A 143,725-nucleotide genomic window follows, 5' to 3' on the forward strand; every position below is an offset into this window, starting at 1 on the left:
AGATGAGAAAATTGTTTGTGTGAGGAAGAAGCCAGATCATATTTTAGTTTAGAGAAAAGGAAAAGAATAGAAAAAGCAGAGAATAGCAGTAGGTAAATACCAGGCCCTAAAGTATTGGGTAATGGGGGAAATGTTATCTACAAGGGACAAGATTTTTCACCTTCCTTACATAGCTTACTTCAGCCATCCTAGTGATTATAGCTTTGGCCTATGAGTAAACAAGAAAAAAATTTCACCCTAGACATCGGTTAGTACTATGACCTTACTTATTCTGTATCTGTCTTTTAGACATGTCTCTTTCATAGGCAGTAGGTATTTTGGAGCAATTTCTGAGAGAAGCTTTAGATTTCAGAAGTAAAGGTGTTTTTGGGGAAAGGTTACAAAATTCTAATCACAGCTTTGGAAGTATCTCTATTCCTAGATCCAAACAAATATAAAAAAAGGCAGGAGAGGGACTTCCCTGGTAGCGCAATTGTTGAGAATCTGCCTGCCAATATAGGGGAAATGGGTTTGATCCCTGGTCCAGGAAGATCCCACATGCCCCAGAGCAACTAAGCCTGTGTGCCACAACTACTGAGCCTGCGCTCTAGAGCCCACGAGCCACAACTACTGAAGCCCACGCGCCTAGAGCCTGTGCTCTGCAACGAGAAACCAACGCGATGAGAAGCCCTCACACCTCAATGAAGAGTAGCGCCCGCTTGCTGCAACTAGAGAAAGCCCGCACCCAGGAACGAAGACCCAATGCAGCCAAAAAGAAAAAAAAAGGCATACGACAATGGTAAGACAGAGGTCTCAGAGTTAAGGTGGCTGTCTTTTTTTTTTTTGTAATATTTATTTATTTATTTATTTGGCTGCACCGGGTTGGGGATGAAACCTGGGCCCCCTGCATTGGGAGTGTGGAGTCTTAACCACTGGACCACCAGGGAAGTCCCAAGGTGGTTGTCTTTTTTTTTTTAAGAGAATTTTTAAAAATTAATTTATTCTATTTTTGGCTGTGTTGAGTCTTCGTTGCTGCCCACGGGCTTTCTCTAGTTGCAGCGAGCGGGGGCTACTCTTCGTTGCAGCGTGCCGGCTTCTCATTGCGGTGGCTTCTCTTGTTGCAGAGCACGGACTCTAGAGCACACGCTTCAGTTGTTGTGGCATGCAGGCTTCGTTGCTCCATGGCATGTGGGATCTACCCGGAGCAGGGCTTGAACCTGTGTCCCCTGCATTGGCAGGCGGATTCTTAACCTCTGTGCTGCCAGGAAAGTCTGGTTATCTTCTTAATTCAGTCATTCAATACATATTTATGAAGAATCTGTGTACTAGGTTCTAGGCTCTAGGCACTGAGGGTACAGGGGCCTACAGATGTGGTTCCCACCTTCCTGGCTAAGCAGGCAGACTCTAGGCCAATGACATGGAAACATGTACACAATTACAAATTGTGATCAACTCTCTTTTAAAAAAAACAAGATGGTGCTAGGAGAGAGAGTAACAAGGAGCAGTTCAGGGAGTAGTCAAGGAAGATCTTGCTGAGGAAGTGACTTTTGAGCTGAGACCTTAAGGATGAGTCAGATTTGTCTGGTGAAGGAGGTGGGAGGAAGGGGAGGATAAGCTTTCTAGACAGAGACCTGAAACCTATGCTTTAAAAGCAAAAAACAAAAGTTCAACCCATAACACCCCTCCCCCAAAGGGTCCCTCTTTGTAATTTATTTTCCATTTTCAGATTTCAGTTCATGTTAATTTAATAAAAATGTGATTGTCTGTCACCTATACTCCCCCAACCCTACCCTAGCCTTCCTTCTGAGGTCCTGCAGCCAAGCATTCAAAAGTCCAGGGCTATGTCAACACATATGGATCTACCTTATATATATATTTTGAAGATCAAAACTTCAGCTATCTCATACTGTGATGGAGAGATTAGATGAATGAAACTCATTTAGAACAGTGTCTGGCACCTGGTAAGGATGCAATAAGTGGAACTTATTAGTTCAGTGTATGTTTGTACCATGATTTATTTACTGAGTTTCTTATTGATGGGCCATTATATTGTTTCCAATCTTTTGTATTACAAATTGTTTTACAGTCTCTAAGATCTGATTGAGCAGGATGACAGTATCATTCTTGATTTTGTTAGTTCAAGCCTGCAGTTAAAGGCAAGACTTTGTACTCTGATTCTCCTAAGTTTTGCCACTCATAGCAAATCCAGCCAGCCGCCTTGCACTTGGTTTTGTTCCCCACGCCTCTGCTCAAAAACTTCCAAACATTGTCCTGTTTGGACTGTGATAGGCAACAGTTCCAGAAAACTGTTCCCTTACACACCCACACGCCCACACACACAGCTGTGCCTCTGAAAACTCCGCTGAGTTCTCTCTCCTAGCTCATTCTGTTAAACTTCTCTCTTAAAATTTTCCTCACCCAATACCAGCACAAGGAGTCAGAATGCTTGGATTCAAGTTCTAGTTCAATACTAATTAATTAGCTGTGCGACACCAACCACTGGCGTCCTGAGGATCATTGGGCAAAACAAATGTAAAAATGTAAATAGTGGGTTGAGAGACTCCATCCTCTTCTGTGTCCACTCAGTGGTTTGTACTACTCAGGTTCTGCAATTTCTTACTCTAGCTTAGTCCTAGAGCCATTTGCCTGCTTAGGGAGAAAAACTAGATTTGTTACTATTTAAAAAATTTTTGGAAAAGTTTATACATCCACGTGCAAAATTTAAACATACATACACACAATGTTGTTAGAAGCCAAGATAGTGGTAACTCGAGTAATGACTGGAAGGGGACATAAGGAGGGCTTTGGAAAGTTGGGAATTTCTTGATCTGTATGCTGGTTACGTGGGTGTGTTTAGTTTATGAAATTCACCATGCTGTACACATATTTTCATCCTTCTGTATGTATATTATATGTTGTTGACTTTAAAAAAAATGCACAACGTGAGAGTTGCAAGTTAAGTTTTATTTGGGGCAAAATGAGGACCGCAGGTGGGGAGACAGCATTTCAGATAGCTCTGAGAAACTGCTTCAAAGAGGCAGGGGGGAAGGTCAGTATATATGTGATTTTGGTGAAGGGGGAGTACATGCAATCAAGCACATATTTTTTTACAGAAGATTTCTGCTAGTCTCGTACAGGTTACTGCTAGTCACGAGGAGCAGACGTCACCACGAAGGATTTTAGTGCTTTTCTAGATATGAGGAGATACAAGAATTGGGCTCATAAAATTGGCTCTTGAAAATATCCAACTATCTGAAGACCTGTTCTGCCAGTTTTTCCCAGAGCACAGAGTGCCTCATGTCTGCTCTCCACCTGAGCTCCTTTCAAGGGGTGTTGAAAGTCAGCAGCTGCAGCAGCTCATGATTTAATCCTTGTAGAGGTAGATGGCAAGTGCCAATGGAAAATGCCAATTCGTAGTTGACAATGTCAATAAAAAGCTTTAAAAAAACCTTAAAGGGACTTTCCTGGTGGCGCAGTGGTTAAGAATCCCCCTGCCAATGCAGGGGACACAGGTTCGATCCCTGGTCCAGGAAGGTCCCACATGCTCCGGAGCAACTAAGCCCATGTGCCACAACTACTGAGCCTATGCTCTAGTGCCCGCAAGCCACAACTGCTAAGCCCACACGCCACAACTACTGAAGCCCCCACACCTAGAGCCCATGCTCCACAACAAGAGAGGCCACCGCAATGAGAAGCCCGCGCACCGCAATTAAGAGTAGCTCCTGCTCGCCGGAACTAGAGAAAGCCCACGCACAGCGATGAAGACCCAACGCAGCCAAAAATAAATAAACACACAAAAAACCCTTAAAATGTATAATTGACCATATAGGGAAAAGTCTCCCTCTTCCCTTCTGTTCCTTAGAATCCCAGTTCCCCTCCTGGGAGACAGCCACTGCTATCTTTCTTGTGTATCCTCTCAAAGCTTTTCTATGTATAAATAAATTTACAAATACACATTCATTTTTTCCTTTATACAAATGACAGCATATTATACACACTATTTGGGTCTTGCTTTTTTTCCCTTAATAACATAGCTTAGGGATCATTCCATTCCTTACATGTGGAAGAGACCACTGTCTTGTTCATTGTTGTAAACTTAGTGCAGACCCCAGTGCCTGGCATATAAACATACTTGCTAAATAGTCTTCCAGAGGAGCATCTGGTTACAATACTGAAACTGTAACTCCTGTATGGGGTAATGAACCCAACCTAGAGTCAGCCTTATTGGTGCAAAGAATAAAGTAACCCACCGGAGACAGAAAGGGTACCAACCACCAGGGGTTTCTTCTCTAAACAAGTGCAGCCTGAAGTTTTTATTGCAACGGTGCAGAAATGAGGTGAGGTCAGAGGTTGCTTTTAAAGTCCTAGAAGGAGCATCAGAACTCAGGACATCTTCCTCAGTTGTCTGAAGACCTCTCCTGTGGGCCTAGCTCTGTGCGCTCTCCAGGTTTCAGCCTTTGGCACTAGTTGTGGCACTCACTTGTTAGTTGGGTCCCTTTTAGAGTATTTATTTTTGGTCTGGAATGATGCAAAAACATGCCAGACCCAGCCCCTGCCTTCCAGTGCCCCCTCTACTCCCAAACTGACTCCCGTAATACCCGCCTTAGTGAAAATCAAAGGCTTGGCAAATGCTGCATGATTCCTGAAAGAGGTTCGAAATCTGATGCTGTTTTTCTGAGAGACTAAAATTAGCCGTAGGTGATGGATTACAGGATACCGCGGGCCAGGGTCTGCTCCTTCCACCTGCGCATCCTGGACTTAGTAAGCAACCTTTTCAGGGTCTTTCAGTCAGGAAGTGACGTGGAAATAGATGAGGATCGCGGGTTCCTCACAAGTAAGTGGTAGTAGCAAGTAACCCCAGGCCAGGTGTCCGTGGGCAGCTAGTTTTCAAACACATGCATTTTTTCCCTCCTCCACGGAGCTTAACCTCTTGAAACTCTTCCTTTTTTTTCGCTCCACGCTCCTCCAGTCGCCGAAGCCCCTCCCCCGCCCTGGTTCCTCTGGGTCTCCCCTCCCCCCGCCGGCCTCCCCGCCCCTCCTCTTGGCGTCCCCCTCCTCTTAGCTCCGCTGCCCCCGCCCCCGGGCTCCTCTTTGTCTCCCCCTCCCGGGCTGCGTCCGAGCACTGCCGGGCCCTTTTCGTCGCCTGTTTGTGAATGAGACGCTCAGTTTCTCAATGGAGCCGCGGGGGGCTCGGGCGGACGCAGTGCGGCCGCAGCACTGGCCTTGAGCCGGGAGGGGGGCGCGTTTCCCTCGCTCCCTCCCTCCCTCCCTCCCGTCACCGCGGCTTTTGAGGAACGGGGCTGAGAGGCTGCAGCGCAGGTCGCAGGGCCCCGCATCCCCGAGGACTCCTGCAGGAGCCGGAGTGCCGCCGAGGAAGCTGGACGCCGAGGAGGCCGGGGGCCTTCCGAAAATTTCCCCCGCGGCCCTTCGTTCTGGGCTTAGAAAGTTCTCGATTTCACGTTTCCTTTTTTAATCCCGATTAGCTCCTTGCCTGCACTATTTTTTTTTTTTTTCCGGGAGAGGTGGGGGAGTGTGAGGAACGGAACGAAGAAAATAAAAAGGATTTCCGCCCAGAAGAGAGCGACAGTTCTGAGAGCTTTTTCTTAAGGAAACAAGAAGCAGCGGCGTTTTGCGGCCGCTGCGGGCGCCGGGCCCCGCCGGCCTAGCTATGCGCGAGCCGGCCCCGGGCTGCTGAGACGCGGGCACGCGGAAGCGGAGGCCCACCGCACCGGGCTCCCCGCGCTCCCGGGCGACTTCTGTTCGCCGGCGGGAGCGGCGGCGGCGACGGCGGTGGCGGGATGGAGCCCACGACCGCGCCCCAGCCCGACATGGCGCCGGAGCTGACCCCGGAGGAGGAGCAGGTAAGCGGGGCTGCGGCCGCGGCGGTGGGTGTGTCCGGACACCTCAGGCCTAGCCCGGCTGTGCTCTTCGCGGCCGGGGGTCCGCGGTGGCCTCCAACCCCCCGCCCCCGGCGGCCGCGCCCCAGGCCGTCATCCCCCGAAGCCGGGGGGCGCTGCTGGTCACTGCTCTCGCTCCCGGCCTCTTCTGTTTGCTGCTTACCGGTCGCATATTGCCCCCTCCCCTATTCCGGTGATGATTAAAGTTTCTCGAATTGGGGGCCTCCCTTTACCTCTGCCAACATCTCCCCGCCCCCGACGTTTGCAGAACACCTACTTTGCCTCCGGCCCTGCCATCCCTGTACGTGTTTTGCTTCATTCCATGAGGGTGTGTGGTTTTTTAAGGGCAGGAAAAGCCCCACTTTGGGGGCCGGATTCCTGCGGGGACTGTCTCCCCTCCCCAGGACAGTGATAGGCACTGGGTCCATAGATGCCTAGATTTTCAGACGAGCCCCTCGGGCTTCTTAGAGGGCCTGTGGCCTACTTGGACAGATTCTGGAAGATCAGGCCTTCTCAGGCTCCCGAAGTCCCTAGCCTTGACCGCCCTCTTTAGCTCTCTGCCGCTGGACGCATCCCCTCACCCCCACTTCCCTCCCCCGCATCTCATCTCACTGCTCCATCTTTCTGAAGCCTACATTGAGCCTCCATTGTCCCTTAAAGCTTAAGACTTTCAGTTCCCAGAAGGAAGTGGTTTTGTCGTGTCATTGGGGGGCTTGGGTAAGGGAAGAGCTTAGGGCCTTTATAACTTTCCCTCGCCACATTCCTGTTGGGGGAGACATGGACCACTCCTTCTTGAGGATGGTAGGAAAGTCTTGTTAGCTGAGATTGGAACCCTAAAGTCTTTTCGCTGTCTCTTCCTTGATACTGCCCACACCCATGCTCAAATAAATATAGCCATGGTCTGATTTGTTTAAAAACAAAACAAACAAACAAAAAAAACCCCTAAAATAAGAAAAGGTGAACTATGCTGGTAACCCATTTCAAGCTTGCCAGCCCTTGCTCCCAAAGGACCACATTTGGTAGTACAGTCTCTCGTGTGGAGACAGTCTGGTTTTACAAAACTAATATTGGTTAATGGGCTTAAGACCTGATTTTTAAAAAACGCTTGACTTTTCTCCTCATTTGTGGAGATGACATTTTTCATATTTGGCTTCAGACCACAGTCTTTTCTTTTGACGCCTAGAGATAAAATCAGCATGGGGAAAAAAAAATCTGCTGCTCTGTATAAGCAGTAGTAATATCCCGGTAACTGAAATTAATGTTAATAAAATGCTAGTCAGGGCCTAGTCCAAGCAGGTGGCCAAGGAGCCCACCTTGCCAAAATTAGGGAAATACTATCAGTACTTCAGCACTAAGGTGTGATGGTGTTCGGTTGATTTTAAAGGGGCAAAACTCTTTCACTTCTTTTTCTAGGGCTAGTCAGATTTGAAGTTTTTATGTTTCTAAGACTTGAGGGAATCAGTATTCCACTATGAAAATGCCATGTGGGTGTGAGTTAAAAAATTAAAACTGAGAAAAGTAAATATTAAAGTATTCATAGTATTGATAAAGTATTAGCTTTACTCTGTATATGTATGTGTGTATACATGTATGCAACTGTGTTTAGTAAAAATCTTTTACATCGAATGAATGTGCTGGGAATTAACAAGGACTGGATGGAAATAGTAAAATATATGTATGTTAAGATCAAGAAGTTATGTGGGGTTTTTTTAACCATATGTTTTCCTACAAAATACCAAGGTTTCTACAGGCACTTCAGAATGTTGAAACACAAACATAAAAGCATAATTCCAATTGTGGTAATGCCAGATAAAATTTCATATTTTAGTTTAATATCACATGAGAGTACTCTTTTTTTTTTTGAGAGTACTCTTAACTGTTAAGATTTCTTTAAAATATCTAAACTAAACAACAACAAATGCATGTTAGTCTTATCAAAGTAGTTGTCATGGGAAATGACATATTCATTCCATAATGCTGCCTCATTGTTCAAACCAGTTTTAGAACTCATTTGGAGTTGATTTCAAAGCTTGTGGCAGAATCTTTGAAATATCTTCAGTGTTGGAAAAATCTTGTACATTTGAGAGTCAGTTTGATTTTTGGAAATAGAAAAAAATCTTTTGGAATCCTATTTCATGGGTAAAGTAGGGGATCAAACTGGATTAACACAGTTTCAGACCCTTTGTGCACTGTGTAAACTGCTTTAAAGATGTTTCTGGAGCAGATCCCTCTCAAATGGTACCTCTTTCTATACAGTCATGCAAATCATAAACCCAAAAGTTTTCTTGGATACTTTGTTCTCCCTCAGCCCCTGTGTATTATATACATCATCAGGTTTTCCTGAATATCTCCTGAACTCTTTGACTTCTTCCACCACCACCACCATTATCATCAAGCACTGTCATATCCTGACAGAATTTTTGTTTCCTACTTGATCCATCTGCATTCCTTAGCTCTTATTCGAGAAACCAAAGGCAAACTGCAAATCTGATTGCATCTTCCCTTTGGCCTACCTGCCACCAAAATAAGCATTCATAAAACCCTCAGTGGCTTTTCATCGCTCTTGGGATTGACAGCTCTTGAATGATTGTTACAGCTCTTGAATATGGTCTACAATGCCTCAGCCCTTGTGCGGTTTAGATCCCTAGCTAATTCTCACACTTCATCTTTGCTCCAGGCACACTGGCCTTTTGGTCCTGCATTCTTGCCTGTTTCCTTCTGTTACAGGGTCTTTGCACAAGTTGCTTTCCTCTCTCTGGAAATACCCTCCACTGGTAACTCCCTCTTCATCCTTCAGCTCCCAGCTTCCACTTCCTCGGGAAGGTGTTCCTTGATCTCCCCAATTAGGTTAGATCTGCTGCTGGCTCTCAGAGTACCATGTACTGTCCTTTATATCACTTATCACAAGTTTACACTATTTGTATGATTGTATGACTGGAAGCTCCGTGAGGCTTGGAACTGTGTCTGCATTTGCTCACCATCATACGCACATTGCCAGTCATAATGACTGGCACTCAATGGACGTTCAGGAAGTACTTGTGGGATGAAAAGTAGTTCTATATGAGATTTGTACATAGACAGCGTCGTCTCCTTTCAGAGTGGCTTATACAAATAAGGACGGGGGCTTCCCTGGTGCTGCAGTGGTTAAGAATCCGCCTTCCAATGCAGGGGACACGGGTTTGAGCCCTGGTCCGGGAAGATCCCACATGCCGCGGAGCAACTAAGCCCGTGTGCCACAACTACTGAGTCTGCACTCTAGAGCCCATGAGCCTGTGTGCTACAACTACTGAAGCCCGCGCGCCTAGAGCCTGTGCTCCACAACAAGAGAAGCCACTGCAATGAGAAGCCCGCACACCGCAACAAAGACTAGCCCCCACTCGCCGCAACTAGAGAAGCCTGCACGCAGCAATGAAGACCCAATGCAGCCAAAAAATAATAAATAATTAAAAAAATAAGGATGTTCCTTATTTTTATATATGTTTTTAAGGTCATCATTATTACTTCATAGTTTCATTTCCTATCTAGGCATGTGCTGAACTGATATTATACCAAGTCCTTTGTAACTTATGATGTTTCTTGCCTTTAATTTTTCAGTTCTCAATATTATAAAGCCTACAGTTGAGTTACAAGAAAAATGTATGCTTTGCCTTTAAAAAGTTTACATGAATGACAACAGAGTAATAATAGTAATTGTTTCCTGTGCTCCTGCTTTGAGTCAGGCTCTGTGCTGGGCATTTCACATACAGTTAATCCTCATAAGATTGGAATAATTATCTCATTTTGCAAACGAGGAAACTCAGACTGAGAGGAGGAAATTGCCCAAGTTCACATAGCTAGCAAGTGATGGAGCCAAGATTTCCACCCAGCTCTAAGTTATTCTGCCTCCACTGCAAATGTTCCCTCTATTACACTAACTACCTTACATCTCATGAAGCAATTAACCAGTTTAATAAGATGCCTACATGGGTGTATGATAGCTAATTTTGTGGGGTTTGGTGTTGATATGTGTGTTTGATTTTGAAGATGCTTTTTTAAAAAATAAATTATTTATTTATGGCTGTGTTGGGTCTTCGTTGCTGTGTGCAGCTTTCTCTAGGTGCGGCGAGCAGGGGCTACTCTTCGTTGCAGTGTGCGGGTTTCTCATTGCAGTGGCTTCTCTCGTTGCAGAGCATGGGCTCTAGAGCGCAGCCTCAGTAGTTGTGGCACACGCGCTTAGTTGCTCCGCGGCATGTGGGATCTTCCCAGACCCGGGCTCGAACCCGTGTCCCTTGCATTGGCAGGCAGATTCTTAACCACTGCGCAACCAGGGAAGCCCTGATGATGCTTCTTAAAATATAATTTAAAAAATGCAGACAGGAAAAATTTTGGAAAACCTTTACTCAGACCTGTTTATTGCTGGCAGAAACATATTGTACAGCCTGTGCAAGAAATTATTTTATTATTATTATTTTTTTAATATATATTTTGCATTTGCTTTATTTATTTATTTATTTTTGGCTGTGTTGGTCTTCGTTGCTGCGCGGGCTTCCTCTAGTTGCGGCGAGTGGGAAGAACTCTTCGTTGCGGTGCGCGGGCTTCTCACTGAGGTGGCTTCTCTTGTTGCGGAGCACGGGCTCTAGAGCGCAGGCTCAGTAGTTGTGGTGCACGGGCTTAGTTGCTCCGCGGCATGTGGGATCTTCCCAGACCAGGGCTCAAACCCGTGTTCCCTGCACTGGCAGGCGGATTCTTAACCACTGCGCCACCAGGGAAGCCCTGTGCAAGAAATTATGATGGAAATTACTCTTGGAAAAAATTTGTTCCTTAAGAATAGAGTTGGCAACTCTCTGTTTTGAGGTATGGTCACAATAAAAATTTATTTTTTAAAATGTGTCCTTTTTCTTTTGTATAAGAGAAATAACTATTCTTAGAGCCAAATATGAAGAATATTATTTCTCAAAACTGTAAAAACCAAGGTGTTTTTGTGTCAGGAATACATTCTTTTTTTGATATTTTTATGTGTAAATATAAAAGCCTTTCTTAATAGGTTGGCAAAATTGTAAATTTGCCAGTGTGAAGGGTAATTTCTACATTTCAGTACTAATCTTCATTCTTATTATGTTATTGTCTTAATTTTATTTTTCCAAAGCATACACTCACATTTGTAACTTGACCTGAAGTTGGTAATTTTATCGAATTTACTAAATTATAATTAACTTCACCACCAGGGATAGTTAAGGGTGTCTCATTCAACTGTTCTATGTCCATGTAACCTACAGAAAGTGGGGCACCTTCGGTTACGTCTATTTGGGGTAAGTTGTGAGGAGAACACCCTCTTTGCAATAAACCATAACAGAAAGACTTTTAGCGCGGATTATAAAGCTATTTGATGGAATATCTAAGGAATTATAGCCTTTTAGGGTCTTTTGGGTTTTCATGGATTTCCCAGTAACGACCAGTAGGACAGAACAGTAGAGTAGTTTTCTAAAGTAGTTATACTTTTATTCATATCTTCATTTTAGATGGTTTTAATATCTTACGTAGTATTTCTATCACATTAAAAATGATTCATGAGTTTTTAAAAGTTGTTGCAACAAATAATCTACTAGTATTGATTTTCAAAGCCTCCAAAGAAAATTTTTATTTTAGAGTTCATGTTGTGTAGAGCTTATAGCATTGTTGTAAAGAGTAATAAGCTAGTGCACATAGATAGTAATGCATTACATAGTAAGCACTCAGTTAAGTTAGCCATTATCATGATATTCTCCGTCTTTGAATAGTGAAAGATTTTAGAGCCAAGTTAGCTTAAACCAGTCCCAAGAGGGGAAAATATTCATGCTGGGGACCATCACTTAGCATGGATTTTTATGAATGCCAGAAAATAATCATCTTGCAACTTCATAGTATAGTTTTCAAAAACCTATTTTAACTCTGTGCTGTGGTTTGTATTCTTATAACGGGATTTTCTAAAGTTAAAAATTTAACTGCCTTGCAGTAGATTTCAGAGATTTTTGGAATTTTTCCCAAGGGCAGGGGTTTTGTCCTGGTTCTTGTGGCCAAGAACTTCCCTTTTCCCACAGCCTCACATGTCCTGTGCTAAATGTCATCTGTCCCCGTGGAAGTAACCATACGTCAAGGACCAAATGATTCATAATGTTGAGGCCTTCCACAGAGGGGAAGGAGAGGAGGGATAGATGAAGAAGACTCATTCTTTTCATTATTGCCAGTAACTAAAGATATTGTAATTAGCAATTAGGTGAAATCTCATTTGGATGTGAGAGTTTTATTCTCTTAAAACTTCTGAGCGTATCAAGGGTCTTGGGCTTTAGGTTTGAATGTTAAAGAGACCTGGAGGTTTTCTCCAAGGAACCTGACCTCTAATACTTACTAATGAATTGAAAAGTAAGACAGACACTCTAAAAAGGAGCTGAACTGTTTTACAGAGGTAAAAGTTAAAACTCATTGTAGATCAGTACACCTGAGTCTCATTTTATGACTTGTATACCTTTTTTGTGTTGGAAAAGACATAGTAATGTTGGAATACTGCAACTTTGATTTCTACATATTAAGACCCATTTTATAGTAGAATGGCTGGTCCACTGCAGTGTCAAGATTAGATGTCATAACCCCTAACTCTGGTTATTTGTTCAGATACTTGGAAGTTCAGTGAAATTTCAGGCATTTCACACCAGTTTTATCATTCTGCTTTGATGTCTCAGACAATTAGGGGTACTTTCTTTTTCCAAATCAATCACTATCCTCCCCCACCACCCCACCCTATGCCTCCACACAAGAGATCCTTGGTTGGCCTTTCTGGACACTGGAATAGTCACTGTTTTTTTTTTTTTTTTAATGAAATTAAAAAAAATTTTTTTTAGTTTATTTTTTGCTGCGTTGGGTCTTTATTGCTGTGCGTGGGCTTTCTCTAGTTGCAGCGAGCAGGGGCTACTCTTCGTTGCAGTGTGTGGGCTTCTCATTGCGGTGGCTTCTCTTGTTGAAGAGCACGGGCTCTAGGCACGCGGGCTTCAGTAGTTGCAGCAGGCGGGCTCAGTAGTTGTGGCTTGCGGGCTCTGGAGCCCAGGCTCAGTAGTTGTGGCGAACAGGCCTAGTTGCTCCACAGCACGTGGGATCTTCCCAGACCAGGGATCGAATCCAAGCCCCCTGCATTGTCAGGTAGATTCTTAACCACTGCGCCACCAGGGAAGTCCCCTAATCACTGTTTTCTATTCCTCTTCCTCTGGAGTAGGGCCAGATATTCCTAGAACAGGTAGTTTAGCCTGCACTGTTTAGTGCTGAAGGACCTGTACTTACTGGAATGAGCCCTTTCATATATGATTTTGAAAAGGCTCATTAGAACCTAACTGAGGTGGCCTGGGGATGCGGGCTGGGAGTGGGAGGCTGGGAAGCTTCAGAGCGCATGGGAAGAATTGTTTGTTTATTAAGGATTGGTTATCTCTTAGGTCTAGACTATAAAATGATGAAACCAAAACAGTAGATTAGAGGTGACTTTTTCTTTAATTTCTGCTTCTGAGGGAAGTACTCCATTTTTTCTCTGGGAAAGACAGTTTCTGTTATATGTACTGGTTTCCTCTGGAATACCAAATCCATTCAAAACACACATGCACACTTCTTGTCTTTTTGTCCAGCGTGGGTGGCACAGATCTGACTAGCCTAATAGAATTATTATGAAACCAGAATTTATTCTCAGAATTGATGGGTTGATTCTAAAGAGAGCCATCCATGACTTTAGTACTGAAGTGTTTGGGGACATTAATCCATTAATTACTTTTTCATTGCTTGAACAACTGGCTAATCTTTACCTTTGCATTTGCTTTTCTATACCTCATTATTACACAGTAGACATCATTATTAAAATCAGTCTTTTTTAAAATAGGTTTTTTATATTCTCTACAATGACCATATGTTTCTTTTGTAATTAAAACGAATAACTTTTTGTGGAAAGTGCTGCATGCTCTATACAGGTTTAGTATTATACTTATATATAATTATATATTATAAACTGGTGAGATCACAGTATTTAAGATTAATGCAAATCTGGCCCTTTTCTAAACAGAGATATTTACAAGTGAAATCTGGGCCTTTGGGGAGATGATGGCAATGAGTCTTAGGTAAACTTCAGGAATCCCCGGCTTGCTTTGTGGCTCCAGGCATTTTAATTAATATTTTTGAGTCTGTTTTGTGTTCTTTCCTTAAGGAGCTTTTAGGAGACCTGCTGAATTTAAGTAAAATCTCTTATGGTTACAAAATGCTCAGTAGATATCTGCGATAATAGTATTCTTGCCCTCTATGCTACAGGAGACAATTTTTTTCAGATAAGAATAGGAGGAAAAATTAAGAATCCTACTTTGTAGCAGTGAAATAGGAGATTTCTAGGTAGTCTAAGACTTCTGACAGTTGCCATGCACAAATACTGTATCTAGAAGGTGGTAGTGAGGCTACCTGTGCTCATTTGTTTGTTTGTTTGTTTTTAATTTATTTTATTTATTTATTTTTGGCTGTGTTGGGTCCTCGTTGGGTCCAGGCGGATTCTTAACCCCTGGGCCACCAGGGAAGTCCCTACCTGTGCTCATTTTATGCTGTTAACACTTAATGAACTATCCATTGGTTCATTTGTTTATTTATTCTTCTAGGTTATAGATTTCTTCTTTAGGCGCACTGATTATCATCTTTTTTTTTTCAGATAAAACTTCAAATGGTCATCTGATGATCTAAAAATGACTCATATTTAGAGTGAAAAGAGTGACGGTTTATATCCTCTTCCATATCTTATTTTAACAGCCTTTGTGAAAAAAATTCTCATTCCACTGTTTATCTCAGTGGTTCTCAACCAGGGTGATTTTAAAACATACCCCCACCCAACATTTGTCAATGACTAGAGATACATTTGATTGTCACAGTTGGGGGGTGCTACTGGGATCTAGTGGGTAGAGGCCAGTAATGCTGCCAAACATCTTATAATGGTGGGCATACAGCCTACCACAACCAAAAGTTAACTGGTCCAAAATGTCAATAGTGCCAAGATTGAAAAACCCTAGTTTATAACTGAAGAATTTTGTAGTTCTTAGGGACAGAGTTACAAATTCTTACTTTTTAATTCAAGGTAAGTCTTTGTTTCACACATTAACTATTCAAATTCTGTGTCCCTAAATACTGGTTTCTGCAATTGACTTCACATACTGAAAAACTCCAGTCTAAAACATAATTATTTTGCAGCATAACCATCACAGAAGATAAAATGAGACGTTTCCACAGCCTTTGCAGGGGTTTTCAGAGATGGGGAGATTTTGTATGACAAGCAGAACACTACTGAGTCCTGCCATGGAATGATGATAATGGGAATTGTAATTTTTGCTTTCCCTTCCAAATATTTCTGTGTTGCTACCAAGTGTCTCTGTTCCTCCAGTGAGTGAGGTGATTATTCTGTAGCAATCTCTTTTCCTTTTCATGTTAACGTCTACTAAGAGGAAGGTTTAACAGATCATAAACAGAAATACAATTTGTTCATTTAGGAGTCATTTATTGTCTGTTGCTGTGTGCTAGGTTCTTGTTCAGCATGGATTGAGGGCTCTCTGTCCTTAAGGAATTGCCCTCCAGTTCTCTGTAGGCAGTTCTTGAATTGTGGGGTACCCACCAAGGAGGAGGACCTCTTATCTACAGTGAGGACAGGGACTCAATCCTATACATCCTTAGTGTACATTGTGAGAGTTCAAAATATGTTTGCTGAAGAATTAGTGAAACTGTATACATTGAAATTACTTATTCCTCACACACCCATAAAGTATTATTTTGTTTAGGATGATTATCTTCCTGACATAGGAATGATGTTCAGAGGCTCCACCGAGGAGGCAACACTGGAACTCAAACTCTTCTGATTAAATGTAGTGCTCTCTCTAGTAGACTTCATCTCTCTTAACGACGTGTTTCTATGTATGACACACCTATATACATATACACCAGAAACGGCTCTTTCTTGGCGTTTGTGGGTTAAAAGTTCCTGGTTTCAGCCATTCACAAGTTTCTCTACAGAGATGTGCCTGAATTGTTCCTAGCTGCTTATTGTACATTTATGAAAAATTATATGCTTTAATGGGGTCAGTGAACTTGAAGTTTCATATAGGTCTCTGGCTGTACCTCTCAGAATGTTGTCGGTTTACTCTTTGCCTTTATAAAACCAGTCTTTAGTTTTCTATAGGTAGAGTTTAATCTTTCAGATATTATTATCAGCATAATGGGGAAGTATATATGGTATATTTGCCTACCAGTAATTAGGATTAGACTACAGCTCTTTAAATTGTTTTGTCCATGACACCTTCAGTTTGCCCATGTTTTTGTCTGTACTTAAGCTACTACTAGATTTCCCTTCTTAACTCTCGCCAAGTATAAAAGTTGAGGATGAAAATTTTTCCAAAAAAAGGATTTTTTTCTCCTTTTTACTTTCTATACTTACAAGTTTTCTCTTTCTTAGATTTTTTTTTTTTTTTTTTTTTTCGGTATGCGGGCCTCTCCCGTTGGAGAGCACAGCCTCTGGACGCTTAGGCTCAGCAGCCATGGCTCAGGGGCCCAGCCGCTCCGCGGCATGTGGGATCTTCCCCGACCGGGGAACGAACCCATGTCCCCTGCATCGGCAGGCGGACTCTCAACCACTGCGCCACCAGGGAAGCCCACCTTTCTTAGATTTTTAAAGGAAGAAAAAGAGTTAACTAAGAGAGAGACCTGAAACCTTGAACATGAACATGAGCAAAAGAGAACAGATTTATTTGGGAATGGCCATTTGTCTCATTGACTTTAGCTCTTCTGTCCCAGGAAACTCCAGAAGTGAAGAGAAAACAATATTTCTGGCTAGGTCAGGGATATAGCTAGTAAGATTAAAATATACAGAATTTTCCATCATACTTTTGTTTTCAAAAATAAATCTTTTTAGATTAGGATTCTAAATGTTTTAGCGAAACCATCTGACATTTCTCATACTGAATGCTGGTATACCATTTTGTTTATAGGAAAAACTCAGCATTGTTATGGAATTAAGTTAACAGAAACATTTTTTAAAAATTGAAAACCATCCATCTTTTTTTTTTTTCCTTTAAGCACCCAAAGCATCATTTTCTTTCATAGTTGATATCAAGCTAGGGAAATGTTAGCTTTGGAGGTGATTTTGTGAGAAAATTAGAAGCAACTAGAAACTTGTGTTGTGAATGAAATTGCTAAGACCATTTGAACATGGAAACTAGTCAGAACCTCTAATTGTTGTCATGCTGTCCTTACAGTGCTACAAGTAATTGTAAAAGCCCACGTCAAACTCATGATAATAATAGTGGCTAAGCACTAATTAGGATGGCTATAATTTTAAAAAAAAAGAGAGAGAGAGAAAGAAAATAACAAATGTTGGCATTGCTGGTGGGAATGTAAAATGGTACAGCCACAGTGGAAAACAGTCTGATGGTTTCTCAAAAGATTAAACATAGAACTACCATATGACGCAGCAATTTCGTTTGTAGGTATATATCCAAAAGAATTAAAAGCAGGGAATTCCCTGGCGGTCCAGTGGTTAGGACTCCACACTTCCACTGTAGGGGGCGCAGGTTCAATCCCTGGTCGGGGAGCTGAGATCCTGCATGCCATGCAGCGCAGCCAAAAACAAACAAAAAACAAAGTTATAAAAGAATTAAAAGCAGGCATTCAAATAGATACATGTACATGCATGTCATAGCAACCCGAGTGGCCAATGATAGATGAATAGCTAAGCAAAATGTAGTGTATACATACAATGGAATATTATTCAGCTTTAAAAAGGAAGGAAATTTTGATATATGATACAATATGGATGGGCCTTGAAAACATTCTGATTACTGAAGTAAGCCAGACACAGAAGACAAATGTATGAGGTACCTAGATAGCCAAATTCATGGAGACAGAGAGTAGAATACCAGGGGCTGGGACGAGATGGAAAGGAGGAGTTATTGTTTGATGGGTACACAGTTTTTGTTGAGGGTGATGGAAAAGTTTTGGGTATAGATAGTGGTGATGGTTATCCAACTTTGTGAATGCATTTAATGCCACTGAGTTGTATACTTATGAATGGTAAAAATTATAAGTATTTTGTATATTTTACCACAGTAAAAAAATAATGGCTAAGCACTATTCAAAGTGCTTTACGGGTTTTAGTTTATTTAGTGAATAATGCAGCTGGTGAGTCAAAGGAAAGAGAATAGGTGTTAATTCCACTTCTCCTCTGGCTGCTGATCTTGAGCCTAGAATCTCTTACATGAGTACCATTTATTGGTTACAGGATGTATCTATGTTAATGATTTGTTAGAATGTGAATTGTCATCTGTTTGAACTCCTGAATATTTCACCTGTGAGATCCAGTTGAGGTTTACTCTGTAGGAGAAAAAGGAGTTTTCTGTGTAGGACAAAGCACTGAGTGTTATGATGCAAACGAACCCATATATGTATAGTGTCCTCATCTCCCCCCGTCCCCCGTCCCAGAACTATACTGGGAATGACTTGAAATATTGTTGATCTAGAGCAGTGGTTCTCAATGTGTAGTCTCCAGACCAGAAACATGGGCATGCCCTCGGAGCTTGTTAAAAGTGCACATATTCAAGTGCATCCCAGACCTACTGAATCAGAAACTCTAGAGGTGAGGTCCAACAATATGCATTTTAACAAGTCTCCAAATGCACGTTCAAGTTTGAGAACTAGTAGTCCAGAGAATAACTAGGGTGCTGTTGTGCTTGTCGGGAAACCACCTAGAAGTGAGTTTAGACACTTAGGCTCACTTCAGAAAGGGAAGGCCTGGATTTACTAATTGGCTGTGGAACTCTAGGTATTAGAGCGAGTCTGAACTGGATGAAACCTGCAGGAATCATCTGATTCTGTACTAGAACTGTGCTGTTCCAAGGGAGAGGAGCAGTAAGGCAAGGTTCTCAAAGACTAGCATTTATCGTGATTTCTCTGATCCAAAGAAAGAGCAGAGGGCTTCCCTGGTGGTGCAGTGGTTAAGAATCCGCCTGCCAATGCAGGGGACACGGGTGTGAGCCCTGGTCCGGGAAAATCCCACATGCTGTGGAGCAACTAAGCCCGTGTGCCACAACTACTGAGCCTGCACTCTAGAGCCCGCGAGTCACAACTACTGAGCCCACGTGCCACAACTACTGAAACCCGCGCGCCTAGAGCCTGTGCTATGCAACAAGAGAAGCTGCCTCGATGAGAAGCCCATGCACCGCAATGAAGAGTAGCCCCCACTCACTGCAACTAGAGAAAGCCTGCGCGCAGCAACGAAGACCCAACACAGCCAAAAAATAAATAAAATAAATAAGTAAGTAAATAAATAAAAACAAAGAGCAGAGCCCGTATCTACTTGAGAAATAGAAATGGAACCAGGATGTCTGCAAAACAAGGCATTGAGACACTTGATGTCCACTGCTGATGGCATTACCTAGAGAGATGCTTGGCTTCCAAGGGAGTATTGAATGAAAGAAGACACAGGCTGTTCTGACTCAGCCAAGAAAACCTGCCAGCTTTGACAAGGCCAGTCCATAGGAAAGCTCGTGTTACTCCAATGTCAGTTGCCCTTAGAATCTGGACCTAGGAGTTACCAGATTTTACTGTCTGAGTCCTGCCTGGGAGCTGAGCCCAGTTCTGTTCAGAGTTGAAAATGGGGCACTGCAGTGAGGACAGCCAGATTGTAGGCAGCTTTTCCAGGCTTCGTTCTTTGTAGGTTTGCAAATGGCCTCTGAGATACAGTAAGCTGATCTACTTGTACTATTTTATGAGCATGAATAGGTTTGTCCTTTAGTTTATCTGAGAGGCCTCCTTGGATTTGGAAGTATTGATGCAGTGAGTTTGAGATGGCTGAGGTCTGAAATGACTGATGTTGCCTAATTGCAATCTCCCAGCCATCTGTATGCCTTTGAGGGAGTAATGAAGCTCTAGGTCATGGTCCCAGTTTCCTGAATGTGTGACACTCAGGATTCGGTCACCTGAGGCATAGGTTGGGCTTGGCCTCAGGAAGAAAACAGGAGGGCCAGTTAAATTTGGGGTCGATTAGCAACAGCAGGTCTAATCTGCAGGCCAGGGCCAGATTAGCCTCAGGTCTGACGTGCTGAATCCTAAAGTGTTGGACTAGAAGTCCTCAAGTCACTCCTGTCAGATCCATTTGACATTGGCAAAATTGAGCTTGACGTGTGGGAGAGGGAGAGGAGAGGGGTAGGGAGGGAAAGAGGGAGATGAAGATGGAGGGGAGGAGGTATGGGGGGTGGTGTGTTAGTTATTAGGGAGCAAAGCAGGTGAGAGGTAGCTTCATTGTGTGGAGTGGGAGGGAATATAGAACCAGGAAAGAAGGAACTAGCTACTATGTTTTCAAAGCCTCTCACCATTCTCATCTTTTCCTGGACTGATTCTGATTTGCCAGTGACCTTCTTAAAGTTTAGCATCAGAACTGAAGACAGTTATTACAAATGAAGTCTGATAGGCCCCTTGTTTTGGGCACCATGCTTCTGTAATGTGCTCCAAATTCAAAATAATTTTTGGCAGTTTTAGTAAATTGTTGACTCATAGATTCAAGTCAGCTAAGATTCCTAAGTCTTTTCTTTTTTTTTTTTTTGTGGTACGCGGGCCTCGCACTGTCGTGGCCTCTCCTGTTGTGGAGCACAGGCTCCGGATGCACAGGCTCAGCGGCATGGCTCACGGGCCTAGCCGCTCCATGGCATGTGGGATCTTCCCAGACCGGGGCACGAACCCGTGTCCCCTGCATCGGCAGGCGGACTCTCAACCACTGCGCCACCAGGGAAGCCCCCTAAGTCTTTTCTTATGTGCTTCTGTTAAATTTCATCTGGTGCCTTTACAATTGATTTTCTTGCACTTATCCTCAAATATAATTTTGTTAGATTTAATGTTCATTACGATTTGTTGAGCTTTATGAGCCAAAAACTTTACAAATATTATGTTTTCTCCCCTCTTACACCAATTCTGTGGCGGTATTACTCCCATTTTAAAGGTGTAGAAATTAAGGCTCAAAGAAGTAACTTGCTTGCATTCTAAACAATAAGTGGTAGAACCTGGTATTCAAACCCTTGTCTGTCTGACTCCAAAGCCTCACCTTTGAGTACCATTCTAGCCCTTTGTTCTGTCCTGTTTTGATCTTTTAGATCTGTGTTCTCTTTTACAATATATTTGTTCTCTTAGTTTATCTCTCCTCTTACATTGTCCTCGTGACCCAGTGCCCTTATCTAAGTCATTTATAGCAATGGAACCAGGCCAGGGATGGATGCAGAGCAAATCAAGGGAAAGAGTGTGAGCTTTAGAGTTAGACTTGGTTTTGGAATCTTGGTTGTATCATCATGAGAAGTGTGAGTTGGCAAGGTCCTTAACTTGTCTTGGCCTCCATTTCCTCATATATAAAATGTCTTAATACCTGCTGTTGGAAAGATTGAATAAAACATGGATGCAAGGTGCTTGACTTATGGCCTGGCAAGCATACTGTAGGCTCTCAATAAACATTAGTCTATTTGTCTCCCTCCTTTCAGGGAATTCCTTTAAAATCTTTTTTTTTTTTTTTTTTTAATATTCTTTGGGTATGTTTGTGTATTGTTTCCCGCAGGGTATCGTCTGCCCCACTGTGGCAGCACACCTGGCCATAGAAAGGAGTGGTTAAGAACTGTACCATAAATTTCTCTGTGATTATGAGTAAGTAGCTTAATCTCTTTCTGCCTTAGTTTCATCATATATAAAATATACATATATAAAATCTACTATAAAGAATTGTTATGAGGATTAAATAACTTAATATATGTGAAATCCTTGGAACAGTGCCTGGCAGATCGTGCTGCTTATAATCTTTGCTACTGTGAATATCTGCAAATTACAGATAATAATGCCTACTTTGTAGGGTTATTATGAGAATTAAATGAGGTAAGTAGTCAACTGCTTGACATTTTGACTGGCAAATATACATAAATTAATAGAAGGAAATCTTATTGTCCACAAAGATGCCATGAAATGCTCATCAAATGCCTTGCTGAAAGTAGGTCTGTTCTGTGTTTCAGTGATTTTCAAACTTTATCATGCACAAGAATCATCTGGGATCTTGTTAACATGCAGATTCTGATTAAACAGGTTTGTGATGAGGCCTGTGGTCTGCATTTCTGACTTCCTAGGTTGATGCCACTGCTACTGTAAAGTACGACTGCTGAAGTAAGACTTCACTTTGAGTAGCACTGCTGTATAGTACATTCCTTTACTTTTCAGTCTAATGTATTCTTTCTTGAAAGACTTGTTTTCAGTAAATCACTTCTGGTGATCAGTATTCCCCTTCCTAAAAGCTCAAAGCCCACTTTTTTTTGTTTGTTTGTTTTTGGGTTTTTTTTGGCCAAGCCACTCAGCTTGCGGGACCTTAGTTCCCCGACCAGGGATCGAACCTGGGCCCTGGCAGTGAAAGCGCTGACCCCTAACCACTGGACCACCGGGGAATTCCCTCAAAACCCACCTTTTTAAAAAAAGAATCTATTGGCCAGGGCTAGGTGTATATGTATGTGAAAGAAAGATCAGTTGTGCAGTTTGCCAAGAATTGATGTCAAAATTGTCAGGGACTGGGAACTTTTGTAGCCCTCAGTAGATGCCCCCTCTTGAAGTTAGGACTATGTTTGCTCATCCTCAGGCTTTGATACCTTTCTGGTCGTTTAAGTTCTGTAGCAGATGTTCATCAGGCTCCTATGGAGTTCCCAGGATTGTCAGGTTTTGTAGGTCTGGAGGCTTGGACCGATTTAGAATAATTATGGGCTCTATTATTTTGAACTTCAGCTCTTGCTTTCCACAAGGCTTGTTCTTCCCCTCTTCAGGTTGAAGGTTGTACTTTTTTTTTTTTTGCGGTACGCGGGCTCCCCACTGTTGTGGCCTCTCCCGTTGCGGAGCACAGGCTCAGCGGCCATGGCTCACGGGCCCAGCCGCTCCGCGGCACGTGGGATCTTCCCGGACCGGGGCATGAACCCGTGTCCTCTGCATCGGCAGGCAGACTCTCAACCACTGCGCCACCAGGGAAGCCCGTAGGTTGTACTTTTTGATAGAGAAATAAAAGAAGTAGGAGTTGATCTAGACAGTTCTCACAAAGCTCTTTTTGTTATCTTTAGTTTACAGGCCTTGGCTCATTCTGGGCTGTGACTTTCCCAGCCCTTTTCCTTTAGGTCAGAACCACCACTCTATTATTATTATTTTTTTTTACTGTGCCCTCTTCCTTTGTACATGTGTGTGTTTGTGGGAGTGCTTTTAACATCTGTACTCCTTGGAGAATGCTATGCAACCATACTAGTGGTTTCTTTAGCTTGTTCTCATTTTAAATTTGAATTGGCAGGAGTGGGGTGGGATGAACTGGGAGATTGGGATTGACATATATACACTAATATGTATAAAATAGATAACTAATAAGAGCCTGCTGTCTAGCACAGGGAACTCTACTCCACTTCAGTGTACAGTAGAAACTGACACAACATTGTAAAACAACTATACCCCAATTAAAAAAAAAGCAATAGGTTATATCATATCCAATTTAAGTGTAAGCCAGATTGCTCCCGCCCCCAAAAAAGAAAAAAATAAATAAATTTGAATTGGTATAATTCATAATTAATTGCACTATTGTCAGAATCTTGCTTTTGAGGATTTCTTTAAAAAAATACCAACAACTGCCTTCTCTTTAGAGTTTTAGATTATGAGATTTACTTTTGTGAAATCTACATTTTGAAAGCAATATAAAGCACAATGGATAAAAATGTGAGCTTTCTAGAGTCAGAAAAACTGGATTCTGAGTCAGGTTCCACCAATTTTTTTGTTTGGGGGCCTTGGGCATGTTACCTAACAGTTGGAAATCTTAGTTTTCTCAACTGTAATATGGGGATAATGAGAGTATCCACCTCCTAGGGCCACTGAGAGGACTTGACCATCCCTGTAAAACTAAGTGTCTGACTGGCGGTTAGAGCTCAATACCCAATAAATATTTTCTGTTGTTAATAGCTAATTTTGTTAACGGTCTGGTGTTATTTACTGATGTGTAGTAAGGTTTACATAATGCCTTCCCAGATAGCCAGTTATTGGATCCTGTGAAGTAGGCGGGTATTATCCTTTTTTGGATGAGGAAATTATGGGGTGAAAAATTTTGACTGACTTGAGGGCACATAGCTGTGGCAGAATTAGGTCTTTAATACAGGATTGCTGGTGCCACATCTAGGACTTGCTCTCTTTACTGCATCCTTCTGACAGCACTCAGCTGTTGGCTATCAACCTTTTTTCTCTCTTTTTTTTTCCTTTTTTATTGAAGTATAATTGACATACAATATTATATTATTTTCAGGGGTACAGCACAGTGATTTGACATTTATATATATTACAGAAACTGAGGAACAGCCAGATGGAAGAGATGCATAGGGCAAGGTATGTGGGAAGGGGTGCAGAACTTCCATGTCCTCTCCAGGCCCAGGTGCGCCACTCTCCCCAGATCTCTGTGTGTTCACCAACCCAGAAGCTCCTTGGTTATCACACTTTCAAAGATTACATGGTTACTTTCTCTTTGAGACCCTTTCAGTTTTTCAACTAGTTTATGTTCTTGGTCTGAATTAAGCCCAGTATAGTAGTTCCCCCATCCTTTTATTTTTTTAGATTATTTATTTATTTACTTATTTAATTTATTTTTGACTGCATCAGGTCTTAGTTGAGGCATGCAGGATCTTCGTTGAGGCATGCAGGATTTTTCGTTGCGGTGCGTGGGCTTCTCTCTAGTTGTGGCGTGCAGGTTTTCTCTTCTATAGTTGTGATGTGCAAGCTCCAGGGCACGTGGGCTCTGTACTTGCGGCGCGGGTTCCAGAGTGCGTGGGCTCTGTAGTTTGCGGCATGCAGGCCCTCTAGTTGAGGCGTGCGAGCTCAGTAGTTGTGGTGCGCAGGCTTTAGTTGCCCTGCGGCATATGGGATCTTAGTTCCCTGAACAGGGATCGAACCCGCTTCCCCCTCATTGTAAGACAGATTTTTTACCACTGGACCACCAGGGAAGTCCCCCCTCATCCTTTTAGAATGAAACTGTCAGCAAGATTTTATTAGATTTTCAATCCCTACCCCCTTTTAAGATAAATTTGATATCCAACTGATGATGAGGTACCTGAAGTTTCCTATCTCTAACATCATCATTACCAGGCCAATTTGGGGATCTGAACCAAGAAACTAATCTATATTCTCCATTATTGAGCAGGCTGAAGTGTACTCCAGCAGCTGTATCTTGTCCATTACTCTCTTTTATCCTCATTCAGAAATTCTTTAGTGTGGTTTATAGATTTCTACTGGGAATATCATTTTGAGACACACTGCCATCCCACTTGCCCCTTTAAGATTTGAATGAGATTTGCCCATCATTGGCATACGGCATTCACAAATTCATTAAACTCAGATTTTCGTGGATAGGGACCATGTCTTATTTATTTCATAAAAGTCATGAACTTTAACTGATTTTGGATATCTCTATTATAGATGTCTTTTTCAAAAAATAATAAACTTCCTTTATTCCTTTGCTTTTTCTCTTTCCTTCAGTCCTTTTTATTTTATCTTATTTATTCATTTTTTGACTGTGCTGTGTGGCTTGCAGGATCTTAGTTCCCCAACCAGGGATAGAACCCGTCTGTGCCCCCTGCAATGGAAGTGCAGAGACCTAACCACTGGACCACCAGGGAATTCCCTAGATGTCTTCAGTTAAGATATTGGCAACTTAATTTTCAGATATTTTCTTTTGTGGCTTAATAGTTACCTCTCCCATTGCTTTTCTTATGTCATTCCTGATGTTCTTTCCCAGTTTTATCTGGGAATTTTTCTCTCTTTATTTTCAATTTTAAGCTCTCATAATCAGATTGGCAAGTATTCAGACAAACATGTTCTTCCTACTCCCTGTCAACAACACTCTTTTAGCAGGCTGAGAGCCCATCATCATTCATATATTTACTCATCAGTATGGCGCCATATGCTGTGCTTTGTGCTGAGTATGCATTTGTGAGCATGGAAGACTTGGCCCTTGCACCTCCCTAAACTTATAGGCTAATGGGAGCAGGTAGACAATAACATAAGCTTTTATAACACTGTGTGCCTGGGTGGAAGACAGTAAAAACTTCCGGATGAAGAAGTGGGATTTAGACTGACATCTAAAGGGCGAATAGGAGTAAGCCAGGGTTGGGAGGAAGGGAAGGAGAAGAATGTTCCAGCAGGATCTGGAAGGTCAACTCCAATTTATTGACAGTCATAAACATTCCTTCTTTCTTTCTGAAGTCTCAGCCATCAGTTGGAAGCAGAGAGAAAAATTGTTACTAAAGGCCTCCCCCACCCCTAGGTTCTCCAAATCCTTTAGATTTTTTTTCCCTAGAAAGACTTTCCAGGGTTCTTCTGGTTGTGTGGTTCACCCCCTTATTAACCAGCTGGAATGGGTAGCAGCTGGCAAGCTGCCTTTGGGTTCTTCCTTATAGGGAGTGACCAATTATGCACCCTCCCCCGCCACTCCCCCCAACCCCTGTCTCCTTCTGGGAAGCTGGATGACTTTGCACTTGCTGATGGTGAGGAGCTTCCTGTTTATTCTCCAGATTTCTGTTTTTTTCTATGTTTCTATTCTGTGTTATATTCTGCCCCTCAACCTCTTGACATGAATTTTCTCCTGTGACAATTTAGAAATGTTTACTTCCTTATTTTCTTGTTGAATTATTTCCTCCATTGTCTCTGGGAGTTCTTCATCCTCTTTGATAACCTTTGTCTGGAGAGTGGTATTTAAGCCTGAGAATAGAGATGGCAGCTTATGTTTAGTAAACATGCTGTTGGCAAAAAACCTCCAGCAGGAAAGCGAGTGTGGCACAATTGCCACACTCCAAGGGCCTTGGAGCATCCCCTGTTTAGTGCTAAAGCTCCTAAAAGCAGCTATAGTCCTTTACCCCTTTGTAGAGCTCCCTAACTCATTATCTTTGGTCTTGATAGGAAGACTATAGAGTATCAACAAACTCATCATTTGGTGGCAGAGTTTAAAGTACCTGCCACCCCCGTCACGTGGCTTGTGGGATCTTAGTTCCCCGACCAGGGATTGAACCTGGGCCCCAGCAGTGAAAGCACTGAGTCCTAGCCACTGGACCGCCAAGGAATTCCCTAAAGTACTTTTTTAAACATTATGTTTAGATGTCCTTATTATATATATATTTTAGTTAAAGACTATATAAAATTGGTACATTTTATTTTGGGGGTGGATAATATAGTCACATGATTTAAACTTAAAAAGGTACAGAGGAGAATTTGGTAAATATTCTCCTTCTTGCCATGTCTCTCAGCCACCTAGTTCTCTGAGACAACCAACATTACCAGTTTCTTGTATATCCTTCCAGAGTAATTTTGTGCATAGACAAAGACACGACTTAGTATATATGTCATAATATATATGTCAGATAACATATCTGCTGATGAGATGAATGATGTGTATCCTGTATTTCTCAAGGCCATTTAGTGAGTGGGAAGACTGGAATTTGAAAAGTTTTGAATTCAAACCTCAAAACCTCAGCTATGCCATTTATTAGTTGAGTGACCTCGGGCAGTTTGCTTAGACTCTGTATGCTTTGATTTCTTTATGTGGTTAATAATACTCAGTGTGCCAAGGCTGTTGAGTATGATGTATGTACAGTTCTTCCTCTGGTGCATGTCAAAATGCTTCACAAATGGTTGCTACCTTTGCTGTTTCTTGCTGGACCACACTCTTTGGCCTGTGTGAACTGGGAGGGGCAAAGTCTTGCTCTAAAAAATGAATGGATTGAATTGCCTTTACTGTAATATGTGATCAATGCTCTCTACTTATGAAGGGAACCATGAGCCAAGGGAGATAGAAATAGCACTTTGAAAAGAATAGAACATTTTTTGCTCCCCAGGTATTGGAGAACAGCTATTCCTGGTCTGGGGTCTTCACACTTGGCTGGTGGAGTGCTGATAAACCCTAGGACTTCACTTCCCCTGGTAGGAAGTTATTAACACTGAGGAGCTTTTCATGTTTAATGGCTGAATTAGCTTCCGGCCCTTCAGTTGCTTGAAGCTTTGGACTCTTATGGGAAGCTTCACTTGGTCAGTCCTATTTTGGGTTTCCTGCTATTCAGTTCCCATTGTGATGTTAATCCTTTAATAGCAGTTAGCTTTCATTCTTTTTGGTTCTTGCACAATGCTTGATGTAATAGATGGAAGAGTCAGAACCAGTCCCATGTGGTTTCATCAGGAGGATGGTGTTAAGCCTTCCTTCATGGTTATCTGGACTCAGCATTCTTTTAAAAATTATTATTTATTCTTTTTTATTTTTGGCTGCGTTGGGTTTTCCTTGCTGCGCACGGGCTATTCTCTGGTTGTAGCCTGTGGAGGCAACTCTTCCTTGAGGGCTTCTCATTGCGGCGGCTTCTCTTTTTGTGGAGCACAGGCTCTAGGCGCATGGGCTTCAGTAGTTGTGGCACGTGGGCTCAGTAGTTGTGGTTTGTAGGCTCTAGAGCACAGGCTCAGTAGTTGTGGCACATGGGCCCAGTTGTTCCACAGTAAGTGGGATCTTCCCGGACTAGGGATTGAACCTGTGTCCCCTGCACTGGCAGGCTGATTCTTAATCACTGCGCCATCAGGGAAGGTCCCTAGTTTGCTCATTTTTAAACAAAATCATAATGGGTGTTGAATTTTACTCAGTGCATTTTCAGCATCTGTTGAGACGGTTATATACGTTTTCTTCTTTAGTATCTGGTAATATAGAAAATTGTGTTGGTAGATGTCCCTAGGTTAAACTGTCTTTTCATTCCTAGGATAAGCCCTCTTTGGTTATGATGTATTTGTCCTCTGTTAAACTACTCTTTCTACAACATCAGAGTTATCTGGGCCATGAAGGTTTAATAGAATATGGCATAAAAACCATCTGAGCCTGTAGGTATTTTTTTTGTGTGTGTGTAGGGGATATTTGACAACTCTTGTTTTTTCATTCACATTTCTTTGATGCTCAGTGGTCACTAGTACTTCTAAAAGTGAATCTTAAAAGTTCCTTGGTTTTTCCTCCTCTGCCCTCTAAATGTTAATGTTCTTTAGAGTTCTGTTGTTCATTATTCATTCATACATATTTATTAGATATTATTAGAGATATTTATTAATGCCAGGCACAGTGCTAGGAACTTCCCTCCCTGCTGCTAGATTTTTTTCCTTCTAGTCTGGCTTCCCCACTGCTGGCAGAGTCATTTTTAGCTGGGAGAGGAAGACTAAATGTATTTCATACCTTCTCTTAAAAATCTCTGTTAAGGGACTTCCCTGGTGGTGCAGTGGTTAAGAATCTGCCTGCCAGTGCAGGGGACATGGGTTTGAGCCCTGGTCCGGGAAGATCCCACATGCCGCGGAGCATCTAAGCCCGTGTGCCACAACTACTGAGCCCACGCGCTGCACTACTGAAGCCTACGTGCCTAGAGCCTGTGCTCCGCAACAAAGGGATGCCACCGCAATGAGAAGACCCTGTACCGCAACGACGAGTAGCCCCTGCTCGGTGCAACTAGAGAAAGCCTGCGTGCAGAAACGAAGACCCAACACAGCCAGAAAAAAAGTCTCTGTTGAGTCCTTCATGTGTATAGGATCATGGGCCTTTCCTGTGTGGCTCAGCCTCCATGTCAGCTCATATCCCACCATTCTCTGTCATATACACTGGACACACTGGCTACACTGTATCCCCCAGTAATCCCTGTGCTTTCATGACTCTGCCTTTACACATTTTGTTTTCTCTAAAGAGAATTCTTGTCTCTTCCTGGCAAATTTCTATTCATCCTTCAAGGCACTCTTTTAAAAAGATTTGTTGTTGGCCAGAACATGCTGAGCGGAGTGTGCGGCCGGCTCGCCTCAGCGCTGTGGGGGACACGTACACAGCCGTCCGCGATCGCCCAGAGGTATCTGCACATGTTGTCCACAGACAAGAGCGAGAGGACGAGGAAACCTCCCTGCGCCTTCGACCCAGCGCTGCTGGAGATCCTGGTGTGCCCGTTCGCCAAGAAGCTGCTCAGATATGAAGCATCGACAAATGACTTGATTAACGAAGTTAGGAATAGCCTATCCAATTATTGATGGGATTCCTAATACGATACCACAGGCAGCCAGGATGACACATCAAAATAAGAAGCAAGAAGAAATGGAGCAGCATTAGATCATACTTAAAAGTAACAACACACACAACTAAATTTTCTAAATACCATCCACCTTTTAAAAAGTCAGTGACGGGTAATAAGTGGAGGAAAAGAATGTTTCTGTCTCTTCCTATGCTGACTGTCCTTATTCCATTGGTCTCTTTAGCAGGACTGTTATACTCCTCCTCTGTGGAAAAAAACTTCCCACAGGGCTGCACTAACACAGCCAGCCTGTGCTTTTGCCGATTACCATACCCGTTTATGTGTTCTTCCACCTTTGGATGGGTATTAAACTCTTCAGGCATAATTAATACAACCAGAGCCAAGATGGTATAGCCTAATGATGTGCTTGGGTGTCTGTCTCTGAAAGCTCAACTACATGGAAATACTGGAAACCCACTTAATTTGCAAGAAAGATGCTTTGCCTAGCTTCTATCAGAGGTTTAGGACTATAGGAGGCTTAAGCTGCAGAGGCTTCTTTACTGTACTTTGGTCTTCCCTTGGTTTTTGAAGGTTCTCATTTATACCTGGGGTATCAGAAGAAACATTTCAACAAAGTGTCTTGTTGGAAGTTAATAGCCCCAGACATCATCTGATGACTTTATTTCTTATCCCATTCATAATTAAAAGTTACAAATTTGAAATTTTATATGTTTATTTTACATTCAAAGTCTGGTAAAGTCACATGTTAAGGATGACTGAAGTAATTCTAGAGGAGCTCTGTTGGAGTAGTTGTAGAGAAATGCATTTGAACTAATGTGGTATAAAACTGTAATAAAATGGAAATTTCATGTATTTGCCAAAAAAAAAAAGATTTGTTTTTAATTCTCTTAGAGAGTTTGAATCCCATAGTACTCTGTTCATAGATCTGTCTTAGAACTTATCAAATTATATGATGCTGATCCATTTATACATGTCTGCATGTTTAAATGACTGTAACCTGCTTAGAATGGGTCTTTCTCTCTCTAAATTATGTCTTCTCAACAGCTACTGTACTGCTTAGCATAGAGTAGGCCCTCAGCAAATACTTGTGAATGCTTGACTGACTACGTGAGTGGATGCCTGAAAGAGCTCTGCTGTGCTCTTGCCTTGAAGGGGGATACTACTGCTACTAGTCATGGAAGGTTGCCAGAGAGGAAACAAGTCTCTGCACTAAAACAATGTCTACTTGAATAGTCCCTCTTTCTTCTTCCCTTCCCCCAAGATGCGTGTGTGTGTGTGTGTGTGTGGGGTGATTGTGGGGACATAAACTTAGAAAAGTATATATCTATTAGTATTTTTCTGTTGACTTTAACTTTTAAATTATTATTATTATTTTTTAATTAATTAATTTATTTATTTTTGGCTGTGTTGGGTCTTCGTTGCTGTGCACGGGCTTTCTGTAGTTGCGGCAAGCGGGAGCTACTCTGCATTGCGATGCATGGGCTTCTCATTGCAGTGGCTTCTCTTGTTGCGGAGCACGGGCTCTAGGTGTGCCGGCTTCAGTAGTTGTGGCTCGTGGGCTCTAGAGCGCAGGCTTAGTAGTTGTGGCGCGTTGGCTTAGTTGCTCTGCGGCATGTGGGATCTTCCCAGACCAGGGCTCGAACCTGTGTTCCCTGCACTGGCAGGCGGATTCTTAACCACTGCGCCACCAGGGAAGTCCACTTTTAAATGATTAAAACATGAAAACAGCTGTAGGGTGATGGGATTTTGGTTGACCTTTTCCTTTTTTTTTTAAATTAAACAAACATTTTAAAATATAGTAATAAGTCAATAAGGGAACTGAACCAGATTCAGGATTGAAATCATGCAGTCTTTTTTTAAAAAACATTTATTTATTTATTTGGCTGCGTCGGGTCTTAGTTGCAGCATGTGGGATCTTCATTGCAGCATGCAGGATGTTTCGTTGTGACACATGGGCTTCTCTCTAGTTGTGGTGCGTGGGCTCAGTACTTGCAGTGCGTGGGCTTAGTTGCCCCAAGGCATGTGGGATCTTAGTTCGCCGACCAGGGATCGAACCCACATCCCCTGCATGGGAAGGCGGATTCTTAATCACTGGACCACCAGGGAAGTCCTGAAATAATGCAGTCTTCCATGAAGATATCAAAGCCATATTTTTCACCTCAACCTCCAACATTTCACGTAGGTTAAGGATGTCCCTCAAGCATCTCTAAGCCCTCCGTCCCCCAGCTTCTAACTCATGGCGTTCTGCATGGTGACCTGTGCAGGACCACCAATGCTTATACACAGTGGATCACCTTAGACTCTCAGGAGGCCTGGCCCAGCCTGCAGAGACTGACGGCAGCCCACCCTCAGCCGTTCAGTCCTAGAGGCACCCGCTGGCTGACAGCTTCCTTTTTTTTTTTTTTTTTTTACAGATTTTCTTACATTATTTCATAACAGAAGTTATGAAATAAAATCAGAAAGTTTTTCTTAAAACTTTTTCCTTCCAAGATGCAGTAAAACCCTATTTAAGAAAGCACTGGGGACTTCCCTGGTGGCGCAGTGGTTAAGAATCCACCTGCCAATGCAGGGGACATGAGTTCGAGCCCTGGTCTGGAAAGATCCCACACATCGAAGAGCAACTAAGTCCGTGTGCCATGACTACTGAGCCTGCGCTCTAGAGCCTGCAAGCCACAACTACTGAAGCCCACACGCCTAGAGCCCATGCGCCATGACTACTGAGGCTGCGCTCTAGAGCCTGCAAGCCACAACTACTGAAGCCCACACACCTAGAGCCTGTGTTCTGCAACAAGAGAAGCCACCACAATGAGAAGCCTGTGCACCTCAACGAAGAGTATCCCCTGCTCGCCGCAACTAGAGAAAGCCCACGCGCAGCAACGAAGACCCAATGCGGCCAAAAATAATTAATTAATTTAAAAAAAAAAGAAAGCACTGGCTCTTACATGTAAGGCTTACATATGTTGGGTTCTATTATTAATGAAACATTAATTCATTTAAACTTCAGCGTTCCTATGAGCAGGGTACTCATCACTTTTAACAGATAAGGAAACAGCACAGAGCTAGTAAGTTGTAGAGCTGGGATCAAGCAGAGTGGTTACTCCAGCAGTTAGAAGTGCTGAATTTAATATTGCTGCACCTCTAGCTTCATTTAAAGTTTGGGTGCCCAAACAGCACCACTGTTATAGTGATTTGAATTAGTAGCAGAGTTACTAAGGTTTAAGGGTGGCAGTCTTGGGGGAGAATACTTTGCTAGGGACTCAGTACTTCAAAATTGATTTGTCAAATTTACTCCCAAACCTTCCCCTCCCCTTTTTTCTGACTACAAAAGTAACGCATGTTTATTGTAAGGAAAAACTGGGGAAATACAGGAAAACACCAAGATTTCAGAGTGTTCATCTTAACACTTGGTGGTAATAACTACTGCAAACATTTTCATATTTTTATGTATTCAGACTTTAAGAAATGAAAATGAGATTCTGTTGTTACGTATTTGTTAATGATCTGTGTTAATGTTTAATGAGCATTTTTTCATCTTAATGTTACATTCTGTGTACTACCATTGTTTCACCAATTTATATTTTGAGGTGATTTGTACTGTTTTGTTAATTATCCTTATTGATGAAAATGTTCACAGATCTAGGTTATTTTTCTGGGAGTGGCACTGCGGGGTCAAAGATCCTATGCTGTTTTTTATAGTCTTTAAGTGACTGCTTGAGTGCCTTTGCTGAACCCTCACCAACACTAGGTAGTAGCATTGAGCGGGGTGGGAGGGAACCTTGGCTGGTTTTGGTTACATTTCCATGATTACTAATGAGGTTGAATATTTTCTGTAACTTTATTGGCCAGTTGAGTTTCTTTGAAGAATTGCTTATCCATCCTTTACTTGTTATTAATTATTCATTCAAGTATTTTTGCTGAGTGCCAAGCACTGTTGTAAACCTCAGATATAAGGCAATAAAATAATAATAAAAGAAAAAGAAAGCAAGCACTGGCTCTTTTATTTATTTATTATTTATTTTAGGCTGCATCGGGTCTTAGTTGTGGCACGCGGGATCTTCTTTGAGGCACCCGCGTGCCATTTTTTGTTGTGGTGCTTGGGCTCTTTGTTGTGGTGCGTGGGCTTCTCTCTAGTTGTGGCCTGTAGGTTTTCTTTTCTCTAGTTGTGGCCCACAGTTTCCAGAGCACGAGGGCTCTATAATTTGCAGCACGTGGGCTCTAGTTGAGGCACGCGAGTTCAGTAGTTGTGATATGTGGGCTTTAGTTGTCCCCCTGGTGTGTGGGATCTTAGTTCCCTAACCAGGGATCGAACCCGTGTCCCCTGCATTGGAAGGCGGATTCTTTACCACTGGACCACCAGGAAAGTCCCAGCACTGGCTCTTTTTTTTTTTAATTTTATTTATTTTATTTTTGGCTGCGCTGGATCTTTGTTGCTGTGTATGGGCTTTCTCCAGTTGCGGCGATCGGGGGCTACTCTTTGTTGCGGTGTGCAGGCTTCTCATTGTGGTGGCTTCTCTTGTTGAGGAGCATGGGCTCTAGGCATGCAGGCTCAGTAGTTGTGGCGCACGGGCTTAGTTGCTCTGTGGCATGTGGGATCTTCCCAGACCAGGGCTTGAACCCATGTCCCCTCCATTGGCAGGTGGATTCTTAACCACTGCACCACCAAGAAAGCCCCTGGCTCTTTTTAAAATTAATTAATTAATTAAAAAATAATTTTATTTTTGGCTGTGTTGGGTCTTCATTGCTGCACACAGGCTTTCTCTCGTTGTGGGGAGCGGGGGCTACTCTTCATTGCAGTGCGTGGGCTTCTCATCGTGGTGGCTTCTTTTGTTGCAGAGCATGGGCTCTAGGCACACGGGCTTCAGTAGTTGCGGCACATGCAGGCTCTGTAGTTGTGGCTCGCAGGCTCCAGAGCGCAGGCTCAGTAGTTGTGGCACACGGGCTTAGTTGCTCTGCAGCATGGGAGATTCTCCTGGACCAGGGATCGAACCTGTGTCCCCTGCATTGGCAGGCAGATTCTTAACCACTGTAACCACCAGGGAAGTCCCAAGAGCATAGTTTTTAGGTTGAAAATTCAGCAAACTTCACCTTGCTGCATTATAGCAAGCTAGTGTATTTTAGCTCAGATTCTGTTTCCTGGCAGATTGATGTGGACTAAAGGGATTACTAGACATTACAAGAAAATTCACAATGAAGGAAAGGTGGGAAAACAGGCATAAGAGGAAGGTAATTTATTAATGCATCTGTCACTGAAATTAATGGGGAAATGGCATATTTGCTGAAATACAGAGGTAACCTCACATTTGTTAAAAGGCAGACACTGAGTCTTATATTGAATCACTTTCCTTATTTAGGTATTCAGTGCAGGGTGACTGACTGCATTTTTTTGCATGGTGTTTGTCCTGAGCAAAATTGTTCCTGTATTATGATGAGAAATACTCTCAAGTCAGTTTGCTGCTGTTAAAAAGGATTAGTGCTCAGGATGGCAGTGTTAATCTCCAGAGCTGCCAGTGTAGGGACAAAAGCATTGAGAGTTGGGAGCAAGGGTATAAATACTTCTTTTTTTGTTTTGTTTTGTTTTTACATCTTTATTGGAGTATAATTGCTTTACAATGGTGTGTTAGTTTCTGCTTTATAACAAAGTGAATCAGTTATACATATACATATGTTCCCATATCTCTTCCCTCTTGCATCTCCCTCCCTCCCACCCTGCCTATCCCACCCCTCCAGGTGGTCACAAAGCACCAAGCTGATCTCCCTGTGCTATGGGGTATAAATACTTCTGGACCTAGCTTTTCCTATGTTGCCACAGAGCCCTGAATGAGGATAAGTTGATCCTTTAGAGACTTTTGTATTACAGTTTAACACATATTGGAAGTTTCTAATTTAAATTTATGCTTTTGGATAAAATGGATTAGAGAGATTGAATTGCTACAGGCTAAAGAGAAACAACAAAGGTCACTTGATTTTGAGGAGCTCTCTGTTGAAAGAAGTTTTAGTGTGAAATGACTGGAGTTAAGAAAAAAAGAGAATGGGCTTCCCTGGTGGCGCAGTGGTTAAGAATCCATCTGCCAATTCAGGGGACATGGGTTCGAGCCCTGGCCCAGGAAGATCCCACATGCTGTGGAGCAACAAAGCCTGTGCGCCACAACTACTGAGCCTGTGCTCTAGAGCCCGCGAGCCACAACTACTGAAACCTGTGCGCCTAGAGCCTGTGCTCGGCAACAAGAGAAGCCACTGCAATGAGAAGCCCACGCAGCTCAACAAAGAGTAGCCACCTCTCACTGCAACTAGAGAAAGCCCGCGAACAGCAACGAAGACCCAATGCAGCCAAAAATAAATAAATAAAATAAATTTAAAAAAAAAAAAAAAGAAGAAAGAATGAACATCCATTCAGAGACTGCCTACCAAGTGCCAGGTAGTGTGGTGAATGCTTCTTATCTGTTGTCTTGTTCAAGCCTTATCTTTTCATGAAGAAATAGAGGCTCAGAGAGGTTAAGTGACTTGCCCAGATCATACAGGAGTGAGTGAGAGGGTGGGTTCTTTCTGACTCCCAAACCCACTACACTGCTAGACTTGTTTCTTGGTGGTTAGATGGCTGACATCCCAGGACTTTATTTCAAGGGTAGGTTTCACTCTTGCCCACATTGTCTTGGAATACAGGATTTTAGGTACTAACTGTGGAACCAAGGGTGCCAGCCCATTCTTCTGGACCTTTTGGGTTGCTAGCCCCTTGCCTAGAGTTCATCTGAAAATTATAGCTGCTCTTGGGAGCTTAATATAGCATGAAGACTATGTTGTTGGTTTTATTCTCTCCTATACCATACAACACCAGTAGATAGTGTCCAGGGTATAATCACTTAACTGACAGATTTCTCAGCCATTTTATAGTGGTTCTCTGGTTTCTTAGTCAAGAAACTTGTTTTTATCAATTTAAACATGATTGTGGGAGAAGTATGTAATTACGGTAAGCTTTGACTATGCTGTAACAAATCTTACCCATACCTAACAAGCTGGTTGAGGAGGGTTGTAAGTGATAATGTTAGTTTTTCTGTACATCAGTTCAGACCTTTTCCCAAAGGAAGACCAAAGCTGTTTGAACTGTGACCACGCCTTTGTTGCCAGGTGTGAACAACTTGTGATTATTCATAAGCCTAGATAGCTTCAAATCATTCACCTTGATCTGAAGTATTTTGTAAGCTGTGACTTAACCATTTGGCTCATTCTTTCTTTCACCAGGAAATACACTGAAGATTAATTTCAGGAATTTCAGTGATCCCTTCTGAAGAGTGTATCGCTCATTAAAATATCTGGGGCTTGTTTTTCTGGTAACAAACAGAACCACAAATTGGTCTGTACTTTGTGGCTGTGCCAAACCCTTGTGCAGACGGAGGGAGGGACCTGATGAACTGTTTAGAGAGAGGCTGTGGAAGATGAGACCATCTTTCTAGCTTGTCTAAGAGGTTCATCTCTTTGACCAGAGGAATGGGCATGCAGGAGAGAGAGAATGAGGCTGAACATAGCAGGCGATGTATGAGTGTATTTGTATCCGTAAATATCACATCACTGTTTATAGTACACTGGACTCTCTTCATGCAAGGCCTAGTCCTGCCAAATCTGGAGGACTTGTTCCCATGCTTAAAGCCAAGAACAACATCCTGACCAGCGGGGGACAGAGGTCAGCTGAAGGCAGCAGCTCTTGGGAGCTACAGGACATTAAGAACCTTGAAGGAACTGAGTTTAATGAGAAGGAAGCCAATATGTACCTGGAAGGAAGTGTGTGAAACCTGTGTGTCTCTTGTTGGGGTGTGGCTTATTTATGAGAAATGAAAAATCATCTTAATAGTTGGATTTCATATCACCTCCTGGTCATTTAACTATATTTCCCCCTCCCACCTGCATATTGTTTTGTCTTTTGATTGTTTTTATTAGAAAAAGAGGGAAAAGATATTCTGTTATTCTGGTGTTTTACTCTACAGGCAGCTTCAGAGATGCCCAGGAGAGAGCTGGCTTAAGAAGATGATATGTTAATTAAACAAATAGCCTTTACAAAATCTCCTAGGACCTTCCGGACTTGCCGCACTTTTGTTTCTGGGATCTTTCTGTGCCGGCTTCTTTTCCCTTCCGTCTTTCCTCATTCTGATGCTGGCCACTCACCCCACAGAGGCAACTCCAACTGTTTTCTGGTGGAGCATTCTAAGTTTGTCCTGTTGTCTTCTCTGGGACTCATTTCTCTGGTCTGACTGTAACTGGTTCTGGGCCAAAGTGATCGTCTGAAAGCTTTTCTTCATAGCCTTTATTTCTTGGCTCTCTTTATGCACTTTGCCTGATTAGTTTTGCTGGTTCTCTCCTTTTCCAGTTGATGTGAGGTATGTTGCCTCAGTTGGAGGGTTCTAAAGCTCAGGTGCAGCCCCAAGCCTCTTAGATTTTACCCTGGTTTGTAAAGTGCCTTTATCCTTTCCTAGAAATTGGGGGAATGAATCAGGTGCTCTGTTATATGAGGTATTGCTGACTCTCCTGGGATTCTAGTTTGCTAGTTATTTAAACACATATGTAGCAATTTGGATTGTATTTGCAAGGTAGGACTTGTTGCTAAGACTCTGAAGTAGGTCATTCCTGTTACCCTTTCTCCCCTGTTTTTTTTTTTTTTTTTTTTTTGCCACACCATGTGGCATGTGGAACTTCCCAGACCAGGGATCAAACCCATGCCCCCTGCAGTGGAAGCGTGGAGTCTTAACCAGTGGACCACCAGGGAAGTCCTCTCTCCTGTTTTTGAATTGAAAAATTAGAGACTGGGACTTCCCTGGTGGTTCAGTGGGTAAGACTCCCTGCTCCCAATACAGGGGGCCTGGGTTCAATCCCTGGTCGGGGAACTAGATCCCGCATGCATGCCGCAACTAAGAGTTTGCATGCCACAACTGAGAGTTCGTGTGCTGCAACTGAGAAGCCCCCATGCCACAACTAAAAAAAGATCCCACATGCCACAACTAAAAAAAGATCCCACATACCGCAACGAAAAAAGATCCCGTGTACTGCAACTAAGACCCAGTGCAGCCAAAATAAATAAATAAACAAATATTTTTAAAAAGTAAAGAAAAATTAGAGACCACGGTCACATAGTAGGTTGATCTTACACCTCTTGAAACAAACCTCATTTTGTATTCCTTATATGTAGCACAGATATTAACAAATAGTTAAATACACAATAGTTTATCTTTAAAAAAATATTTATTTATTTTGGCTGCGCCGGATCTTCATTGCGACAGGCGGGATCTTCATTGCGGCATGTGGACTCTTAGTTGTGGCATACACGTGGGATCTAGTTCTCTGACCAGGGATCGAACCCAGGCCCTCTGCATTGGGAACGCAGAGTCTTACTGACTGGACCACCAGGGAAGTCCCCACAATAGTTTAATAAATACATCTTAACTGAGGGGTTGGTTGGTTGATCAATTAAATTTCAGAATTCTCATCAAGTTGATCACATTTTGGACCAGTAAGTGAGAAACGTTTCTGATTGGAAGGGAAGAAATAGCCGTGCAGAAAACGTTTAGCAATTTAGAAAATGCATGCAAAAAAATCCTATTCTAAAATGAAGAAACAGAAGGGTGGTTTGGCTAGAGCGGAGACTGGTTAAAATGTAAGGAGAAATAGGGTGAGAGAGGATAAAAGAGCATGGATTAATCAAGAGATAGGAATAATTATGGAAATAGGCATCTTGTCAGCTTGGGATTAAACAGTAAAAATGAAAATTCCCACTCCTCCCCCAGTAGTAGGTTCTCTACCCTCACACCCCTCTCCCAAACCACTATCCAGAGGAGCTGTTAATGACCCTCTGGGCACTGGTGTCCAGTTTTGGGGGCTGCCATATGAAGCACAAAGAGGTCCTGTGGGGTCAGTCAGTGCAAAGAGCAGTTGGCCTTTACATTTGTTAAATTCTTCTAATCATTTTGCTGCTCTCAACAGTATTGCTAATTTCAGAACTAAAACCATTTTCTGATTGTTTTACTTTGTGTGACTGGCTTACGGGACCAAAACAGCAGCTGAGACTGCTATACTACACTGTGCGTTAGGCAATAACTCTTCAGAGGGCCCATCCACTTTTTTTTTTTAGCCTTAAAAAAAAAAAACAAACTGCTGGGTTTTTTTTTTTTGTTTTTGTTTTTTGCTTTGGGGCCAGTAATTTGCATATATTTGGGAGCCTTGGTCTTCCCCTCATTATTTCTTCATACATTCCTGTGCTAAGCCCTGCTCTCTGGACCTGGCTCTGGCTTCTGGCCTCATTGAGTTGTATGAAATTTAACAATTTCTGGTTTCAGATCTGTTTTCAACTTTTGTTTTCCCTGTTCCCTCTAGTAAACTTTGGGTTCAAACTTGCTTGGGGAAAGTTTATTTTTTTTCTTGCTTATTTTTTTGTTTCTGTAAATATATTCTCTAATAGCTATCTTTACTTTCTTTGTCAAACAGGCCACCAAGCAGTTTCTTGAAGAGATTAACAAGTGGACAGTTCAGTACAACGTTTCCCCGCTCTCTTGGAATGTGGCCGTCAAGTTCCTCATGGCCCGGAAGTTTGATGTGCTCCGTGCCATAGAGTTGTTTCACTCCTACAGAGTATGTACCTCAGGGATGGACCTGCCATGTGGCACCTGGGTTCTCTATGTTGCTGTTGTTTCTGCCACAGTCTACACAAACAGTGGTTCTCCCCACTCCCATTAAAAAAAAAGTGGATTGGTATCTAAGAGCCCTACCTTGGAGTGCGAAAATCCTTCTGAACATACTTAGAAGCTCCCTAAATAAATTTAAAAAAAAAAAAAAAGGAGACTGAGATAAGAGGCACTAGGATTAATTTAAGAGTTTAAAACTAAAGCTCACTTACACCCATTTTGTGGGTCATGTTGTTCAATATTCATTCATTTATTCAACAGATATTTATTGTATATCTACTATGTTCCCAGTGCAGAGATTACTATTTAGAAAGAGAGTAAATAAACAATTATAGAAATGTTATGATACGACAGTACTGGGTTCTGTGGAAAGCACATTTAATTAAGAGGGTCAAGGAAGCTTTCCTGAAGGAAATGACTTCTAAATTAAGAGTAGAAGAATGAGTAGGAATCAGACAGTAGCGGAGTATGGCAGAGAGAACAGCAAGTTCAGATGCCTAGTGGCAAGAGACAAATTGAGCTGATCAGAAATGCTGAGTGCGAGAAGGGGGCATGGCAAGAGATTGAGCAGCAGGTAAACAAGGCCAGATCAGAGAGTATCTGCTCTTTCTTAAGGGCAGAGAAATTCATTGAAGGTATAAACAACAGAATGCCTTGATCAGATTTGATCAGATTTGCTTTCTGAAAGATTATTTTCACTGTGATTTAGAGGATGGACCAGAAGGGCTATACTGGAGACAGACCAATTATAAGGCTGTTGTACTTACTAGGAGAGAGATGATTGTGGTGTCATTAAATGTAGTGTCAGGGAGATAGAGAAAAAGTGGTCAGATTCTAGAAGTAAAATTGATAGGACAGAGTTGCTTATTAAACTAGTGTGAGGAAAGGGAAGTGAATTCCAGGTCTCTGGCTTGGGTGGCAGGGTGGTAAATAGTGGTGGCATTCACTAATTAAGAGACACTGAATGGGTACAGGTACGTGGAGAGAGTAGGTCATGAGTTCAGTTTGGCCGTGTTAAGGTTGAAGTGCCAATGGGATATCCAAATAGACATGTCCTCTAAGCAGTTGGGATGTGAGTCTAGGGTTGGGAAAAGAAGGCTGGACTGAAAGTAGTGATTTCAGAGTGACCAAAGTAGAATATTGGAGGTGAATATTGGAGCCATGAGAATGGGTGAGGTCATCCTGGGAGAGTGTGAGGAATAGGGAGATGTGTAGGGCAGAACCTCATTTCAGACTTTTTGCTTTCTTTGGTCCAGTGTTGTTTTTTAAAGTTAAGTTTGAATGCTTTATGTAAGGCATGCACTCTCCTGTGATTCCAGCACTCATACTGTCTTCACTTGCTGCCTTGCCTCTGAAGGCATTTGAATTTGATTTTAGGGATGAATTGGGGAAGAATATAAACAAAGACCTAGTTTGTTATATTCACCAGAGTGTCCTTAGCACTTAGCTGAGTGCCTGGCACATAATAGTTGCTCAACAAATACTGACAGAATGAATGAATGAGTCAGTGAGTGAAATGAGTGAACAAATGAATGAAAAAAAGCCCACAAGAGACTTAGAAGGAGTAGCTGAAGAAATAGAAAAACCAAGAGAGTATTTTTTTTTTTAAGTCAAAAATAGAGGATGTCTCAGGAAAAAGAGAATGTGAGTAGTCACCCTTGTCATGTAGAAGAAGGACTGAAAATGCCCATTGGATTGAGCAGGAGCTCTGGATGGTATAGTTAGTTTGGGAGGAAACGAGAGTGCAGTGGAATGAGTGTGAGGGAACTGAGGATGAGTTTAAAGAATCTGGCTGTGAAGATGAATTAAAATGAGGTCATGGTAGCTGTTGTTGGAGAGTATATTGAGGGGAGGGATGGCTCCTATTTAAGACAGGAGAGGCCTAAGCCTGGAGGATGTGTTAGGATATCTGTTTCCAGACAGTTTGGGGTGCATATTTTAATATCAGTGCTGCTGCATGTTTAAGAACTTTGACCTTGCACTGTAATGATTGATATATAGTGGTTGGTCTTCAGGGTTAGGATTCTCACTGATTCAAAGAAAAAACCTAAGCCCGAAGGGGCTGATAAGCTGGCATTGGACAAGAATTCTGACAACACTCAGTTGGCCTAGAGGGGGGTTACAAAGGAATTCATGATTCAGGAAGCTGATTTCCAAAATCCCTTATCTCTGAGATTTGGTGGTTACATAAAGCTGTCATGGGTGTACAGTATTTTTATATTAATTCATCTTGCTTTTTTTATTTTCAGGAAACACGAAGGAAGGAGGGCATTGTGAAGCTGAAACCTCATGAGGAACCTCTCCGTTCTGAGATCCTTAGTGGAAAATTCACCATCTTAGTGAGTATTAATGAACCCCTCTTGTAGTGTCTTGTTATTTTCTTGTGTAGCTGTTCTCTTTGGACTTTGTTCCTAGATATCTTATCCTGAATCAGAGAGTCTCAACAGTGGAGAGCAGATGTGAAGTTTGGCATAAAATTATTCTAGTAATAATTGAAAATCAGTTGTACAGTACATTTAGAAAAGTTTCTTCACAGGTCCATTAAGGTTAGTTAAGGCCTTTGGGATGGGTATAAAATGTGTCAGAGGCCCATCCTTCCTTATTTAATGCAAGCTCTCTCCACTTAGAGACCACAGCCTTTCCAGTAAGTATCCAGCAGTACTTTTAAGGCAGAGTATAGAAACCATTGTTATATTCTATGGATTTCTCCTGTTGCTTATTTCTTTGCTATCCTGCCTGGGAAAATTAGCTAGGCAGCCAGTGTAGACCATTGTTTAATTTCTCTGTAATTGAAGAGTTAAGAGAATGTGGTTTTTTCCTACCACAGTGGGAAGGAATCCAGGGGATGCTGAGAATCAGACATGGGATGATAAAAAGCTTTCTTCCTTTTCTGGAGCAATTGATGCAAGTCAGAGAAGTATTATCAGCATCTGTTCTCTTCATAACAAACCTTTGTGCAGGATAAGAGGGCTTCGTGATTTCTGTGATTTTCTATTTGATTTCTAAATATTTTTTGTTTTGTTTGCTCTAGAATGTTCGGGACCCAACAGGAGCCTCCATTGCCCTCTTCACTGCCAGATTACATCATCCCCACAAGTCAGTCCAACACGTGGTACTTCAGGCTCTGTTTTACTTGCTAGACAGAGCTGTGGATAGGTGAGCATGGAAATTGTCTTTTGGGTGTTCTACATCCAGATGGGAAAGTGGCACTGTTTGATGTTTGATTTGATTAAACTCAGCAGTGCATTCACTATGCTCCTAGGATGTGCCCTGGGCAGTGCTATGAATGGAAAACATTCCATGTCTTTAGGGCTTGGCATGTTTCCAGGTACTATGTAGATGTTGGGTATTCTGCATCTTGACCTGCTTGGCTGTATTTCAGGGTAACAGAAGCTGAGAAAGCTAGTTAACTAGCAATTCTTAGTGTATTGAGAATGATGTTATTGAAAGGGAGTGAAGGTGAGATGACCTGTGCTGGTTCTTTCCGATCATTCTCCCCTGATGTTGAAGACCCTGTGGGACCTCAGTTTCTTTGTCTGTAAAATAGGAATAATGCAGAGGATTTTGAGACTCAACATTCAGGAGAGAGGAGTCCAAGAGTATAAGTTAAGCAAAATTATTTTTATAAATAGGTGCATAAGCCAAAAGAAGCAACTCAGGTCATGTCTCCCTCCCTGCTCTTAGGTAAGTAGTATTATCACTGTTCTATAGACAGAGAAACTGAAGCCCCAAGAAGTTTTGTGGCTCTTTTACAGTCATCACATATTGATCCAGCTGGTCTAAGATCCTGGTTTCTTCACTCTTGGTCAGAGCTATTTGTACCCTACTATGTTATCTTCCTCTTTTACTTTCTTTTTTCCCTGGTGCTTGCCATTTACAGTTTGTTATTGCTCTCAATGTCATTGGCTGGTCCTCTGGGTTAGATGTGATATATCGAGGGCTAAGACCAGAGATAGTGAGAGACAACTGTGCACTTCAGTCATACTTCTGGACTTAGAGGATGGGAATAGCCAAAGGATTGTCTGAAGCGGGGCTCTCCGTCTAGTTCACTTGTTGCTGCCTTGTTACTGTTAATACTTTCATATACTTAGCTTCTGCTGGTGGTGTTCGGTGAGAGATATATCCAAACCACACACACAGCATTATTCTGAAAAAGAGAAGTTACTAAGGAGAGAGGGCCAGCGGTCAGCAGCCAGTCAGAAATGTGGAATTTCTCAGTTCTTCTTTCTTATGCTTGGTCTTCAGGCATAATTTCTAGAGTATAGTTCCCTTTGAAATGTTTCCTTAGCTCAGGGGAATGAATGGAAGGCTCTTTTACCAGAAAATTTAGCATTGCCTTCCTGTTTGAGCAGCTTAGAGAGTCGGAGCTCTTGTGTAGGCATGACAGTGGCCAAAGCTGCTTTTTCTAGTGTGAATATTGAATCCCATAGGAATACCACACAGGTAAATGTAATTAAAACTTTGTTCTCGTGATGTCCATCCCTTTCTTAAAAACCCTCAGTGACTCCTCATTATTCAGAGGGTGCATGTTAGGTAAGTAAATGTGAACCTTTTTTTTTTTTTTTTTTTTTTTTTTGCGGTACGCGGGCCTCTCACTGTTGTGGCCTCTCCCGTTGCGGAGCACAGGCTCCGGATGCGCAGGCTCAGTGGCCATGGCTCACGGGCCCAGCCGCTCCGCGGCATGTGGGATCTTCCCGGACCGGGGCACGAACCCGCGTCCCCTGCATTGGCAGGCGGACTCTCAACCACTGCGCCGCCAGGGAAGCCCAATGTGAACCGTTTTTTTTCTGAATGAAATATTCTCACTAATGAATAGAAATTCTTGTTTTCCTTTGTTACCGTGAACCAGAATGGAAGAGGAGGAAACCCTTCCTCTTCACTTAATCTTCCCCTTTCTTTAAGGCCCAACTTCTGTGACTGGTTCCCTCACCACTCCAACTTGTCATAAAATTCTTTTTACTCTGACTTTAATCGCAGTTATTATTAATACCAATGATTTCGTATTTAATTATACATGGCCTTATGATGTCATTTGTCTTACATGGATGTTTTTTTCATCTACCGGTAGATGGTAAGCTCCAGGAGGGCAGGGAACCTTCTTTTCAACATTATATAATGGGAAATTCCCAAATCTCCATGGTGGAGAGGAAGTGGTGTCATCAACTTTCACATGCCTTTCATTCATCTTCTTCAAAGTGATCTGTAACCAATCTTGTTTCATTGAAAGCCCCTCACCCACCCCTTTACCCTAGATTATTTTGAAACAAATGTCAGGGACTGTGGTAATCTTGGTGTTCCCAGTAACATCCTAGCTCGGGAATCAAACTCAATAGGGTAGGGAAGCAATTATTTTTAGTAGGGAACTAGCGCTATTATTGTAAACCTCATCTTCTGTACCCAGAAAAGTGAAAATGCTATTGCATTTGTATTTATTTCATGTGCCTTCAAAGGATGAGCAATTTCAGGTCTATGAATATAGAACCTGCATCATTATGTACCATAGCTTCTTTTTATTAAATTCTATTTCCCCTGGCACTGACTTCTCTTTGTTTTAGTGTCCCGCCGCAGGCTGGAGCTGTGAGGGGAAAACCTGTAATTCTTTGAGTTTGGCCCCTGTTGAGCTTGTGGAGAAAAGGGAAGTCTCTAGATCTGGATAGTCTACTCAATGACTGTGCCACTCATTGAACAGAATCTTTGATCTTGGTGAATCAGTCTCTCTGGCTGGGGTCATGAAAAAAGGAGACAAGATTTAGCACTCACTTTATCATGTTAAGGGCCATTTGAAATTAAGTCTGCTGGAGAAACTTGGGTCTACTTCAGAGATTTTTTAAATTAATTTATTTTTGGCTGCATTGGGTTTTCCTTGCTGCGTGCAGGCTTTCTCTAGTTGCAGAGAGTGGTGGATACTCTTCGTTGCGGTACGTGGGCTTCTCATTGCGTTGGCTTCTCTTGTTGCGGAGCACAGACTCTAGGCATGCGGGCATCCGTAGTTGTGGCTCGCGGGCTCTAGAGCGCAGACTCAGTAGTTGTGGCGCACAGGCTTCATTACTCCGCGGCATGTGGGAACTTCCCGGACCAGGGCTTGAACCCTTGTCCTCTGCATTGGCAGGCGGATTCTTAACCACTGCGCCACCAGGGAAGCCCTACTTAAGAGATTTTTGAAATGCTGCTTCATGGGTAGGTGCTTCCGCCTTGTATTCTGTTGAAAGGATGAAGATACGGAGGCTTCCAGGAGGTGATGCAAAAAAAAATACGGATACAAAATAACATTGAGACTTCTGATTTCAAGAATGTGTTTTGTGTCAAAAAATTTTCTCAATTGTAAATAAATGTGAAAACTGTTGCTATCATCAGTGAGTAGTCCAATCAAATAATTTATTCTGAACAACCATTTAGGTGTGCAGATCAGGAGCAGGTAAGGATCGGGCTTGGTGGAAGAGTGCAGCTTTGAGAAATCTTTAGGAATTAAGAAGATGGGATTGAGTAATACTTTTTCTATCTTCACATGTTCCTAACCTCAATCTGGGAATAGGCTCACCACCTCTTAATCTACTTTTTAACATGCCTTCCAAAGGCTATTTGTGGGTTTATTCTCTTCCTCCATTAAAGTCATAAGAGACAGATACACCATCATTGAGCTTAGAATTTTGCTTTACAGTTTTCTGTGGGCCTAAAGTATTTTTTTAGTGATGGGCTCTAGCCCACTGAATTACAAATCTGTGACCATTTATTATGTATCTGTTTGCAAGGACTGTGCTGGGGACTGTTGAGGGTTATGAGGTAAACTTTTGTTTGGGCCCTCTAGGAGAGACTCAGATGGCTACACAAGGTGGGAGTACATTAAGAGCCACAAGAAAAATCCACAAAAAGATTTATGGGGCTTCAAGTGGGTGAAGGATGGTAGTACATTTGGTGACAATTATCAGGGGCACCTTCATAGAAGAGGAAACTTTTGAGTTGAACATAGAATGGTATAGAATTTGGATAGGCAGATGCAGAGATGTAGGAGGAAACAGTTCAAATTTTGATAACCTAGATGCTCTGGAACATTCTCAGCCTGTGAGTTTGGTACTTGATGAATCTGGATAAATATGCATCAATAAGTATAATTCCAATTCCAACATGTGGGGTATTCCCTCCATACCACCAAGCAATTCTCCCCCATAAACTGGGTGTTCTGCAGTTCATTTCAACTCTGACACTATGTACCTGGAGATAGCCTCAGATCACACAGGTTAAAGGCTCAGTCCTAAAAGACTGTCCCCTGCCCCCTTCAGACTCCAGTGGCAAGTCCAGGTTGTCACCTCTGCTTCTGACCATAGATCAGAGGTTCCAATGCCCCCTCCTTGGGTTCGATTAATTTGCTAGAACGGTTCACAGACTCAAATGTTATACTTAATAGGTTACCAGTTTATTATAAGAGGGTATAACTCAGGAACAGCCAGATGGAAGAGGTGCATAGAGGGCAAGGTATGGGGAAAGGGGCATGGAGCTTCCATTCCCTCTCTGAGAGAGCTGCACTCCCTGCACCTGCATGTGTTCATCAACTTGGAAATTCTCCAAATCTCATCCCTTTGGCATTTTATGGAGGCTTCATTCATTACAAGGCATGATTGATTAAATCATTGGCCATTGGTGACTGAGCTCAATCTCCAGCCCCACAACCCTTCCTGAGTGTGTGTGTGGGGGGGATGGGACTGGAAGTCCCAACTCCCAACCCTTTCTAGTCACGTGGTTGGTTCCTCTGGCAACCAGCCCCCATCCTTAGATGATCTAAGGGCATTCTAAAAGTCACCTCATTAATATAGCAATGGATGCCTTCCTCGCGCTCCTGGAAATTCTAAGTTTTAGGAAGTTTGCCAGGAAACAGGGTCAAAGACCAAATATATATTTCTTATTATAAATTCTTCTTGTAAGGCCAGTCACAAAAGTTCAGGCCAGTTCAGGAAGGCAATTATTTCAGTCCCAGATGTGTCCCACACTCTCTGTGTCTTTGTTTTGACCCAGGTTTTCAATTTGCCTCATCCATCTTATTACTTATAAATGTTTTCATTCAATGGTTGCTTTACAGCTTTGAAACTCAGAGGAATGGACTGGTGTTTATCTATGACATGTGCGGTTCTAATTATGCCAACTTTGAGCTGGATCTTGGCAAGAAAGTCCTAAACTTGCTGAAGGTAAGGCTGTGAAATGGCCCTTTCAACCCCCCTTCAATGGTTAGGGTGATTTTTTTCTATTCTTTATGAGATTTAGGAATGATGTAAACTTCAGACATTGTGTTCAGTTTAAAGGTCACCTGTAAATGATGACCAATATCTGCTTCCTCAGAACAAGAAACAATCTTAAAAGTAAAGTGGGAGGAATTAAAATAAAATACACAGGAACACTGAGTCATAAAGGTGGGATGTCTCTTTCTGGGAGTTTTTTTTTCTTCTGTACGCGGGCCTCTCACTGTTGTGGCCTCTCCCGTTGCGGAGCACAGGCTCCAGACGCGCAGGCTCAGCGGCCATGGCTCACGGGCCCAGCCGCTCCGCGGCATGTGGGATCTTCCTGGACCGGGGCACGAACCCGCGTCCCCTGCATCAGCAGGCGGGCTCTCAACCACTGTGCCACCAGGGAAGCCCTCTTTCCGGGAGTTTTGTAGAATAAGAATTAATGAAGCCTAGGTACGGCCATTGTCTATGAAAAATGTCACCTAACCAGTAACTTGCAGACTTTTTGTCTCAACCTAGTCAGAAATATGTTTTACATTGTAACTTAGTGTACAATAATATCAATATATGTACACTAACTATACATATACATGTAAAGTTATATACATAGATAGGTTCTTAATCTCTTACCTCAAACTCTTAAGTCCAGAGATATTATTTAATATTTTGAACTTTAAAAGATAATATGGTCTGTATGTCACTTTAATATCAAATATTTCTGCAATGAAATGTATTATTCATATCATAACCTTTGGAGAAGAGCAAAGGTTATAAATAGCTTATGGGATTTCAGGTCAGATTTTGCTGTCCCATGAATTTTTGCACTAAACTTAAAAAAGAAACTAGTGGCTTTCAGAGCTGTTTAGATTTCAGAATTTGAGCATACAGATGTATGTATGTGTGTGTACATATTTATAAAACAAAAAGTTTCACAAAACAAGCTTTACTTTTACTCTGTACAATCATTTTGATTATTCTGTTCTATAACATTTTAAAAACGTTAGTCATAACCTACTAAATTGATTTCAGGACCCACTGAGTGACAACCTGCAGTTGGAAAAACATTGATCGAGGAGTCTGTGTAGTCTTTTTTTTTTTTTTTTGGCCCAGCTGTGTGGCATGTGGGATCTTAGTTCCCCCACCACGTATTGAACCCATGTCCCCTGCATTGGCAGCGCAGAGTCTTAACCACTGGTCCACCAGGGAAGTCCTGTAGGAGTCTGTGCAGTCTTTGTTCCGGGACCTCACTTGGGAGTACTGTGGAACTAGATGTTTAGAAGTGTTTATTTACTATTACAGCTTTACAACAGAAATTATATAAAGAGAGTATTATACTGCATGTTGTTTTCTGGGACTTCACTTGTGATTGTATTACTAAAATTCCTATTGTGGCATTTAGCTTTGATTCATTCCTTTTTATTGATGGGTGAAGGATTTATACCTTTTAATTCCTCATCCATTTATGAATACACCAGTTTATTTATCTACTTCTCTTGATGGCTCTTTGGGTCATTTTCTGATTTTTGCTATTGTGAACAGTGCTGCTATGAACATTTTTATACATGTCTTCTGGTGCATGTGTGCAAGAATATCTCTAGGGCAGTGTTTCTCAACCATTTTTTCATTATTGCCTCACTAAGGAGTCTTTTTTAGACTCCCCCCACCCCCAGTTGTTGTTCTTCTAATGAAATTTTAATACCACAGATATAATGTATATATCTTGATGTACTGAATGTATTAACATATATATCTTGATGTACTGAACGTATATCTATGCTTTATGCACAAAAAGAGTGTGTATGTTTGGGTTGTTTTTCCCATTCCCCACTCTCCTCAGAACTAATTTCACCCCCTTGGATGTGATATCACCTCTATTGAAAATGCATGCTCTAGGGGAATTCCCTGGTAGTCCAGTGATTAGGACTCCGCACTTCCACTGCTGGGGGCCTGAGTTTGATCCCTGGTTGGGGAACTAGATCCCGCATGCATACCGCAACTAAGAGTGCACATGCTGCAACTAAGAAGCCCGCATGCCACAACTATGAACCCACATGCTGCAACAAAGGATCCTACATGCCAAAACTAAGACCTGGTGCAGCCAAAATAAATAAATAAATATTAAAAAAAGAAAAGAAAAGAAAATGCATGCTCTAGAGTATACATCTAGGAGTAGAATTACTGGGTCGTAAGGTCTGGGAAGATTCAGTTTTATAAGATAGTGTTTAATTGTTTTCCTAAGTGGTTGTACCCACCTGCCATGTGTAAAATTTCCACATCCTCTCCAATACATGATAATGTCACACTTTTTAATTTTTCCCAATCGAGTGGGTATAAAATGGTATCTTGTGGTATAACTTACCTCTCTCTTATTAGTGAGATTAAGTATCCCTTCATATATTTATTGGCCATATATGTTTTCTTCTGCTGCAAAATGCCTGTTTATGGCTTTTACCCATTTTCCTATCATCCATTTATGTAGTTTTGTACTAATCTATTTCTCTGTGTGTGTGTATATGTACATTTATATACTCTCAGTTTATAGCTTGTTTTTTCACTTTTTATACAGTCCTTTTGACTAACGTAAGTTCTTAGTTTTAGTATGATTAAATAAGTCTGTATTTTATTTTCTGCTTAATATGTTTTGCATTGTAAATCCTTCCCTATTCCAAAGTCAGAAAAAATATATTAGCTATTTTATTTTATTTTACTGCTGTACCACTGATTCCACCATGTGTATTAATGTTTTTAGTGATTTTTTTTATTGTGGTAAAATATACATAACAAAACTTACCATTTTAACCATTTTAAGTGTACAATTCAGTAGCATTAAGTACATTCACAATGCAACCCATCACCACTATCCATTTTCAAAACTATTCATCATCCCAAACAGAAACTCTGTGCCCATTAATCAATATATCCCCACCCTGCCCCACAGCCCCTGGTAACCTTTATTCTACTTTCTGTCGCTATGAATTTGCCTATTCTAGGTCCTCATATAAGTGGAATCATGCAGCATTTGTCCTTTGTGTCTGATCACTTAGCATAATATTTTTAAGATTCATCCATATTGTAACATGTATCAGAATTTCATTCCTTTTTAAGGCTGAATAATATTTTATTGTATGTATATACCACGTGTTGTTAATCCATTCATCTGTCAAACAGTTGGGTTGTTTCCACTTTTTGGCTATTGTGAATAATGGTGCTATGAACATTGGTGTTACAGCATCTGTTTCATTCCTTGCTTTCAGTTCTTTTGTGTATATGCCTAGAAGTGGAATTGTTGGATCACGTGGTAGTTCTATGTTTAACTTTTTGAGAAGCTATTTTCTTTTAAGAATTTAAAATTTTGTTTTTGTCATTTAAGACCTTAATCCATCTGGAGTTGATTTTTGAGTATGGTATGAGATGTAGGAATCTGACTTTTTTTTCCATATGGATAGCTAATTTTTTTCCAGTTTTGCATACTAAATAGTCCCTCCTTTCCACAACATAGGCTTTCTGTTTGTCAGTTTTAACAGTCACAATAACCTGGTAAGTTAATATATCACAGACAGTTTAATCATCTAACCATCTTTCTGTATTATTCATATTGTTTTCAGGTTTAAATAACACTATTATGATCATTTAAGCTTTTTCTTTTAAATTATTTTAAGAAGGTATTTCTAAGACATGGATTATTTGGCTAAAGATTATGAATATTCTTAATCTTTTATACATTACTAGGTTACCCTCCATAAAAGTGGAAAAAAATTTACACTGTCACCAAGAAATACGGGTATCTATTTCCTTCAGCCATCCCAGTACTGCATTCCATAAATTTTTTCTTTTTTTTAACATCTTTATTGGAGTATAATTGCTTTACAAGGGTGTGTTAGTTTCTGCTTTATAGCAAAGTGAATCAGCTGTACATATACATATATCCCCATATTTCCTCCCTCTTGCGTCTCCCTCCCACCCTCACTATCCCACCCCTCTGGGTGGTCACAGGGCACCGAGTTGATCTCGCTGAGCTATGTGGGTGCTTCCCACTAGCTATCTGTTTTACATTTGTTAGTGTATATATGTCCATGCCACTCTCTCACTTTGTCCCAGCTTACCCTTCCCGCTCCCCGTGTCCTCAAGTCCATTCTCTATGTCTGCATTTTTTTTTTTCACGTCACATGGGTAATGTGCCACAAGGATGGAAGGAGGCACATGTCACACAAGCGCATGAAAACCCAATCATCACACTTATGAACTACAAAAGGATCGATGTCTGCATCTTTATTCCTATCCTGCCCCTAGGTTTTCCAGAACCTTTTTTTTTTTTTTTTGGATTCCATATATATGTGTTAGCATACAGTATTTGTTTTTCTCTTTCTGACTTACTTCACTCTGTGTGACAGACTCTAGGTCCATCCACCTCACTACAAATAACTCAATTTCGTTTCTTTTTATGGCTGAGTAATATTCCATTGTGTATATGTGCCACATCTTCTTTATCCATTCATCTGTCGATGAACACTTAGGTTGCTTCCATGTCCTGGCTATTGTAACTAGAGCTGCAGTGAACATTGTGGTACGTGACTCTTTTTGAATTATGGTTTTCTCAGGATATATGCCCAGTAATGGGATGGCTGGGTCGTATGGTAGTTCTATTTTTAGTTTCTTAAGGAACCTCCATACTGTTCTCCATAGTGGCTGTACCAATTTACATTCCCACCAACAGTGCAAGAGGGTTCCCTTTTCTCCGTACCCTCTCCAGCATTTATTGTTTGTAGATGTTTTGATGACCATTCTGACTGGTGTGAGGTGTTACCTCATTGTAGTTTTGATTTGCATTTCTCTAAAGATAAATGATGTTGAACATCCTTTCATGTGTTTGTTGGCAGTCTGTATATCTTCTTTGTTGGCAATCTGTATATCTTGGAGAAATGCCTGTTTAGGTCTTCTGCCCATTTTTGGATTGGGTTGTTTGTTTTTTTGTTACTGAGCTACATGAGCTGCTTATAAATTTTAGAGATTAATCCTTTGTCAGTTACTTCATTTGCAAATATTTTCTCCCACTCTGAGGGTTGTCTTTTCGTCTTGTTTATGTTTTCCTTTGCTGTGCAAAAGCTTTTAAGTTTCATAAGGTCCCATTTGTTTATTGTTGTTTATATTTCCATTCTCTAGGAGGTGGGTCAAAAAGGATCTTGCTGTGATTTATGTCACAGAGTGTTCTGCTTATGTTTTCCTCTTAGAATTTTATAGTGTCTGGTCTTACATTTAGGTCTCTAATCCATTTTGAGTTTATTTTTGTGTATGGTGTTAGGGAGTGTTCTAATTTCACTCTTTTACATGCAGCTGTCCAGTTTTCCCAGCACCACTTAGGGAAGAGGCTGGCTTTTCTCCATTGTGTATTCTTGCCTCCTTTATCAAAAATAAGGTGACCATATGTGCATAGGTTTATCTCTGGGCTTTCTATCCTGTTCCATTGATCTAAATTTCTTGTTTTTGTGCCAGTACCATATTGTCTTGATTTACTGTAGCTTTGTAGTATAGTCTGAAGCCAGGGAACCTGATTCCTCCAGCTCCGTTTTTCTTTCTCAAGATTGCATTGGCTATTCGGCATCTTTTGTGTTTCCATACAAATTGTGAAATTTTTTGTTCTAGTTCTGTGAAAAATGCCATTGGTAGTTTGATAAGGATTGCATTGAATCTGTAGTTTGCTTTGGGTAGTATAGGTATTTTCACAATGTTGAGTCTTCCAATCTAAGAACGTGGTACATCTCTCCATCTGTTTGTATCATTTTTAATTTCTTTCATCAGTGTCTTATAGTTTTCTGCATACAGGTCTTTTGTCTCCTTAGGTACGTTTATTCCTAGGCATTTTATTCTTTTTGTTGCATTGGTAAATGGGAGTGTTTCCTTAATTTCTGTTTCTGATCTTTCGTTCTTAGTGTATAGGAATGCAAGAGATTTCTGTGCATTAATTTTGTATCCTGCTACTTTACCAAATTCATTGATTAGCTCTAGTAGTTTTCTGGTAGCATGTTTAGGATTCTCTACGTACAGTATCATGTCATCTGCAAACAGTGACAGCTTTACTTCTTCTTTTCCGATTTGGATTCCTTTTATTTCTTTTTCTTCTCTGATTGCTGTGGCTAAAACTTCCAAAACTATGTTGAATAATAGTGGTGAGAGTGGACAACCTTGTCTTCTTCCTGATCTTAGAGGAAATGGTTTCAGTTTTTCACCATAGAGAACAATGTTGGCTGTGGGTTTGTCATATATAGCCTTTATTATGTTGAGGTAAGTTCCCTCTATGCCTACTTTCTGGAGGGTTTTTATCATAAATGGGTGTTGAATTTTGTCAAAAGCTTTTTCTGCATCTGTTGAGACGATCATATGGTTTTTTCTCCTTCAATTTGTTGATATGGTTTATCACACTGGTGATTTGCGTATATTGAAGAATCCTTGCATTCCTGGGGTAAGCCCCACTTGATCATGGTGTATGATCCTTTTAATGTGTTGTTGGATTCTGTTTGCTAGTATTTTGTTGAGGATTTTTGCATCTATGTTCATCAGTGATATTGGCCTGTAGTTTTCTTTCTTTGTGACATCCTTGTCTGGTTTTGGTATCAGGGTGATGGTGGCCTCATAGAATGAGTTTGGGAGTGTTCCTTCCTCTGCTATATTTTGGAAGAGTTTGAGAAGGATAGGTGTTAGCTCTTCTCTAAATCTTTGATAGAATTCGCCTGTGAAGCCATCTGGTCCTAGGCTTTTGTTTGTTGGAAGATTTCTAATCCCAGTCTCAATTTCAGTGCTTGTGATTGGTCTGTTTATATTTTCTATTTCTTCCCGGTTCAGTCTCAGAAAGTTGTGCTTTTCTAAGAATTTGTCCATTTCTTCCAGGTTGTTCATTTTATTGGCATATAGTTGCTTGTAGTAATCTCTCATGATCCTTTGTATTTCTGCAGTGTCAGTGGTTACTTCTCCTTTTTCATTTCTAATTCTATTGATTTGAGTCCTCTCCCTTTTTTCTTGATGAGTCTGGCTAATGGTTTATCAATTTTGTTTATCTTCTCAAAGAACCAGCTTTTAGTTGTTTTGATCTTTGCTATTGTTTCCTTCATGTCTTTTTCATTTATTTCTGCTCTGATCTTTATGATTTCTTTCCTTCTGCTAACTGTGGGGTTTTTTTGTTCTTCTTTCTCTAATTGCTTTAGGTGTAAGGTTAGTTTGTTTATTTGAGATGTTTCTTGTTTCTTGTATTGCTATAAACTTCCCTCTTAGATCTGCTTTTTCTGCATCCCATAGGTTTTGGGTTGTTGTGTTTTCATTGTCATTTGTTTCTAGGTATTTTAAAATTTCTTCTTTGATTTCTTCAGTTATCTCTTGGTTATTTAGTAGTGTACTGTGTAGCCTCCATGTATTTGTATTTTTTACAGATTTTTTTTCCTGTAATTGATATCCAGTCTCATAGAGTTGTGGTCGTTAAAGATACTTGATTCGATTTCAGTTTTCTTAAATTTACCAAGACTTGATTTGTGACCCAAGATACAATCTATCCTGGAGAATGTTCCATGAGCACTTGAGAAGAAAGTGTATTGTGTTGTTTTTGGATGGAATGTCCTATAAATGTCAATTAAGTCCATCTTGTTTAATGTATCATTTAAAGCTTGTGTTTCCTTATTTATTTTCATTTTGGATGATCTGTCCATTGGTGAAAGTGGGGTGTTAACATCCCCTACTGTGATTGTGTTACTGTTGATTTCCCCTTTTATGACTGTTAGCATTTGCCTTATGTATTGAGGTGCTCCTATGTTGGGTGCATAAATACTTACAATTGTTATATCTTCTTGGATTGATCCCTTGATCATTATGTACTGTCCTTCTTTGTCTCTTGTAATAGTCTTTATTTTAAAGTCTCTTTTGTCTGATATGAGAATTGCTACTCCAGCTTTCTTTTGATTTTCCATTTGCATGGAATATCTTTTTCCATCCCCTCACTTTCAGTCTGTATGTGTCCCTAGGTCTGAAGTGGGTCTCTTGTAGACAGCATATTTATGGGTCTTGTTTCTGTATCTATTCAGCCAGTCTGTGTCTTTTGGTTGGAGCATTTAATCCATTTACATTTAAGGTAGTTATCAATATGTATGTTCCTGTTACCATTTTCTTAATTGTTTTGGGTTTGTTATTGTAGGTCTTTACGTTCTCTTGTGTTTCCTGCCTAGAGAAGTTCCTTTAGCATTTTTTGTAAAGCTGGTTTGGCGGTGCTGAATTCTCTTAGCTTTTGCTTGTCTGTAAAGGTTTTAATTTCTCCGTCGAATCTGAATGAGATCCTTGCTACCTAGAGTAATCTTGGTTGTAGGTTTTTCTCTTTCATCACTTTAAATATGTCCTGCCACTCCCTTCTGGCTTGCAGAGTTCCTGCTGAAAGATCAGCTGTTACCTAATGGGGATTCCCTTGTGTGTTATTTGGTGTTTTCCCCTTGCTGCTTTTAATATTTTTTCTTTGTATTTAATTTTTGATAGTTTGATTAATATGTGTCTTGGCGTGTTTCTCCTTGGATTTATCCTGTATGGGACTCTCTGTGTTTCCTGGGCTTGATTGAATATTTCCTTTCCTATATTAGGGAAGTTTTCAACTATAATCTGTTCAAATATTTTCTCAGTCCCTTTCTTTTTCTCCTCTTCTTCTGGGATCCCTATAATTCGAAAGTTGGTGCGTTTAATGTTGTCCCAGAGGTCTCTGAGACTGTCCTCAATTCTTTTCATTCTTTTTTCTTCATTCTTCTCTGTGTTATTTCCACTATTTTATCTTCCAGGTCACTTATCCGTTCTTCTGCCTCTGTTATTCTGCTATTGATTCCTTCTAGAGAATTTTAAATTTCATTTATTGTGTTGTTCATCATTGTTTGCTCTTTAGTTCTTTTAGGTCCTTGTTAAACATTTCTTGTATTTTCCCCATTCTATTTCCAGGATTTTTGATCATCTTTACTATCATTACTGTGAATTCTTTTTCAGGTAAATTGCCTATTTCCTCTTCATTTGTTTGGTCTGTAGGATTTTTAACTTGCTCCTTCATCTGCTGTGTGTTTCTCTGTCTTCTCATTTTGCTTAACTTACTGTGTTTGGGATCTCCTTTTCACAGGCTGCAGGTTCGTAGTTCCCGTTGTTTTTGGTGTGTGCCCCCAGTGGTTAAGGTTGTTTCAGTGGGTTGTGTAGGCTTCCTGGTGGAGGGGACTGGTGCCTGTGTTCTGGTGGGTGAGGCTGGATCTTGTCTTTCTGGTTGGCGGGACTGCGTCCGGTAGTGTGTTTTAGGGTGTCTATGACCTTATTATGATTTTAGGCAGCCTCTCTGCTAATGGGTGGGGTTGTGTTCCTGTCTTGTTAATTGTTTGGCATAGGGTGTCCAGCACTGTAGCTTGCTGGTCGTTGAGTGGAGCTGGGTCTTAGCGTTTAGATGGAGATCTCTGGGAGAGCTTTCGCCGTTTCATATTACATGGAGCCAGGAGGTCTCTGGTGGACCAGTGTCCTGAACTCGGCTCTCCTACCTCAGAGGCACAGGCCTGACACCCGGCCGGAGCACCAAGACCTGGTCAGGGCACACAGGACAGCCTCATCCAAGGGCACTTGCGGGCAGGTAGGGCACACCCGATTGGTGCAGTCACCGAGAGGGCGAGTCCGCCTGCCCGCCCGCCGGTCCCATCCCCTTCCCTCTGACTGCCTGAGCGGGTGCAGTCTCGCTTCCTCCAGACGGAGTCTGGGAACCCCACTTCCCTTTGCTCTTTTTTTGAATTTAGAAGTTCTAAAATAATAACATCCTTTTTTTTGTTGTTTGAACTCCTTTAAATAATAACATTGTAGTATCTTCTTTTTTTTTCAAATGTTCTTTTGCTGTTAATGTGTCCTCCTTTATCTGGTTCAAAATAATGAAACTACTATGGATGTTTTGTTGTTGTTTTGCTATATAAATTCAAAGAGAATGAAATAAAAGTTTGGTTGCCTTAAAATCCATATCATGTTTTTCTTAGTGACTTATTGCTCTGTCATTGGGAGCAGATAAAATTTTAAATATAGTCCCCTAACATCCTCATTCTCATGAAAGTTGTAAGTAGAAGTTTAATGCACAGTCTCATACTTCAGATTTTTTTAAATTAATTAATTAATTAATTAAATTTTGGCTGCGTTGGGTCTTTGTTGCTGTGCGTGGGCTTTCTCTAGTTGCAGCTAGTGGGGGCTACTCTTTGTTGTGGTATGCGGGCTGCTCATAGCGGTGGCTTCTCTTGTTGCGGAACATGGGCTGTAGGCACACGGGCTTCAGTAGTTCTGGCACACGGGCTCTAAAGTGCAGGCTCAGTAGTTGTGGCGCACAGGCTTAGTTGCTCCGCAGCATGTGGGATCTTCCCAGAGCAGGGCTTGAGCCCATGTCCCCTGCATTGGCAGGTGGATTGTTAACCACTGTGCCACCAGGGAAGTCCTTACCCATTTTTCTACTGAAGTGTTTGTCTCATTGATTTACAAGACTTGTTATTAAGAATATTAAGAGTATTGTTAAGTATGTGTTACCAGCATTTTTGCAGTTTATAATTTGTTCAACTTTATGGTGTCTTTTGTCATACTACTATGTTTTCTTAATTTTTCATTATCGTTTTAATATACTATATTACATGTAGTATATTTAATAATATATCATATTATATATGGTACATAATATTATGGACAAAATAATTTGTTTTCAAATAGCTGGCAACATTTGTTAGCTAATACATTTATTTCCCTACTCATTTGGGATAACACCTTTATCTTATACTTAATTTCCGTATGGTAAGTATGTCTATTTCTGGACTCCCTGTTCTGTTGATCTAGGCATCAAGACCAACATATTCACTTTTTAATTTATTGTAGCCTTATAATAAAGTTTAATATCTTACACAACAAGCTTCCCTGTATTCTTTTATTTCTAAAAGTTGTTTTGACCTTTTTGCACTTTTATTCTTTTACATGCACTTTCATGTGTTTTTATTTAAATTTTTACTGATATATAACATGCATAGTAAAAACAAACTTTATAACTAGTTTTTATAAATTATAAAAGCAATTAAAAAGTAATTCAAGGAAAAGTCTCTGACCACTCCCTCACACACCCCAGTGCCATTCCCCAGAGATAACCACTTATTCAAAATTATAAATCTGATGAGAAATATTTTAAAAAATCATCATCTTTTGATTAGATGAATGTTAGAGTCATTCAGTCAAGTTCTGGAAGATAAAACACTTTGGGATTTAATTTGGATATAATGAATTAATTGGAGAATTGACATCTTTACAGCATCATCTTCTCCTGTCCAGGAATACTATGTTTTGTTTTATGGATTTTTTAAAAGTCTTTTGTTATGTCTTTCAATAAGATTTTAAAATTATGTGTCTTGCATGTTTCTTATGACGTATATTCCTAGGCTAAAAAAATGTATACCTATATATGTATGTATAAACGTAGCAGACACCAAGGATAAATCATCTTTTTTGTATGACCAGTGACTTACAGGGAGAGAGAGACAGGGAAAGAGATGGTGCTTGTGTGCACAAGTGCTATTATAAACCAGAGGCTTTTTACCGTTATACTTTTATGCTGATTATTATTTATAGGGTGGCTAATTTTTTCATATTTATCTTTTATACTTTAAAATACTATTATAATTTATATTTATCTTTTGTACTTTAAAATGCTATTATAATACTTTAAAATACTATTATAGGGACTTCCCTGGTGGCGCAGTGGTTAAGAATCCGCCTGCCAATGCAGGGGACACAGGTTTGAGCCCTGGTCCGGGAAGATCCCACATGCCGCAGAGCAACTGGGCCTGTGCACCATGGCGGCTGGGCCTGCGCTCTGGAGCCCGCGAGCCACAACTACTGAGCCCGTGTGCCACAACTACTGAAGTCTGTGCGCCTAGAGCCTGTGCTCCACAACAAGAGAAGCCACTGCAATGATAAGCCTGTGCACCACAACGAAGAGTTGCCCCCGCTCACTGCAACTAGAGAAAGCCTCCACGCAGCAACAAAGACCTAACACAGCCAAAAAAAAAAAATACTATTATAGTGGGGACTCCCCTGGTGGTCCAGTGGTTAAGGATCTGACTTCCGCTGCAGGGGACGTGGGTTGAATCCCTGGTGGGAGAGCTAAGATCCCATGTGCCACAGGGCAACTAAGCCTGCACGCCACTAGAGAGCCCGCGTGCCACAACTAGAGAGCCTACGTGCCACAACTACTGAGCCTGTGCACTCTGGAGCCCGCACAGCACAACTAGAGAAGGCTGCGTGCCACAATGAAGAAACAGAGCAGCCAAAAATAGATAAATAAAAATATTTTTTAAAAAATACTATTATAATCTAACTGGGAATAATTTCTTCCCAGTTAGAATACCAGTATTATTCAGTATCCCTGCCTATGAGAAGTGTTGAAATATTGAGAAACTAAATGAAACTAAGAGCTATGGATTAAGAAGGAATAATTTTTCACTCTTATGCCTTGTGCAGATCAGGGTGTCTCTTTTCTTTTAGACCTCATTTGCCCTTGTGCCCTCTAGATCATATTGATTGATTGAATGAATGAATACGTAAGTAGATGAAGAGATGAGTGGAAAATCAACGATTATAAACACACAGATATCAGAATAAAGGAAAGATTATGAGAAATGTTTCATGTTCATTTTATTCATGATCTAGTTGTTCCTTAAAGTTTTAATAATCAGAACTTAAGGATGCACACATGTATGCTGACAAGAAAAATCAGAGTAGTTTTGATCCATAAAACTTACACTGACAACATAACATTGTTACTTTTAATTTTTATTTTATTTATTTGCTTCACAAATAAGATTTTCTCTGAAAATGCAGCATTGTGCTGACAATAAAAATCATAGAGAACTCATGTGATCAGGGAAATATAATCACGGAAAAAAATAGTAAGGAGATATCCATCTGTTATCAAAGTTTCCTTTGAGATTCCTCTTTCAGATCTGCCGGAAGACTTGAGAATCTTTAGGGTATCTCTTACTAATGTAACTGCAGGTCCTGAAGTCTTTCTCTGTCATTAAATGGGTCCAGATCAAATAACTCAAAGCCCATGCATTTAAATGTGCAGATTCCAGCACACTCACCTATAATTCTGAGGTGTCCCAGGCCAAACTTTTGTTCTTCTCTGTTTCTCCATAACATCATTACTTTTAAAGGTAAATCAGCTTTTAATTTCTTTCTTTCTTTTTAAAAAATTTTTATTGGAGTTTAGTTGATTTACAATGTTGTGTTAGTTTCAGGTGTACAAATCAGTTATATTGATATATCTACATATGTACACTCCCTTTTTTTTTTTTTTTTGGATTCTTTTCCCATATAGGCCATTACAGAGTATAGAATTCCCTGTGCTATACATCAGGTTCTTATTATCTATTTTCTATATAGTAGTGTGTATATATCAATACCAATCTCCCAATTTATCCCTCTCCCTGCTTCATCCCCTGGTAACCATAAGTTTGTTTTCTACATCCGTGACTCTACTTCTGTTTTGTAAATAAGTTCATTTGTACACTTTTTGTAGATTCCACATATAAGCGATATATGATATTTGTCTTTTTGTGTCTGACTTAACTTCACTCAGTATGACAATATCTAGGTTCATCCATGTTGCTGCAAATGGCATTATTTTGGGTTTTTTTATGGCTGAGTAATATTCCATTTTATATATATATATATATATATATATATATATATATATATATATATATATATACACGTACCACATCTTCTTTATCCATTCCTCTGTTGATGGGCATTTAAGTTGCTTCCATTTCTTTCTTTTTAACCACTTTTTCTCTAGCTACTAAGTGAAACCTGAATTAAGCTATAGACTCCCCCTGCTGGGTAAGAATGGTGAGAAGAGCAAAAAACCTAAACTTTGTACTTGAACAGTCAAAGGTCCCATTAGGCACTGTTGCAGTGCCCTAACTGGTATTTTTAAATCCTTGTATTGTTCTCCACAGGGAGCTTTTCCAGCTCGTTTGAAGAAAGTGCTGATTGTGGGAGCACCCATATGGTTCCGAGTGCCCTATTCCATCATCAGCCTCCTTCTGAAGGACAAAGTCCGGGAGAGGGTAAAGGAAGCTAACTTAATTTTATTTGGAGGTGGGATAGATACATTTCCATCTCTACTGCTGAAACCTGCCAATTAATTTTCTACCTTCAAAAAACCTTCCTGGCTTGTTTCTCTTTCTGCTTCTGTTAGTGTGTTCACTTATATTCTCTGCTTTATTCTTTACTCAGCCCAGCACAGGCTGCCTTTCTTACTGTACAAGTTCCTTGGAGTTAGGACCTGGTCATAGTTTGGGCACTTCCCCTGTATGTAGCACCTTGCATGCGGATAGTATCGAAGGAATGTGTCCCGTGAGTGACTTAGAGATAGCTACTACTTCCAAAATTTAGTCCTGTGGCTCTACAGGCTTTTAATATTTAACAACTTCTAATATAATTACATCAGTTGAACTGGTGTTTGAACTTGTTCAACTGGAAATATTCAGTTCCCTTGACCACCACGGTGGTGGAGGAGACTCTCAATCTCTCTTTTACTTTATTCCTGGCATTTTCTCTTAAAACAGCTTGTTGCTTCCCAACTTCAAAAGCGTTGTCTAAAATTATCTTGATTCTATTATCATCCACTGAACATTCCAGGATGGAAAGATTGTGGTTTCAGTCATTTACTCATTCATTTCTCACCCTTGAAAGAAAGGGTATATGAAACATTGGTATAATAGAATAAGATAATAATGTTGTAAAATATTATCAGAGGGTTTTTTTTTTAGTATGAGATTATATGAATAATAACAATACAGATCTTTGTAGCTGAGGCGACTTGGGTTGGAGAGGGGAAACTAAAGATGTTTGATTCTGCGGACGCTACTTAGTGGCCTAGTGACCCCAGAGTAGGAGATGTCTTTCCTAAGATAACTCTTTGAGAGGACTCCTTAGGCAAGTTCTTGACACTTGAATTATATGCAAGTATATACATGCATGTATGAACTCAGAATATATTGAGCACCTTTACAGTCCAGGCTCTGGGCCCTGGGAATTAAAAGTTGAGTAAGATAGCCCTTATTCCTGAGGAGCTTATGGTCCTGAAAGGGGACACAGACATGTTCAGAGAACTGTGGCTCTGAGAAACATAGAGGAGAATGTTATCTCAGACTGTCAGGGAGGGCTTCACAGAAGAGCTTGAGCTATAAGCTCGTCCTTGAAGAGGCCAAAGAGGAAAAGAGGGCATTCCAGGAAGAGGCAACAGCAAGCAAGGCAAACATTCCCATTCCACACAGATTCCAAAAAGAACCAGCTAGGCTAATTTGGTCCAGTATGGCTGTGTCCAAGCAGAGAGAGGAATTAAGTATTACAATTACTTCTCTAGCATTTTTCCTGGGCTACCCAGCCTCTGGGAGGCTGGTCTTGTCTTGCTTTCACAGAAACCGATCTTTGAGGATGTCCATACCAAGCTGTGAGTAAAACACAAGCCAACAGGCTTAGAATTGATTGCCTTAGTATGGGGTTGACAAAAATAACCACTTCCCATGCATTCTTAGTAGTCGAAAAGGCGAATACCCACATGAGATGGTACTGGAAAGCCTTGTAAATAGTATAAAGCCTTGGTTCACTATACCTACGTTTATATAAGGTTTATAACAGGGCCCCTAATTCCAGGAATGAATTTGCTATACGTTGTGGGAAGTCAAACCTTTTCTGGGAAATTCGTAGGACTTCATTCCCAAGCAGATGAAACTCAGTCTACTCCTTTTCTAAGTTTACCAGGTATTTCAAGCAAATCTCATATCATTCTCCAATGCACTTTTGTTCTTTATCTGTTTGTTCCCCTCCCTCCCCACATACTCACGTGGTTCTTTCTGGCTTTCCAGATTCAGATATTAAAGACATCTGAAGTCACCCAGCACCTGCCCAAGGAGTGCCTTCCAGAAAACCTGGGTGGGTACGTTAAAATTGACCTCGCCACTTGGAATTTCCAGTTTCTATCCCAGATGAACGGCCACCCAGATCCCTTCGATGAGATCATCCTGTTCTCCCTCCCTCCGACCTTAGACTGGGACTCAGTGCATGTCCCAGGTCCCCATGCCATGACCATCCAAGAGTTGATGGACTATGTTAGCACCAGGCAAAAGCGGGGGATATATGAGGAGTATGAAGACATCCGTCGTGAGAACCCTGTTGGCACTTTCCACTGTTCCATGTAAGTAGGAAAGGTTTGGGCCAGCGATCACTTTCCAGGATGCTGTGGCACACATTGGTACCCCTACCCCTCCTTCCACACCTCACTTCCTTAACAGAGGCTTTTCCTTGTGTTAAGAGCCTCACTCTCACTTAGATGATAGTTTCTCTCATCCAGAAAGAGGCACCTCTTGGTGCTTGTTTCCAACAGTGTATGCTGTGAAATTTCTGAAGGTCTATGGTCCCAGTGGAGGAACTGTGTACTAATGGATACATTTTTTGATATTTCCCTGATATGCAAGTGTTTTTAGGAAAAAAACAAAAATGTAGGCTCAAAATGTAGGCTGTCGATTTGATCTCTGGTCCTTTCATTTGGGCAGTTTCTCCCTACAGCGTTTATAGTATTACATTACTTTCTGAGGAGGGGTACTGGTCCATTTAAGATAATCCACAGTCAGTAAGAGAAGAGAGTTGCCTCTTAGGAATTCAGCCTTGTGGGATTTTCCTTCTACCTGAATTCTGTAACTGGTTTATAACCACTTGATAACTATTGTTGGCAATAGAGCATGGATCATTTCTCTTACTGCTGCTGTCATTTATCTTACCATGTTTTCATTGGCTGTTGCAAAAGCTTCTTTTTCTCCAAGTTTTGAGACTGTTTGTTGAAAATTAAGGAAGCTCAGGGACTTCCCTGGCGGTCCAGTGGTTAGGACTTTGCCTTCCAATGCAGGGGGTGCAGGTTCATTCCCTGGTCAGGGAGCTAAGATCCTATATGCCTCGCAGCCAAAAATCCAAACGTAAAACAGAAGCAATATTGTACCAAATTCAATAAAGACTGTAAAAATGGTCCACATCAAAAAAAAAAAAAGAAAATTAAGGAAGCTCTCCCCAGTGGGTCCCAGGCTCAAGTTCCAGCTTAGCCAGAAATACTCTCTGTAACTTACCCAAGTTATTTCTCTTCTTTGCACCTCAGTTTTCCTGTGTGTAGTATTTGATATTAGACTCACTGATATCTACTTACTCTTTTGTAGCTTAAATGTTTTAGGAATCCGTAATTCTGTGAGTACCTCTTTCCTCTTGTAATTCCTGTCCAGCTTAGTCAGTGTGCTGTAAAGAAGGTAGGCAGGGAGTGAGGAAAGAGGGAAAAGGAAAAAAAAAAGAGGGAAAATAATGAGTTAGGAAACAGATAAGGGAAGTAAGAGAGAAGAAGCAATTGAGAAAAAAATCAATAAGCAGAACAAGAATGCAAAGGAAAATAAGAAATAAAAAAGAGAGAGAGAAAGCAGAGTATATATCATGTGGGGAGAGTATTCTCTCCCACACAGCTCTGTTTCATCCCTACCGGCTCAAGACCCCTGTATGTATCCAGTCTTTTTCCCAGCCAGTGCAGAGGATGCACACTTGTCCTGGGTATTTCTGACCCTGCTCTGGGTGCTTCTACTGAGGGGTCCTTGAGGTGTCATTTCTACAATGGTTCCCCTTCCCCACATTAAAAAAGTGGGTTTGGATTGTGCTCCTTGCATCACCCAAGCCAGCTGTCGTGTTATAATCAGAGAATATGTCCTAGTCCTATGGAAGGACTTCCCAATCTTGCCTCTTTATTTACTGAATCAATGAAAACGTCCCACTTCAGGAACTAGAAACCAGAATCCTCAACATCTTCAGGCCCCTGTCTTACACCAAGTTCCAGTAGAACTACTTACACAGAACAAACTGTTTCCCATGGAATTCTAGATTAAGAAGTAGATAGAATATTCACTGCTGTCCAGGATGCCCGTGGACCCAGAGACTTTCTTTCCCTTTTTTTTCCTCCCCTATACCATCCTTTCAAAGGATTTAAAAAATTTTAACTTTAAATTATAACTTTATTATGAGATGATTGTAGATTCACATGCATTTGTAAGAAATAATAGAGATCATGTGTACCCTTTCCACAGCTATCCCATGGTAACATCTCCCAGAAGTTTAATATAGTATCACAACCAGGATATTGATACAATCCACCAATCTTATTCAGATTTCCCCAGTTTCAGTGTGTGTGTATGTATTTAGTTCTTTACAATTTTTATCACACAGGTAAGTTTGTGTATACATAACTGCAGTCAAGATACAGAATTCCATAACCACATACCTCCATTCCACCCCTCCCCATCCCCAACCCCTGCAACCACTAATCAATTCTCCATTACTATAATTTTATCATTTTAAGAATGTTATTATATAAATGGAATCATGCTATGTGTAAACTTTTGGGATTGCCTTTTTTTGCTCAGTAGAATTCTCGGGAGATTCACCCAAGTTGTTATTTGTATCAAGTTTGTTCCTTTTTATTGCTGAGTAATATTCCATGGTATGGATGAACCACAGTACAAACTGTTAACCAATTAACCATTTACCTGTTGAAGGACATCTGGGTTGTTTCCAGTTTCTATTACAATTAAAGCTGCTCTGAACATTTGTGTCGAGGTTTTGTGTGAAAATAGGTTTCTATTTCTCTGGGATAAATGTCCAAGAGTGGGATTGATAGGTCATATGGTAACTATGTGTTTAGTTTTATGAAAAACTGCCCAGCTCTTTTCCAGAGTGGCTGTACCCTTCTGCATTCCTCCCAGCGATATATGAATGATCCATTTTCTTTGCATCCTTACCAGCGTTCAGTGTTGTCACTATTTTTTATTTTAGCTGTTCTGATAAGTGTGTGATGAGATCCCTAAATTAAAATTGTGGTTTTAATTTACATTTTCTTACTATCTAATGATATTGAGCATCTTTTCATGTGCTTCTTTGCCGTCTGTATATTCTCTTTGTAAAATGTCTTATGCCCATTTTCTATTTGGATTTTTTTTTAAACTGTTGGGATTTGAAAGTTCTTTATATTCTAGGTACTGGTTCTTTGTTGGATACATGGTTTGTGAATATTTTCTTCCAGTCTGTAGCTTTTTTCTCATCCTTTTCTGGGTCTCTTGTGAAGCAGAAGTTTATTTTGATGAAGTTCCTTTAACAGTTACTCCGTGTACGGATCATGCTCTTGGTGTCAAGTCTAAGAACACATTGCCTAGCCCTAGAATCCAAAGATTTTTCTACGTTTTTTTTCCTAAAATTTTTATAGGTTTATGTTTTACATTTAATTTAAGTCTGTGATCCATTTTGAATGAACTTTTGTGTAAGGTGTAAGGTTTAGGTTGATGTTCAGATTTTTTTCCCTATAGGTATCTAATTACTCCAGCACTGTTGGTCGAAAAGAGTATTCCTTTTATTGAATTGTTCTTGGAACTTTGTAAAATATCAGCTGGGCTTATTTGTGTGGGAAGAAGGATTTTTTTTTTTTTTTTTAATCCACAGAGTACTCAAACTGTGTTTAATAAATTTATTTATTTATTTTTGGCCGCGTTGGGTCTTCATTGCGGCACGCAGGCTTTCTCTAGTTGTGGCGAGCGGGGGGCTATTCTTCGTTGTGGAGCGCAGGCTTCTCATTGTGGTGGCTTCTCTTGTTGTAGAGCATGGGCTCTGGGTGTGTGGGCTTCAGTAGTTGTGGCATGCGGGCTCAGTTGTTGTGGCTTGTGGGCTCTAGAGTGCAGGCTCAGTAGTTGTGGTGCGCAGGCTTAGTTGCTCCGTGGTATGTGGGATCTTCCTGGACCAGAGCTCGAACCTGTGTCCCCTGCATTGGCAGGTGGATTCTTTTTTTTTTTTTTACGGTACGCCGGCCTCTCACTGTTGTGGCCTCTCCCGTTGCGGAGCACAGGCTCCGGACGTGCAAGCTCAGCGGCCATGGCTCACGGGCCCAGCCGCTCCGCGGCATGTGGGATCTTCCCAGACCAGGGCACGAACTCGTGTCCCCTGCATTGGCAGGTGGACTCTCAACTACTGCGGCACCAGGAAAGCCCGGCAGGTGGATTCCTAACCCTGGTGCCACCAGGGAAGTCTGGGAATTTTTTTTTTTAAATATGAGAAAGAACAGAGCATAATGTGACAAACAACTATTTCCTATCACCGCATTAGTACTGACAGTTTTTAGCATTTTGTTGGATTTGCTTCATCTCTTTTATTGTATAAAAGAATTAATTGTAAAGTTGCAATCCTTCTAATCCTCACCATCAGTTCTCCTCATTCCCCAGAAGCAGTTACTAGTATGAATGTGGTATGTTTCCTACCAGATCATTTTGTTTATACTGTTACATATACATTCATACCTATGAACAATATAGGGTATTACTTTATATGTGTGGTCGTTATAAGTTTTTTTTTTGCTTTTAATCAATATGTATGCAAATGATTTTTTCGAAACCAAATAGTACCAAAAAAAAAAAAGTAATGAATGACAACAATCTCCTGACTTGCGCTCAGTTCCACTTGCATTGTCATCCATTTTCAACTCTTGTAGCTGTTTTTTTTTTTTCTTTATTTTAGTTTGTTTCATTTCCTTCAGGTCTCCAGGAAACCTAGAGAAGAACCGCTATGGGGATGTACCCTGCCTGGACCAAACTAGAGTGAAGCTGACAAAACGAAGCGGCCACGCTCAGGTAGAAAGATAAATGCCATCCTTTTAGGAGCACTGAGGGAAATTTAAGCCTCTTCCAAAGTGAAGCTTACTAATACTATAGTAGAAAGAACATGGACTCTAAGCCAGAGAGAGAAGGTTTGAGTTTTATTTTTTTAAACTATATATATATATATATATTTTTTAATTAATTTATTTATTTTTGGCTACGTTAGGTCTTCGTTGTTGCGCATGGGCTTTCTCTAGTTGCGGCGAGCAGGGGCTGCTCTCTTGCGGTGTCTGGGCTTCTCATTGCGGTGGCTTATCTTCTTGCAGAGCAGGGGCTCTAGGTGCGCGGGCTTCAGTAGTTGTGGCATGAGGGCTCAGTAGTTGTGGCTCGCGGGCTTAGTTGCTCTGCGGCATGTGGGATCTTCCTGGACCAGGGCTGGAACCCATGTCCCCTGCATTGGCAGGCGGATTCTTAACCACCGTGCCACCAGAGCAGCCTCAAGGTTTTAGTTTTAGACTACATACTAGTTATTAACATACACAAGTCCCTATGTGCCCATCTCACAGTACTAAGTAGAAATTAAATGAAATATTTTATATACATGCTGATAGCACAAAGTTTGGTATATTACTGTAGGTGCTTGATAAATGTTCAATTATTTCGCCTTTTACTCCTAATAAAGTCATAGTCATGTCATCCACCATACTGGTGAGTGTATATGCGTCAATACCAGGTGACTCTCGTTATAAGTGACCTCTAGGACTTCCCTGGTGGTCCAGTGATTAAGACTCCACGCTCCCAATGCAGGGGGCCTGGGTTTGATCCCTGGTCGGGGAACTAGATCCTGCATGCCGCAACTAAGACCCAGGGCAACCAAATAAATAAATATTAAAAAAGAAAGAAAGAAAGAAAGAAATCCAACTCTTAAAAAAAAAAGTGACCTCTGATTTTTCCATCTAGAAGATCTGACAAAAATTTTGGACAACTAGTGTATACATAAATATATAGGGATAGAGATAAATTGGTCAGGTGCCTCTATTATTTAATGTATTAATTTGATCATATCTGTGCATATTAAAAATCCCATGTACTTAGTAGAGATATTTAGTGAAAAGTTATTCAAACTTTTCACATACACCTTTAATATCAGTTTCTTTGTCTTCATTTGAGCTACTTTTTGAGTCAATCGAACAGTTTTCCAGAACACATCATTTTTATTTCCTTTTTTAAGTGCCTGGTATTGTCACTGGAAAGTTTATTCTAAGTTAGAAAAGTCTATTAGCATAACATTAGCACATTTTTTTCTTTTCATTCATCCTGTATCTCATGCATCCTCTGTAGCATTATCATTTACTTATTCCTTTTTAAAGTCCTCTTTATTATAACTTGTTTACAGCAGCATCCAACACTTAAGAATTTTGAGGTCAACAATTAAATAGGTGTTACATTTCTTCTTTTTCCTTCCGATACAACAGTTCTGTCTGGTGACCTCTGTACACATCAAAAAACAGCATTGATTGAGGTTGCTGTTCACTATTTAAAAGGAGTTTAAATAGTGCCCCTTAACATGACACAGTATAGGGACTTGTTATATCCCCCCTTTTTTCTGGAGGATAATTCTTAGGAACATCATTGCCTTATATTTGGGTATGTATGGTACATGAGTTAGTACCCTGGGATCATGGTTTTAATCTCTTTTGACCCTAGTGTTTCAAGCACATAAACTGAATTCATAATCCTGTCTAGGATCCTTAGAGAGGGTTTACCTGCAGTGGCATTAGCTAAGAGTCTGGCTGACTGAAGGCAAATTCACCAGTATTATTAAGATCATCTTAGTTGAGTTGGGGCTCTGGAGTCAGAGATAATCTGAATGTCTGTCTTGTTGACTACTCTGTCTTCAAGACCTAGGACAGTGCCTGGCATGTATCAGACATTCAGTAAATTATTTGTGAATGAATGAGTGAATCCCAATGTACCAGGAGACTATTCTAGTCATTCTGTAATTAATCTGAAGTTCGTTGCTTGAGTTATAGTCCGTCTCATTACTACAAATATTGGTATAGCCTTTATTTCCACAATAAGTGGAGGATTCAGGTTTATTAGTGAATTATTCAACAGATTTCACCTGGAATTACAAAGCCGTTAGTCCAGTTTCAGTTGAACCTGGCCTATAACATAATGTGCATGCTGTGTTTCTTCCTACTATTTCAGTTTGCCCCTAAGTCTATACTTTATCTCTGAGGTCATTTTCAGTTTTTAATATGTAATGATTCTTCTGAAATTGCTGATGTTAATTCCCAGTGCTCTCAGAGACAAGGATGCTAAGAGCTGGTATCCTTAGTTATAAAGAAATGTCTCCTTTAAATAGGTGGCATTTCTTTTCAAAGCATGAAGGTAGCTCCAAGAGTAACAGCTCATATATTACTTATATAATATGTTGATTGGCATGTACCAGGTAAATCCTTTGTACTTTTCTATGCCTTCTCACCTGGGTCCTGCAGTGTATACCATTTGAATGTGCCAGGCTGAACAGAGGATGGGCTTTGGCTGACTATGGGTGGGCCCTGGATTGAGAAGCCTGGTTGGGGTGAGTGAGACTTTTAGCTTTCTGGGTCTGCTGCAGATGATCCATTAGCTCAGTGAAGGTGTCCAAGTCAGGGTAGAACACTAGTAGTATGAGGTCAATACCAGTTGCTGTGGGAGAAGAACAGAGCAGGAAACTCTTGAATAAATAATTAGTGGGAGGATAAGTTGGTAGACTGACTATCTAATGGACATATATCCAAATAGCATGGGTTTGACCATGAGATGGAGATTTTTTTTTTTTTTTTTTTTTTTTTTGGCCGAGCCGTGTAGCTTGCAGGATCTTAGTTCCCGACCAGGGATTGAACCCGGCCTACGGCAGTGAAAGCACCAAGTCCTAACCACTGGACCGCCAGGGAACTCCCTGGAGATGTTTTCTTAGGGTGGCTGTGTGGTACTGACAGTTCAGACTGTCCTCCAAGTGTTGGAACCCAGTGGAGAAAGGGTTGATGGGGAGTCATTCCCATCTCTCTAGAGTGGAGTGGAGTATGGATTTTCCCTAGTTTGCTGTTGAAACTTTTTTACTTTTGTCCTCCTGTAACCCTCCATATCCTATTTAATTTCCCTGATGGCTAATGATGTAAATAAGACCGAGGACATTGGGAGGTGGGAAAAGGCCCGCAGAAGAGAGTGAGTCAGGAGCTATTCATTGAGACTCTTCTGAATGTGTGTGGCTTTTTGCTTTGTGTTAATTTAGGCAGTAATGGAGCCCGTTTGGCCCATACTGTTGATGGTCCTAGCTTTGAGGTATAGCTTTCTTCCTTCTCCAGTCACACTTTGCCTTTTGTGTGTCACAGCATGGACAGGTGTTCCCGCTTAGGTTGCTTGGCTTGCCTGCCTTTTGGTTTTGGTTCTGAGCTGTAGTGCTACAAGTCCTAATGAACTCCTTTTTTGTAAATAACAGCTTTACTGAGATATAATCCACATACCAAATAGTTCACTCATTAAAAGTGTACAAGTCATTGGTTTTTAATATATTCTCAGAGTCATGCAATTATCACCACAATCAACTTTAGAATATTTTATCACCTAAAGAAGAAACTCGCCTTGGTAGTCACTCCCCATTTCCCCCAAACCCACCTACTTTTTGTCCACTCTTTTTGCCTATTGTGGACATTTCACATAGATAGAATCATACAATATATGGCCCTTTGTGTCTGGTTTCTCTCAGCGTGTTTTCAAGGTTCATACATGTTGTAGCATGTATCAGTATTTCACTCCTTTTTATTGCTAAATAATATTCCATTGTATGGATATATGCCACATTTTATTTACCCATTCATTAGTTGATAAACAATTGAGTTGTTTCCATTTTTTGGCTATTATGAATGATGCTGCTGTGAATATTTGTTTATGAGGTTTTTTTGTTTACATCTGTGTCTTCATTTCCCTTGGGAGTGGAATTGCTGGGTCATATGGTAGCTCTGTGTTTAACCTTTTGAGGAAGTGCCAGACGGTTTTCCAAAGTGACTACACCATTTTACATTACCACTAGCAGTGTATGAGGGTTCCAGTTTCTCTACATCTTTGCCAATATTTGTTATTATATTTTACCTGTAGCCATTCTAGTGAGTGTGAAGTGGTATCTCAGTGTGGTTTTGATTTGCATTTCTCTGATGACTAATGATGTTGAGCAACTTTTCACGTTGCTCATTGGCCATTTATATATCATCTTGGAAAAATGGCTATTCTGATTCTTTGCCCATTTTAAAACTGAGTTGTCTTTTTACTATTTATTTGTGGGAGTTCTTTATATAGTCTAGATACAAATCCCTTATCAAATGTGTGCATTCTGTGGGTGGTTATTTCACTTTCTTTCTTTTTTAAAAAATTATTTATTTATTTATTTATTTTGGCCGCACTGGGTCTTAGTTGTGACATGTGGGATCTTTAGTTGCTGCATGCATATGGGATCTAGTTCCCTGACCAGGGATTGAACCCAGGCTCCCTGCATTGGGAGCGCAGAGTCTCAGCCACTGGACCACCTGGGAAATCCCCTGTTTTTTCACTTTCTTGATGGTGTCCTTTGAAGCACAAAAGTTTTCAGTTTTAATGTAGTTCAATTTATCTGTTTTTTCTTTTGTTGCTTGTGCTTTTGGTGTCATATCTAAGGAGGCTTTGCCTAACCCAAGGTCACACATATTTAATCCTATGTTTTCTTCTAAGAGTTTTATAGTTTTAGCTCTTACATTAGGTCTATGATCCATTTGGAGTTAGGTTTTTTGTTTGTTTGTTTTTGTTTTTTGGGGGGTTTTTTTGGCCTCGCTGTGCAGCTTGCAGAATCTTAGTTCCATGACCAGGGAGTGAATACAGACCATAGCAGTGAAAGCACTGAGTCCTAACCACTGGACCGCCAGGGAATTTCCTGGAGTTAGTTTTTGTATATGATGTGAGGAAGGGGTAAGCTTCATTTTTTCTGCATGTGGATATCCACTTGTCCCAGTAACATTTGTGGAAGTGAGGTTTTGAATTGGTCCTTTCACTCCTCACTTTCTGCGTGACAAAAAGAGAAAATTCATACCTTGAGTTTTATTTACTTAGTACATCATTTTCCTACCCAAGTGGTATATCCCACACAGCTGCAACGATATTTCCTTTTTATCATTAGACAGATTACATCAATGCCAGTTTCATGGATGGCTACAAACAGAAGAATGCTTACATTGGGACACAAGGTAAGTAGTCTGCCCCTCACAAATTGGTTTTGTGTCATCTACCTGTGATTGTTGGCATCAGATGATAGCATAATTTTTAAAGGAAATGGTAGCTTGAGGTGATGTTGCAGCCACTAGATCCTGGCCTTTCATAAAGATTGAGGGTTATTGAGGAAGGCAGATGAGAGGTGTAGAGTTTCTGTACCAGATGTGCCTGGAAACTCACTGCATAGAGATAAACTAGAGATTTGAACACACAACATTACTACAAGTTTTTGGACTGTGTCTTAGTGTTGCCAGCCCAAGGGAATGGGACATCAGAGTTCACTGGGCAGTGAGATGCTCTTTATGTCAAGTAGGACGTAAAGGAATGGCAATGGAACTTCCCAGAGATTGAGTTCAGTCTATGAATGGGTGTTGCTGGCTTAAGAGGCTTTTGCTGGTCCCTGTACCATCACAGAGCACGCCAGCAGTCTCTGACATGGATAGTCTTTGCTAGGTCTGACAGTGAAGTATTGGGCGCTCTAGGAGGATTTCAGATGGAGCCTCTGTTAATATTCTTGTGGGCCCTAGTACTACTCCTGACCTGTTTTTTGCCATCTCAAGGAGAATACCAGGTTTTCTTCAAAGAGGGTGGTGAGAAATCACAACATAGGAGGACATGACAGGCCATCATATGGAATTAAGGCCCTTTGACCATTGTGGAATATGGCCAGCAAGAGATCTGGCAGATACCTCCTTAACCAAGTGATCACACTTAACATCACCAATAATGGACAAATACATATTATATGCCTCCTGTTGTGGTATAGTGAGAACTACACAACATAACCTGTGTTGTATGTTGCCAGTTTTTTGGGGTTTTTTAAATAAATTTATTTATTTTTTAAAATTTTGGCTGCGTTGGGTCTTTGTTGCTGCATGCAGGCTTTCTCTAGTTGCAGCTAGTGGGGGATACTCTTCGTTGTGGAGCACAGGCTCTACACGCGCGAGCTTTAGTTGTGGCATGTGGGCTCAGTAGCTGTGGCTCGTGGGCTATAGAGCGCAGGCTCCATAGCTGTGGCGCCCGGGCTTAGTTGCTCCGCAGCATGTGGGATCTTCCCAGACCAGGGCTTGAACCCGTGTCCCCTGCATTAGCAGGCGGATTCTTAACCACTGTGCCACCAGGGAAGTCCTGTTGCCAGTTTTTAAGTCTGAATCTAATAATGAGAGACAAACCTGACAAATCCAGATTGTGGAACATACTAGAGACCTGGGTTAGACTTTTCAAAGTTAATGCCATGGGGGAGAAAAAAAGACAGGGAACTGTTCTGGATTAAAGGAGACTAAAGAGACATTGATAACCAAAGGCAGTGTGTCATCCATACTTGCAAACTCAATTTGGAAAAAAATTTGTTAAGGACAAACTATTGGGATAGTTGGAGACTGTGTATTAGATAATATTATTGTATTAATGTTTAATTGCTGCATTGTGATAATGGTACTGTTCTACAGGAGAATGTTCTTGTTCTAAATACGTGTTCAAGTATTTAGGAGTGAAATGTCATAATGTCTGAAACTTAAATAGTTCAGTAAAAGAGAAAATATGTGTTGTGTATATATAGAGAAGCAGCCTTTGCAAAACGATAGCCAAAAACGATAGCTTTTGAGCTAAAGAATGTATGAGTACATTGTACCGTTCTTTCAACTTTTTTTTTTTTTATTTTTTATTTTTGGCTGTGTTGGGTCTTCGTTGCTGCGCACGGGCTTTCTCTAGTTGTGGCGAGCGAGGGCTACTCTTCGTGGTGGTGTGCAGGCTTCTCATGGTGGTGGCTTCTCTTGTTGTGGAGCATGGGCTCTAGGCACGCAAGCTTCAGTAGTTGGGGCACGTGGGCTCAGTAGTTGCGGCTCGTGGGCTCTAGAGCGCAGGCTCAGTAGTTGTGGCGCACAGGCTTAGTTGCTCCAAGGCATGTGGGATCTTCCCAGACCAGGGATCGAACCCGTGTCCCTTGCATTGGCAGGCAGATTCTTAACCACTGTGCCACCAGGGAAGCCCCTCAACTTTTTGTAGGTTTCAGATTTTTCAAAATAGAAGTTGAGGGAGAAGAAAAGGGAAAAGGACCTTTGGATTCTTGGTATGTTGTAATTGGTCTGATGGTCACAGATTTATTGTTTGTCCCTTAGGAGGGACTACTCTCTCCAACAAGTCCTTTCAAGACCCTAGGAACAAATAGGAGAACTATCAGGAAAGAATTTGGGCAGGTATAGATTAGGATGTGATCTGCCTGAGAGTAGGACTTTGTTGAGGAGGATGACCGTGGCATGGATGGGCTTATGGAGGGTAAGGACTGACTCTAAGGGTCTCAGAATGCTCCTCTCTCCAGGTTTAGAAGGCAAGGGCACTTCTTAGAGTTGCTAGTTCTGCAGAATCCAGGGATTGAACCCTTTAGGCTGGCTCTGAAGGCCCTGTGCAGGAGAAGAAGCTCATCCAGGAGTATGAGAAAGAGGATTTCTTGAGTTAAACACTGATCATCTTCAGAAGGCATCAGCACTCTGTTAGGACTGGAAAATGGGATCCTGTGATGTTGAGAAGGCTGGTTTGGTTTGTCTGGTTAACCTTCTTGGCTGTGTTCAGTATTCTGATTTTTATTCATAATATTTCTAATAATATCTGTCATTTATTGAAAGTATCTATTATATATTAGATATATAATCACCATCTAATTATTATAGACACTCTGCAAGGAAGGTTTATTAATCCACGAACAAACAAGCCCAAAGAGATTAGGTGACCTTGGGTCACACAGCTAGTAAGTGACACAGACAGGATTGGGCACATGTCTGTTTGATTCAAAAGTCCTTGCAAGCCAGGTTAGTGGATTGTTTCATCCATGTCAGCATAAACTGCTGACTTTATTTCTTCGCAGAAGTCTGCTGTTAAAGAGTCTAACCTGGGAAGTGTAACTTTCCCTTCTAAATCTCTCTTTTATGCCTTTGAGGAAATTATGACCCTTCTCCGTCTAGCCTTGAGTCTAAGTGGTATTATCAGGTGCTCTGATTGGCAACACCAATTTTGCCAGTGGTTTGAATGTGGAAAATAAAGTATATGAGAGCTGCTGTGATGCAGTATAGTGCGATGTGAACACGGCTAAGAGTCAGAGGTGGGGAAAGGGTGTTTTTATTATCTTCTTGACATGCATGCTATGGTAATGCCATGTCCATTGTAGAAAATGAAGATGAAAATCACTCATAACCCAGAGACCCAGAGAAAATGTTAACATTTTGCAGCATCTCCTTCTAAACCTCATTCTGTGCATACAAATAGATATGGACATATAAACTATCTAACAAAATGGGCTTTTCTGTACATTATCTCTTTTTTCTGTTGATGGTTGTCTTGTGGATACCTTTCCATAGCAAAAATACAAATCTTATAATATCACCTTTATGGACTGCTTAAATTTGGGGGTATGCCATAATTTAACATCCTCTCTTGTTAGACATTTAGCTTGTTTCCAAGACTTCACATGCTCCTGGCAGTGTCCACTTCTGCAAAGAGGGAATTCTAGTATCATAAAATGTTAGTGCTTCCTAAGAGACTTCAGCAAAAATGGTAGTGCAATTAGCAGATTTCCACGACAAAATCAGCCCTTGGTAGTGCCCTGCTTCCCTGAAAGCAAAGGAGAAAAAAGCACTGGGGAAGTACAAGGAATTATCCTCGGTTGTTACTCACTTGATTGAAAGGGAGTTACTGGCTCACAGGCATCTTCAGCGTTCCTGCTGAGTGCCCAGCCCTGTACAGATTCTAACTCTAAAAGCAGTAGTTGATGACATAGCATAGCCCTTGCCCTCAGCACCATGTTTGCCTGAGATATGATTACTTCTCACAAAGTAAAATGACTGATGTAAGACCATATACATTAAATGGTTAAGATGTTTTGATCCAGATGTGCCATCAAGAGCTGAGATGAGAGGAAGCCCTACAAGGAATGTGGTGTTGGGGCTTCCCTGGTGGCACAGTGGTTAAGAATCCTCCTGCCAATGCAGGGGACACGGGTTTGAGCCCTGGTCCGGGAAGATCCCACATGCCACGGAGCAGCTAAGCCCGTGAGCCACAGCTACTGAGCCCATGCGCCACAACTACTGAAGCCCGCGCGCCTAGAGCCCGTGCCCTGCAACAAGAGAAGCCACCGCAATGAGAAGCCCACGCACCGCAAGGAAGAGTAGCCCCCACGTGCAGCAATGAAGACCCAACACAGCCATAAATAAATAAATAAATAAATTTTTTAAAAAAAGGAATGTGGTGTTAAGAGAAAGCTTTAAGGAAGAGGCAGCACTTGAAAATGGGTAGAGTGTTGATCATTTTGCAGTGTATAGAAACATCAAAAAACATACAAATCCCTGTATGTTGTACACCAGGAACTAACATAGTGTTGTAGGCCAATTATACTTCGAAAACAAACTCATAGAAAAAGAGATCATATTTATGGTTACCAGGGGTTGGGGAGAGGGGGAAATTGGATGAAGGCAGTCAGAAGGTACAAATTTATTGATATAAGCTGAATAAGTACTAGGGATGTAATGTGCAGTGTGATAAATATGATTAACACTGCTGTGTGTTATACATGAAAGCTGTTAAGAAAGTAGAACCTAAGAGTTCTCATCACAAGGAAAAAAGTTTTTTTTTTTCTTTTAAATTTTGTATTTATATGAGATGATGGATGTTCACTAAACTTATTGTGGTAATCATTTCATGACATAAATAAGTCAAATCATTATGCTCTCTATACCTTAAACTTATACAGTGCTGTTTGCCAATTATAGCTCAATAAAACCGGAAGAAAAAAAAAACAGAAAATGGGTAGAAAGTCCAATGGCAATGGAGGTGAGAGAATGTGAACAAAGGAATAGAGGCAGAAGTGCGCTTGTGTGTCTATATTGTGATGAAGCAATTTTTTAGAAAGATTAAACTGGCAAGGGTATCCAGAATAGACTGGAAGAAAAATTCCTATTCAGAAAAGTAAACCAAGATGGTACTACAGGAACTCAGACAAAAGATGATATGGTCTTTGTGGCAGTGAATTTCGGCAGGAAGACCAGGATAGGGGCAAAAGGGTAAAAACCAAAAACATTCCAAAGGCAAAAAAAATCTAGGACTTGGTGTCTGTTTCTGGGAGATGAAAGAAATGGGTAAGTCAGAGTTGACTCCAACTTTTTGAGACTGAGTCATTTAAGAATGCCAGTACTGTTAACAGAGTTGAGAAAGTAGAGAGAGAAAGCTAATTTTGAAGGAGGAGACTGAATTGCAAACATGCGGGGTCTGAGGAGATGGATGAGGCGACATGGAAGGGGAATGGTTTAGTAGGCAACTGGTGATTATAAGGCTTAGGTGAGGTGAAAGCAGCTGGAGACATGTGCACAGTTGACACTCTCAGTCTGGATGTGATAGCTGAAGCCCTGTTGGTGAGGCTCTAAGAGGATATGTAGCAATGCTTCTCAAACGGTAGCCTACCTACAGTGTTACCTGGGAATCTTGTTAAAATGCGGATTGTGCATTTCTGATACTCTCCCGTACCATGCTGGTGCTGCTTGCCCAAGGACCACCCTGAATAGCAGGGATATAGTCAAAAAGGCAGGGAGCCAGCGTATGTGCTTTGGAGTTAGTAGTTGGGAAAAAACAGAAGAGCCTAAGAAGGAAAGAAGAGCTTCCCAGGGTCACGTTCCTTGTCTTCTACTTTCATTGTAGGCCCTTTGGAGAATACCTATCGTGATTTCTGGCTCATGGTATGGGAGCAAAAAGTCTTGGTGATTGTCATGACCACCCGGTGAGTTCATCCCTTTTCTATCCATTGCACTTCCCCCCGTCCCCCGTCCCCAAGCATGGGTGATTCTAGAGGGGAGTTTAGCTCTTAGAAACAATGAGGATTAGGAAAGCATGTCAAAGAATTTGAGATGTCTTAGCTTTTTTCTTAGCTGACCCAGAGTTAACAGAGCCAGGGTATGGTGGAGATTGATAGATCTAACTTGTCAAAGCTTTAATCCATGGCTCTGGTGACCCTGTGCCAGTTACAGCCTATCCTGAGGTCCTGGCCTTAACTACCAGAGGAAGCATTGGGAAACATGGAGCGATTTACTTTTAGCCTGCTCCCTGCTTCCAAAGGTCAGCCGTCTTCCTGGCTTCTGAATTACCAGTTCCCCTTAGTTCTCCCTTTCCTTGCTACTTTTGACGATTTTTCTTCTTGTTCATATTTCCACCTGTAGGAGAACTTGAAAAAAAGAGATGTGAAACATAATAGGTCAGGCAGGAAGCTCTTGACGAAAGGAATATTTTTGAAATTTTGGTGTATGTATCTGCCAGAACTTTAGGAATTAATATTTCATGAGTATCATCATTATCATTATGATAATTATAACCCATTTCAGATGAGGAGAAAAAAATTAATGAGAATGTTTGCTCAGGTCCCTTCCTCATGGCACTGTTACAAGCCACCTTTGATTTGGAGTGGAAGAAGTACCACCTTGGAGTACTTTGGAGCCACTGGAAGAGTAGTGAGGTAGACTTTAGGCCTTTACATAAACCTCCTGTTGGCATCCCAGGAACTGTGCCTTTCCCACTCCTCTATCAGCCAAGGGCTCTCACTGGGGAAGAGAATGAACAGTAACTGAGATATAGGGCAGGGAGTTTGACCTGGCCCACCATATTTTCTCTGTCCAGGTGGACTGTCTTTCTTTGTCCACCCAGTGTTTATGCCAGATATGTGAGTAGTACCAAGAGGTATCAGGAAAGGGACCAAATGGATGTAGCTAGTGCTCAATAAATGTCCACTGAATGAGTACATGCAGAAAATTTAGCTGTTGTTACATCTGTTTAGAATGAAGGTTTCCTTTTTCTGCCAAGAAGCAAGGGGATAGATTAGACAGAAGCAATGCAAGAGATGACATTTCTGCCTAAGGGTACAGCAGGTCATGGGTAGAGCAGAGTTATTGCTGTGGAGAAGAAGGATGGAAGGCTTATCTTTCTCTGTGTGTCTTCAGCTTTGAGGAGGGCGGCAGGAGAAAGTGTGGCCAATACTGGCCTTTAGAAAAAGACTCTCGGATCCGATTTGGTTTCCTCACAGTGGCCAATCTAGGCGTGGAGAATATGAACCATTATAAGAAAACAACGCTAGAAATTCACAACACAGAGGTAAATTTTATTTTCTCTCTCTTTTGAAGCTGGGGGAAAACCTTTACTGTAAAGAAAATCTCCAAAGGGAATAGGCAGGATTCCAGGGAGCTTGTAAGTTACTTCCATTCTTCTGGAAACAGGATCAGGATATTCGACTCAGAGCCAGAATAGCCATATTGTCTCAACACAACAGTGGCATTACTTAGGAATGAAACTTTTTATAACGTAAGAAATCTGGATCATATAATATAGGAATTCTGCCCTCTCCAGACATTTAATCTTTCCTTTGCGTTCGTAGAGAAGCAATTGTGGAGAAAGTTGAGGGTGATAGGAACCTTGGTGATAGCAATTCCAGAGGGTTGAGAATCTGGAAAAGCCAAAGGTAGTCAGAGGCAAGGAGAAATGACCTCATTAACTTTTGCTTCTTTTTTCATCCAAGGAACGGCAGAAACGCCACGTGACCCACTTTCAGTTCCTGAGCTGGCCAGATTATGGTGTCCCTTCCTCGGCAGCTTCCCTTATTGATTTCTTGAGAGCCGTCAGGAACCAGCAAAGGCTGGCCGTCAGCAGCATGGGAGCACGCTCCAAAGGGCAGTGCCCTGAGCCACCCATTGTGGTCCATTGCAGTGCAGGCATTGGCAGGACAGGTAATGCACCTGATGCAGCTCTTGGAGCATCCAGAGGCACTAAGGGTGGGGGAGGAATAACAAAGCTCTTAGTTGCCAGAATGTGAGTATTTGATCCATTGGTGGTGAATTACCATGAAAAATTCCTCTTTAATGTCCTTTTAGTATCCCTAGTGTTAGGTGTACTGGCCAGAATATATACTTCACAAGCCAAGTCCTCTAGGGATTTGATGCTTTATACATCCCATCAGCATGATTATCTTCTGATCTCATCACTGTCACCTGGGTGTCCCAGAGAGCTTCAGCTGGGCTGTTGCTTTCTTCCCATACCCTTCCCTGGGGAGATTTCCACCCTGGACCGTGCTCTCCATTCTGGAACCAGTTAGCAGCTTTTGCCTTAAGCGGATGTACATTGCAGGGACTGTTGGCCTTCTAGTTCAGAGGTCCCTTTGGGAGAAAGGAAGAATAGGTTTGTGATAGGTCTCTGTGGAGAAGTTGTGGATTCTAAAAATTAGGGCCCAAGTGTGGGAGTGCTGTCATTCTATCTGCCTGGGATTGAAGCAAGAAGTCCCTCTGGGGCTTCCCTGGTGGCGCAGTGGTTGAGAGTCCGCCTGCCGATGCAGGGGATGCGGGTTCATGCACCGGTCCGGGAAGATCCCACGTGCCGTGGAGCGGCTGGGCCCATGAGCCATGGCCGCTGAGCCTGCGCGTCCGGAGCCTGTGCTCCGCAACGGGAGAGGCCACAACAGTGAGAGGCCCACGTACCGCAAAAAAAGAAAAAAAGAAGTCCCTCTGTCACCTTCCCACCTACTCTTCCTGTTACCCCCATATATGTCCTGAGAGACAAGAGGCCTTCTCATTTCTCTGGCCTTCAACACTCCCTGTGACCTCCTCCTTGAGCCCTTTCAGGCCTAAGGCCAACTGGCCTCCTGCCATGAGGCACCTTGCCATTGAATTCATTCATCCAATCCTGCCTGGGTAATTTGGTAGAGGGAGGGAAAGAGGAGAGGTAGATCAGGTATGACCACTTCCTTCCTTCCTTCAGGTACCTTCTGTTCATTGGACATCTGCCTGGCACAGCTGGAGGAGCTTGGCACCCTAAATGTGTTCCAGACGGTGTCCCGCATGAGGACCCAGAGGGCCTTCAGCATCCAGACCCCTGAGCAGTACTATTTCTGCTACAAGGCAATCCTGGAGTTTGCAGAGAGGGAGGGCATGGTGCCCTCCAGCCACAACCTCCTGGCCATGGAGGGTCAGTAACTGTCCCACGAGCCTCCTATCTGCTGCCCAGACTTCCTTAAACTACCCTGGACACCGCTGAGCCTATAGGTTGCCATCAGTTACACTGAAGCCATGGACCAACCTCTTTCTCGTGTCTCCCGGCGCACGCGTGCACGCAAGGCAGCCTTTCCCTTTGGCTAGATAGATGTGGTGACATTGCCACTAGAAAGGGCCAGCAGCAATGTGTTCTTAATTCCTAGCACCTGCTATCGAACTGTGCCTTATTAAAACCAAATTGTGGCTATCGATTTTTGCCAGGGGCCCCGAGGTAAGTGGGGAAGGAACCTCCCTCCCCCCTTTCCCAATGCCATTCTCCTTCTCAAGGTCTCTTTCCATTCCTTCCCTTTGCTAGGATTTCATGGGGAGGTTTGGTGAGCATCCACCTCCTTCCCAGAGAGCTTGACCAAGTTACATATTCTAGAGAACGTCCTGAGTGCCAAGCACGTTTATACCTAGGGCGTGTATTCCAGTCTTTTCTGTCATTCTCTGTGTGTGTGTGTGTGTATGTGCACTTACGTGTATGAGTCCATACGTACGTGTGTATATAATATATACTGTATGTGATAATATGGTCGTATTCTATAAATACATATACACAGAGATACTCCTTTGTAGAAGTTCCTGGGGCTTCTTGTTGCAGTTCAGGACTCCTCGCTTTTCGGATCCTACTGTTTATCCTGGACGAGCTGGGGTTGGGGATCATGTTGCCTGTTGTCAGACCGCAGAGTGGTGGAAGAGGACACACACACATCCACTCTCCATGCTCCTGCCACAGGCCCTCATCCTTATATAATGACTTATCTCTCTCCAGGATGCTGCCTGTTGGAGCCAAGAATACTGGTTTGTGGTGACACTGGTTTAATTCAGCATGGATTGCCCTTATCTAATGGTTTTTCTTCCGTTTACTTTGCCGATTTTGGGAATAGACCGCCACTGTGATTCCAGACCCTCTCTCCCCTCTCCCTATCCCTTGGGGATTGGGATCTGGGCAGAGATGAATTCACTGAGCAGCCAGAGCCAAAAGCAATCGGTACGAAGTCTTAGAAGGAGAGAGAGGGAGCCCAGGTGTGAGAGAAAAGAGACTACATACCATGAGACTCCCTCCCTGAGAGAATGAGCTGGGGCCCCTTTTTCTTTTGCTAGAATGTTCTTTTTCTTATGCAGCTTGGCCCTGTCCATTCATATGCCCATTTCTTTCTTGCCTCTAGCCTGCCAGACCCTGGAGCTCAAGCTGGGTGGGTTCTGTGTCAATCAAAAGCTTAACCCCTGTCTGGGTGAAGCAGTCCCCTGCAATCACTGTTTTCCCCCTATTCATTCAACCTGTCCCTGTCTGCTCCTGGCCTACCTAGCCTGATATGCCAGGGATGGAATCAAGACTCCCAGCATTCCACATTCCCAAGAAAATCCCAGGAACCCCTAAAACTTCTTACCCTATCACAGATGAGGTTGGCAGCTGATCAGACCTCAATAATTTTATACTGTAATAAGCTTTTTGAATGTATATATTCTTATTTTTACAATCTTTTCATTTTGTATTTAACGTCAATGGACTGAGTCAGATTCAGAAAATAATTGTAATGTTCATATTCGATATCTTACAGCGATACAGTTTTGTATTTACATATAAATATACCGACATGATCAAATCCTTTTAGCTTCATCAATTTAGTAGCAGTCTGGGGTTGGGAAGGTGAGGAGGGGCTCCAAGAGCTGGTCTGGGAGGGATGGGGAGGCAGGGAGGAACCCAAGGCCTCATAGCCTTTCAGTTCTGAGAGCTGCCCATCTTGCCCAAGGCCATGGCCCAACTCTGGGCAGACAAAGGGAACCAGCACCAGTTGACTGCTTGCCAAGTGCCAATCGCTGTGTTTGGTGCTTCCCCCCCCATTACCTCATTTAAACCTCACAACAATCCAGTGAGATGTTACTCTCCCTTCCTTCTGTTTCTGTGTAGATGAGAAAGGTAAGGTACAGAGGGTTACAGTGAAGGTAAGGTTTAGCAGGTCCAGCTCTAGAACTGGAGCTCAGGCCGGTCTGCTTACAAAGCTTTGGCCTCTTTACTGCGTTGCTATCTCAAAGATCGAGATAGTGTTTTCTCTTTGGAAATGAGTTTTTTTAATGTTCTATTCAAGGTATAGACGGTTCTTAAGTTCCAGGTAGTTGATCTTGACTAGATCTGTATGTAATAGACAAGAAGGGTTTCTGACAGAGTTGGTGACTGATTCTCCCAGATAGGACCTCCTGGTACAGGTCCTCAAGTCTGCAGGGTACCAAAGGGGTCATTCTCCCAGGGAAACCCCATACATTTGGTTACACTGGTACCTTGGTTGGAAGATCTTGAGTCATTTGCATCTCTCTCTTAGAGTAGAACCAGAAGATTTGTCCACGTAGGACCACTCCCCATGCTCTGTAGCTCTTCCCTGTTGGCCAGTGACACCTGTGCAGTTGGAGCAGTTCTGGCATGGGGTGTTCTTAATAAAAGTGACAGCAGCTGACATTTACTGGTTGCTTAACTCTGTTGCAGGTACTGTTCAAAATGCTTTCTCGGTATTATCTCATTCACCCTCAAACCAAACTTTTGAGGTAGGTATTGACAGAAGAGAAAAACCAAGGCACAGGAGAATTAATTTGCCACAGCAAGAACTCGGACCACCTGACTCAGACCTCTAAGGATCCATCTCCTGATCTTCTAACAAAATATTCTTGAGTTTCTTACCTTAATCAAGAGCGGACGTATAGTGCAAAAATTAAGCCAGACCTTTCTTTGGATGTTCCCTTGGGGACAAGCAAGCATAATAGGTAAACAGAGGTACATGAAATCTGGGAAATCAGAGAGGTTAGGGGTTTGGGGAAGTATGTAGGAAACAAGATTAATGATAAAAGATTTGGAGGAGGTGGCCTTGAACTGTCATTTATTTGAAGAGACTGTAGCCCAACTGCTGTTAAATTCAGAAGTTATGCATGAGTTCTTCATTGCACATCTAAGGATTGGTGAGGTTATCACTTGCAAGGGCTCCATACAAATGCAGTTTCCTGGGTCCTGCCCAATAGGTGGTTGAGTGAGCGGCAGGATGAGCCAGGTTTTTGAACCATTGTTTTAGTCCATGCCCCTGACTCTAAGGAAGGTTAGCAAATTGATGTCTCCTAAATCTGAGAGAAAGAGATTAATAGCTTCCCCCCCACTGCTGTAGTCTGCTTGTAGCCTTTACCCTTGGGAAGATAATTAATACTCAGTGTGCGCCTACCTGTGTTGGGTGTTAAAGGAGATAAAGGGGAAGAGAGAGAAGGAGCCCTGAATCTGTCCAGGAAGTCAAGGCTGTCACATAGGAGATTTGGTGAACAAGAGAACCCACAATGAAATGCTGGATTGCACAGTTGAGAACGTAAGAGGAAGAAAGTGTTCAGGGGAGAGAGAATATTGTGGGTAACTCAGGCTTCTGCTTCTGATTTGAGTATTTTTTCACTTAATTTACTCCCTCTAGGCTTAGTCCCTTCATTCTGCCCATCCCTGTTAGCTAGGATGGGACTCCTGAGGTGAAGGGTACCCTAGCATCCTCAGCCTGGGAGGTTCACCATTGTCAATCTCCATGTCACAGTGTGCAGGTAAATGACAGAATGCGACTGGTTCTTGGGAGGCTGGACTATTTAGCATCATATCTTGAGGAAGATGGGACTCCTGCCCTTATGGTCTTCCCATCTCTAGAGACAACCAGACACATATGGAAACTCTCATAAATCAGACACCTGCAGGTAGGTGGATCAGGAGGTATGGCCAGGTAGAAAAGCCTTCTTAGAGTGACTGAGTTCTTTGGTAGTTTTGAGATCTCACCACTCAACTGAAGCCAGGTCCTAGCTTTTGTAAAAGAATGTGCTCTATTAGATGATCCTACTGCAGGCCCTTCAACTCTGAGGGTCTAGTTCTTTGCTGGATGGTGCAGATGCCTATAGAGGAACTATCAGACCCTTCTCTGGTTGGGTCAGCTCCCACTTGAAATCCCCAGTTTTAGCTTGTTTTCAAAGTCTCCTCTTTCAAGGTGCAGCCACCTCCCTATTCCCTCAGTTCCCTTCGCACTTGGCCCCCAACTTGGTAAGCAGCAAGTCTCCCCTATAATCCCCAGGCCATCCCATAGACCTTTAACGTTTCTACGCTGTTACATGTGGGGCAGACAGAACGACTCAGAGCGGAGGAATGAACTAATCAAGCTACCAGACCTCCCAACCGAGGTCTTAGGTTTGTCTCCAGCCTGGGTTACTACCAAGATTACTACCCCCAGACCATCATTAGCTAACCAAGGACAGGAGCTAAAAGCTCCACCAGTTTGGGAACTATATTTCCCCTTGGGAGATATTCACCCTATAGTTAACCATCACACAAACGGTTGTGAATACAAGTGTTTTGGACTGCACTGCTCTTAACTGACCACAGAGAAGACTGGGTCTTTTCCACAGATAGAAATCTAGCACTCTCAGAAACCTGTTGCAGTGTTTAGCCTTCCTTCACCCCTCACCATAGCTTTCACAAAATCCTTCTTTTTCCTTAAGCTAAATCTGGCGTTCTGCAGTCTTAAATGCTCTCATTTTTTTCTGGCTAAGGCCAACATGGACATAACTAACTAAACCGGAAACCTAGAGTGTTGGTTGGAGATGGGGAGCAGTGATTCCTTTTTGACAACTTAGGGTAATATGTTCCTGACATGGAAATATGTTCCTGATACAGTTTTTAGGACTAAGATGAAGGTGAAAGTAGGAAAGCAAGACAGTGAGTTGTGTAGAGAAGGTAGTCAAAAAAGGCACAGTGCTGTCTTCCCCACTTTAGGCTCACTTCTTTCTACCCCTCCCCCTGCATCCTAAGCTAATATAGTTATCTTAGCCTCAAGACTGGCCAGATGCACAGCTGAGTCTAGGTCACCCACTTTATCTTGTGAAGTCTGTTTTACCTCCTTGACCTTTAATGAATACCTATTTTGTGGCCAGCAGCCAGTGGACGTATGGAGTATGATGTTCAGAGCAGATGCTAGGCTGGAGATATCAGTTGGGGACTTAGTTTAGATAGAAGCTAGGAGCCTTGGAAGTGGGTGAGAACAAAGACGAATGAAGAGAGCAAGAAGACAGGAGAGACCCTTGGGAGCCACCAATATTTAGGGGAGGATGGAAGAAGAAAAACCTGGGAAAGATTCTGATTAATAGGCAGAGGTAACCAAGGTCAAGACTAGGCTGTGTTCTCACAGACTGGTGAGAGGTGGGGAGTAGCTGGGATGAATGAACAGGATTAATAAATGGATGTTCACTAGTGATCTTGGGGCAGGGGCTGACAAGGAGGAGGCATGAGTGGGAGGTGAAGGGATAGAGACTGCAGTGCTTGGGGTTCACTTCAACCAAAGCAAGGCCCACCTTTATCTATTACGTGTTAGACCTCTGAATGAGATTTCATTTGAACAAAGGAACCTGCTGCCTTAAAACAAAATCATCAAACAACTGATATGCAGAATAAAACACTTTGAAAGCATAAAGCTGGGTAAACTGGGAACATATTGTTATATCTGTTTTCTAGATTTGGGCTGAAGTGACCTAGAGGGGTAAATAATGCTAGGTGAGAGCAAAACATTTCAAGGCAGTGAATAGCAGTCTTAAAATCCAATAAAAAAATTCCAAGCCTCCACTCACCTAGAAATCAGAAATATGGCATATGTACAACATATAAACCAGTTGGTTGCCAGACAAATGCAGTTTCTAATTTACACAGTGGAATTTTGGGGTTCTTTAAGCCTGTCCTGGTCTCTCAAACTGGAGCACCAGGGACTGCATTTGAAAGACCAGGAGAAGAGAGAGTGTCGACAAGATAAAGGAAGAAAGGGTCCTACAACATTTGAGTGCTAGGCATACTTTATTTTTAATCTCACAACAACCCACTGCAGTAGGTATTCTTCTTAGTTTACAGATAAGGGAATTGAAAAGATAAATGACTTGCCAAAGACATCCAGCTAGGAAGTGGCTAAACTGGGATTCTGACCAATAGCTTGAGCTTTTCCCCTTAAACGTATAGATGCCCCTCACCTGGATATTCCCAAACTGGCAATGGTCTTCTTTAGCTGGCAGAGTTTCTGTCATCAGGGCACTGGCACTGACATCTTTTTGGCAGAGCCACTGAAGTGCAGGCCCTAAATATCTCTCAATCACCACCTACCATAAGCACCCTAAAGAACTGTGAGGGTGTGTGTGTGTGATGCCTAGGAGGCAGGGTGTCAGAAGGTGTGATAGTTTTGAGTATATGTGGTTGTGAGTTGAGGATGCATGTATGTGACTGGGAGACAAATTGCTTCTTTGAGGATAATTTTTTTGGAAAGGGCCAGAAATCATTTAAAACTACCTGGGTACAAACTGCTCTCGGAGTCAGGGAGGGAAGGCGTGTGGAGCAAGAGGGGAAGCTGTTTTTCTCCAGAAGTCCCAACTTGGATCATGGATCTTAATGTGTATAGAGACAGCATGTGGTGGAATGGAAAAAGCTCAGGCAGACTCGCCTGCCTTGGCAACTTGGCTTGGGCAAGTCACTCTACTTCTCTGAGCTTCAGTTTGCTCAACTACAAATACGATAATCCCTAACTCACACAAAAGAGGACTCCTGGGAATCAGAACCTGGCTTCCCCATGTGACTTCTCCAAGGAGGGCCTTCACCCAGATCTATTCACTCTTTTGTCCTCACTGATAGGGTAAGGGAGAGGTGGAGTGGATGCAACCTTCAGTGAAGCTGGAAGGCCAATGTCTCCAAATCAAATTCTTAATTTCCCAGAGTCTGGGAGTGGCTGTGCTACGCAGGCATCAATGTACTGAGTCAGAAACCATCACTGGATGCCTTCTGAGGGACTTTCTTGCCTGACCGCTGGGGGCACTGGGGGCTCAGAGGTGAATTAAATGGAGTTGCTTCCCTCGAGGAGCTCAGTCTAGGGAGCATTTAAGAGGGGATTTCCATCAGCGTGGTGCAGTTAGGAGGGTCAGAAGTCTCAGCGAAGTCTGGTTCTCTGAGGAGTAACGGTTCTGGTTGCAAATGCTCCATAAGTAACTTCCTTCAGCGTATACCCCCTGCAGTCCAGGCTCACAGTCAGATGCTTGGGCCTTTGGCCTCCACAGAAGTTCAGAGCCTCACTGGGTGTATTAAAGCGCACTTTTATCATCACATGTGATCTTCATAACAGGGTAAGGACTGCCATGTTAACTTGTACAGGACAGGAGGCTGAACCACAGGTAATAAGAAGACTAAGTGTAAACTAGTCAGCTTCCAGACTAATGTTCTTTCTGCTCTACCCACTCTGCCTCATCTTACATTCACACAGTATCTGTTATGCCTTCATTTAGGGCAGAACCTCTTAGGAAATAGAGCACAAATCTGAGATAGGGCTCCAGACATAAGAAGGTGTCTGTTCTGATATAGAAAAACTTGGTCTTCCCTGTAGGGAGCCCCCAGTCTGAGAATGAACCTCAACTTCCATGGCCCTGCCAGGTGCTGGGCCTCCCACTGAACACACACTCTTTACCTCCTGGTCTTTCTCCCTTTACACCCTTCAGTGATTGCACCAACCAAGTTGCCACCCAAATTCTAGTCCCTACTTCACCTGAGATGACCTACTTCCCTTCCTGAATCAGTATTTCTTCCCACCTGCCCTCTCTCCTTAGTAGCAAGCTTCCCTCCCCATCAGAGTCCCCCCCACCCCTGTGGACTCTGAGGGAGGGAAGGGTCCTTAGAGCCTGTCTTTCTACCCCAGTTTTCACCCCTATTTCACAGGAGAGAAACAGGCCCATAGGGAGGAAGGGACTTGCCTAAGGATATAGTACTAAGTCACTGGCCACACTAAATCTGGAAGCCAGCTTACCAAACCACTAACCTCAAGGCTCTTCTACCTCTTCACACACCAGGCCACTGACTCGTCCTTTCCCTCCACTACCTACACTGAATCAGTCACCCAGTCCTCTGGAGTCTTTCTCAAACACATCTGTTTTTATTCTTGCTTATCCATTGCCGCTGCCCTAGTCAGGTCTTCATTACATCTCACCTGAACTGTTAGGACAGCCTAACTGGCAGCAGGCTCCCATTCTGCCCACAGGCCTTTAAGGCCCTTCACATTCTGCACACCCCACCTCATCCACACTAGCTTCCTTTACTGGATACCTCAATCAACAGGTCTTTCCCACTCACTCATCTTGTATTCTGGCCCCAGGCTCAGCTCTGTTGAGCACAGACATGTGGGGTAGCCTCACTCACCCCTCCAAAACACTACAAATGATTCAGGGAAGCATCTGAGTCAGAGTTTTGACTTGAGGGCTGCTGAAGGTAGGGAAGGGTTTCTGGATTGGGGGGCTGGGAGAAAGAGAAGAAACCTCTTGGCTCCCTCCACCTACCCCTCCCACCAGAAGATGTACCTCTGTAGTCTCCAAACCTACTATTACAACAGCCTTTCTGCCTCACCTTGCTGCCTGTAGGCACCCCTCATTCAACCCACCCTCAGAATCCATCCAGCTGCTGAGATGTTGAGCATCTTAAACCATAGTTCTGGGCCTGTGGTCCTGTGAGCGGCCATGCTGCTTGCACATTCTGCTGTGCAAGTCTAAGAATGTTAACAAGGTAGTAAAGTCTTCTGCTCTTTGCATCTTTCCAACCCTGAGTTTCATTACTACAGCCACACTTTAAATGGTTCTTAATGTTTCTTTGCATTTACCTCTTTGTGTCCTTTGCTGAGAATAACTTGCCCCTCCATTTCTACCTGAGTGCCACCTTCTCCATGAAGACTTCATCCAGTTTTCCTCAGCTAGAAAGAATCTCTGTGCTCTGAACTTCTGTGGATGTCTAATTACATATACATTTTCCACCTTGCCTTAGCTCTTTCTGTAGCATCTCCTCAGCTAGGTCTGATGCCCTTGGAGGGTACATAGTGAGCATCTCATTCAGTCTCTGTAATAGCACCCAAGCAGCAGGTGCGGTATGAATGTGTCTGCCTTACCCCAGTAGGTGCTTGGGCAAATGCCTGTTGCCCCAACACAGGACTTCCAGCTTATACCGCTCATTTTTAGGCAGGCACTTAACGGAATGGGCCAGACACAGGTTACACAGACAGGGGGGTCGGGACATTCCAGCCAGTCGGTAGGGTATCCTCACCCGCCTCCCTCTGCCCAGCTCCAAATGGGGTGTGTGTATGAAGGAAGTGGGGGCCAGGTGGCCCCGCTAGCTCCTCCTCCGGGTCCACCCAGCGGATCTTTGAGTTCCAGGAGGTCTCCTAGTCCAAGGGCTGCAAGAAACTCAAAGCGGCGGTGCGGCAGAGATAGGGACCTCTGCCAGAGATGCGCCTCCCACTCACGACTAGTTTAATTAATTTGTTTATATTTTTTGGAGGGAGGGGGCGTTCAATGAAGGGGAAGAGGTGGAGCGAGGGGAGGAGGCGGGCCCAGTATGACTGACGCGAGCACCGGGGAGCCAATGGCCCGTGGGGGGCGTTCCCCCCCATTCAGTACTCCTCGCCTGGCTCGGAAGGTATGTTAAACAGCTGCTTTTAATTTGGTCTCCCCAATCTCGAGGGTTTGGGGGGCTTGTTTGCCGGCCGGTCGCTTTGGCCAGTCCGCCATGGTGTAGGCGCCGCGGTCCCTGGGACGGAACTAAGGGGAGGCTCGGAGTCCGGCGGCCGAGGGAGCTGAGCGAGGGGCAGGCCAGGAAGGAGAGCTCTTGGCGCCGCCCGCTCGCCAGTGTGCGTTTCCAAGCCGGGCCGGATCCGTGGGGAGGGGGTCGGCCCGGCCCGGGGTCGCCAGTGCGCTGACCGTGCTGCCTAGTTTATTTCACCGAGCGGTCGGTTTCGGTAGGTTTGGGCGACGGACTGGGTAAGGGGCCGGCAGGAGGAGATCCCCCTCGCTCCTGCAATGCCTTAAAAAATTATTGTAGAGAAGAAAAAAGGGGAGATTCCATACACCAACTGGAACCGGGCCCGGGCTGCGGCGCGCGGGCTCGGCAGGGGGCGGCGGCCTGAGCCAAGCCGGCCGGGCTCACTGAGCCCGCGGCGCCGGGAGTTGGTCGAGAGCTGGACTTAGCGAGCGAGACCGGGCCCGCGGCTTTCCCCGCTAACCACGCCGGGCGAGGGCGGCAGCCGCCCGAGGGTTTTGTTTCTGTCCGCAAACTTGTCGGAGGGGGCGGTGGGCGCGCTCCGAAGCGGCGCGGGCGCCTAGGGCCCGCGGTTGTTATGGACTCTGGGGGCGGGGGCAACGCCGGACTTGCGGGAGGGGCGGCCGGGGGCGGGGGAGGCCACCGGAAAGAGCCTCTGCATTAGACCCATGCGCCGGTCGGGGCTCTCCGACCTCCCGGGCCGTGGCAGTAAAGCCAGCATTCGGCGCTGGAACCCGGCCTGGGGGTGTGGAAAACCTCCACAAACTCGGCGGCTGCGACCCGCGGCCCCAGCTGATCCCCTTGCAAACATGGAGCTGCCTCCTTCCCCGCCCACCCCAAGGCAGCGACGGTGGCTCCCTTCCCCTCCCCCGGCCGTGCTGTTTGCCCGCGGATGGGACGGGGGTGGGGGCACGGACGTGTGAGCGCTCCCACGAGGGGGTGGCCTGAAAGGGGCAGTGAAGGTCGGAAACTGGGAAAACAGTCTCCACGCTCGGAATCGGGAAAAGGAAATGCATCAGCCGGCGGGAGGGGCGCGGGGGGCGCGCCTGTCAGCCGGGATGGCGGCCGTGGGCTGGGAGGCGGGGCGCCGGCGCGAACCGCCGAGGTCGGGCGGGGCGACGCCGGGAGAAGAGGCGCAGGGGCCCGGGCTTATGGAGCGCCGGGCTGCCCCTGCCTCCACTCCTTGGCCTAGCCTGTTTACTATCTACTCCAGCGACGGCTTGTGCAACCGGCCCGGAGAGGAGCTGAGGGGCGGGGCCTTTCCCTCTCTCTTCCACCCATCTCGGGCTCCTCCAGAGGGCCCGCCTTCTCTTGTCTTCCACTGGCTGGGCGAAGCTCCTTTTTTCCTTCTCGGTTGTTGATTGGATGATATTCTCCCGAGCTCCGCCTATCGGAGGCCGGGCTGGAGTTTAAGTTGCTAAGATTTTTTTCCGTGAAGGGCGGAGGGAGGATTTCTGCGGCTTACGTGAGGCGCAAGGGTCCCGCCCCTACTTCTGATTGGTGGGGCGGATAGTCCCGCCTCCTCCGGCGCAGAGAGCTTGGAGGGGGAAGTCCACCCCTGTTCCCCGCCCCCTCCCCTAGCGTGTGTGCGCGCTCAGCACATGTGAGAGGCCCGCCTAGCTCCTTCGAACAGTCCTCCCGCCCGGAAGTCCCGGGCTTGGAGCCCTTGGCAAGGGGGGCGGGGAGAGGCAAGAGGCACACAATGATTTCTCCAAGTCTCGAGATCTGGTAGCCTTTGCGATGAAGTTAGGAGTTGACGGTGTACGCTGGCTTTGGGGGACTTAGCACTCGGGGTTCTGCAAGGGTTGGGAGGAGGGTGTGGGGTCTATCCTTCCTCTCCAAGTACTAAAGTTGTGACCCTGTGGCCTGGCTTTTCCCGCGACTCTCGACTTCCTGGAAATCGCCCTAGGCTTAAGCTTGAGAACGCTGCGGACGCTGGCAGTGTGTTTTCTTCCCAGCACAAGGCAGCCGCTGTCCTTGCTTGGCTTTATCAAAAACTCTGAGCAACTTAGGATTGGCCTGGATGCCTTAGGCAAGATCCAGGGCAGCTCATCCCCTGTTGACAGAAAAGTCGAGGGCGGCCCAATTATGCTTGGGTTCCAAGTGGTTCTTGATGTCCAGGTGGGAGCGCCGTGTGGCACCCAGTCCAGGGAGCGGAGGACGGCCCAAATTTAAAATAGCCTTCGGTCAGTTCTGCATGATTACCTCTTCTTCGTAACCTCCTAGAGGTTTGGCCTGGGGGTCTCGTTTGTTTCATTGGTGTGACTTATTTTTTGAGCTCCGTCCTGGGGCAGGGCTTAGCTCCCGGCGAGGCTGCTCCCATCTGTCGGCTATTCATGGAGTTCACAGTTCGCTGCCTTGTCCTTGAGGCTTGGGAGTCAGGCCCACCTGTTGCCAGCGCTCATTTCTTGTGGTCTCCGGCAGATTGCAGAGGGAGGACAAGGTAGGACCTAGGAGTGAGTTACCTGGGGCCTGCCTCTTGGATACTGACTCAGCTCTCTTGGGGGAGTAGCCTTTTTGCGGAAGAGAGCGGGAAAACTCTAGTCCCGCCCCCTCCCCTCCTGGCGCTCCGTGAGCGCCCCCCAAAGCAAGGCCAGCGTCAGTTCGCCCTATTTAGTGAATAAATAAAAGCCACCTAGGTATCGCAAGCACTTTGTTTCTCTGTTCAAGGCCATATTACCTACACAGGGAGGGCCTAGGGACTGTCATTAACACTCGTTGGCCAAGAAGGAGGGAACAGCTGTTCTTATTATTGTCCCCAACTCTGGAATTTTTATCATTTCTCTTTAAGTGTGGCGTAGGATTCATTTATGCCGTGGCCTGTTTGGTCTCCTTCCTCAGTTCTTCGAGTCTTGATTCCTCCAGTTCTACTCTGGAGATCGCTAGTGCCTTACGCTTCACGCTCCGCCTTCCGGAGGCTTGCCAGGGCGTTGGCTCTTAGGGCCCTGCCCTCATTTTGGTTATCTCCGCCCTCTTAGGACTGCATATTCAGGTTTAGGGAGTGTCGGCGATAGAAGTATGCAGCCACCACTAGCTGCGGGCTGAACAACCCCTGGGGCTATTCCTCGATTTTGGTCTCCAGCCCTTAATTCTGTATTCTATACTTACTGAAAGGAGCTGTCGGCTGCTCCGTATATTTGTGTTTACAAGGAGGCAGTGTGCGGAAATGTAAATTGTAGAGAACTGGATGGGAATGATGAGGTTCTCTTTATCATTTTTTGTAAGGGGGTCCTGATGCTGCTGCCTCTCCCTTACAAATCCCAGGGCATCGAATTCCCGCTGCTGAGCTCCGCACCACCTCCTGTTTCAGGCCCTGGAACTCTCTGCGCTTCAGTCTCTAGTGTAAACATTCCACAAAAGGACTGCTAAGGTTCAGCCTCCTCGCGCAGGGCGGAGTCAGCTTCTTCCTAGACGGGCATCCTAGCCAATAGAGGCTCCTACCGGCGTCGAGATACCCAATCCGATGGTTGGGGGCAGGGCCTGGCCCGGCAGGGCGGTAGGAGGAGACTATCTCACGGACATTTTTACCCCACATCGGTTACTTACCTTCCTGGGGCAGCCAGAGAGCTAGGGGTAGCCTTCCAATGCAATGACTGGCGAGGGCGGGAGCGGAGTTGTTGGGCCTGTAGCTGAGAGGGCAAGGGGCGGGACATATGGAGTCCTCCAATGAGATGTGAAGAGCTTCCCTGCCTCCTCCAATAGTGTTGCGGCTTGGGGGTGGGATTCAGGAATTCGTCTCCAATAGGCGGGGTTGAGTTAGGGAAGCTCCCCGCCAATAGGGGCGTGGAGAAGGTGAGCGGCTTTCCCCCCCTACTGCCCTCCCAGCCGGGGGGGAAGGGGCGGGCAGTCGGCAGCCAGGGTGCAGCGATTGGCTAAACCTTTGATAGGCGGATAGTACGGCCTGTGCGGAGCGAAGTTGAGTCTTCCCTCTGCGGGGCGGGCCGGGTGAGTGGGCGGGATTTCCCGGGTAACAGAGAAGCGGCCGCGGCGGTAGAGGCGGCGGAGACGGTTTCTCCATCTTCCCCCCCTCCCCTTCCCCCCTTGGAGTTTCCCTCCCTCCCTCCCTCCCTCCTTCCCAGTCTGGGCACTGGGGCCTGTGACCGCTTCGTTAGCGGAGAGGAGGCTGCCAGTCCGCTTTGGCGGGCCTGTGCCCCGCGCGTTTCTCGGGGCCTCCGTGCTGAGCCTGAGGCTCATGCTAGGAGGGACACGCAGTGAGAGCGGCCGAAGCAGCTTTGCGGTGAGAGCACGCCGGGCCGGGGTTGGGGCAGGGAGCCTGGTGGCGGGTAACGCCGGACTCGAGGGTGTGTATTTTTGGGGGGGACTGACCTCCTCGGCTTCCCGTAGAGCAGGCGGGCGGGAGGCGTGTGGATGTGTGAGGGGGGTGGGGGGCGGAGCGGGGTAGCTCTCGGTGCGGGAGGGGGAGGAGAGCGTAGTCCCGGTGCGCGCGGAGGGGGCGGGCTCTCGCGCCGCCGCTCAGGGGCGGGGCCGGCGCGCGCGTGCGATTGTGGAGAAAGGGGCGGGGCTGGGCCCTGTGCTAAGTGCTGTTTGCGGTCGACCACCCCTCCGGTCTTCCCGGGTTGGGCGGGGCCTCGGCTGGGCGGCCTTGCACTGGCCTGCTGGGGTGAAGGGACGGCCTGGGGGGTCTCCCGCTTGTGGCTTCGGGGCGCGGCAGGGAGGGGGCGTGAAGTCCGCCTTCCTCCGCCTTCCCGGGATCCGGTTGGCCGGAGGGGCAGTATGGAGCGGCAATGCCACTCCCCCTGGCCGTCCTCCCCCTTCCGCGGGTTTCCGCCTCCTTGGCAAGTGAGGCGGGGCTCGGGAAAGCCCGCTGTCCGGTCTGGCTGGGAGTCGCGGCGCCTAGATCTGCCCCGCCCTACGTCTCTTTTGGGTGGGAGGGGCCCCCAGACTGCAAACTGTGGAGATGTCAGGGCTTTCTCTTGTGGCTCAGCCATGCCTTTTGCCTGGGGCACGAGGGTCAGGTGCCAGAGCTGTTGTCTCTGCTTTTCTTGGTGCAGCATGGATGGCACCATGCAGCCTGGACAGTGGGATCGTGGTCCCCGCCCCTCCCCTCTCGGTTGTAATTATTGGGGCGAGGTGCTCAAGGTCCTTTCGTTGCAGTCTGCGGTCGAGTGCTGCTCGTGCTGAGACCGTGCTTCCGCAGCGGTGATGGTGGGGGGAGGGGCAGAGACTCATCAGAGACTAGAAATGTGGCCGGGGACAGCCTTTCCTGGAGTTCCCTTGATGTTGGGTTACCGTGGCTGTACGGGGCGGGGTTCCCTCTGAGCCAATGGGATGGTGGGTAGTTAGACTTCGCCACTATTTCGGTGCCTTAGAACTTCAAACCCAGTTAGCCAAGAAAAGGAGGTGGAAACTCCTCTTCCTAAGGCTGAAATTTAGAAAAGGAAGGGTTGGACTTACATTATATTAAAAAAATGATCTTTTATAGAAGATGGTGATTTTTTTTTTTAAACTCAGACTTTGAATGAAATACTCCAATTTCCTCAGCTTCTGCATTTTTGAATGCTTTAATTGTACTGGTGGTTCTGTTATTTAATTTCTCAAATAAATAAGTTGCAATTTAGGTAGCTTCAGGTGTTCTTGAAAAGTCTGCTTGTTTTATGTAATTCTGTTAGAACATCTAGACCACTTTCTATTTATATTCTATAAAACACTGTTCTTGCCCTATTTTTTTTACAGAGAGTAGGGTGAAATCGAGGACTAGTGTAGCCTTGTGTATGTGACTTGTTGCCCTCCAACCTGTATTGGGAAATTGCCTTAGGACATTTCAAGTTTAATGAACCAGTTTAATTGAGGGTTTTGCTCTGAGTTGAGACATTATCTTTTCTTAAGAGAAATTACTTGTGTTTTCGATATTTTTCATGAGAAATTAAACAAGGAACAAATATATTTATTTATGCACTAATATCTGAGCAAGCCCTCTGGCTAATTAGCTGAACTGAAGTTAAATTCTAGGTTTGTGCTTTGCTCAGTTGGGACTGAGAGCGTGGTGCCGTGTGCTATACTCATGTGAAGAGATTAAGTCTCACCTTCTTAGCTAAAGAAGTAGCAATGGCAACAGTAGCTTTTTAGTTTGGTTTATGGTGACTGTGGTAGAACTGGTGTGGAGGCAGAAAACCTGGGTGTTTTTCCTGATGCCATAAACTGACAAAGTTTGTGAAAAGAGTGGAGAATTTACCATTGAGGAAAGTTTGGTCAACACATAATTGTTCCTACCATTTGCAATGCTGTGTGCTGGGAAACATAAAAGACCTAATTTATACCCTTAAAGAATATGTTGGGACTTCCCTGGTGGTGCGGTGGTTAAGAATCTGCCTACCAATGCAGGGAACACGGGTTCGATCCCTGGTCCGGGAAGATCCCACATGCTGTGGAGCAACTAAGCACGTGCGCCACAACTACTGAAGCCCGCGTGCCACAACTACTGAAACCTGCGAGCCACAACTGCTGAGCCCGCGTGCCACAACTACTGAAGCCTGCATGTCTAGAGCCTGTGCTCTGCAACAAGAGAAGTCACCTCAATGAGAAGCCCGCGCACCACAACTAGAGAAAGCCTGCATGCAGCAACAAAGACCCAACGCGACCAAAAATAAATAAATAAATAAATTGAGTTATTAAAAAAAAAAAAGAATATGGTTTCTGTTGGCAAACCAGGGTCAGAAGTCCCACATAGGCTTTAAGAATTCAAGTAAGAGCCTGGATATGCTGTATTAGGAAAGTTTTCATAAATGCTTTTTCTCTCTCCAAATATCAGTATCATATACTATAGTTTTGTCAGAGTCAGAGACCGTAGAGAGATTTGCATTTTGTAATTAAGATGTTTTCACCTAAAGAGTAAAAAAATTTTTATTTTTTTTTATTTTTTAATTTTTTTGCGGTACCCGGGCCTCTCACTGTTGTGATCTCTCCCGTTGCGGAACACAGGCTCCGGACGCGCAGGCTCAGCGGCCATGGTTCACGGGCCCAGCCGCTCCGCGGCATGTGGGATCCTCCCGGACTGGGGCACAAACCCGTGTCCCCTGCATCGGCAGGCGGACTCTCAACCACTGCGTCACCAGGGAAGCCCCCAAATTTTATTTTTTTAAGGAAGGTGGTGTGTAGTAATTTGATAAAATTCCTGGCAAAGCACAGTCCTGTTTACATCTTCAGTGCAAACAGACAAGATACTGGAGGGCTATTCGAGACAGATATTAATGGCTGTGAATTTTAGTTGGAATTAAAAGATATGTCCATGGCATTCAGTAATCTAGTGCAGTGCTTTCAAAGGCTTTCTTACTCTTCTGGATAACTCCATCAACCAAAAGTTTGTTAAGCTTTATTTTCTGTAGATTCTTATATAGATGATGTTAAATGCTTTTTCAAACTACACCCTCTGTCTCCTTGAATAATAATAAGAGAACTTAACATTTATCGAGCCCTTTACTACCCCCCAGGCACTGAGTTAAGTATTATATATTTATTAATCTGTTTAATCTTCACTACAACCCTATGTAGTGGGTACTATGAAATCTATGTTTTAAAGGTGAGGAAACAGTGGGAAAGAGAAGTTAGACATATGCTAAGTGGCTAATCCAGAATTCGAACCCAGACATTCTGGTTCCAGAGTCCACACTCTTAATGCTATACTTCAGCTGCCTCTGGTCTAAGGGTAGTAAATGGAGAAGGAGCAGCGTGGGTTTTTTTTTTTTTTTTCCCCACTTGTGGTAAAACATATATAATGTAAAATTTATGATTTTATCTATTTTTTAAATGTACAATTCAGTGATATTAAGTACATACACATTGTTGTGCAGTCATCACCATCATCCACATTTTGTTTATCTATTCATGTGTGATAGACGTTTGGGTCGTTTCCACTTCTTGGCTATTGTGAGTAATGCGGCTGTGAACATGGGTGTATAAATATCTCTTCAAGTACTTGCTTTGAATTCTTTTGGATATATACCCAGAAGTGGAATTGCTAGGTCATATGGTAATTTTATGTTTAATTTTTGGAGGAAGCAGCAATGTCCTTTTTTTAAATTATTATTTATTTATTTGGTTGCATTGGGTCTTAGTTGTGGCACGCAGGATCTTTGTTGCCGCATGAGGGATCTTAAGTTGCGGCATGCAAACCCTTAGCTGCGGCATGTGGGATCTAGTTCCCTGATCAGGGATCAAACCCAGGCCCCCTGCATTGGGAGTGTGGAGTCTTAGCCACTGGACCACCAGGGAAGTCCCCAGCAATGTGCTTTTGAAAGCACATTGGGGGAAAAGATTGGGATTCAGGTTCTAAAGGTAAATTGAGTCAACATGCATTCTTTTTTCTTTCTTTTTTAAAATTTATTTATTTGGCTGTGTTGGGTCTTAGTTGTAGCACGTGGGATCTTTCATTGTGGCGTGCAGGCTTCTCTGTAGTTGTGGTGTGCAGGCTTCTCTGTAGTTGTGGTGCGCAGGCTCCAGAGCACGTGGGCTCAGTAGTTGCAGCGTGAGGGCTTATTTGCCCAGCGGCATGTGGGATCTTAGTTCCCTGACCAGGGATTGAATCCGCATCTCCTGCATTGGAAGGTGGATTCTTAACCACTTGACCACCAGCTAAGTCCCTCAGCATGCGTTCTTTTTTTTTTCTCTTAATTTATTTAATTAATTTATTCTTGGCTGCATTGGGTCTTCGTTGCTGTGCACGGGCTTTCTCTAGTTGTGGTGAGCGGGGGCTACTCTCCGTTGCGGTGCGCGGGCTTCTCATTGCAGTGGCTTCTCTTTGTTGCGGAGCACAGGCTCTTGGCGCGTGGGCTTCAGTAGTTGTGGCTCGCGGGCTCTAGAGCACAGGCTCAGTAGTTGTGGCGCATGGACTTAGTTGCTCTACGGCATGTGGGATCTTCCCCGACCAGGGCTTGAACCTGTGTCCCCTGCATTGGCAGGCAGATTCCTAACCATTGTGCCACCAGGGAAGCCCTCAACATGCATTCTTGACCACATTTTTTTTTTAATTGAAGTATAGTTGATGTACAATATTATGTAAGTTTCAGGTGTACAACAGAGTGATTCACAATTTTAAAGGTTATTGAGCATCTAAAATAGCTCTGGACTGACACAGGAAGAGTCTCTGTTCCCAAGAAGTTTACATTCTTAGAAGGAAAGGTACATATACATATAATATGATTTTACTACACATCAGTGTAGGTTGAGTGCATAAGAGTCAAGTGCAAAGAGCTGTAAGGAATTCAGAGGAGAGCCCACCTTTTGGTGGGAAGAGGAAGAGGGGACACTGAATGAGAAACAGGAGGGAGGAGTCTGAAATCATACATCTAGTTTAAGGGAGTTGTTAGGCTCAAAATACCCCCAGAGAGTGCTTTGGAATGTTAGAAGGGGTGGCATTGTATTGAAAATGGCACATGAATTGTCTCTCTTCCAGAGTTTGTGCATCCTGTTCTCTTCAGTTCGTAGATGTGATTGCTTCTCCTGCTTTGCAAGGTAGTTAAGAATCACAGTGAAGAAATTATGGACTTGGCATAACTTGTTGCTGTTACTCTGTCAAGCTGAAGATATATTATTAATATGGTCAACTATTATTTCCTAATACTTCTTTTCTTTCACATGCCTTCCTGTTTCTGCTACTTTAATAAGTGAGTAGTAGAGGTAATATCTTAGGATTTTACTGTTTTTCTTGTTACAGTTTAAGTAATTAATTCTGGGTGTTTGTTTTTTTGAGGTTAAGGTCAAATAATGAAATTCATCTAGCAGCATACTTGGGTAGTCTGAATCAGGGTTCTGCCATTATTACATTATATTCTTTCCAAATGTTTCAAGGAGTTTTGTTTTTCTGACAGACATCTTTCTTTTTAAATATGAATTTTAATTGTCTTTATACAGTTATCTGTTTGATTGTCTTTTAACAACACATTACAAAAAAAAACTTTGACTTTCTTTAGTTTTGTAACTTTCTTTTGGGGTCTTTCTTCAAAAGACACGCCCCCCCAAAAAAAACAAAACAAAACAAAAAATCACACGAAAGACATGCCCAGTGGGATTTGTTGTCAGTTATAACCAAATGCAGATTTTTTTTTTTTTGTCCTTGTATATTTGCAGGTCAACAACCTGATACTGGTTTTCATCAGGGAGAGCTATACAGTGGCTCACAGTTCATCTAGATTGGGACTTTACTTTCTTGATAGCCTCAGTGCCTAGGACAATGCTGGCACACAGGTGATAGATAAGTAGTTTACAGCCTGAACTCTGTTGGCATTTTAAAGTTTGCTAACTAGAGGATACCTCTGTTTAGTTGGCAGTTGGCTTCAAAATTAGTTAGGCATTTATTGGTAGCAATTCCTAACTGATACATCTCTTTTTTGCCCCTCCCTTCTTTTGCTTTTGTACTCCTCACCCCCTTTTCTGTGTGTGTGCCTGCATGTTACTTGTATTTATCAGCTTCGTGGCAATGGATGTTTCCTCAGTCCTGCTGGTATCCTCCAGGTGCCAGGCTTATTGACTTGCAGGCTGTTGAAGGATATATGGAGCCACAGTCTCTTATCTGCAGCTCTGAAATGCAAGAATTTTTGTTTGTTTTTTGGTAAGTTTGGTTCCACAACTAATTTAGGGGGACAGCCTGTTCTACGCTGTCCCACTTGGTGCAGAAATGTGAATGTGCATGATTATAGAGAGCTACTCTATGCACCGTATTAGCTTTCCAAAATCTAAACAATACTGATAACTCTCAAATTTCTGTCTCTCCCTGGGGACCTCTCCTTTGTACTACTGTAGATGAACAAATCCAGTGGGCCACTTCATATTTCCTCTTGGATATCTAACAGGCATCTTTGACTTCTCTCTTTTTCACACGTGGTCTATCAGCAAATAAATACTATTTGCTCTATATTCAAAATACTATCCAGAATTTGACCAACTTGATACCACCCCCTAACCCCCAACTACAGCAGTGAGTGCCACTAACATCTCTAGCTTGGGTTATATCAGTAGCACCTTAACTGTTCTCTCTGCTTTGTTATTGCCCCTCTTCAGTCTGTTCTTAACATATTGATAGCAACCCAAGTGATTCTCTGCTTAAAACCCTCCAATGGCTTCCCATTTCAGTCTGAGTTCTTATTATGACCTACGAGAACAAACACGGTATGCTCCCTACCTACTACCCCCAACTCCATTACCTCTCTGACTTCATTTCCTACTAGTCTCTCTTTCCTCCATTCTGCTCCAACTACGTGGCCTTTTTGCTTTTCTCGGAAAATACCAAGCACATATGTATATCAGAGTCTTCGTGTTTGCTGTCCCCTCTGCCTATAATGGTTCTTCTACTGATTTCTACATGGGTAACTCCTTACTTCATTTACTCAAAAGTTACTTTATATTAGTGAGGTACTCTTTGGTCACCCTTGTCTAAAATTTCAAAAATCCTCTGCTTTTTCTTCTTAGCACTTGTCACTGTCTGATATTCTGAACACTGTTTATTATCTTGTTGTCTGTTTCTCCCACTAAAATGTAAACTTCCTGAGGGAGGAGAGTTTTGTTTTATTTACATCTATATCCCTAGCTCCCAGAACAATTCCTGGCACATAGTGTGTGCTCAGTAAATATTAGAGGATGCATGCATGTGTGAATGAATGATTTGGTTTCCATCACAGCAAAGCACTATGCTAAGCACGGTGGAGGATACAAAGATGGTTAAAAGTTTGTGTGCCCCTGTCTGTGTAGGGGCAGAAATATAGCTAATAGGATAGAGGCAGTATGAGGTGAGTGACACATCTATCAACTTAAGAACTACCTTGCGTTCTGTTCTTTATAATGCTTTCTTTATAGCTTCGGCTAGTATATCTTCTGTTACACTTAGTCTTGTTTTATACCATTCCTAGTTAGTTTATAGAAACCTTGTCACACAAACTAAATGTTAATGTCCTTGAGAATAGGTATACACAATGATTTCCTTCTTTTATATTCCCCTACTATTATACTTAATTTTTTAAAAACTTCAAAAAAATTTATTTGGCTGCGCCAGTTCATAGTCGCAGCACATGAGATTTTTAGTTGTGGCATGCAGGATCTTTAGTTGTGGCATGCGGGATCTAGTTCCCTGACCAGGGATCGAACCCGGGCCCCCTGCATTGGGAGTGTGGAGTCTTAACCACTGGACCACCAGGGGAGTCCCTAAACTTTTCATTTTGAAATAATTTTAGGCTTAAAAGAAGTTGCAAAAAATAATACAAAGAATTGCCATAGTACAGTGATCAAATCAGAATGTGAACATTGATATAATTATTAATATCTTTTGAATTGAACCATATATTTTCTTGTCCATATTCTACCTATAACATCAGTGTCAGTTAGACCCAATATTAGTTTCTGAGTTTCTTTTTGAGCAGTATTAACTACTTGTAAAGATTTATATTTAATGACTTTATTCTTTATTAGAGGTCTTCAGAAGAACGAAGAGAAAATTTACTTATTTTCTTTTTAATGGAATAAACTCATTTTAGCTATTACCGCTTATACATCTGACCTATATTGTAGGATATTGATGATCTTAGTTATCCTATATCTTGAAATGTTTTGGTCTTTTATCATCTCAGGAATTACTTTAGCATTACTCATCAATTATTCCCAACTATGCTAAAAAAAAAAAACTAAAATAATAAGAAAATGGAAGAATGATGAATTGCCTAGAAGGATGATGCAGTAGTAAAATAAGTCATCACTACAATTTTCTTACTGCTTTGCCCAAAGCATTACAGCATCTTTCAAGAAAGTGTACAAGAAGTTGGGGGATGCCATCTTAAACATTATGTAAGATGTTACCATTTGGGGTGAAAAGGATATGAAAGTTCTTTATACTACTATTTTTACAGTTTTTTTACGTTTTCATTCAACATGTTTGATAACCCGTAATCTTTCGTTTTCCTCTAATAATGGCAAAGACAAGAAAACTAACAGGAAGACATTTCACAGTTACTAGAGGAACTAATAGATGAAAGCAGTGCAACAGATAGCAACACTGTAGGCTGTAATGATGATGGTAGAATTGATTGTATAAGCCAAGCTGCAGACTTTGAGTCTTCAAATGACAGTATCCTAGATGAATTTTCTCAAACTGAAGAATTTATGAGTGGACAATATACTTCTGAGGGCGGGGTGTGGGCGGGGAGTATGATGTCCTCATCGAGGAATCATTCAACAGGAAGGACTTCAGAATGCAATATTTTCTTTCTTTCTTTCTTTCTTTGGCTGTGCCGGGTCTTAGTTGCAGCATGCGGGAATCTTCGTTGTGGCATGTGGGATCTAGTTCCCTGACTAGGGATCGAACCTGGGCCCCCTGCATTGGGAGTGTGGAGTCTTAGCCACTGGACCACCAGGGAAGTCCCCAGAGTGCAATATTTTCAAGAAGAATCCAAACCATTCCAATTTGCTAAAAGCATGTACAATGGTGTTCTTTCATCTTTTATGATGTTTTTATACCAAAACTTACTTGATGTGGTTTGTAAGTGGACGGATGCCAAAGACAGGTGTGTGTACGGAGGTGACTAGAAGGAAACATGTAGAAATGAAAAAGAAAAATCATTGGATTGATAGTTTAATTGGTATTTATTAGTCTAAAACTGAGGACGCTTGCATTTGTGGAGCGTAGAAGATGATCGTCCTGGGCTTCCCTGGTGGCGCAGTGGTTGGGAGTCTGCCTGCCGATGCAGGGGATGTGGGTTCGTGCCCCAGTCCGGGAAGATCCCACATGCCACGGAGCGGCTGGGCCTGTGAGCCATGGCCGCTGAGCCTGTGCGTCCGGAGCCTGTGCTCTGCAACGGGAGAGGCCACAACAGTGAGAGGCACCGCAAAAAAAAAAAAAGATGATCGTCCTCTCTTCAGCAAAATTAGGAAGTAAGTTTTCAAAGTTGTGTTTGATCATGTGAGGGGGGGGAAAAAAAAACCCAAAAGTGACAGTAAGCTAGAACTTTACTTGAGATTTACCTGAAATCTAGAATCAAAGTTTATAGAATGGCTATGTTCCAAGTTCATCCATGACAGTTGATGACTAGTCAGTTGCACTGTAAAGAATAGTGCCTGTTTTGGGTATTTATATCTTCAAAACCAGGAAAATACGGAATAAAAATTTGGATTTGCTGTTTAAATTCTTTTTTTAAATTAACTAATTAATTTATTTTAAAATTAATTAATTTATTTTTGGCTGTGTTGGGTCTTCATTGCTGTGCACAGGCTTTCTCTAGTTGTGGCGAGCGAGGGCTACTCTTCTTTGCGGTGTGCCGGCTTCTCATTGCGTTGGCTTCTCTTGTTGCGGAGCACAGGCTCTAGGTGTGTGGGCTTTGGTAGTTGTGGCGCACGGGCTTAGTTGCTCTGCGGCATGTGGGATCTTCCCGGACCAGGGATCGAACCCGTGTCCCCTGCATTGGCAGGCGGATTCTTAAGCACTGCACCACCAGGCAAGTCCTAAATTCTTACTAAAATTTCTAATAAAGGTATTTTTAGCCCAAATGATAAATGATAATGTAATGATAAGTTTTTATGGTATACTGAGGGTTAAAGGTGAATCACATGTCGTAAAGAAAGCGGTGTTATTGTCTGCATATACAAAATAATTGTCCTGAGTCACCTTGTTAAACATTGTCACACTGTAGTATGACGTAACTCCACCAAAGCTCACAGAAGGTATATATCAAATGGGATTGTCATTATATTATATCGTTTCTCAACCTTGGCACTATTGATATTTTGGGCTGAATAATTCTTTGTTGTGGGGGGCTATCCTGTACACTGTAGGATGTTTGGCAACATCCCTGACCTCTATTCATGAGGTGCCAGTAGCACCCCTCTCCTGGAATTGTGACAACCAAAAATGTCTTCCAACATTGCCAAATGCGCCCTGGGGGCAAAATCTCCCCAGGTTGGGGGGCCACCTCATCAGAAGAATGTGAAACTACTTTCAGGGGAGGCTTGGGTATCAGATATTATGGTGTTTTGAGAAGAATGGTTTGTTAATTTTGTTGAGTGATTATTCTGAGTAGTATGGGAAATATAAATAGATTGACTTTTTCATTCTGGAACACTTTTTTCATTTTCTAGCAGATTTAAATCCAGAAGTGGATCTTTGGACAGATTTTGAAGTAGACTGTGGCAGGCAGTTTTACTGGGTTGAAATAATTACATTCACTTAATGCTTTGATAAAAATTTCTTTGCTTTTGAAGAGAAGCCTTCCATTTTTTCAAGAGTATTCATTGAAATAAACTGACCAGGGCACAATTTTATGTGATTTCATGTGATGTTGACCACCAGGAAGAGAATAATTTCAGATTTTTTTCTTATATAAATAAAAGAACTTTAAAGTGTGCCTAATTCAAGATAATATCAACACAAAATCAAGAGGCACTAAAGGGTCAACCATAAATTAAATGCATTTCAAAAAGAAAGCGTGTAGACTTAAAACCCTCTGTAATAAGGTGGTTTGTTCCATACACAGTTACTTTGAGCTTATCTTGACTGAAATAATTCTATTGTTTCCATTTAAGCCAATTTGTGAAATTTAATTTAAATGAAAAGATTCTTTAAAGTTGGATTTTCCATTTGGATTCTAATAATTATGGAGAGATGTCTGGATTTCTAGGAGGCCAACTCTTTATTTTGATTAAAGACATTTAGGTTGTAAAACTAGAAAGTTGGTTTTTATTTTTCTTGTTCTGAAAGGATTAGCTTTTACCTCTGCCCTTCTAACATTTGTCCGAAACGTGTCACATTCGCTCTTCAGTTGTCTTGCCCTACTCCAGAATACTCCCCTGCAATATCAGAATTATCCTGCTCTACTTACTTTATTTGGGAATTATGATTTCTTTGCATGATGATTTGGAGCTATTCCCAATTTTTATTATAACACATGGCCAGATGACTATGTAGTGTTCTGTGCCATTGTTTGTTCACATTAGTCTCTCTTTACTAGTTTCTATCCCTCAAAGTGCCTTTGTTTTTGGCTTTTTAAATTCCGTCTTCTTAGACTAGTGTTTTGATAACAGGGTAAGCTTCAGATCTGAAACAGTTGGAGACTGTAGTGGCAGACGAAAATCATGTCAGCTGAAGCAGGACTTGAAAGTAGTTTTCTGTCTTGTGGCTCCATCATTTGGCATTCAAATACTTACATTTCTACTCCAGATTGATCATGTATTCCAAGGAGAAAGGGTCTGTCTACCATCTTGTTCCTTTAACCAGCTATGTGACCTTGAAAACATCACTTAATTTCTTTGAGTATTAGTTTGCCTCTAAATAGGAGGCTTCTGGGTGTGCTCCTGTGACAGGACTGTTGTGAGGAGCACATCAACTGATAGCAGTTAGATATGGAAGACTTGGTTGTTTTGGATCAGGAAATGTCCTATTCAGTGCTGGAGCCCCAACACTAAAGCACAGGGCCTGGCACTCGGGAATTATTTGTGGGGCGAATGAATTGGCAGAGATTTTAAATAGCTGTTTATTGCCTGTAAGTCCAAAGTTACTGTAATATTTTAATTTCATCCTGTATCCCCCATGCCCTAATTCATCCCTAATTTTCAAGATATAACTAAACATTTACCTTCTCCATAGACTCTTTATCACTGTACACACTTCTTCTCCCTTCCAAGTTTCTAGTGCTCATTAGTACCACTTGTGAACTAGTTTGTATTGTTAGCTTATCTTCCCAAGATTTGATGTAATTTTATAGTTGACACCCATATATACACACTACCTGGATTTTACCATTACCGTTTTTACAGTACTTCCTTTATCACATATCCATCTGTCCATTCTTCCATCTATTAATCCAAACTGATTTCTTGATGGTATTCTAAGTACATTTCAGACATTAGTACACTTTCTTTTTTTCAGGCCCTTGAAAGTGAAAGCGTGGTGTCCTGGCCACTGGACCGCCAGAGAATTCCTTACACTTTCGTCTAAGTACCTGAGCATGCATTTCCTTATCTAGAGTTCAATGCTTGTTTCTAGCCTTTTCCTTTTGATGCAGATTTATATACAATGAAATGCACAAATCTTAAGAGTACATTGTGTATTGTGTTGAGATCACCCTGTATATATTCTGTAGCTTATTCTTTTCACTTATTATGTCCAGGACAGCTTTCCTTGTAGATGAACCCTAATCTTTCTTTTTTTTTTTTGAACCCTAATCTTTCTAATTGCTACATAGTTTTCCTAATATGGATGGATCAAGTTTATTTAGCTATTGATAGACATTTAAATTTTTTATACTTTGCTGCAGTAAATATATTTGGCAGATGTATAGTATAGAGACCTAGAAGTGGAGTTGCTAGGTGATTAAAGGGTATGCGCATTTTCAATTTAATTTAAAAATTTAATAAAAGCCTGCAAGTTGCCAACCAAATAGTCTATAACAATTAAAACTTACACCAGTAGTGTTTCCCTGCATTCTCACCTACGCTTAATATCATCATTCTCTTAATTTTTGGCAGTTCCTTTGGGAAATCGTTTTACTTTATATTTCTTTGAATACTAGTGAGGCTATGTATGGTCTTTCCAACTAGTTTTTAAGCTTTTCTAGGGCAAGGGCTGAGATCATCTACCACCTTCATATCTGCTCCCTGAGTATTTGCTAACTGAATGGATGAGTGCTGCCAAAGCATTCCTGCTGTTGGGTTGAGGCTGAAGAAAGGATGAATGAGCTAAGTGTGTGAGACGTTAAAGCTGAAGTTGCTCAATGCATGTGTTTGTTAAATAAATAAAGGAACTCTTCTTTCCTCCTTGTTTTCTCCTCTTCTGTGTGAGGCAGGATAGTGAGGTAGTTAAGAATCCAGGCTCTGGGGACTTACCTGGTGGTCCAGTGGTTAAGACTCCACGCACCCAATGCAGGGGGCCTGGGTTCGATCCCTGATCGGGGAACTAAGATCCCACATACCGCAACTAAGCCCACATGCGCTGCAGCTACTGAGCCTGTACGCTCTAGGGCCCTTGTACTGCAACTAGGGAAGCCCGCATGCCAAAACTAGAGAGCCCAAACACCACAATGAAGAGCCAGTGCAGCCAAAATAAATAAATTAATTAATTTTTTAAAAAAGATATACTTCTGTATTCAATTAAAAAAAAAAAAGAATCCAGGCTCTGGAGACAGATTTTGTGGATTCATACCCCAGCTTTGCCTTTTAGCTGTGCAACCTTGGGCAATTTTAATCTTTGTGTTTCAGTTTTCTCATTTATAACATAGAGAATAGTAGTACCTTGCTTATAGGGTTGTTGTAGGGATTAAATTATTATTGGTAAATTGTATAGAATGGTGCTTGGCATTCAATATATGCTGTTATTATGTTAACTATGTTTTTTTTCCTTCTGCATGTACAGTATTTGAGCATCTGTGATGAGTGTCGGGAATTGCAGACAGTTGAAAAGGACTCTACCTTGAAGCTTATAGACTTGAGGCTTGTTTAGGGGAGTGGGAAGACACTTGACAGGCCTGGATGATAGGGTGGGGATGATAGGATGTAATTGGTAAGTTAAATTGTCCCCCCAGTGAGTAAGGAAGAATTTTGAAGGCCAAGTTAAGGAATTTAGGTTGTTATTGTTGTTTTGTTTTGGGGCGTTTTTTGTTTGTTTGATTTTGTTTTTTGGGTTTTTTTGGCTGTGCTGCGCGGCTTGTGAGATCTTAGTTCCCCGACCAGGGATTGAACCCAGACCCTCAGCAGTGAGAGTGCCGAACCCTAACCACTGGACCACCAGGGAATTCCTGGATTGTTTTCTTAAGTGATGGGAAGCCATCACTTAAGATGATGGATTTACAGCTGGATTGGATTTGCATTTGAGACCAACTTTTTTTAAAAAATATTTATTTATTTTGGCTGCACTGGGTCTTAGTTGCAGCTTGCAGGATCTTCACTGCGGCATGCAGGATCCTTAGTTGCAGCATGCAGACTCTTAGTTGCGGCACGCATGCAGGATCTAGTTCCCCAACCAGGGATCAAACCCAGGCCCCCTGCATTGGGAGTGCCGAGTCTTACCCACTGGACTACCAGGAAAGTCCTGAGGCTGACCATTTTGAAAGCAGTGTAGAGGGTAGACTAGATGGGAGAGAGGCTGGAGGGTGTTGGTAACAATTGAGGTAAGGGATGATAAGGTCTTGAAATGAGGGCGTGTCTGTATGGCTAGAGAAGAAGCAATCGATTTGAGAACCACTTTGGGAATAGAATTAAGAGTGGTTATTGTTAAAGAAGTAAAGTACAGTTCAGAGAAAGTGCAGACCCTGGGCGGTCTCTATAGTGTCATAGAGATGGTCTGGAAGGCAAACTCTGTAGAGGCAAATGAAGTTAAATACTTTATAGAATCACAGTCACTTTATAAAAGAAATGATATTTTAATAGCTAAAAGATAGGACATGATCTCAGAGTAAAGCATAGTTCTTTAATACTTAACATATGAAAAACTCACTGCAATCCCCTCTCCCCCCCCCCCTTTTCATTTTCCTATAGACTTGTCCACAGACCAGCATTTGGCAATCACTAGAGTAGTCTAATTACATCCTTTTGCAAGTAAGGAAGCAGGACCAAAGTTATACAGCTTCGAGTCAGAGTTTGGACTAGAATCCAGGTCTTGACAGGTACTTAGTTTTTTTCCATAGTCCTATGCTGTGCTCTTCTGATCTAAATTTGGTTTTCCATTTATGAGGTATTGACTGGCTTTTGGTTCCAGAGATTAATCTCAGATGTGTTTAAGCATCTAAGTTTCAAGCCAGTGGAACCCAAAAACAAACTGTGATCTAGATCATGGGTATACATAGAAGTAGCAGCCAAAAAGTCTTTAAGACTTTTCAGTCTTGTCCATTTATTAGACTTATCCCCAAGTAGGTTGAGATTGAGTGTTCATAGAAATTTGGGAGACTTAGTCCTTTGATCTAAAGTTATAGTCAATAGGGACTTCCCTGGTGGTCCAGTGGTTAAGACTTCGCGCTTCCAATGCAGGGGGTGTGGGTTCGATCCCTTGTAGGGGAACTAAGATCCCACATGCCGTACAGCGTGGCTAAATAAATAAATAAGTTATAGTCAACAGAAAGGATATTTATAGCTTGCGATTTACAGAAAGATAATATTGAAAATAGCTGGCTTGCAAATGAAACAGTTGTGCTCCTGTGTCAGAGTCTAACTTAGGTTTGTAAGGTGTGAGAAAAACCCAAGACACTATTTCAAGGCTGAGCATTCGAGTGGCAGGCAGGTTGAGGATGATGGCGAGGATGATGGTGAGGACGGAGAAGGGGTGAAGCAGCCTTGAGGAGTCCTTGTGAGGACTGCTTCCCCTCAGAGCATGCACGGTCCCAGGGAATGAAGAAAAAAGGTATGGGTGGATGTAGAAAGTAGGTAAAAGCCCCCCACCCCCAGTCTTAAAAAGAGCCTTACTTTAGGTGGAGAGGGAGTGGCTTGGAGATCTGTTACTGTATTTTTAATCTTACCACAGCAGTGGTGTCTTTTTAAAGTTTTTTTTGTGACCAAAAATTGGTAGGCCTTGGCCCTATTTTGTCTTCGGATGACTGGAGCATTCTTTCTTATTGATATGCTTATATTAATGATACCGATGTTGGAAAAGCTCTGAGAAGACCCATCTGGATTCCTGGCCATAGTGTTTATTAGACTTTTTGTGTGCTGCAGGAAAGGAAGTGTTCCCCAACAGGGGGATTATTAAACTAAGGGATTCTGGAATCACTTTAGGATTAAAGAATGTTAGAATCAGGAGAAACCTTAGCAATGGTCTATTTCAATCTTATTTTATTTTCGGAGAAACAAACTCACATGGAACAAGGAACTTGTTGAGGTGTACATAGTTTCTTAAATTGCCAAGTCTAGAACCATCGTCTTCTTACTCCTGGCCTAGTGTTCTTACCATGATACCATTTAATTGTTGAAACAATTGATATTTTAAAAAGTAGACGGGAATTATAGTACTAGCTTTTGAGAGGAGTTAGGAAGAAACACTTGAATGTTTTTATAGCATGTGAATAATATAATTAATGTTAGGGATGATGACACTTGACAAAACTAGGGAATGAAGAAAGGTGTATCTTTGTGTTTTTAAATTGGAGGTTATTTTTCAACTCTAGTACCAGAGTAATTCAAACTATGTTATTATTTAAATTTTGTCTTTCAGTCATAATAATCTGTCCACTGTTGGGAGTGTGTGCACCAGCGTGCACAAAACTACCCAGTGATTATCTCTAGGATGAAGTAGATAATCATTGATTCTGGGAGTTGAGCTTATACCAGTTTGGGTGACTGGTTGTACACATTGTATTGGAGTGCGAATTGGTTTGCATGTCATTGCTTTTCATTTCTGCAGGTTTTGTAGTGCATCCCTGAGCATGAGTGCAGAATGAAGCGACGTTTGGATGACCAGGAGTCACCGGTGTATGCGGCCCAGCAGCGTCGGATCCCTGGTAGCACAGAGGCTTTTCCTCACCAGCACCGGGTGCTTGCCCCTGCCCCTCCTGTGTATGAAGCGGTGTCTGAGACCATGCAGTCAGCCACAGGAATTCAGTACTCTGTGACACCTAGTTACCAGGTAAACTGGAGCCCATCAAGGGACTAGGGGTGAAAGAGGAACACTGGTGATTTTACCCAATTAAAAAATTTTTATTAAACATTCAGATATTAAAAAACTTATTTATGGGGGCTTCCCTGGTGGTGCAGTGGTTGAGAGTCCGCCTGCCGATGCAGGGGACACGGGTTCGTGCCCTGGTTCGGGAGGATCCCACATGCCGCGGAGCGGCTGGGCCCGTGAGCCATGGCCACTGAGCCTGCATGTCCAGAGTCTGTGCTCCGCAACGGGAGAGGCCACAACAGTGAGAGGCCCGCGTATCGCAAAAACAACAACAACAACAAAAAATTTATTTATGAGATATATGTAAGGTATAAAAGATAATGTAAACAATGTACACTTGTGTATTTACCATGCACATTTGAAAAAAAAAAATGTTGTCATGACCTTTGAAGTTCATTGTCTCTCCCTGATCCCTTTTCCTTTTCCCTCCCTTTAGAGGTAGCCACTAATCTGAACTCTGGGTTTATTATTCCCTTGACTTTATTTCGTGTTTTAAAATCATTTATTTATTTTTGATTGATTGGAATATAGTTGATTTATAATGTTGTGTTAGTTTCAGGTGTACAGCAAAGTGAATCAGTTATACATATACATATATCCACTCTTTTTTAGATTCTTTTCCCATCTAGGCCATTACAGAGTATTGAGTAGAACTCCCTGTGCTATATAAAATCATTTTGTTTATACCTCTAGACAATAAAGTTGTTTAGTTTGGGTATTTTTGAACTTGTATATAAATGAAAACGTATATTTTCTTCTTTGACTCACTTTTTTTTTCACTCAGTGTGGTTCCTAAGACTTATCCATATTTAGTATGTGACCAATTGAGTGAGTCATTCTCATTTAGTTATGAATTATATTAATATATCCAATTAATTTATCCATTCTTCTGTTGATGGACTATGAGGCTGTTTCCAGACTTTTCCTGTTAGACAGGAACTGTGGTGAACGTTCTTAGGTTCTCCTAGTGCAGTGGTACTCACAGTGGCAATTCACAGTGACAAGACAAGCTTGCAACAGAATGTAAGTCAATGCACTACGTTTTTTATCAAGAGGGTTTTGCTATGGGAATTTAAAAAGGCAGTGGAATTAAACAGTGTGCTTAGTTGTGAAGCACAACTGTGTGAAGTAGTTGGTTTACATCCTGGTGCAAGCTCTTTGTTTTTGCAGACCACTCAGCGGGTCTGAGGGCACGGTAGGAAGTTTCTTGAGTGCCTAGGAGACGGATTACTGGGTCATAGGGTGTGCACATCTTCACCCTTAGCAGGTAACGTCAAATTGTTTTTCAAAGCTGTACCAGTTTGTTGTTGTTGGGTTTCTTTTTGGCTGCATTGGGTCTTTGTTGCTGCGCACGGGCTTTCTCTAGTTGTGGCGATCAGGGGCTACTCTTTGTCGTGGTGCGCAGGCTTCTCATTGTGGTGGCTTCTCGTTGCGGAGCATGGGCTCTAGGTGCGCAGCCTTCAGTAGTTGTGGCACGTGGGCTCAGTAGTTGAGGCACGCGGGCGCTAGAGCATGCGGGCATCAGTAGTTGTGGCACATGGGCTCAGTAGCTGTGGCTCTCGGGCTCTAGAGCGCAGGCTCAGTAGTTGTGGTGCACGGACTTGGTTGCTCCGCGGCATGTGGGATCTTCCTGGACCAGGGATTGAACCCATTGTCCCCCTGCATTGGCAGGCAGATTCCCAACCACTGCACCACCAGGAAGTCCCAAAGCTGTACCAATTTATTTATATTTACATAGCACTCTATATTGCTATCATTGCATATCCTGATCAACAACTGATCATTCATCTCTTGTCTGTTCACTCTGTTCTGTAAAAATGGAAGAAATTTGTGTTTTGCCCTTTTAAATTATATGAAAATAAATATCACCATTTAAAGAAAAATGATATAATGTGATTTCTGACCCCTCAGACTTTATCCCACTGGTGCATTTCTCGGGTATCCAAAGTTTTGTATGCATATACAAGCATATGTTTATTTACCTGCCTAATTATTTAGATACACTTCTCTCCTCTCATGATTTGGACCATACAGTGTATACTATTCTACTGTTTGTTCTTTTCACTTAATATATAGTGGACAACTTTCCACTTGAATGTATGTATAGATCCAAGTAAGTTTTTAAAAAATCATTGCATTTATAATATTCCATTCCAGGTCAGTCTGAACCATAATTTATTTAACTAGTCTGGAGAGACCTTCTTCTACCTAAGTTATTAGTGACTTTTAAAAAGGTTTGGCTGGCACGGGAGTTCCCTGGTGGCCTAGTGGTTAGGATTCTGGGCTTTCACTGCTGTGGCTTGGGTTCAGTCCCTGGTCAGGGAACTGAGATCCCGCAAGCCATGTGGTGTGGCCAGAAAAAATAAAGTAAAAATTAAAAAAATAAAAAGGTTTGGCTGGTACTGGGAACATAAATTGACATAATCTTCCTTGAGAGCAATTTGACAGTTTGTGTCAGATTCTTTAGTTATTTTTTTATCTAGAAATTCCATTTCTAGGAACTTATTATAAGAAAACAATCAAGGAAGAGGGAAACCCAGGTGAAATAGGAAATGGTAATTCCTTAGGTGTCACTCTTCCTTTGGAGTCCCCCTTGAAGCAGTATAGTGCCTTCATATGGGACTGGGTGCAGCAGTCGGAGGACTGCTACAGATCAAATCGTTAGGTTAGGACTTAGAGGAAAGAAAAGTGGCGTGTTTTCCTTGGGTGATTACTTTTTTTTTTTTAAGATTTATTTATTTTTATTTATTTATTTATTTGGCTGCATGTGGTACGCTGGATCTTTCGTTGCAGTACATGGGCTCTTCGTTGCAGCGTGTGGGTTTTCTCTCTCTAGGTGAGGCGCACGAGCTCAGTAGTTGTGGCACACGGGCTTAGTTGCCCCGAGGCATGTGGGATCTTAGTTTCCTGACCAGGGATCAAACCTGCGTCCCCTGCATTGTAAGGTGGATTCTTTACCACTGGACCACCAGGGAAGTCCCTGGGTGATTACTTTTATCTGAACTAGTTCAGGACTTTTTCCTACACTGGGGATAGTTACATTTATTCCTATACTGGAAGCTATAATGTGCTCTTATAAAACCAGCCATCTCAAATATTTATAAACTCCAATTAAGTCTTGTAAAAACCTGTCCAGCACATGCATGTTGGAATATAGAAGCTCAGAATAATAACTCTTCTTGCGAGAGATATATTAGAGCTTTTAGAATTGTCTAAATAGTTTCTTTTTACTACTAATGTTTATTGTTTCTGTGGATTTGTAAATAGTTGCTGTATTTCCCACCCTCCGCTCTGCCCAGGGTAATCTTTATAAATCTGTGGGGACTTGGGAAAAAAACATTCTCTCTTAAGTTGTAGTACACAGCTTAAATTAGTTTTTTTTTGTTTTTTGTGGTACGCGGGCCTCTCACTGTTGTGGCCTCTCCCGTTGCGGGGCACAGGCTCCGGACGCGCAGGCTCAGCGGCCATGGCTCACGGGCCCAGCCGCTCCACGGCACGTGGGATCCTCCCGGACCGGGGCACGAACCTGTGTCCCCTGCATCGGCAGGCAGACTCTCAACCACTGCGTCACCAGGGAAGCCCTGCAGCTTACATTGTTTTAAGGTGTCATGTTATTTGGTCTCCTTGTTTTGGAGATGTGGCAACTCAGGTATATTGTCCTTAGTTGTCTTCTGCAGTGATTAACAGTTCTGAAATAGGAAAATTTTAAAAGCTTTGGAAATTTTATATAGCATTTCTTGCAACAGAAATAGAAGGAAAGGGGCTTGTGCTTTTATTTTACTCTTAAACTTATAAGAGGACAAGAGAGAATAGAAAAGAAATATGTTTGAGGCCAAACCACCAACAATTTGGAAGAAATTTTAAAATTTTAATTTTAGAAGTAGCAAATAAGGGAGTTCCCTGGTGGTCCAGTGGTTAGGACTCAGCACTTTCACTGCCAGGGCCCGGGTTCAATCCCTGGTAGGGGTACTAAGATCCAGAAAGCCGTGCAGTGCGGCAAAAAAAAAAAAAAAAAATGAGTAGCAGGTATGGATAAGCAGCATAAATAAAACAAAATAAAAATCTTCTCTAATCCTACTACCACAAGATAAAATGCGGACATTTTACTATATATTTGTTGTCTAGGATTTAAAATCTTAATTGTATTTTTTTTCTGAGTGTTGACTAAGAATTTTTTTATTCTAGTATAGTTGATTTACAGTGTTGTGTTAGTTTCAGGTGTACAGCAAAGCGCTACAGAAAAAGAATATATATATATATATTCTTTTTAAAATTCTTTTCCATTACAGGTTATTAAAAGATACTGAGTATAGGGGCTTCCCTGGTGGCGCAGTGGTTGAGAGTCCGCCTGCCAATGCAGGGGACGCAGGTTCGTGCCCCGGTCCGGGAAGATCCCACATGCCGCGGAGCGGCTGGGCCCGTGAGCCATGGCCGCTGGGCCTGCGCGTCCGGAGCCTGTGCTCCGCGGCGGGAGAGGCCACAGCATTGAGAGGCCCGCGTAACGCAAAAAAAAAAAAAAAAAAAAGTTTAAAAGATACTGAGTATAATTCCCTGTGCCATACTGTAGGTCCTTGTTGGTTATCTGTTTTATATATAGTATGTGTACATATTAATTCCAAACTCCTAATTTATCCTTAGTGTATGTATTACATATACTGCTTTGTAATGTGCTTTTTAAAAAATTAAAAGTTTAAATCCATATGCAACACATGAGTACATTCAATTTATGGATTGTGAACACTTTTAAATGTTAAATGATATATATGCATCTATATCGGTGCTATTCAAACTGTGGTCCACAGATGGCTGATGTGAATACTTTCATACTAGTCTGTAATGAGATAAGTACAGAAATGAAGCATGTTTAGAAACTTTTATAGCAATTGGACATTGTAATTTTATATTTATAAAACCTAGTAATGAAAATTATGGGCTTATATATTTTTTATCTCACTTTTCTAGTAATTCATTTTTATTGTATTTTATAAAAGTAGTGGTCCGTGATGGATTGGAATTTAAGAAAAAAGAAAAACTTGTCCTTTACCTCAGATAGTTTGAGATGTGCTGAGCTATATAATTTTTAATAACTGCAGAATTCTGTTGTAATCTGGGTGGGCTATAATTTATTTCACCAGTTCCCTTTTGTGGGAAATTTGAGTTTCTGATTATCTTTGTGTATGCAAAGATATGTGTGCATGTTCTTTAGAGGCATCTGGGGAAGAATGCGTAAAGCTTGAAGCTTCTTATCTGTATTTTGTCCATTCCAGGTTTCAGCCGTTCCACAGAGCTCCGGCAGTCATGGGCCCACCATAGCAGCGGTTCATAGCAGCCATCATCACCCAACAGCTGTGCAGCCCCATGGAGGCCAGGTGGTCCAGAGTCATGCTCATCCAGCTCCACCAGTTGCACCAGTGCAGGGGCAGCAGCAGTTTCAGAGGCTCAAGGTGGTATTCAACTCCTTCCATTTCTCTCTTAGCAAGTAACATTGGCTTCAGTCTATTGGTAGTGGTGTAACAACTTTTAACAGTAGACTGGGGGCGTTGAATCACAAGAAGTTTTACTTTGTTTTTGTTTTGAAACCTACTTAGATTTCCTGTCTTAGCACCAGTGCCTGATCCAGAAAATACATTCAAGAAATGTTTTTGGAATGTATGAATGCATGGTATTCAAACGTTCCAGGACTGAGGGGCTATTTTCATATGAAATAAAGTCCATTTTTTGGATGCCTCCTTCTGAACTCTTAGTTCTTAGCATGGAATAAGGTTTTATTAACATACACATAGTTGGCTACAGTCCTGTATAGTTAATGGGCCCGGTATTATGGTTTAATCTTTTTATTCTTGTTTATGACTAGCTAAATTGGCTGGGATCATCAAGTCCATCCTTAGTAAAACACATGCTCCATTGGGGGAACCTTTATGAAGTTTGGGAAAGGCTGTTATTGTGAATGAAGTGTCAGTGTTTTCATCTGATCTGCTGAGTATATGCTGTAGGTTTTCACCACTTTGAAATTCATGAGGCATCTGTGGAGAAGTGAAGCTTATACGCCCAGCTAACCTTCTCTCTCTGTTGAGTGTTACTTTTCAAAACGTGTGATTGTGGTAACAAGTTTTCCAGATTTCATTTTCTTCTAGTTTTACATTTGTATAAAATTTAGAATCTAGTGTAAGAAATATAAAATTAAAGAACTATAAAGAGATAAGATGTTGGATCTTTATTTGGTCATACCAGGCTAATTATATCAAGTAGCTTGTAAGTAGGAATGAACAGTATATCCTTGAAGTATATATTTTTGCAGCAAATATTTCGGCCCTCTCTTTTCCTTGATACTTAATCTAGTTCTCCCTGACTCCTGCCCTCATTGGTTTGGGTTCTCGGGAACTTTAATATTGGCCTATGGAAATTAAATGTTACATAAATAAAAAGCACGCCAAAGCTAAGGTATATAGAGGGATTTTGTAAAAATTTACTCTGTCTATATTAGCTTAAGTAATTCAGAGTTGATTATACATAAGCATAGTTCTTAAAGAGAGTACAAATTATTTGGACCTGTAACTTTACTCTGGGCTCTGTCTTTGGGAAAATATTTGTAAGTTATATTGATGTTTTCCTTAAAACATTTTTACTCGCTGCTTGTAGAGTGATGGCCGTGTACCAAAATGTATTATTGCTATGGACTTAGCACTTCACCAAGTCCTGAAAATATTTTTTTTTAAGTTGGTTTGGTGTGACTTAATTCCATATTAATACTGTATTCAGCAGTTAATACCTTAATGTTGCAAAAGAGCTTATAAACTTACTGTTAAACTAACAAAAAAATATATTTATTTCTATATCCCTTTTCCAGTCAGTCCTTTCAAAGGTATAACACCTATTTTATTCTCTTTCCTCACTTGTGTATAAGTATATAGAGTGTGCTTTGTATGTTTTATAGAAGCTGTCAAGGAAGCATGAAAGGGCTTTAGAGTTGGGGTTATAGAGTGAGTCAGGTAGAGTTAGGTCTTTTTGCTCTGTTCTTTAGTCACAAGCTCTTGAATGTGATTCCTGGGCATAATAACTTGTTGAATTTCCTTTCTAATGAGGAGAGGTAAAATGCTTTCTTGCGCCTCCATGTAATTTCATTCAGTATTCTCACATTGCTTGCCATTTTTGGATCAGTCTTAAAATGCTTTATAAGCATTTGAATCAACTTCAATAAATCATTTATATTCTATAATAAGGAAGTGTTCAGTGAGAATACTTAGGTTATTTCAAGCATCAACATTGTCTGTACTTTCTTTGTCTTTGGCAGATTGATGACAAGGAAGATTTGAATAATTTGAGGCATGTTTGGTGTGATTTCGTTATTTGTTGAATGCCAGTAGCATACATATTTGGCACATATTTAGCAAGTCCTGTTTAGAGTTGTTTGTGTTTGTCTCCCCAACAAGATTGTGGACTTTGGGAGGTTAGGGACCTTACTGATAAACGCCTGTTGAAGTGAGCCAGGAAAATTCATCAGCAGAATCTGAGCCTCCCCAAGTGCCTCCTTAAACTTGCAGCTTTCAAATGACTAGTTCCAAGTTGTTTTTTTCTAAGCTGTGATTCCTAGAACGTATATGTGCTTTTATAAAGAGTTGTACTACACTTCAGGTAACTAGAGGATTTCCTCACTATTCTTACATGCAGGTTTCTATTTATAATGTAGGTGTCGTGCTGGCTTTTTTAAGTGTAGTGTTATTTTACAACTAATATTTAAACAGTGGTTCATTATGACCTGTACCTTTTTCTTCCAAACACACACACACACATCACATATAATTTCCTTCCTTCAGGTTTCAGCACTTTTTCCCTCTGTGTATTAATTATGTTATACCATAGAGTGCTCTTTTTTTGTTTTTAATTTTTTGTGTATTTGTTTATTTTTGATAACTCCTCTGTTGTGACTGTGAATGCTATTCTTAAATATCTTCCATAGTCTTTGTTTCTTCTGCAAACTTAGTGAGTTTTAAGTTCCATCAATTTGGTCATTAATGAACCACTTCAATATGGAAAATTCTGAATATGAATTAAATAATCCATTGAATTTCAACAAAAATTGTCAAGTTATTTCTAAACTACCAAAAGACCAACCATCAAATGAGTGGGTATTGACCAAGTATACACTTTTTTCTCTAGCAACACTGAAATGCTCTGATTAACCATGGCCATAGTGGAAGTTTGGGCAGCTCTTGGAATACTGTTTAATGGCTTATTTGAACATAAATGTTCTATTTCACGATATATCACAAGAGTAGTGCTTATCAAATCAGATGTTTACTTGTGAAACTTTCCTAAACTTGATGTTTTATATAATTAAAAATAATCCCAGAGTATGTAAGGTACACCTAGTAGGCAGTTCCCTTGGATATCTCCTGAGTAACTAAAACTTAAGCTGTCCTAAATCACATTCATAACTTCCTAGACTTTCAGACTTGTTCCGCTTTGTGAATGCCCAAATAATTTATAATTTAGTGAATGATCCCTCTCCCTTATCTCCCATATCCAATCAGTCAGTCCACAAACCCTGTTACTTCTATCTCCTAAAAAGCTTTTGAATCTGTCCATTTCTCTCTTTTCCTTTGGTCAGTACTATAATTTATGCCACTCGTGGTCACACATGAGTTAGCCTTATACAATGACTGGTTTTACCTCCTTTTAATCTATTCTGCCTTGCACCAACTCGTTCTCAACACTGTAACCAAATTGAGTACACTAAAGTGCAGATGCTAAAAATCTAAATTGCTTTTTAAAAAATTATTTATTTATTTTTGGCTGCGTTGGGTCTTCTTTGCTGCGCGTGGGCTTTTTCTAGTTGTGGCGAGCGGGGGCTGCTCTTCGTTGTGTGGGCTTCTCATTGTGGTGGCTTCTCCCGTTGCAGAGCATGGGCTCTAGGCGCACGGGCTTCAGTAGTTGTGGCATGCGGGCTTCAGTAGTTGTGGCTCGCTGGCTCTAGAGCACAGGCTCAGTAGTTGTGGCGCACGGGCTTAGTTGCTCCACAGCATGTGGGATCTTCCCAGACCAGGGCTCAGACGCGTGTCCTCTGCATTGGCAGGCGGATTCTTAACCACTACGCCACCAGGGAAGACCTAAATTGCTTTTTAACAAGATTTACAAGACCTTTCAGGGTCTAGGTCCTGCATCCTCTCCTGTGTTATCTCTTGTCACTCTTCGTACCACCATTTCTCCTTTTCACCACAGATCCTCTAGCCAAACTGAACTGTTTTCAGTTTTCCAAATGTACCAGATGGTGTCCAGTCTGGGATGCTGCTTCCTCTGACTTTCTTCATGGGTCTTCACTTTTGCTAATTAGTACTCATCCTTAGGACTTGGTTTAGACACCACTTCTGGGGGAATCCCTCCCTATGTCCCCATAGGGTTTTTTTTTTTTTTTTTTTTAGTGTGTGGAGGGGTGCCCTTCCCATGTGCTCTCTGGGCATTCGGTGATTGCCCACTTGCCCCACTGTGTTATGATTCCCAACTGGATGTGAAATGAATTTCTGTAGAGCAGGGACCGTGGCTTATTTGTCATACTCCTTAGTACCTCACATTGGGCCTGGCCTGGCATGTTGTTGCTGCTTAGTAGATATTTGTGAAATGAATAAATGAACGAATAAGTGAATGATGTATTAATGTGACTGTTCTTCACTAATAATGCTATGCACAATTATCCAAAGCAAGGCTTCAGGTTTTATGAGTTGATTTTTATTTTAAGCTTGAGTTTATTACTGGTAACATACTAATTTTTAATATTTTTATGTACGTTTACTATATATTTCTATTTCATTTACTATGCTGATTTTATTTAGGCATAAATCATTTTTTAAAAAATAATTCTTGACTTTCTTTCTATAACCTTGAGATTTATCCCTGCCTCAGGTGGAGGATGCCCTATCCTATCTTGACCAAGTGAAGCTGCAGTTTGGTAGTCAGCCTCAGGTCTACAATGATTTCCTTGACATCATGAAGGAATTTAAGTCTCAGAGGTAAAAGATATACACGGTTGTACTCAAGCTTTGTGCTTGTTATGTTGGTTTTGGAAGGAGGATATAGCTTATTCTTATCTGCTGAAAGATAAAGGATGCTCTTTTGGGGGGGTTTATGCTTTTATTTTCATGGGTCGTGCTTTTATATACTGCTTTATGAAAATTGCAGGCCCTAGACCTTTGTTTTCTGCATACTGGTAAATTTTTCTTAAGTAAAATTTTTCGTAGTACTTCACCTCAATCAGGGAAGTAAACTGGTAATGATTAGGCTGCTTGCCTTTTGGATTGATTTAAGATACACTAATATTGTGGCATGGTTCACTATTATAAAAGAGTAACTGGTCTGAACAATGTAGATAGATACATTATGATTTATACTGTTGTATCAGAGGTTGTATCTTCCATGGGAATTGAAGTTTTAGACTTACTGCCTGAGTATCTGCTTGATAGGACTGTTACCACGCGTGATTGTATATTCTGTTTAAATTGTGACCAAACCTCTTTGATTATGAAGCTAAATGACTTTGGAATTTCAGAGCTCTTTGTGTGTTGTTAATTTTGTAATATTCAGGTTGATTTTTAGTTTCCTGTGTAGAGAACCTAGTGGAATGTGATTTTTTTCTTGCTAGGGTGCTTGTTAAGCTTGCCACTTTAATATTTGTTTTTCCATCAGCATCGACACTCCAGGAGTGATTAGTCGTGTGTCCCAGCTGTTCAAAGGCCACCCTGACTTGATCATGGGCTTCAATACCTTCTTGCCTCCTGGCTACAAGATTGAGGTGCAAACCAATGACATGGTGAATGTGACAACTCCTGGCCAGGTTCATCAGATTCCAACCCATGGCATCCAGCCCCAGCCTCAACCACCACCCCAACATCCTTCCCAGCCTTCAGCCCAGTCAGCCCCAGCTCCTGCCCAGCCAGCTCCTCAGCCCCCACCTGCCAAAGTCAGCAAGGTGAGCACTTGGAAAACTCTGCACCGTGTGAAATCCATCCCTAGAAAGCACCCTCCTTTGACATTTTCCCTTAGTATAAGACTTAGATAGATCATACAAGTTAAAATTTCATTGGAGGAGATGCAGTAGTCGCATCCCTGTAAAGTGGTTCACGGTTACATACCACATATTTATGTATCTGTTTAAATCAACACATCAACAACCTACAAGGACTGTTTTGCCCCCAACTTCTGCTTTTTGAACTATGAGCGTCCCAACAGATGGCAGCTTTGTGTAGTAGTACTTGGATAGCACAGGCAGAAGTGGTCATCTTATGATCAGATTACACTGTTTTCCGCACGGTCATCATTTTACAAAAGTTACTCCATTTACCAGATTAGGTCGTATCAAGCTAAGCAGAAGATCTTGTTGATGACGATGATGGGGTGTTCTTAGTCTAGAAATGTATTGATACAGTAGTCACTAATCACATATGTCTATATTTAAATATAAATTAATTAAAATAAATTTTGTTTTTCAGTTGCACCAGCTACATTTCAGGTGCTCAGTAGCCTCGTGTGGCTAGTGGCTATTGTGCAGGATAGTGCAAATAAGGAACATTTCCATCACCTCAGAGTTTTCTATTGGGCAGAGCTGGTTTAGAAGACTTTTTTTGTGTGTGAAGTTAACTGCAACAATTGAATTGTCTTTTTTGATATTAAAGATCTATGTAGAATGAGGGTTTTTTTCCTATTCTATTTGCACCTGTTCAGCAAGTGAGCTTAAAAATTGCATATGAAAATTCTTCCTTGTAGTTGGAGACATAGCCCACTTTTAAGGTTGTGTTTAGAAAACTGGAGACTGGAACTTTTGTATTAGAATGTGTGAACCCTCTACACTTCCCACCCCTACCCAGTGTGATTTGAGTTGGGCTAAAGTGGCCTGGCCAGAGTGAATAAAGTATTATATATGTTGATCAGACACTTTGTTTCTCTTTACTTTGACCTTTCTTTCATATGTTAAACCATCTGTGTTCCTGAGGAGAATAATGACTTTTTCCTTTTAGCCTTCCCAACTACAAGCACATACTCCAGCCAGTCAGCAGACTCCCCCACTCCCACCATATGCGTCCCCACGTTCTCCACCTGTCCAGCCTCATACACCAGTGACAATCTCGTTGGGAACAGCCCCGCCCTTGCAGAACAATCAACCTGTGGAGTTTAACCATGCCATCAACTATGTCAATAAGATCAAGAACAGGTTCCAGGGCCAACCAGACATCTACAAAGCGTTCCTGGAGATTTTGCACACATATCAGGTAAGACAGTTGCCCTTTCAACTTGTCTTAACCAGGTTGCCCTTCCGGGGACGGCTAGTCCAAGAAGACTTGAATAACCATTATTGTGTCCACTGATTCTTACCGGAAGTTAACCAGTTAGAAACTGTGATGTGTGTTTATAAAGCCAGTGTGATTTACCTGACTTTAATTGCCTTGTAGCAGCCGGTCAGGATTTTTAAAGTCACTGCTCTGTGAAATGAATGCTTATTTATCTGGAAAGTTTAAAGAATGATTTGGGTAATATAGTTAACCTACAATATAAGGAGGAATTTCTCTAATATTTTGTGTTTTATCAGTTGTTAGTGGTCCCCTGAGCATTCACATATACTGCCCTGGTTTTCAAAAGGAATTGTCAGCCACCATCTTCCACTCCTTTCTCAACTTCAAAGTTTGAAGCCAAAACAGGTGCTGAGAACATAGACTTTCCTCTTAAGTGCAGCCCAAATAGATAACATACAAAGCCCCTACCAGACATCTCAGAAAGTGTGCAAGTGAGTCACTCAAAACAGTGGCCTTCTAATATGATCTCTTCCCATTTGCAATTTCCCATCAGAAAGAGCAGCGGAATGCCAAGGAAGCTGGAGGAAACTACACTCCAGCGTTGACTGAGCAGGAGGTGTATGCCCAGGTGGCTCGTCTTTTTAAAAATCAGGAAGATCTGTTATCAGAGTTTGGACAGTTCCTACCAGATGCCAACAGCTCTGTGGTAAGTTTTATTTAGAACTACACTGTTGAGAATGGTTATCTTAGATAAGTTAGGAAGCTGGAATCAGGAGACTTTTTCTAAATGAAACTTACTTGCTTTAATAAGAGCATTCATCTCTTTCATGTGTCTTAATTAGCTTTTAAGCAAAACAACTGCTGAGAAGGTCGATTCTGTGAGAAATGACCATGGAGGCACTGTGAAGAAACCTCAACTGAACAACAAGCCGCAGAGGCCCAGCCAGAATGGCTGCCAGATCCGCAGGCACTCTGGAACGGGAGCCACCCCTCCAGTGAAGGTAAGAAGGGCGCAGATGCTCATTTTGACTTTCCGGAGCAGTACTAGTGGACAGTGCTCAAGGGTTGACAGTTGGATCCTGGGTATTGGGAGTTAGTTGGTGTCTGTCACAGAAACTCAATGCAAAGCTTTTTATCTGGCTTGTGAAGGAATGTTAGAATAGTGCTAATTGCTCAGATTACTGTACTTTCGAGTTCTTACTGGTTTTCTTTATATTTTCCCTCTTCTTTGCTGGTAGCTCGAATCTGTTTTTTTTGTTTCCCGCCAAGGGTTTCTGAGAGTTAATTAATTTTTCCTGCCTTGTGCTAAGAAAGAAGATTTTTAAGTTTGATAATTGTTTCCTAAACAAGTCAGTAGTCTCTGAGGTCCTCTAGTGAGTAAAGCACATATGCTTTGTGGGATCTCTTTGGTCTAGAGGCCTATCGTGTCCATGGTTCTTTGTTGGGTTGCCAGATCTTATCTGTATCATCTTAATCTCCAAGGAAGGACCTTTGGGCTGCAGCAGAGGGCAGGAGTCTTCAACTCCTGTTAGTGACCTATCACGTGATGTTTCTTGTTAGAGTAAACACTGATGGTCTGCCTACAGAAAGCTGAGCCCACTCCCTTCCTCTCTGACGTGGGGCAGCTGTGCTAGGGAGCGGGCTAGGTGTATATATTGAATGTTGCTTCAGTGAATCCTAAAGCTGTATATAACACTGAAGAGACGTGTTGGCAGAATTTAGTTAAAAAATAGCAAAAGCTAGTGGAATTTCTTATGGTAAGAAGTGACTGGTAAATAAGCAAATAACCACAAAGACTGACCTGTTAGGTGTTGTTGATACTTTTGAAGTACTGTTGAAGAACTATTTTTCAGTGTTTATAATGGTTTCTCCTTTTGAAAGCAAGTTGAACATAGTAATAGGTTATATTTCTTCACTTTAGTAAGGAGTGTTACAGGAGTAGCAGGAATCAGGTCAGCAGATACAGGCCAATGTTAGTCTCCTCCCACACTGGATTACCCACAGGTGGAAACCCTATATTGGGAGATTAGGATTCCCTATCTACCTTCTCCTTATGCAGTGTAAGCAGAGGCTATGGCTCCTAAGAGAGTGTACTGCAACGTGGCAAAGGTAAACGTGCTGCTTCTCCAAACATTTGTGCATTTCTTCATAGGTAGTTGAGAGGTGGCTTTTTTAAAGTAAAATTTTTGCCTGGTAGTTACGTATGGCCAATTCATATGCTTTGAAAGAGCAATCTTAAGTTGGTCTGAGTGGATATTGCTCACAAGGTGGTTATTCCTCCTGTTAGGAAAATAAACTTTTTTTTTTCATGAATTTTTAAATTGAACGATTAAAAGGTAAAGGTTAAAGATTGATTTCTGTGTATTCCAGATATTTTTACAGCCTCTTCTGCCTCCACAGCTAGGAAGACAAGGCAGTGGCGTTAGGTTCCAAATAAAGTTACTTTTGGCCCGGGGAAAAAAGTGAGGATATTAATTCTAACGTCACAGTAATGCTGTGACCATTTATAGAGAGAGTATTTGGGAAGTAGAATGATCTGTGAACCTCTGGGGAAAAAACTGACAGGCAATTTAAAATAGAGAATCTAAAATAGAGGAGTGGAAATTTTTTAGGATGTAAAGCAAGTCAGTGGCTTGAATTCTCTCATTTGTTGCAAATTAGTAATCAGTGGTGGTCAGTGATGGAACCTTAGAACAGAGACGAAAATAAAATTCAGAGAGGGAATTCCCTGGTGGTCCAGTGGTTAGGACTCTGCTCTCTCACTGCCAGGGGCCCAGGTTCAATCCCTGGTTGGGGAACTAAGATCCCATAAAGCCAAGAGGCTCAGCCAAAAAAAACAAAAAGAAGAAAATAAAACCCAGAGAAACCCATGCTTTGAATCTTACATGTTTGTGTTTTTCCTTTTTTGCAGAAGAAACCCAAACTGCTCAGCCTCAAGGATTCTTCTATGGCAGATGCCAGCAAACATGGTGTAGGAACGGAATCATTATTTTTTGATAAGGTGAGTAATGAGTGAATTGGATTTAAACTTAGCTACTAATGCCGAAAGAAAATCACCCTGTCCCCAAGAAGATTTTGTTTTAGAGGCATCAAGCTGATTAGGGCTTTCTACTTTTTAATATAGTTTTCAAATTGTAGGTCCTTTCAGTCTATGAGAACTATTAGCACAGCTGGAGAAATGGTAGCATTGTTTGCTTCAGTTTTGCGAAGTAGTTGCCGCAAAATACAGCATTTGCTATGGTGGAAGAAAGCTTTAAAAGAAATGCATGATATTACTCTCAAAAGATATCTGGGGGCTTCCCTGGTGGCACAGTGGTTGAGAGTCCGCCTGCCGATGCAGGGGACACAGGTTTGTGCCCTGGTCCGGGAAGATCCCACATGCCGTGGAGCGGCTGGGTCCGTGAGCCATGGCCGCTGAGCCTGCGCGTCTGGAGCCTGTGCTCCGCAACGGGAGAGGCCACACAGTGAGAGGCCCGCATACAGCAAAAAAAAAAAAAAAAAAAAAAGTGGGGAGTGTCAGTGCACCAATTGTTGAGGACTTAAGATGACTTTTAACCTTCTGATTGCTTGTGATACTTACTTGTGGTATCGCATATTGGGTTCATGGGAATTCTGATCTAACTATATGTTTTCAGAGCTCCCCAGGTGATTCTAATGAGCAGCCAGAGTTGAGATTACTGGTCTGAACCGTGTTGTGTGGTATGTGCCTGACTTCCTCCTTGGAGTCAACTTGATTAGCAGCCTACTTTAATCATGGTAGCTGGCAAACATCAGACTTCTCACTGGCAGGAACCAGCCTGGATTGATCTGGTGGTGACTTAACCTGTCTTGCACCTCTGGGTTTTTTTTTTTTTTTTTTTTTTTTTTTTTTTGCGGTACGCGGGCCTCTCCCGTTGTGGAGCACAGGCTCCGGATGCGCAGGCTCAGCGGCCATGGCTCGTGGGCCTAGCCGCTCCGTGGCATGTGGGATCTTCCTGGACCGGGGCACGAACCCACGTCTCCTGCATCGGCAGGCGGACTCTCAACCACTGCGCCACCAGGGAAGCCCCTCACCTCTGTGTTTTTGCAAAAGGGCAAATGATTTAGCATCTCCATGATTGCCTCCCGATTGCTCTCTGCCTGTGTGAGCTGTGCTGCAAAACAGTTAAGCATCCCTGGCTCTGACTTGAACCATTTCTGAGGGCAGCCTGGGCATTGGTGCTTTTGAGACAAATGTAGAAGTCCAGGTCACAACCAACAAATGGTAAGGAAAGGGTGAGGGACGGGGGACCGAGTAAGTTAATTTTTAAAAGAGTGGTGGTATTTTTTTTGGTCATTTTTGAAGTACTTATTTCTTAGAGATACATACTGAAGTGTGTGTAGATGAAAAGTCTGGAGTTTGCTTTAAAATTCAGTGGTGGGGGAAATGGGCATAGATGAAACAAAATTTACTATGTATTGATCATTGCGGCTGGGTGAGTACAAGAGGTTCATTAGACTATTCTGTCTGCTTTTGTATATGTTTACAAGTTAATAAAAATTAAAAGTAAATATTCGTCATTTGCTCTGAAGGTACACATTCGGTATAGTGTCTACTGATTGATTGTTATGAAAAGTATATGGGAGCCTGGAGAAGGGGTTTTTGATAAACCGTTTGGCTTGGTGTGAGGGTCTCCACCCCCCACAATACTAAGTACATGTCTATATATGAAATTGAAGTCCAGATTGCTCATCTAGCCAGGCTAGTATTACTTTGTCTCTGCCATTTTTTTAAAGCATTTTGGATATTAAAATTCTCAATATTATAAGTGGAGAAAGGAAAAGAATCAGGTCAGAGGACAAAAAGTACCTTATTTTAAAAGGTCATTATTCAAGATTACCAGAGTTCAAAAAGAGTGTTGTCAAAGATTCTTTCTGTACATACCTGTTAGGAGAGGCAATAAAAGCTTGGGTAACTCTGATATGGTCCAGAGAATCAGGCATGTGAGACGGTGAATGTCTTCTTTACTCCAGGGTCTCTTTTTCAGAATTTTTATTATGGAAAACTTTAAACATATAAAATTAAAGTGAACAGTAAAATGACTCCTCATGCCACCGCCATCCAACCTCAGCGGTTCTCAACTCCTAGCCGGTGTACTTGTTTCATGTGTACTCTTATACTCTTATTTGGGGACAAATCTCAGATAATGTATTATTTCATCCATAAGTATTTTACTGTTTCCTTTTTAAATGATACCTTTTTTCAAGCATAAGCATTAACACATCTAAGAAAACCAACATTGATTCCTTAATATTGTCAAATACAGTTCAAATTTCCCCAGTCTTTTAAAAGCAATCCAGGATCCCTTGATTCCTTGCTTAATTATTTTTCTTTCGTCTGTCTCCGTAAGGTCCGAAAGGCTCTGCGGAGTGCAGAGGCCTATGAAAATTTCCTGCGCTGTCTTGTTATCTTTAACCAGGAGGTGATCTCTCGGGCGGAGCTTGTGCAGTTAGTCTCCCCGTTCCTGGGGTAAGTGGAGTCAGGAGCTTAGCCCTGATGTGTGATATGGAGGTGAAATAAAACTTAGTTTGTGGGAGTATGTGATAGGCAAAATTAATTTGATTGTGGTGGGTCAGTTGACTCATAAAATGTCGGTGTCAAGAGACTCCTCTAGGAAGTCTTCTAGTTCAACTTTGGAGATGAAAAAATAGGCAGAGAGGGCATTGGCCAAGACTAGTGGTCTCCTGATCCCCTGACCAATGTTGGAGGTTTTATAGAGACGAATCTCTTCCAGGGTTCTAGAATCTTGACTTTGACAACCTAAGAATTATCTGAACATTGAAGCAATATTCCTGATTAGAAAATGGCTCGTTATTGCCTGGTACAGTTCTTCCATCACCACCTTAATTGGTCTTAGAGCACTCTATAAGAAAAGGAGAAGCCAAGTATTCAGAAGCACTGCTTCTTAGGCAGGAAATAGTAATTGTCACTGGAATTTGTCCAATGGTAGTAGAGTTCTGAGCCAACACCAGATAATGGTAGTCACACCTCAGGATTACTGCATCATGCTTCTAATTGCTCACCAATATTTGGTTTGATTCTTCAGGAAATTCCCAGAATTGTTTAATTGGTTTAAAAACTTTCTGGGCTATAAGGAGTCTGTACATCTGGAAACCTTTCCAAAGGAACGAGCCACAGAGGGCATTGCCATGGAGATAGATTATGCCTCTTGTAAACGGTTGGGCTCCAGCTATCGAGCCCTGCCAAAGAGTTACCAGCAGCCCAAGTGTACAGGACGGACTTCTCTCTGTAAAGAGGTAAGACCTCCCTGAGAAAGGATTAGCCCTGAATCCGCAGCTTCCTCCAGAAGGGAGTGGTACCTGGGATGGAGAATTTACATGAATGAGGAAATCAAAATGCTTTTCTGTCTTTTTTCAAAAGAAAATGTTTTATACCTTTATTGAGAGCCTTTTTCTTACTATCTTTTTAAACTTGCTAAAGGTGAAAATTGTAATGTTAACTGTTTCTTCCCTCCCCTAAAGCGTTGTCTTTTTTATTGAGAACGCTGAATCACCTGAAAACTTCTACACTTTTGTTTCAATTTCTCTTCTTTTACCCAAAGGTTTTAAATGATACCTGGGTTTCCTTCCCCTCCTGGTCTGAGGACTCCACCTTTGTTAGCTCCAAGAAAACTCAGTATGAAGAACATATCTATCGTTGTGAAGATGAACGTTTTGAGGTACAAGCTCCTTTATCATTTGAAATTTGGGGAAATGGGAGATTTGGAACAAGAGGATATCTTAAATACCTACCTGGGAGGGTTGGTTTTTTAAGACAAAGGAGCAAGAGGCTCACGTTCTTCTGTGGTAAATGCTTATTGTATTTACCATGTTTTACGACTTTGTCAAATATATTAGTAATATTTTTATGACAAATGTGACTTACCCTTTGTAACTGAAATTATCCATTGATGGCTGAATAATACTCCTCTGAATTTTCAATAGTGTTTTAAAGGTTATTGTGTCCACATGGTATATAAAATCAGTATCTTAAGACCTAGTGGGCTTTCTTGCAGCTGTTTTAAATTATTTATCTTAAAGTGTGTATTATTTTTAGCAGGTATCTTAAAATGGTTAGCAGACCAGCTCTCCTGTGAGAACTGGAACTCCTCTTTCATATTTCTGATATTGATTTGGCTCCATTTGAAAGAAAGTTGAGTTAGGGACTTTATTTTAAAGTGGTTGGGAAAGGAAGAGCTGGAGTGAAGAAATGAGCTGGTAGACAGCCCCAATATCAGGAGTGGGAGTACTGAAAATGGACTCAATTCTCAGTGTCTAGTTCACTGATAGCAACAAAAATGGAATGTTAACTGTGTCTTGAGAGGTAAAATTACGTGCATCCTACTTAATGTATTTATTATATAAAACCGACTGCCCCTGCTCATTCATATGGATGGGAGATGTTTTGCTCCTTTTTTCATCCATACTGATTTAGCTCTCTGCCGGTTATCCCGCTTCACACTTGCTTCATCTGTTTCTGGCATGTTTTGAATGAAGAGCCCCATGTTGCTTGGCCACTGGCAGGCGGTTGGCCATCTCTGCCCCAGTGTTTATGAGGAGCTTCAACCATTTGCAGAAAACTCAATCGTGACAGATGTTAACTTCTATAGAAAGTTTTATCAAGCTAAAGAAAGCATTTCTTTTTTACCTATGTTTAGTACGTTTAGATGATGTGTGAGAAAGCAGAGACTGGCCTCTGTTTTTGACAGGATATTCCTATTCTCGACTAGTATGCCTGCAAATGAGAGGCAACAGCCTCATTTCCCACTTGTTATTACAGGAGTTAAGACGCAAGAAATGTGTGTGGTGTGTGCACATGCGTATACTTAGGATTGGATGGGATGGACTAGTTTGAATCCTTTATGCATCAGTATAGGTTAACATTCCTGCAATACAGACAACCCCCAAATCTCAGTGGCTTAAAAAAATAGATTTATTCCTTCATCACTACATGTGCATGATGTTTAGCAAGAGATTCTGCTCATCAGAACTGCTTGGGGACCTAGGCTGACAGAGTGCCACCATCTTGAACAGTGCCAGTGACTAGAGGGAAAAAGAGCTCAGATGGATCTTGCACCCTTAAATGCTCTAGCCTAGAGGTAATAGACATTACTTTGACTCCCCTGTGCAAAACTCATTTGCTAGAACTAGTTGCATGGCCCTATCTAATCACAAGGGAGCCAGGAAGTTCAATCCATCATTTATCTATAACTGAGGAAAAGTGGGGCGACGACCAGAAATATTTGACAAAATGACTGCCATAGTCCTGAAACTACAAAAATTAGGAAACACACAGAATTTGGTCATAGACCCTTGAGACTGCTCATTTATTTCATTTTCTCTTTCTCATCTGGAGAATTTTGTGTTAAGCCTTGGAAAAAAGTTAACTCAAAGGTTGCTAGTCATATCCTTAACCAGGTCAGGGCTAAGCCCTTGCCAGAAAATAAAATGCCAGAAATTCAGTAAGAATTTAAATGGTTACCCACAGATACGACATTGAAGTCCATAGGAATGATAGCCACTGCTCTTATTATTACTAGATGTGGAACAAGGCTATTAAATATTTAAACATTTCAAGTTACCCTGAAAAACCTTACTCATGAGACTGATTGGTAATCTTGAATGGTCTTTTTGGGATTTCGTTGTAGTGGTTGTTATTGTTTGTAACATCTTAGTAATTCATGAAAGTTCAGGGGAAAGTGTCTGTAAGGTTGCCTCCTATTAGGTCCCTCTGGTGTGGGGGCCGGGGGCCAGTAGTCCTAAGTAAAGCACACTGGTGGTGGTACAAGTATTAACTACCGCTTAGCCATCATTTATTGGATGTTTGTTGCGTGCCTGGCATCGTGCTAAATCCTTTACATGGATTGTACTGTTAAATCCAGAAAACAACCTTATGAGAGTACGTGGTGTTATCCCTGTTTTACCTATAAGGACACAGAGTTTTATATGGCTATGGTATGGCAGAGCCAGGGTTCAAATCCAAGGAGTTTGACTTCTTCTACCTTATACGCCTGACAGCTATTCTGTTCTGGTTGGGGTCCTGAACATACTTTGTCTTTTTCTTTAGCTTGATGTAGTTTTAGAGACTAATCTGGCAACGATCCGGGTTCTGGAAGCAATACAGAAGAAGCTTTCCCGCTTGTCTGCTGAGGAACAAGCCAAATTTCGCTTGGACAACACCCTCGGGGGCACATCAGAAGTCATCCATCGAAAAGCCCTCCAAAGGATATATGCTGATAAAGCAGCTGACATCATTGATGGTCTGAGGAAGAACCCCTCCATTGCCGTCCCAATTGTCCTTAAAAGGTACCTGAGTGAATATGCCCTTCATGCTTCAGTGTGCTTCTTGACAGACATAGTGTCCCATTAAATAAGATTCTCCTTTTCGACTTGGTTATCCCATGAGACCTCCATTTCTCCCCAACCCTGGTTGTAGGAAATCAGGTGGAGTGTGGGGTAGTGGAGCTTCCCGATGGGGTTCTGTGTAGCCAGCAGTAGAGAACAAACCTTTAAAGTCCATAGTGGAATGCTCTGTGTGTTTGAGGTAATATTTTAAAATAGAGAAAAGAACAAAGAAGAAAACAGCCACCCATGTTCCTGCCACTCAGTACTAACCAATGTTCACATCTTTGTTTTTTAATAAGAAAAATCACGTTGTCTTTGTAAAATTGATATGTGTTGTTAAAAAAGACTTAGCTTGCCATTTTTACCAAGAATGTCTTCTTTCTTGTAACAGAACTTCAGCCTGAGGTATAGAGGGGCTGTTGAACCCACCTAAGGCTAGGTATCAAGGAGGAGGCCAGGGCTGAGCCCCAGGCTCCTCCAAGCACATGGCACTCTGTATACTACACTATGAATCCCAGCTAAGATTCATAGGGGCCTCTGTCTGTATCACCTGGTGAAAACTTACCTGCTGCACAATGCACAAGTGCCCAGATTTTATTGTTCCTCCCTAGTCTTCTCCTCAAGAGCTGGCACAAGCTGTTCCTCTCCTTGCCAGTAGCATTTAACTTTTGTGTTTGAGATGGAGGATATTCTTCAGTTCTAGTGCTGGTTTTGATTTTACTCTCCTCTCTTCTAGAGTATCAGGATCAGTTCTCACTAGAACTTACAAACTGTGGCCAGAGGAACGTTTCTGTGCAAGTTCTCTGCTCTTAGACTTTTGCGTTTACAGTAGCATAATAAACGTTCTCAGAAGTCCTGTAGCAAAGAAACTTGTTTCACTTTGTTTTAGCTGGCCAAGGAAGAGAACCTTCTTTTCTAGGGTATTCTGTGGAATGTTGTTTGAGAAATAACTATTCTTGGCAAGATTTCTGACTTTGGGACAAATTACTTCCCCAAAGTAAGTCTTGAATGATTAAATTTCTCATGTATCAGAGTTCAAGACTGGTTTGAATAAAATTTACCCCAAAGTTGCCAACAGTTTTGGCAGATCTATATCTTTTGACCTTCGAAATAAAATAAACCTGACATATTTCTTGCTTCTAAACCCTTATGAGATTAGGTGCTGTTACCCCTATTTTACTGATAAAGAGACAGTCTTATATGGCTAATATGGCAGAGCCAGGATTCCAGTATGACTCCCTGCCTTAAAATTCCCTCATCTCGATTCCCATGTCTTGTTTTTCCACCTTCCACTCCACTAGGTTGAAGATGAAAGAGGAAGAATGGCGAGAAGCTCAGAGAGGCTTTAACAAGGTGTGGAGAGAGCAAAATGAGAAATACTACTTGAAATCTCTGGACCACCAAGGCATCAACTTTAAACAAAATGACACCAAGGTCCTGAGGTCTAAGAGCTTACTCAACGAGATTGAGAGTATCTATGATGAGGTGAGCTGGAGGTCTCTACATCTGTGCGACGTCCCCCGTCTGTATGTTCAGCATAGCTTTGACTGCTGCAGATTACCTTTGTTATATGAATGTGAGACCCTCCAAAACTTGTTGATTCTTGCTTCATAGCATAGACTTCTATTCCCGATTCTACCATTTTAAGTCTAAGCCTCACTAAGCTGTTTTACTAGTTTCCCATCCTGGTTTCAGTTCATGCCCACTACCGCCCTCTCCCACTTCTCTCCCTATCTGTTTCCTTCCAACAGTACCTTATATTCCTTCATGTAGCCCATCTCAACTTCCCACAGCTTAAAATACTATCATTGATCCCCAGACTTTTTTTTTTTTTTTTTGGCCGCACTGTGTGGCTTGTGGGATTTTAGTTCCTCGAAGCTGGGCCCTCCACACTGAGAGTGTGTAGTCCTAATCACTGGACCGCCAGAGGACTCCCCCTAGACTCTTCCTAATCCTTGTTTATTCGGCATCCTTACCAGGATTATATAGAGAACTGGGAGCTAGGATACAGAGATGAATAAGAAATTAATCCTGCTTTCTTTGAGCTCACAGTCTTAGGGGGTGGATAGAAACAAATACAGTGTGATTGAGAATTCCTAGAAGTGGTGTGATCTTGAATTTGAAAAAACTTTGTATTATGAAACTATCAAACATACACAAAAGGGGAGAGAGTAGTAAAATGAGATCTTACATAAACTTAATCACCTATTTTGCCAATTTTGTTATATCTGCCACCTTCCACACTCCCACCCCAGAAGGATTTTAAAGTAAATCCTAGACTTCATATCGTATCCTCCATAAATACTAATCCGGAATTTTAAAAGATGGTCCCAGTTCTGTCCCATTGTCTCTTATAAGTCTTCAATGTCTGGAAGGCACCGATCATTTTGGTATCAAACCACATCTCGCACATTATCTTTTTGTTTCTGAAGTTTTGGATTAGAAAATAATGGCCACTGTGGTTAATAGAAAGTACTGCTGGTGTAGTCTCATAGGTCTGTTTGTTGTTCCTGTAGGTACGTCGCGTAATACTTTGTCTCTCTCCCCTGTTAGAGGCAAGAGCAGGCTACGGAAGAAAATGCTGGTGTACCTGTTGGCCCACACCTCTCACTTGCCTACGAAGACAAACAGATTCTGGAAGATGCTGCTGCTCTGATTATCCACCATGTGAAGAGGCAGACAGGCATTCAGAAGGAGGACAAATATAAAATCAAGCAAATCATGCATCATTTTATTCCAGATCTGCTCTTTGCTCAGAGAGGTGATCTCTCGGATGTAGAGGAAGAGGAAGAAGAAGAGATGGATGTAGATGAAGGCACAGGGGCGGCTAAGAAGCACAATGGTGTTGGGGGCAGTCCCCCTAAGTCCAAGCTACTGTTCAGTAACACAGCAGCTCAGAAGTTAAGAGGGATGGATGAAGTATACAACCTCTTCTATGTTAATAATAACTGGTATATCTTTATGCGACTGCACCAGATACTCTGCTTGAGGCTGCTGCGGATTTGTTCCCAAGCTGAACGGCAAATTGAAGAAGAAAACCGAGAGAGAGAGTGGGAACGGGAAGTGTTGGGCATAAAGCGAGACAAGAGTGACAGCCCCGCCATCCAGCTACGTCTCAAAGAACCTAGTGAGTGCTTAGATTGTCAGTCTACAGAAGATGTGAGGGGTTGGGGACCTCAGGGCCTAGTTAGACTCAGGACTGCTTTCTTTTATACATAGAGCACAGGCAGGCCTTAGAGGCTGGCTAGGTTCAAATCCTAGCACCGCAGTTTACTGGTTGTGTGACCTTACTTAAACTCTGTGAACCTGTTTACCTGTAAAATGGAGGTACTACTTGTCTCTTGGGGTTGTTGGGACAATTGGAGAAAATATGCGAAGCACCCTGTGCACTGCTTGGATCGTGGACACTCAATAGCTGGTACTATGGATACCAGGGAAGTGGGTGTCAGTTACTGTCAGTTTCCCAAATGGCAGATCTCTGGGTTATTGCAAAGTGTTTGAAAGGACAGAGACGTGACTCAAACATCATAGTTGGTTTCATTCCATGACAGAACATAAATTCCTAGTTGTTCATGCCTGAGACAGATGCAAAAGAGGAGATGGGGACTCAAGAGATGGTTTGAGACAGCAGAACAGGCAGAGCAGGAATGAAGATAGAAGACTCAGGAAAAGGAAAATAAATGAGGATTAAGGAAGCCACCATATCCTCTAAGTAATTCTATGCTGCTTGCTTCTAGATATCTCTTCAGGTCATAAGTTAGGTGCTTAAGCTGTGAGCCAAAAGCTTTTTTGTGAAGCCTTTCTTCTGTGCTCTTTAGGAAATAGCCAATCTTTGGAGTGAATTATCCTTTCTTTTCTTTCTTTTTTTTTTTTTTTAAAAAACTGTTACTGGTGTAAGAAGCCCATTTGAAGCCCTGGCCTTCTATCTGTTGAAAAGCTAATGAACCTGGGAATTAATTCTAAAAGACTTTATCTGGATTAGTACTAGCTTGAGAGACTTCAGTATAGTGATTCCATCTGCTTGGGTAGAAATGAGACAGAAGATGATCTAATCCTGGCTTGACCATTGACGTAACCTGGTTTGAGGCTTACAGTTTGTTCTTGAGTAATAATGTCAAGCCTCACACTGATCGTGGGTCATGTGGTTTGCGCTAATAGCACTCATAGCTTTATTCTGGCATGAAAGCATTTTTTCATGGCAGTAGCACAGCCCGTTCCTATGCTGTGGATCCGGACAAGGTAACGTTCTGTAATGAAACTCAAGCCAGTTGCTTCTTTTAAACAGTAGTTGTCCTGTTTAACCTGTCTTGAATGAATCCATCACACTTGAGATAAATGGAAATGGACTCAGCTTGTGCTCTCAGCCTTTTTTCCCCTATATTTTACAGAGAGGTAACTAAATGTCAAAGACAAAGAGTTCTTGTTGTAATTTTTTTTCATTTCAGTGAACTTTTTGTTGAAGTGCAAAACATAGAAAAGTATACACATCCGAATTGTGTAGCTCAGTGAATTTTTACAAAGCAAACACACCTGATAACCAGCACCCTGATCAAGAAACAACATAACCAGTAGCCCCGTCGTGCCACAGTCTTGATTGCCAGCGCTGGAGATCAGAGTTGCCTGTTTTTGAGCTTTGTGTAAATGGGTCTTGTTTTAGTGAGCTAAAGGCGGAGTCCTTTCACCTTTCCTTGTGCACGCTGCTAGTTGCCAGACGTCCCTGTAACAACTGATAAGGTGCCAGCTGGTGGTTGAAGTGATTCATATGCAGCAAGTACGAATCATTTAATGTAATTTGTGAAGCACAATATTGGGAATCCATTTTTAAACAAAAGGACTTTGACAAATGCAGATCACTTCATTATTCATAGGGGATTTAATCTGCACTCCTCTTTTTCTGTTCCCGAGAGGTTTCCTAGTGCTAGAGTATGGTTCCGTCTGCCTTTTCTCTTCAGCCCTTGATGCTCCGTTGAAAGAGCTGTATGAGCAGGAGAACCGTGTGAGGGATGCTCTTCGTAGGCTGCGAGAGCAGGTTCCTATCTTAGCAGGGGAGCCAAGAACTTTTTGACGAAACTTCTTCCCTGGGATATTTTGCTCTCCTGTCACGCACAGCCAGGCCATACTGTAAATAAGTGTTTTTCAGGCATGGTCAGTCGCAGTGTTAGAAGCCGCTGTTAAAGTTGCAGAGTCACTCTCCTTTAATAGACAGTGCTGGGGGTTGTAGCCACCTGTCAGATCTCGTCTCTCTGCAGCAGACTAAACACCTAGACTTGTTCTGTTAAGTGCTCTTTAGGCCAGCTGTGGGATTTGCCCTGCCTTCTCTTCCGATCTTTTCTTAGCAGGGTGAGGCCTCATCTCTCCCATCTCTCCCACAGTGGACGTTGATGTAGAAGATTATTACCCAGCTTTCCTGGATATGGTGCGGAGCCTGCTGGATGGCAACATAGACTCTTCACAGTATGAAGATTCGCTAAGAGAGATGTTTACCATTCATGCCTACATTGCCTTTACCATGGACAAACTCATCCAGAGCATTGTCAGACAGGTGAGGGCATGGCGGAGGCTAGGGTTGGTGAGGGAGAAAGTCTACAGATGGATTCAGGAAAGAGAAAAGGCAAGATTTCTGTTGGGAAAGCAAAGTCAGTTTCCTCATATAATGATGTTTATGAACGCATGGTTCTGTAGAGGGGAGGGAGAGGTTAATGTGCTGTGATGTCGGATTTCTCCTGTTAACAGAGTGGGAGTACTTCAGCCATGTGGTTGACTCCTTTGCTTTGCTCAGCATGCCCTGGGAGTATGAGCCTACGTGAGACGTGATGTTTTATCCCCAGCACTGGTCCTGACCCCCTGCCCTACCCTCCCAGCTCTTACGTTGGGTACCAGGCGTGAGCTCAGTTTCCTCTTCTTTAGGTGTTGGTAATTCTATGGACTTTCCTTATTTAACATTTGAAGTTCTTTTTACAGGAAGGGTTTCATACAACATCTTTTTATAATACTCTGTCCACCTCACTATCTGAGATTCCCTCTGAGTTAGACTTGTAGTTGGTTTTTTGATTTATTCTTGTGGCACCCTGGAAGTTTGTAAATATGTTGTTCTTTACAACAATAATTTTATAGCAAATAACATGTAATAGGTTTCCATTCCTTTGCCTTTAGTTCTGAACTTTTGAAGGGATCAGAGTCTGTTGATAGTGCACCACTTTCTTTAAAGTGAAAACTTTTTTTTTTTTTTTTGGCGGTACGCGGGCTCTCACTGTTGTGGCCTCTCCTGTTGCGGAGCACAGGCTCCGGACGCGCAGGCTCAGCGGCCATGGCTCACGGGCGCAGCCGCTCCGCGGCACGTGGGATCTTCCTGGACCGGGGCACGAACCCGTGTCCCCTGCATCGGCAGGCGGACTCTCAACCACTGCGCCACCGGGGAAGCCCAAAGTGAAAACTTTTAAAAAGACAATTCTAATTCTAGAGTCCACACCACTACTATGGAAAGAAAAGCTTGTTCAGTGTTTTCCTCGGATAAAATATGGAATCCTTTGCAAAGTACTCATGCTTTTACCTTGAATTTAGAAGGATGCATGGCTCTGCACCCCTCTCACAGGATCTGCTGAGAGTCAAGGAATGTTGCTTCACATAACTGAATCTTGGCATCTTCACAAAAGTTGTCAGGCAGAGAGCTGAAAGTTGAAGTGGTTATTAGGCCGTCCCTTAAGGGGTCTTAATGGTGATGGACAGAAATCTTTACATGTATACAATCAGCTATGGTCATAATTTTTGAGAGACTAATGCCTGTTAATGTCCCCTAGGTTTACATAAAAGACTTCAGTTACCATGTGCTTATGTTTCTGTTTACAAGTTTGCTGTTGCTACAGCTAGAAGTAAAGTCTTTCATACTACCAGCACAACTTTAAAAATCTAATACAACAAGCTTATTTATTTTTTTATAAGCCCAAGGTTGGTTTTTTGTTTGTTTGTTTTTGGGGATTTTTTGCTGTACGCGGGCCTCTCACCGTTGTG

The 143,725-nt window shown here is 42.3% G+C and overlaps 3 protein-coding genes, 2 non-coding genes and 1 pseudogene across 7 annotated transcripts in view; 5 read left to right on the top strand and 1 right to left on the bottom strand.

Moving 5' to 3' along the window:
• The first annotated feature begins 5,095 nt into the window (after positions 1–5,095).
• On the top strand, positions 5,096–85,046 carry PTPN9 (protein tyrosine phosphatase non-receptor type 9). Of its 2 annotated transcripts, XM_032623587.1 has the most exons (14): positions 5,125–5,840; positions 21,475–21,560; positions 40,445–40,588; positions 42,891–42,980; positions 43,673–43,797; positions 48,713–48,818; positions 62,870–62,980; positions 64,784–65,112; positions 69,517–69,610; positions 74,769–74,835; positions 80,540–80,618; positions 81,829–81,979; positions 82,401–82,608; positions 83,633–85,046. In XM_032623587.1, the coding sequence occupies exons 3-14, from the start codon at positions 40,535–40,537 to the stop codon at positions 83,845–83,847; spliced, it is 1,629 nt and encodes a 542-aa protein (XP_032479478.1). In that variant the 5' UTR covers positions 5,125–5,840; positions 21,475–21,560; positions 40,445–40,534; the 3' UTR covers positions 83,848–85,046. The 2 variants fall into 2 exon arrangements, with proteins under 2 accessions (XP_032479477.1, XP_032479478.1); XM_032623586.1 differs by lacking the exon at positions 21,475–21,560 and having other exon boundaries at positions 5,096–5,840.
• LOC116749325 lies at positions 29,727–30,057 on the top strand (annotated as a pseudogene).
• LOC116749326 (phosphatidylinositol N-acetylglucosaminyltransferase subunit Y-like) lies at positions 30,152–30,348 on the top strand. Its single transcript, XM_032623588.1, is given in 2 exon segments — positions 30,152–30,275; positions 30,278–30,348. Coding segments are annotated over 2 exon segments (195 nt in total).
• LOC116750277 lies at positions 53,015–53,109 on the bottom strand. The gene has a single exon (XR_004348973.1). It is a non-coding gene; the product is annotated as a small nucleolar RNA U13 (small nucleolar RNA).
• Positions 85,047–97,457: 12,411 nt separating the features above from the next.
• The window catches only part of SIN3A (SIN3 transcription regulator family member A), a 61,809-nt gene continuing 15,541 nt past the window's right edge, over positions 97,458–143,725 (top strand). The window contains exons 1-16 of one of the 2 annotated variants that reach the window (XM_032622790.1): positions 97,458–97,739; positions 114,816–115,037; positions 120,344–120,520; positions 124,974–125,080; positions 125,754–126,036; positions 127,082–127,333; positions 127,908–128,060; positions 128,197–128,355; positions 130,266–130,355; positions 132,724–132,842; positions 133,420–133,630; positions 133,936–134,052; positions 136,440–136,678; positions 138,019–138,202; positions 139,271–139,844; positions 142,090–142,259. In XM_032622790.1, the coding sequence (XP_032478681.1) occupies positions 114,849–115,037; positions 120,344–120,520; positions 124,974–125,080; positions 125,754–126,036; positions 127,082–127,333; positions 127,908–128,060; positions 128,197–128,355; positions 130,266–130,355; positions 132,724–132,842; positions 133,420–133,630; positions 133,936–134,052; positions 136,440–136,678; positions 138,019–138,202; positions 139,271–139,844; positions 142,090–142,259 (3,024 nt within the window). In that variant the 5' untranslated portion in view covers positions 97,458–97,739; positions 114,816–114,848. Of the gene's footprint in view, positions 97,804–114,815; positions 115,038–120,343; positions 120,521–124,973; positions 125,081–125,753; positions 126,037–127,081; positions 127,334–127,907; positions 128,061–128,196; positions 128,356–130,265; positions 130,356–132,723; positions 132,843–133,419; positions 133,631–133,935; positions 134,053–136,439; positions 136,679–138,018; positions 138,203–139,270; positions 139,845–142,089; positions 142,260–143,725 lie in introns of both variants that reach the window. The other variant, XM_032622791.1, reaches the window with a different exon arrangement.
• On the top strand, positions 130,080–130,152 carry TRNAE-CUC. Its single transcript has one exon. It is a non-coding gene; the product is annotated as a tRNA-Glu (tRNA).

This window comes from Phocoena sinus, chromosome 2, assembly GCF_008692025.1.
Source record: "Phocoena sinus isolate mPhoSin1 chromosome 2, mPhoSin1.pri, whole genome shotgun sequence".
NCBI lineage: Eukaryota > Metazoa > Chordata > Mammalia > Artiodactyla > Phocoenidae > Phocoena > Phocoena sinus.

Coding starts and splice junctions, on each gene's coding strand:
- PTPN9 (XM_032623586.1), top strand. CDS start 5,778: ATGGAGCCCACGACCGCGCCCCAGCCCGACATGGCGCCGGAGCTGACC. Junction 65,113..69,516: donor GGCACTTTCCACTGTTCCAT/GTAAGTAGGAAA, acceptor CATTTCCTTCAG/GTCTCCAGGAAACCTAGAGA. Junction 82,609..83,632: donor TGCAGGCATTGGCAGGACAG/GTAATGCACCTG, acceptor TCCTTCCTTCAG/GTACCTTCTGTTCATTGGAC.